Here is a 126,164-nt window from a genome sequence, read left to right as displayed (position 1 = left end):
GTACATTGTATTGCAGTAAAAATGGGGTCCGTTCTACTCAGGAGCACTTCTAGTTTCCAAATCCAGAGTTTACACCCCAAGGAGAGACTCTGCTCATTTTGTGGCCCTTAAAGAGTGGCCAATTGTTTTTTCATATTATTCATACCCCTTGACTTATTTGAAAATGGTGTTGTGTTACAGAAATATCTCATTTATATAAGTATTCACATCCGTTTGCTATGATGACACTCCAAATTGACCTCAGGTGCATCCAATTTTCTTTAGTCATCCTTGAGATGTCACAACAACTTGATTTAGAAAGAAACACCTATCTATATAAGGTCTCACAGTTGACAGTGCATGTCTGAGCAGGATCTATACCACGAAGTCCAAATAACAGTCTGTAGAACTCTTAGATAGAATTGTGAGGAGGCTTATATCTGCAGAAAGGTATAAAACTATTTATAGAGTGTTGAACGTTTCTAAAAGCACAGTGTTCTCCAGGAACCCACTGACCACTCTGACAGAACTAAAGTTCCTTGGCTGAGATTGTAGAACCTGCCAGAAGGACACCAGTCTCTACAACACTTGTCAGGGGTGTGTACGGGAGGCGAAGTCAGGTGCAGGAGAGCAGAGTGTAATAAACAGGCGCACTTTAATTCCGGTCCAAAAATGACAGCACATAAGAACAATAACGTGCCAAAAACACGGAACATAGCAAAAGTATAGCGCCTGACAAAATCCACATAACAATAAACAATTACACACAAAGACATGGTGGGGAACAGAGGACTAAATACATGCAATAATTATAGAATGAAAACCAGGTGTGTAATGTAACAAGACAAAACAAATGGATATATGAGAAATGGAGCGGCGATGGCTAGAAAGCCGGTGACGTCGATCGCCGATTGCCGCCCGAACAATGATAGGAGCCGACTTCGGTGGAAGTCGTGACAGCACTTCACTAATCTGGGCTTTATGGGAGTGTGGTCAGACTGAAGCCACTCCCGAGAAAAAGGCACATGATAGCACGCCTAAAGATTCAGTGCAAAGATTTCAATTCCAACAGGACAATAACCCAAAGCATACAGCCAAAGCAACGCTAGAATGGCTTCAGAACAAGAATGTGAAATTCCTTGAGTGGCCCAACCAAATCCCATAAAAAATCAGTGGAAAGACTTGAAGATTGCTGTTCACTGCACTCCCATCTAATTTAACAGAGCTTGATAAAGGGAGAAAATCCCTAAATCCAGATGTGCAAAGCTGATACAGACATACCCAAGACGACTCAAAGCTGTAATTTCCGCCAAAGGTGCTTCTACAAAGTATTGACTCAGGTGTGAATACTTATGTAAATTAGATATTTCTGTATTTCATTTTCAATAAATGATCAAACATTTAAAAAAACATATTTTCACTTTGTCATTATGGAGTATTGTGTGTAGATGGGTGATATTTTTTTTTTAAATCCATTTTAAATTCAGGCTGTAACACAAAATGTGGAATAAGTCACTCTACATATTGTGTTGTACATAATTTCCTGTACTTTGTGGCGCAGTAAAATGGGGCTATTCTACTCAGGAGCACTTCTTGTTTCCAAATCCACAGAGTTTACACCCCGAGGAGTGTCACTACTCATTTTCAATATGAAAAACGTACTGCATGTAGGCTGATTGGCCACTCTTTTTAAGGGCCTCAAAATGAGCAGTGACAGTCCTTGGGGTGTAAACTGTGGATTTGGAAACCAAAAGTGCTCGAGTAGAATGGATCCGCCCTTTTACTGTGACACAGCATACAGGCAATGATGTATGGTGCAATATGTATGTCCAACATGAAAAACGTACTGTATTTAATCTGATTGGTCACTCTTTAACGGATGAAAATGTATCAACGACGCTGCTGGGTGTGTAAATTCTGTGGATGCATCGCATCTTTTGGATTTGCTCCTGAGTAGAATGGACCACCATTTTACTGTGACACAATGTACAGCAAATTGTTTACGGTGCAATATATTATAATAATACTATATATGCCATTGAGCAGAAGCTTTCATCCGAAGCGATTTACAGTCATACGTGCATACATTTTACGTATGCATGGTCCAGGGAATCGAACCCACTGTCCTGGCGTTGCTTCTGGTGGAGCTGGGGAACAATAATATGTTAAGTGCGAGAAAGAAGGGGAAGAAAGGGGGTAGAAGAAAAAGGAGGAGGAAATGAGGAAAAACATTTTTAAAATGCTATTGAGGCTTCTTCATAATATGTGTTTATTATTCATTATGATAAGCTGAAAAACAATGACAATTATGTTTTTGCTATGTTCGAGGAAGGGGAAGAATGGACCTAAAGGTCCTCAGTTCCTATCCTGACTTGGCCAGAAATAACATTTCTAAACAACCACTATAGGCTCCAAAAGTGTCCTTTTTCACATTGGTGAATTTCAGATCACCTGAGTTAATGGAACGATTATGGTAGCATAATTATAACATATAGAAGTGTTGTTTTAATGAGATGAGTTTATTACTGTACTATACTCCCGTTACCTTGTTTATGCAATTAGTATCTTAAATTATCTGTTGCGGTTTCTTGTGGACTGCATATTTTCCTGATGTACAGTGCATTCGGAAAGTATTCACACACCTTGACTTTTTCCACATTTTGTTACGTTACTGCCTAATTTTAGAATGGATAAAATAGTTTTTTTCACTCATCAATCTACACATAATACCCCATAACTACAAAGCATAAACAGGTGTTTAGAAATGTTTACAAATGATTTAAAAATAATAATATCACATTTACGTAAGTATTCAGACCCTTTACTCAGTACTTTGTTGAAGCACTACGCTACAAGCTCGGCAGACCTGTATTTGGGGAGTTTCTCCCATTCTTTTCTGCAGATCCTCTCAAGCTCTGGAACATCGCTGCACAGCTATTTTCAGGTCTCTCCAAAGATGTTAGATCGGGTTCAAGTCTAGGCTCTGGCTAGGCCACTCAAGGACATTCAGAGACTTGTCCTGAAGCCACTCCTGAATTGTCTTGGCTGTGTGCTTAGTGTCGTTGTCCTGTTGGAAGGTGAACCTTCACCCCAGCCTGAGTGCTCTGGAGCAGGTTTTCATCAAGGATCTCTGTACTTTTCTCCGTTCATCTTTCCCTCGACCCTGACTAGTCTCCCAGTCCCTGCAGCTGAAAACATCCCACAGCATGATGCTACCACCACCATTCTTCGCCATAGGGATGGTGCCAGGTTTCCTCCAGATGTGATGCTTGGTATTCAGGCCAAAGAGTTCAGTCTTGGTTTCATCAGAACAGAGAAGATTGTTTTTCATGGTCTGAGAGTCCTTTAGGTGCCTTTTGTCAAACTCCAAGCGGAATGTCATGTGCCTTTTACTGAGGAGTGGCTTCCGTCTGGCCACTCTACCATAAATGCCTGATTGGTGGAGTGATGCAAGTCTTCTGGAAGGTTCTCCCATCTCCACAGAGGAACCTTGGAGCTCTGTCAGAGTGACCATCGGGTTCTTGGTCACCTCCTTGACCAAGGCCCTTCTTCTCTAGGAAGAATTCTTGGTGGTTCCAAACTTCTTCCATTTAAGGCCACTGTGTTCATGGGGACCTTCAATGCTGCAGACATTTTTTGGTTTCCTTCCCCAGATCTGTGCAGATCTGAGCTCTATGGACAATTCCTTCGACCTCATGGCTTGGTTTTTACTCTGAAATGCACTGTCAACTGTGAGACCTTATATAGACAGGTGTGTGTCTTTCCAAATCATGTCCAGTTCACTTTTGAGAACTGTGTTTTCTCACTAATTGATTGCATTTTGGAACATTAGTGCTGCACTTATAATGTGAAGAAATAGCCTAATAGTTTATCAACATGTTAAGCTAAATGTTCTGATCTGTTGCATCAGACTCATTGCGTTTAAAAGGTGGTTGTATTAATTTGAGATCTATTGCATCCCACAACTTGTTTGGAATATTTATTTCTCACACAGAAGGACAAGTTGACCAATAGAATAGGTAAATGTTTGTACTATAGGGGATGGTATACTGAACAAAAATATAAATGCAACATGCAACAATTTCAAAGAGTTCCAGTTCATATAAGGAAATCAGTCAATTGAAATAAAATTATTAGGCCCTAGTCTATGGATTTCACATGACTGGGCAGAGGTGCATCCATGGGTGGGCCTGGGAAGCCAGGCCCAGCAAATCAGAATGAGTTTTTCCTCACAAAAGGGCTTTATTACAGACATAAATATTCCTCAGTGTCATCAGCTGTCCGGGTGGCTGGTCTGTCCGCAGGTGAAGAAGCCGGATGTGGAGGTCCTGGCCTGGCGTGGTTACAAGTGGCTTGCGGTTATGAGGCCCGTTGGACATACTGCCAAATTTTCCAAAACGACGTTAGAGAAATTAAAATTAAATGATCTGGAAACAGCTCTGGTGGACATTCCTGCAGTCAAGCATGCCAATTGCATGCTCCCTCAAAACTTAATCTGTGGCATTGTGTTGTGTGACAGAATTGCACATTTTAGAGTGGCCTTTTATTGTCCCAAGCACAAGATTCACCTATGTAATGATCATGCTGTTTAATCTGGCCGGCCAGAGCTACCTATATGGTCCGCTGGCCGAACAGACATATAGTTGAAGTCGGACATTTGCATAAACCTTAGCCAAATACATTTAAACTCAGTTTTTCACAATTCCTGATATTTAATCAGCACTCCATTTTAAGAATGTGAAATGTCAGAATAATAGTACAGAGAATGATTTATTTCAGCTTTTATTTCTTTCATCACATTCCCAGTGGGTCAGAAGTTTACAAACACTCAATTAGCATTTGGTAGCATTGCCTTTAAATTGTTGAACTTGGGTCAAACGTTTTGGGTAGCCTTCTACAAGCTTCTGTCAATAAGTTGGGTGAATTTTGGCCCATTCCTCCTGACAGAGCTGGTGTAACTGAGTCAGATTTGTAGGCCTCCTTGCTCGCACATGCTTTTTCAGTTCTGCCCACACATTTTCTATGGGATTGAGGTCAGGGCTTTGTGATGGCCACTCCAATACCTTGATTTGTTGTCCTTAAGACATTTTGCCACAACTCGAAGTATGCTTGGGGTCATTGTCCATTTGGAAGACCCATTTGCGACCAAGCTTTAACTTCCTGACTGATGTCTTGAGATGTTGCTTCAATATATCCACATAATATTCCTTCCTCATGAAGCCATCTATTTTGTGAAGTTCACCAGTCCCTCCTGCAGCAAAGCACCCCTACAACATGATGCCGCCACCCCCGTGCTTCACGGTTGGGATGGTGTTCTTCGGCTTGCAAGCCTCCCCCTTTTTCCTCCAAGCATAACAATGGTTGTTATGGCCAAACAGTTCTATTTTTGTTTCATCAGACCAGAGGACATTTCTCCAAAAAGTACGATCTTTGTCCCCATGTGCAGTTGCAAACCGTAGTCTGGCTTTTACTATGGCGGTTTTGGAGCAGTGGCTTCTTCCTTGCTGAGCGGCCTTTCATATTATGTGGACCGGCTTTACTGTGGATATAGATACCCTTGTACCTGTTTCCTCCAGCATCTTCACAAGGACCATTTTTTTTCTGAGGACTTGGCTGATTTATTTTGATTTTCCCATGATGCCAAGCAAAGAGGCACTGAGTTTGAAGGTAGACCTTGAAATACATCCACATGTAAACCTTCAATTGACTCAAATGAAGACAAACAGCCTATCAGAAGCTTCTAAAGCCATGACATAATTTTCTGGAATTTTCCAAGCTGTTTAAAGGCAAAGTCAACTTACACTTCTGACCCACTGGAATTGTGATACAGTGAATAATAAGTGAAATAATCTGTCTGTAAATAATTGTTGGAAAAATGACTTGTGTCATGCACAAAGTAGATGTCCTAACCGACTTGCCAAAACTATAGTTTGTTAACAAGAAATTTGTGGAGTGGTTGAAAAACGAGTTTTAATGACTCCAACATAAGTGTATGTAAACTTCCGATTTCAACTGTAGCTATCTGGCCAGTCGGACCTTGTTATCTAGCTGGGCGGATGGACCTACAGTAGATATCTGGCAGATGTAGTGATCATAATATAATAGCCATATCTAGATGTTCCAAAGACTGGACCTAAAATTGTGTATAAACGATAATACAGGAGGTTTTGCAATGATTCCTATAAAAAATATTTGGTGATCTGATGTGTGTTATGAGGAATATCCGGACGCTGCAATTATGAAACTGCTTCTTCCAGTTTCTGATAAGCTTGCGCCCATCAAGAAACTGACTGTTAGAACTGCCAAATCCCCATGGATAGATGATTAATTAAAAAACTGTATGGCTGAGAGAGGAGGCAAAGAAAATAGCAAATACTGGAAGTCTGACAATACAGCAGACTGGAAAACATGCAGTAAATTGAGAAATCACGTAACTAAACAAAAATAATTAGAAAATATACTATGGAACAAATATAAATTATATAAAGAATGATTGTAAAAAGCTCTGGAGTACTTGGGATAAAATTCTAGGCAAAAAGGCAAACTATTCTTCTTGAGGCAGATGGCTTGTTCATAAGAAAACCCTTTGATATTGTCAACCACTAATATTTTTTGTTGTTGACAAGATTAGCAAACGTAGTTATGACATGCAAACAACAAAGGCCGTGCCTTCATATTCATGCATAATGGACCAACTAATGAAAGACAAGCACTGTAGTTTTGAGTTCCACAAGGTGGGTGTGGAAGAGGTGAAAACATTGTTGCCATCTATCTATAAATAAGGATAAACCACCTGGTACCAACAACCTGGATGGCAAATTGCAGAGGTTGGTAGCGGAATACATTGTGAGTCCAGCTTGCCACAACTTCAATTTAAGCCTAGAAGGCGGTGTGTGCCCTTAGACATGGAGGGAGGCAAAGGTCATTCAGGTACCCAAAAATAGCAGAGCACCCTTTAATGTTTCAAACAGCTGAGCAATCAGCCTGTTACAAGTGCTTAAAACCTTTTGTGACTAGGGGGCAGTATTTTCATTTTTGGAAAAATAACGTTCCCATAGTAAACAGGATATTTTGTCAGGACAAGATGCTAGAATATGCATATAATTGACAGCTTAGGATAGAAAACACTAAAGTTTCCAAAACTGTAAAAATATTGTCTGTGAGTATAACAGAACTGATATTGCAGGCGAAAGCCTGAGAAAAATCCAATCCGGAAGTGACTCATCTTTTGAAAGCTCTGCGTTCCAATGCGTCCCTATTGAGCAGTGAATGGGCTATCAACCAGATTACTTTTTCTCCGTATTCCCCAAGGTGTCTACAGCATTGTGACGTAGTTTTACGCATTTATGTTGAAGAATAACCGTAAGCGGCTACATTGCGCAACTGGTCACCTGATGGCTCCCAGAGTGATTCTCGCGTAAAATACAGAGGTAGCCATTATTCCAATCGGTCCTACTGAAAAACCAATTGTCCCGGTGGATATATTATCGAATAGATATTTGAAAAACACCTTGAGGATTGATTATAAACAACTTTTGCCATGTTTCTGTCGATATTATGGAGCTAATTTGGAATATTTTTAGGCGTTTTCGTGACTGCAATTTCCGGGCGATTTCTCTGCCAAACGTGAAGAACAAACAGAGCTATTTCGCCTACAAAAATAATATTTTTGGAAAAAAGGAACATTGGCTATCTAACTGGGAGTCTCGTGAGTGAAAACATCCGAAGCTCATCAAAGGTAAACGATTTAATTTGATTGCTTTTCTGATTTCCGTGACCAAGTTACCTGCTTCTAGCTGGACAAAATGCTATGCTAGGCTATCGATAAACTTACACAAATGCTTGTCTAGCTTTGGCTGTAAAGCATATTTTGAAAATCTGAGATGACAGGGTGATTAACAAAAGGCTAAGCTGTGTCTCAATATATTTCACTTGTGATTTTCATGAATAGGAATATTTTCTAGGAATATTTATGTCCGTTGCATTATGCTAATTAGTGTCAGTCGATGATTACGCTCCCTCATGCGGGATGGGGAGTGGGGAGTCACTAGAGAGTCACAAACTTTTGGAAATCATTGTGTTTGATCATATTTTACAGAAAACAAATGAACAACAGACTTTCAGCGTGCTTATAGGGAACGGCACTCAACATGCTCGGCACTGTCACAAATGACTGATGATTGGCTGAAAGAAATTGATAGCAGATTGTGGGAGCTGTTTTGTTAGACTTCAGTGCAGCTTTTGATGTCATTGTTCATAACCTATTGCTGAAAAAACTCTGGTGTTATGGATTTGCGTCCTTTGCCTTACTATGGATTGAGAGTTACCTATTGAATAGAACACAGAGGGTTTTCTTTAATGAACGCCTCTCTCATGCAAATTCAGTTGAGTGTGGTTTACCGTAGGGCAACTGGCTAGGACCATGATTGTTTTCTGTTTTTACAAATGATCTTCCACTGACCTTGAATAAAGCCTATGTGTCTATGTACGCTGACGACTCAGCAATATACAGCTGTTGCCAAAAGTTTTGAGAATGACACAAATATGAATTTTCACAAAGTCTGCTGCCTCAGTTTGTATGATGGCAATATACATATACTCCAGAATGTGAAGAGTGATCAGCTGAATTGCAATTAATTGCAAAGTCCGTCTTTGCCAAGCAAATGTACTGGATCCTCCAGAAAACATTTCCACTGCATTTCAGCCCTGCCACAAAAGGACCAGCTGACATCATGTCAGTGATTCTCTTGTTAACACAGGTGTGAGTGTTGACGAGGACAAGGCTGGGGATTACTCTGTCATGCTGATTGAGTTCGAATAACAGACTGGAAGCTTCAAAAGGAGTGTGGTGCTTGGAATCATTGTTCTTCCTCTGTCAATCATGTTAACTGCAAGGAAACACGTGTCATTATTGGGGGATTAACGTGTCATTATTGCTTTGCACAAAAAGGAATTCACAGGCAAGGATACTGCTGACAGTAAGATTGCACCTAAATCAACCATTAATCGGATCATCAAGAACTTCAAGGAGAGCGGTTCAATTGTTGTGAAGAAGGCTTCAGGGCGTCCAAGAAAGTCCAGCAAGCTCCAGGACCATCTCCGAAAGTTGATTCAGCTGCGGGATCGGGGCACCACCAGTACAAAGCTTGCTCAGGAATGGCAGCAGGCAGGTGTGAGTGCATCTGCACGCACAGTGAGGCGAAGACTTTTGGAGGCTGCCCTGGTGTCAAGAAGGGCAGCAAATAAGCCACTTCTCTCAGGGAAAAACATCAGGGACAGACTGATATTCTGCAAAAGGTACAGGGATTGGACTGTTGAGGACTGGGGTAAAGTCATTTTCTCTGATGAATCCCCTTTCCAATTGTTTGGGGCATCCAGTAAAAGCTTGTCCGGAGAAGACAAGGTGAGCGCTACCATCAGTCCTGTGTCATGCCAACAGTAAAGCATCCTGAGACCATTCATGTGTGGGGTTGCTTCTAAAAGGGAGTGGGCTCACTCACAATTTTGCCTAAGAACACAGACATGAATAAAGAACGGTACCAACACATCCTCCGAGAGCAACTTCGCCCAAACATCCAGGAACAGTTTAGTGACGAACAATGCCTTTTCCACACATTCTCAGTTACAGCAACGACCTGGGGAATGGTTACAGGGGAGAGGAGGGGGATGAATGAGCCAATTGTAAACTGGGGATTATTAGGTGACCGTGGTGGTTTGAGGGCCAGATTGGGAATTTAGCCAGGACACCAGGTTAACACCCCTACTCTTACAATAAGTGCCAGGGGATCTTTAATGGCCTCAGAGAGTCAGGACACCCGTTTAACGTCCCATCCGAAAGACAGCACCATACACAGGGTAGTGTCCCCAACCACTGCCCTGGGGCATTGGGATATTATTATTATTATATATTTATTTTATATTTAGACCAGAGGAAATAGTGCCTCTTACTGGCCCTCCAACACCACTTCCAGCAGCATCTGGTCTCCCATCCAGGGACTGACCAGGACCAACCCTGCTTAGCTTCAGAAGCCAGCCAGCAGTGGTATGCAGGGTGGTATGCTGTCGGCTAATAAAATAGATTTATTGGATTTAGATCCATCATTGAATAATGAGGCTATTGAGCAAGTCGAGGAGACTAAACTGCCGTGTGTAACACTAGATAGCAAGCTGTCATGGTCAAAACATATAGACTGGTTGCTAAAATGGTTAGAGATAAATCGTTGCTCTGCCTTCTCGACATCTCAATCGACCAGACAGGTCCTACAGGACCTAGTTTTGTCGCACCTGGACTACTGCGCAGCTGTGTGGTCATGTGCAACAAAGGCCATAAGTAAATTGCAGTTGGTCCAGAACAAAGCAGCACATATCGCACTTAGATGTAGACGGAGGGAAAGTGTCAGTAACAGGCATATCAGTCTCTCCTGGCTCAAAGTTGAGAGATTGACTGCAATCACTATTGGTCTTGGTGCAAGGTATTGATGTGTTGAAGGTACCAAACTGTCTGTTCAAGCAGTTGGCACACAGTTCGAACATTAATCGGTAAAACACAAGACATGCAACCAGAGGTCATTTCACAGCCCCCGGGTCCAGAACAAAGGCTAGGAAACTCCCAGCATTAAATAAAGCCATGACTACATGTAACTCTCTGCCACCCCAGGTAACTCAACCAGTAAAAAAATACAAGATAAAATATCATCTTACTGCACAAATGGGACTGTGAAGATATATTGTACTTATATTGTATTGTAATTAGCACTGTACTATATATTAGACCTAGATAGTGTATGTACTGATATATAGGCTATATGTGGCATTTGGAATGTATGTATTTAAGTCATTGGCTGGCAAACCTACTTATCTGACCTAGCTATGCTCTCTGCTGTCTTCTGAAGCCCACGATCAGCTCCTTCATTTTCTTGACGTTTAGGTTATTTTCCTGGCATCATGTCAGGGCCCTCATCTCCTCCCTCATTGTTGTTGGTAATCAGGCCTACCACTGTTGTTGTCTGCAAACTTGATGATCGAGTTAGAGGCATGCGTGGCCACGCAGTCATGGGTAAACGGGGAATACAGCAGGGGGCTGACCACACACCCTTGTGGGACCCCCTTGGCTCAGCATAGTGGAGGTGTTGTTGCCTACCTTCACCACCTGAGGTCAGCCCGTCAGGAAGTCCGGGACCCAGTTGCACAAGGTGCGATTCTGACACAGGGCCAATAGCGGAGCATGGTTAAAATCAGTAGGGAAGCCAAGCCAGAAAAAACACCATGATATATAGGCCTAAGGCCAAGACAATAAGACACAGTTGCAGGATAAATTCAACCACACCTTTGTTTCATTACAAAACCGGAGAGCAACAGCTGTCCGGGGAAGTCCACAAACCATATTGCATGTAACAAACAGTTACATGACCTACAGCATGGTCAAGCAAGTTAAAATTTCCAACATTTTCAAACTACTAAACAAATATTGATTTAGAACCATGGATTGTTACTGTAAGTCGTAAAGAAAACAGGCGCTGCCTCCAGTTTTGTAGCACAATTTCAACATAATCTAATCACCTATGCTTAGTCTTATACAATGACAATTCAAAAATATCCAAAGCTAATCTAAATATGGTATGGCTGTCCATGGTACTGATTTATGTGTGTGTGTGTGTGTGCATGCAATTAGAAAAAAACATGTTGACTCACTACTTGTAGAAAGGCCAATGCCATCCTACTATTTCATGTTGCCTAAATGGTCTATGACCCTGTCATACACACTTAATTTTTGTTGTCCTAGGCTACCTTGCTAAAATGCTTCCTTTCATGGGCAACGATGCACCAGCTAGTTAACATTAGCCGTTACTCCATCTAGCTATGTTGAACTTCCATCCTCTCAGGCCTATGACAATGTATGGTTGGATCCGAATCACCGTTATAATCATTGGCCAGCATGGAGAATGGAGTAAAACCACAAGTCCAAATCCCTATCTCCATCCATGGCAAATTTAGGAAAGGGACGATTTTAGCTAGCTAGGTAGCCACCGGAGGACAACGACACAACAATTCAAGTTCTGTCAATAAAATGTACTTCTAATGTGATGTGATTGGTGTGAAGCCAAATGCAAACTGGCTTCCCTTTAAGCTTATTTTTTTGGGTGTGCCAGAACCTTTCACAACTGAGCTCACTCGCTTTAGCTCAACGCTGATTGGCTATTATTTTATTTTTTAAATTATCAAGGGAGGCCAGATGCTCACTGGCTTTCCTTGCATTCAATGCTACAGGTGGCAACAATGTCATACTCTTTTTGACCAGACAGCAAAGATGGGCTACACACAGACACTGAGGGGCGCTGTTTAGTTTGCTTGGATGCTTTCTCCGGTGAGATACCATGCGCCTCTTGCGAATTGAAGGAAATGTATGAAACACAGAGTGACAAAGTATACATTTTTTTTCTTTATAATTTTTTGGGGGAAGTCTGGCTTCCCTTAGCATCCATGAATACACACCACTGCCCAGGGCCCCAATCTTAGTGATGAGGTTTGGAGGGCACTATGGTGTTGACGGCTGAGCTTTAGTCGATGGAAAGCATTCTTACATAGGTATTCCTCTTGTCCAGATGGGATAGGGCAGTGTGCAGTGCAATGGCGATTGCGTCATCATGTATATCACTTGCTTCCATTGTCATTGTCTCCTGTCAGTTTTAGAAGATAAAGTTTCTGTTTGAAGGCATGGGCACAGCTGTTTCACAGTAATACTGTTAGCAGACTAACATGGCTGGCTGGATAACCCAATTAGTGTTCTAGCAGTAGAATGACATTCTAACCAAAATCAGATTCAGGTCAAAAACAATTAACCAAGGCTCTGAAAAAAATGTGATTTCTTACCATCACAATCAACCCACTAAGATTTGAGTCATTTATTTGAGCTATGTACAGGTAATGCTGAATTTCACAATGAACAAAAAATAAATAAAATCACATTTCACCAATCAATCCTTTTAAGAGGTCACTAATTATAACCTCTTTCTCTCTTCCATTCACATAGACTTCTTTTTAAAATGTTCATTTATCTTCAAAAGATATAGTTGCTGTAGCTGTGCTGTCGTTGCGATTTGCAGTTGATATAATTATTTGAAGACATTATCCTTTATGTGTTGTTGTGTCTCTAGATCTAGTGGGTGGGGTCTTCGGGCAGGAGAGGGGGTTTATGGTCATATAACATAACACTAACCTGTCTGGACCATCCCCTCAGCACACACACCTTTTCCCTACTGGTTCCCTTGTACCCCCCAGCATCCTCCACAGCCTAGTATGATAGATACAGGTGGGCACCCACAGTCCTATGGTTCTCTATGGTCTCCCAACCACACATGATCTGGAAGTGGGGTCTAGATGATTGGAGAGTTCATATCCCTATGATTGACAAAAAAAAAAACTATTTGAATGAATGACTCTTCTTTCTCTATCCACCTTCCCTCACTCATAATGTGATTATTATTATTTTTTCTCCCTTATTCCTGCCCGAATCCTTCTGTCTCCTCGATGGCAAACATAAGTTTCTCTTTGAGTTGCTCCAGGCTCCTGTAGGGTGGCAGGTCCAGACGATTGAAGCTGTGTGAGTGTTCAAGATTAAAAGAAAATTGACAGTGAGGGATACATTTGTGGTTAGCAGGGGTACATTCATAGATACAAAAGTAATGGACATGGTCATGGGAAAGAGAAATCAACTTTGGCAGAGGAATTTAGGAAAATGTCAGTCTCACCAGGTGTGACTTCTTGGAAGCCAAGTCTCCTTCCCCACCTTGTCTATACAGAATTTTTGTGGTCCATTACTCCCTAAGGGAAAGAGAGACCATGTAAGATTCTTGGGCAGGGAATTACATTTCTTTCAAAAGACATTTGACAGTAAAGGTGGTTATTGTATTAAGATAAAGTTATTTGCCAATTGTACACAACGTCCAAACCAAAATTTGACTTCAGCTTTATTTCAACCCCTCTGAGACACACACATATTTATACAGGTTAGAGAGGTTGGAGCTGCCACACAGTGCCCGTGGAGCAGTTGTTGTGGGTGGTTATGTGCCTTGCTCAAGGGCACAACGGCAGGCAATGAAGAATTCAATAAATACATTTTTTATTTGAATAAAGATTAGCTAAAGTGCTACATGTCTGCATTTTGACATGTCCCTCTGTGCAACCCATGGTTCCAGGAAGATTTTAACCTACTTAACCCCAAAATGTCTCCAGGTTTTCACCATCATTGTAAAGGTTTAGTTATTTTGTTGCTTTGACAAAGTCATTTCTGAAGATTGTTATTCATTTAATGTGATTCATTCAATGACAAAAAATAACATGTCTCTCATTTTAAGGTCAACCCTGTTACTTGATCTGAGCTGTCGTTTTAATATGATGAAAAATATTTTTAAAATAATTTTTTCAAAAGAAACATTGAACAACTGATTCTCTTTTTGACCATTTTCTGGTGTTTTGTGGTGGAATACTGAGCGGGTCGAGCATAACACATCAACCCTGTTACCCATAGATAGACAGGCTCGAAATGTTTTAACTACATACTTGTTTTTGCATCCATTGCCACTTCCTGTTGCACACAACCTACCATTCCCCCTGTCACAAGGCTGATTTAAGACAAAATTGTCAACACTGTTACTTTATTTGGCACTTAATATACACTTAGTAGAGTAATTATTTTCTTTAACCTCTTGAGAATGTTTTTTTATTAAGTTGGACATGTGCTCTGGTACGACAGAATGTTTAAATTAGGTGAAATCAAACCGTTTTCCCCCACCAAGTTATACATCTGAAAAGGCACCAAATTGGTGGAGCAACCGACCTATGAGTTCAGCAAACCCTCCGACTGGCAGACGGCATGTTCCTGTGACAAACTGGAGCAGGCGGATCCGCTTCTCATTGTCCATATCCTTTACCACCTGTATAACACACAGGTAAGACATGTCAAGGATGCACATAGTGAGATATAGACAGTCTCATATACACACAAGATGCTGTGAAGAGAGGCCACCATACCTGCCAGAACCAGTGTATCTGCTTGCTGTTCTTGGTATAGTGCCGATAGATGGTGTTCTTCTGCCAGTCACTGAGGTCTATCTCCTGCATGCCACATAGCATCAGCTGGAGGAAGGAATGAGACCGTACCATTAATCCAAAGTCAAAGAGAGGGAATCTGCAACAAATAGTCCCCTCTACCAACTTATAAGACTTTGCAAAAGCTTCATAACCTATAACACCGCCCTAGCTACCCCAGCATGTTCTTGCAGACTCTTTATATACCTCCAGCTCTTTCTCATCAAAGTAGCGTAGCCACTCCAGAGGCACGACCTCATTGAAGCCATCCAAGAAGGCCTTGGTCTGCTCCTCCACACCACGCATGAACCGCCAGTCTGTCAGCAGACTGAGGAAACAGGGATGAGATAAAGCATTTTCTAAGCAACAAAGGAGGATATTTATTGAAACAAGTTGAGTGTCAACATGAAACAACATTAATGCTAGTCTGTGGAGTACCAATGTCTGGTATCACAGGGATTGACAGGCATACCGACGGGAGTCAAAGTAGTGACGGAGATGGCTGACCTGATGTACTCCTCCTTGTTCTCCGAGGTGACCAGCTCATTCTCTCCATCATCCTTCAGCTGGTGGGTGGACACCTTCCCTAGAATCTCCATATCCTGAGCAAAGTACAGCTCCACTCCACACTCCTCCAGACAGTTGTCTCTGTAGACATAACACACAGACACATCATACACATAAAGCTTTAAGCTACGGAATTATGTCAAACACTTCCATCTTCACATACACTGTTTGCCACAAGGGGCGACCATATTCAAACAGTCCCACACACACATAATGAAGGGGCGGTGTACTTACTTGACCCACATGATAGAGTTGTAGAACTCAGGGTCAATAGACTCCAAGTCTTTCAGAGTGGGTTTCTTGTTGAGCATACGCTTGTAGAATGGCAGAGTGAAGCCAGTATCGATGAACTTGCCATGGTACAGGGCCTAAAAGGGAGAGGGGAGGAGAGGTTGCAATAAGTACCATACCAAAACTAAAATATACCATAAGCGTCATCCCTCCTATGGGCCAATACACACCTAGATACAGACACATACGGCTCAAGTCAACACCATCATCCCATAGACCCACTCCAAAAACGCATACCGCCCCAACTGATCCACAGATGACGCAACCTCTATTGCACTCCACACTGCCCTTACCCACCTGGACAAAAGGAACACCTACGTGAGAATGCTGTTAATTGACTACAGCTCAGAGTTTAACACCATAGTGCCCTCAAAGCTCATCACTAAGCTAAGGAAGCGGATACTGAACACCTCCCTCTGCGATTGGATCCTGGACTTACTGACGGGCAGCCCCCAGGTGGTAAGGGTAGGCAGCAACAGATCTGCCACGCTGACCCTCAACACAGGGGCCCCTCAAGGGTGCGTGCTTAGTCCCCTCCTGTACTCCCTGTTCACGCACGATTGCACGGAAAAGCAGGACACCATCATTAAGTTTGCCGACAACACAACGGTGGTAGGCCTGATCACGATGAGACAGCCTATAGGGAGGAGGTCAAAGACCTGGCAGTGTGGTGCCAGGACAACAACGTCTCCCTCAACGTGATCAAAGAAGATGATCGTGGACTACAGTAAAAGGAGGGTCGAGCACTCCACCATTCACATCGACAGGGCTGTAGTGGAGCAGCTCGAGAGCTTCAAGTTCCTTGGTGTCCACATCACCAACAAACTATCATGGTCCAAACACACCAGGACAGTCTTGAAGACTGCACGACAACGCTTTTTCCCCCTCAGGAGACTAAAAATATTTGTCATGGGTCCTCAAAAGGTTCTACAGCTGCATCATCGAGAGCATCATCACCTGGTATGGTATCTGCTCGGCATCAGACCGCAAAGTGCTACAGAGGGTAGTGTATACGGCCCAGTACATCACTGGGGCCAAGCTTCCTGCCATCCAGGACCTCTGTACCAGGCGGTATCAAAGGAAGGCCCTAAAAATGGCCAAAGACTCCAGCCACCCTAGTCATAGACCGTTTCTCTGCTACCGCACGGCAAGCAATACCGAAGTGCCATGTCTAGGTCCAAAAGGCTCCTGAACAGCTTCTACCCCCAAGCCATAAGACTGCAGAACAGTTAATGAAATGGCTACTTGGAATATTTGTTGTTGCTGCTTATTTTTACTTTAGTTTATTTTAGTTTACTTTAGGTGGGGTCAGTGTCTCCTGACCCAGCCTCCAGTATTTATGCTGCAGTAGTTTATGTGTCGGGGGGCTAGAGTCAGTCTGTTATATCTGGAGTACTTCTCCTGTCTTGTCCTGTGTGAATTTAAGTATGCTCTCTAATTCTCTCTTTATCTCTCAGAGGACCTGAGCCCTAGGATCATGCCTCAGGACTACCTGGCATGATGACTCCTTGCTGTCCCCAGTCCACCTGGCCGTGCTGCTGCTCCAGTTTCAACTGTTCTGCCTGCGGCTACCTGTCCCAGACCTGCTGTTTTCAACTCTCTAGAGACAGCAGAAGCGGTAGAGATAATCTTAATGATCGGCTATGAAAAGCCAACTGACATTTACTCCTGAGGTGCTGACTTGTTGCAACTACTGTGATTATTATTATTGGACCATGCTGGTCATTTATGAACATTTGAACATCTTGGCCATGTTCTGTTATCTCCACCCGGCACAGCCAGAAGAGGACTGGCCACGTCTCATAGCCTGGTTCCTCTCTAGGTTTCTTCCTAGGTTTTGGCCTTTCTAGGGAGTTTTTCCTCGCCACCGTGCTTCTACACCTGCATTGCTTGCTGTTTGGGGTTTTAGGCTGGGTTTCTGTACAGCACTTTGAGATATCAGCTGATGTAAGAAGGGCTATATAAATACATTTGATTTGATATTTATTCAATATTTTCTTAACTCTTATTTTTCTTAACTGCATTGCTGATTAAGGGCTTGTAAGTAAGCATCTCATGACACAGTCTACACCGGTTGTATTTGGTACGTGACAAATTAAATTTGATCTATTAGCCTAACCACAGTTAAGTGTTAACACACACACAAACACTTAGAGTCAGTCACAAGTCTGTCTCTGTGTGGAAAAGACTGAATGATTCAGTTAGTACTGAAGCGGTTGCTAAGACCCAGACTGTATATTGTAATAGCACAGAGCCCCAGTGTATATCTGTCCAAAAACAACATAGACACCCTCCACTGTGTGACTCAGTCTGTTCAGTCTGCAACGTCAGTACTAGCGTCATCCTCTGCTCTGAGCAACAGGACATGAAGCAGGGAGGGAGAGACGGAAAAGTGGGAGAGAGGGGAAGTGGGGAGCAGGAGGAGATGGAGGGCAGTGAAAAAGAGGAGAAAGGGAGCCCAGAAAAGAGGGAGAGAAGACATGGGCTAGATGAGACAAGCATCTTTATAAGGGGTGTTGTGTGAAGTGTGCTAGCAGACTAAATATAGGCCATTATTGGCGGGTGTGGGCTGTGTGTGGCAGTGAGGTCATGCTCTGGAGGAGAGGAGGGGATTGAGAGGGGGGAGCTGTTGGTTTTGGGGCCTGTAGCTTCTGGATAGTGTCCCAGAGAGAGTTGGGTTTGGCAAGATGGGCGGTGGGGGAGGGGAGGGTTCTTAGTATAACAGACTTGGCTTAAGGACACACAGCTTTAGAAACGACTGACAGATGAAGAACACTCCCCCACAGACAATCATACACTGTCCTCACCGCTCCTGTTCCTTAAAAAAAAAACTGTGTGCTACACATCCTCACCATATGTTGCTCAATTCTAACCATAACTATTGTTGTAGTTGACTTCGGTTGTTGCAGATCTGGGCAAAATTTGTCAATGAGGCATTGCTCACCATGGCAATGAATCGCCCTATGAAGCGGAAGTATGTGAGGTGGTCAGGGTTGATAGAGGAGGCGGGGTTGATCTGCAGACAGTAGTTGTTCTTCCCAGCGTACTCAAACAGACAGTACATGGGGTTCAACACCTCATGGGACAGCAGGAAGAACCACTCTCTGTATTGGGGAGAGAAAGGGCATTACACATCTATATCTAGAGACAGAACATTGTTTTCCCTCATGGAAAAGCAGGGTGTGTACGGGCTAACTACAACCCTTTAACCCTTCTGCCTATGCTTGAGGGCTACAAATTGTTACTTTTTGCCATACCTGTTCCTTGTATTGAGTCGTGCAGAATTTGACAAAACTTCTCCTACATTACAAAACCACACAACATTTGACACCAGCAGCAAACATGACACAATCAGTGACTTTGACAGCACAAAAAAGTTGCATGGTTGTTAAAATAGATGGTAAAATTTCAAAATACTTTGTCAAAATGGGGTCTGGTTTATGCACACACCTGCAACTAAAACAAGCAAAACAAAAATGTCAAATTCATAAATTATTCTACATATGGAGGTTATTCACGGTTCGGCAGTTTCAACAAAAACGTGTACTCCTGAAGAACACGTCTTGATTTTCTTCTGGTCATGACATTTCCATTTAGCATCATACTAAGTGGTGTAAATGTAGTGCAACGTATGCTAATGAACCCCAAACAATGTTCATATCGCAAATTCATAACCAAACTCAGAAATGGCTTTCAAATGTCAATTTTCTGTCAGCAAAAAAATAAAAGAGAAGCTGCCACACTGGGGAATGGTCCAATCACTGAATTGTTGTTTCAAATCATCACATGTACACACTAAGCACATGGGCATACAGATATACATATACACAAAACACCATGAAGACAAGCAGTATAATGTGGAACATGAAATGCATGTAGAGAATGAAGCCCCGGCCACCACCAAGCCCCTGACCTTTGCCCCCACGGCCGGCCAGCTAGTCCCGGGGGTCGTACCGGGGCAGTGCAGACACCTCCAAACATCCCGTCCGTGGTTCTACCCTGTGGTAGAACAGCATGACGTAACCTACCATAGGGTAAAACCACTGGCGCGACACCAGAGACAGAGACACACGCAAACACAGACCACGTGGAGGAGGAGGGGGAGGAACAAAGCCCGGGATCCCACCGCTGACATCAACCAGAAGTGGACACACACTGTCACCAGTCCCCAAACACCAAAACACACACACAGACAACAGATGACAGTGCAAGAGACAGGGGCTGTGAGGGAGATGATGAACGATGGATGACGGACATTTAAGTAAGGAACACAGGGTAGACCAGGAAGACTAAGAGCTGAGGTAGTAGAAAGAAAGACAACTGTTATAAGAGGCAGCAGGCCAGACATGCAGGCAGGAAACGGTCATCTTACCTAGCAATGCCTCCATAATCAAGACCTTCCTCTCCCCTCATGATGATGTAGAGTCTTCTACGCAAATCATAGGGTTTCACATTCATGATCTGAGGAAATAGAACAAAAAACACAGGCACATACAGCACATCAGAAATAAACTTCCACCCTACGACCATATAGTAGTTGTTCAAATACAAATAGGTGGTACTAATGAATACAACTATAGCAACCCTCATGCAAGTTTAATCACGGAACATTTAGAATAGAATATCCTCAGTAGGGAAAATGACTCCATGTCATTCTTACCTGCTGAAATGAGTCTTCAAACAGAGTCTGTCTGGACACTGAGATTTTCACGTGACTGGGTAAGGCATTGGACTGGAGAGGCAGAGAGAAGTGTAAAAATCCATTTCATCAATACTAGGCAGACAAAGAGATCTCAGGTCTGAACCGTAGAAACGAACTGGGCTCGAGGTAAGAGCCTGTTTTCATAACAGAGGTCTAAGAGACGAGAGTCAGCACTTACATGGCACAGGAAGCGGAACTGGTGGTATTTCCACCTGAAGCTGCGATCATAGGCCCCAGGGGAACCACCTGTCCTCGACCTACAGAGAAACAAAATGAGCTTATTTTTTGCTGTTCCAGCAAGAAACAAAGGAAATCTCAAAGCCAGGTTTTACATTTGTACATGTCAGCGAAGGATACTGTAGCTGCACTGGGAAACGACAGGCCAATATGGCTGTCCCATGCACATATGCTTAAGAGACTGGAAAAATGGGCATCGCTATAGAGCTGAGCCCTGTTGCCGAGCTGCGCAATGAGGACTTATTCTATTGAAGTGAGGCAGTATTCTATTGAAGTGGTCAGATGTGACGTGCAGCAGGATTGAAATAACTGGGTTAAGCCCAGAGATGGAGGTATGCCTTGGTTTGCAGCTGTGTTAGTAGAAGCTACACCACTTCACTACAGACATACTGGATATGTGCCTCGTCAGCAGAGGATAAACCGAGAGGGCAAGGAAGGGGAAATATGGAGCCCGAGGGAGAGAGAGGGGCCTCTAATATTCGCTTTGTCGAACGCTGCCAGGCACATCTTGGTTAGGAAGTTTCAGACCACAGAGGCAACCCTTTGGCTACAGATATGGACTGCAGCAGTATCAAATGTAAAACATTTAAGACAGTTTAAAAACCCTAGATGAACACTCATCTAAAAATATAACACCAAGACCTCCTTATGTTTCAACATCAGCATGAACACTTGCTCTCTCTCATACACACACATCCATACGTACACACAGACAGAGTCAGACAGCAGAGCAGTCTGCTTTGGACTTGATTTGTTGGCCCTGTTAATTTTCATGACATTCTTTTTTTGGAAGATTTCAAAATAGGGCCATGCTTTAAGGCAAGACGCATATGTTCATAAGAGTGTGTGCTTACGTGTGTGTGTGTACGTACTTATAATACCCTTTCTCATATCTAGGCTAGCTATCTATGCCCAAAAGATTGTCAACGTAAATTCCCTCTGGTTCAAAGAAACGGGGGAAAAAAAGGAAAAGGGAAAGAAATCCAAACTAAAGCAGACTATGATGAGAGAATCCCTGCACACACCATCACTGAAGGAAAAAGCAATACGGTGCTTTTATCAGTAGATTTGATCAGAAACTGTAACTGCCCTTCTCAAAAATGGGTCTGCAGAATAATATTTACCCTGACTCAAACCCGGGACGAGGGTCTTTAAAGCTGGTGGTGCGAGAGTTGTGATCCACAAAATATCGGACTCCCTCCGTGGTGTACTTCATTTCCCAGCCAGGGGGCAGGGGGGGCTCCTGGATCATCCTGTAAGAGGGAAAGGGCAGTGAGCAGAGCCTAAACGTGAGGCTCCCCAAACGATGCACACCTGTCCCCCCCTGGCCCCAGCCCTGGCCCGGTCCCACTATCAGCTCTCCCTGACCAGGACTCAAAACCTCTGACCTCAGTGGTGATGCGTCTGAGACCACATGGATGTAGTTAAACAACATGAAAATATAAATATGAGGGAAAATATGACTCAACTTTGCTGAGGGGGTGAATGAGGGAGTGAATTAACTAATTGATGAATGAATAAAATGCTATGACACTGTAAAATGTCTTAAAAAACCCACAATGATACAATTTGGATACTTCGGCCATCCGCATTTGATGTAGTTTTGTTGTTCGATTTGATGTTAGGGGACAGCAGTACCACCCACACTAGTTCCATGGAAGATGCCCTAGGTCCCTCATTGACCAATAGCTTACAATACTAATCTAAACCACACCCACACGGCTCAGAGATATGTTGACGCAGCCTTCAATTGAGGCGACATAGGACACTTCCCTATTGGCCTGTGCAGAATGATTTCAAAATATGGATCTCAATTACTGGTACATTATGTCTATGACTCTACATGATTCATTCCTATCGTTATAAGGATGTCTGATGAGTGTGCTGCATAGCGTTGGGCTCTCGAACTACCAGTCCCTATCCTACACTAGTTAATGTAATATCAGTCAAAATAGCAATGTATGGTGGCATTTCTCTGAGACACCTGTGTGTACAAACATGGACACACACACACACACACACACACACACACACACACACGCACGCACGCACGCACACACTTTCACAGTGGAGCAAAGACAGATTGGCTTACCCTTGGGTTCTTGGGTCCTCCCACTGTGTGGTCCGTGTGTTGTGGTTGACAAAATACACCCTCCCATTGTCCTGCCGTTTCTCTACAGGGACCAAGAGAAGTGACTACAGTTAACAACAGGATAGATCAACAGTTTACTATTTGGTTTCAGTACAGAGTGACTGTGTGGGGAGATGTGAACGTCAACCGCAGTAGACGTTGAATTGTTGGGAGGAAAGAGAAAAAAGGATGGCTGAATCTGGCAAAGCTGACTGAAAACTGACGTGTCGGTGTGGCATTTTACTCGAGCTTGTTCCAAAATCCCTCAGACAGAATGTTACAGAGGTGTAAAAGGCAAAAAACTAAACTGAGGGGGAGCAGGAAAAAGACAATTTGCTGACTATTTTCTATTTCTAGCAGTCGGAGTCAATGACTACATGGTTACAATGACTACATGGAAGATAATAACCTGGCTACATGGAAGATAATAACATGGCTACATGGTTACAATGACTACATGGAAGATAATAACCTGGCTACATGGAAGATAATAACATGGCTACATGGTTACAATGACTACATGGAAGATAATAACCTGGCTACATGGAAGAGAATAACATGGCTACATGGTTACAATGACTTCATGGAAGATAATAACATGGCTACGTGGAAGAGAATAACATGGCTACGTGGAAGAGAATAACATGGCTACGTGGAAGATAATAACATGGCTACGTGGAAGATAATAACAATGGCTACATGGTTACAATGACTACATGGAAGATAATAACATGGCTATGTGGAAGATAATAACATGGCTACGTGGAAGAGAATAACATGGCTACGTGGAAGATAATAACATGGCTACGTGGAAGATAATAACATGGCTACGTGGTTACAATGACTACATGGAAGATAATAACATGGCTACGTGGAAGATAATAACATGGCTACATGGTTACAATGACTACATGGAAGATAATAACATGGCTACGTGGAAGATAATAACATGGCTACGTGGAAGATAATAACATGGCTACGTGGAAGATAATAACCTGGCTACGTGGAAGAGAATAACCTGGCTACGTGGAAGAGAATAACCTGGCTACGTGGAAGAGAATAACATGGCTACGTGGAAGAGAATAACATGGCTACGTGGAAGATAATAACATGGCTACGTGGAAGAGAATAACCTGGCTACGTGGAAGAGAATAACATGGCTACGTGGAAGAGAATAACATGACTACGTGGAAGAGTATAACATGGATACGTGGAAGAGAATAACATGGCTACGTGGAAGAGAATAACCTGGCTACGTGGAAGAGAATAACATGGCTACGTGGAAGAGAATAACCTGGCTACGTGGAAGATAATAACATGGCTACGTGGAAGATAATAACATGGCTACGTGGAAGAGAATAACATGGCTACGTGGAAGAGAATAACATGGCTACGTGGAAGAGAATAACATGGCTACGTGGAAGAGAATAACATGGCTACGTGGAAAAGAATAACATGGCTACGTGGAAGAGAATAACATGGCTACGTGGAAGAGAATAACATGACTACGTGGAAGATATTAACATGGCTACGTGGAAGATAATAACATGGCTACGTGGAAGAGAATAACATGGCTACGTGGAAACAATGACTACATGGAAGATAATAACATGGTTACATGGAAGATAATAACATAACTACATGGAAGGTAATATAACATGACTACGTGGAAGATAATAACATGGCTACGTGGATGATGATAACATGGCTACATGGAAACAATGAATACATGGAAGATAATACCATGGCTACGTGGAAGATAATAACATGGCTACGTGGAAGATAATAACATGGCTACGTGGAAGATAATAACATGGCTACGTGGAAGATAATAACATGGCTACGTGGAAGATAATAACATGGCTTCGTGGAAGATATTAACATGGCTACCTGGAAGCTAATAACATGGCTACGTGGAGGATGATAACATGGCTACGTGGAAGATAATAACATGGCTACGTGGAAGATAATAACATGGCTACGTGGAAGATAATAACATGGCTACGTGGATGATGATAACATGGCTACATGGAAACAATGAATACATGGAAGATAATACCATGGCTACGTGGAAGATAATAACATGGCTACGTGGAAGATAATAACATGGCTACGTGGAAGATAATAACATGGCTACGTGGAAGATGATAACATGGCTACGTGGAAGATAATAACATGGCTACGTGGAAGATAATAACATGGCTACGTGGAAGATATTAACATGGCTACCTGGAAGCTAATAACATGGCTACGTGGAGGATGATAACATGGCTACATGGAATATAATAACATGACTACATGGAAACAATGACTACATGGACGATATTAACATGGCTACGTGGAAGATAATAACATGGCTACGTGGAAGATAATAACATGGCTACGTGGAAGATAATAACATGGCTACGTGGAAGATAATAACATGGCTACGTGGAAGATATTAACATGGCTACCTGGAAGCTAATAACATGGCTACGTGGAGGATGATAACATGGCTACATGGAATATAATAACATGACTACATGGAAACAATGACTACATTGAAGATATTAACATGGCTACGTGGAAGATAATAACATGGCTACGTGGAAGATAATAACATGGCTACGTGGAAGATAATAACATGGCTACGTGGAAGATAATAACATGGCTACGTGGAAGATAATAACATGGCTACGTGGAAGATAATAACATGGCTACGTGGAAGATAATAACATGGCTACGTGGAAGATAATAACATGGCTACGTGGAAAATAATAACATGGCTACGTGGAAGATAATAACATGGCTACATGGAAGATAATAACATGGCTACATGGAAACAATGACTACATGGAAGATAACATGGCTATGTGGAAGATAATAACATGGCTATGTGGAAGATAATAACATGGCTACGTGGAAGATAATAACATGGCTACGAGGAAGATAATAACATGGCTACATGGAAGATAATAACATGGCTACGTGGAAAATAATAACATGGCTACGTGGAAAATAATAACATGGCTACGTGGAAGATAATAACATGGCTACATGGAAGATAATAACATGGCTACATGGAAACAATGACTACATGGAAGATAACATGGCTATGTGGAAGATAATAACATGGCTACGTGGAAGATATTAACATGGCTACGTGGAAGATAATAACATGGCTACGTTGAAGATAATAACATGGCTACGTGGAAGATAATAACATGGCTACGTGGAAGATAATAACATGGCTACATGGAAGACAATAACATGGCAACCATGTCAACTTCCTCCACCAAGAATGTATGTTGGGTGCGTTGATATCTTCAACTTTGTGCATCCCTGTGCTGCTTCTGTCCCGACCCGCTGATTTTGTGACCATAGTTGGTGCCCCCTCCACCCCCACCACTCTCTCTCTGACATCTTGTTCTCATTAGCAGATGTGTGTGGAGGGCGCAGGAACAGTAGTGCTCACGCTGCAACTCTTACTAGGCTGCTAATTTCCCCCCTCTCCTTCACTTAACCCCCTCTATTCCACTAGCCCTCCTTTATTTGACTGTTCCCGCGCTTGGTCAAGTCTTTCTCTTCTTTCTTTTTCCTGTAAAGAGTTTCTTTCAATACACCCCCTCTTCAACACCCCAAAGAAAGAGGGCATTTACAGATGACACAGAAATGCATGAAAGGAAATTCATCCAAATTAAAGTCCAATGTATAACTGAGGCTTTTGCTTGGGATGCCGCAACATGTTGAAAACGCATCATGGTTAGAAAATAGGAGTGTGCACGTGGGTGAGCGCGAATGTAAGTATGTGAAAATGTGAGGTGGAGAGAAAAAATGCCATGACCATTAATTCTGAGTGATGGAGTTTGTGTGTACACCCTGTATAATTGCGTTGGTGGGAATGTTGGTCGAATATGCGCTTTTGAGAATATGAATGAATATACGAACGCATGAGAACAGAGCGCCATAGGAATATACGAGTAGAGCACAAAACGGCCATACAAGTATAACAACCAATTCTTTGAGATTACACTTGAACCAACAACTAATCAATAATATAAGGGAAAAGACTGAAATCCACAACAACAATTCAATCAAATCATATTTTGTTGACCAATAACTAATTGGAAGACGAGTTTGGCTGAATGTAAGAATAAAATATTCTTCTGTATGAGCTTATTTGATTAAGGACAAGGCTGTATATCACAATGTTTACAAGATACCAAACAATAGATGTGGGCCAACAGTGCTGTGTGTCTGTGTGAGAGTGTATGCGTGAGAAAAACACAAACCAGCTCTCCCCCTCAACACAAAAACAAAGTCCTGTGCCCTTGAAAGCCTCAGAACCCACTCTCATAACAACCAGTGCAGGTGTTGATGTAACCAATGCCCCTCTTCAGCATCACTGGACTCAATAGCATCTCCATTTACTCATCAGTGCGGTCTCATGCCCTGGGACCACTGGGGGCCACTGATTACTACTAGTCTTAGTGTGGTGAGAAGATATAGGTGTACGTGGAGGGAACACTTACCCCATCCTGGAGGGAGCGCGCCGAGAGGGTCATTTTCCACAGCAGGAACACCAGATGACTGAGGGAGAGAGAGAGAGAGAATACGTTTCCAGTTAGGACACTTTCCACCTTCTTCCACCTTTGTCTTCTTCTCACACTCGCTTCATGGCAGCGGCTCTGTGTGAAATTCTTCTGTCCGTCCACACAGCTCCCAACTCAGTTCTCGCACTGGTGTGAGGTAGAAAAAAACTAAACATACAGGGGGGGAAAGAAAGAATGCAGCAAATGCCTCAAAAAGCACACAGTTTAACAGCCTGAGTCTGGTGGAGCAGGAGCAGGCAGAGGGGTACCCCAGAGAGGGGTACCCCAGAAGGCTGAGGTGGCCTCTCTCATGCAGCTGGAACAGGAGACTGACAGAGAGGCTCAGACGCAGCTCGTATGCCTTCCAAAAACGACACGCTCAGGATAGAAAAAACATGCTGTTCCAATGAGCTCACTGGCTGGCTTCAAGCCCCACCCTGTCTCCTGCCCCCCTGGCACCCCTCCCTACCCCACCCATCTGCAGAGGTCCTCCTCTTCTAGATGTGCTGTGAAAGTAAGCAGGGAGGCGCGATGTCTGAGCCAACTTAGAGAACATTCATCCATTTTCCAGACTGCCCACCCCCTCATGACAAAAGCACCTTTATTCACCCAGCCCTGGAACCAGTGTGGTTTATTCAGCCTGTGCATACAGAGAAAGACAGAGTGTGTGTGTGCATGTGGCACTGTATGGAAAATGTGTATAGCAAATACTAATTGAATGAGTATGACCTTGTGTTTGAATGTGTTTGAATGTGTGTGTGTGTGTGTGTGTGTGTGTGTGTGTGTGTGTGTACATTTGCCTCCAAGTAGAAATTAAATGTTTAAGATGTTTGAGAGGAGTTAGTGCCCATACTGTTGGATTCATGACTATGAGAGTTGTAGTTGTGGATTAAAAATTCCAGAGCAAATCTAATTCATTCATTCTCCTCACCTCAGAAGGTCTTCAATTTCTTCCTATAATGAAACAAAACGTACCTCACAGCAGCCCATGTGTCACTGAACACACAACTTCACCCAGCATTTCCCCAGAATATTCATACTGTGCCCATTCATGAGAATGAACTAGGGCCGGGACGGCAAGGAAACAAAACATGAAGCGGATTTAACTTCTTTAGGAAAACAGCACTAATGTTGGAAACAAACATCATTATGTTGCAGAGTATATGTGAGCGGAGATGGCGCGGAAAAAGGAGCGGCACAAGGAGTGGATCGTGCCAAATGTGATTGGAGCGCGGAGCGAGTTTCCTCAATGGCTGGAGAGTCGGCCTTCTCGCCCGCTCCAGCATGCATTTGCAGTCTACTTGTGTGCTGCTAAGTGCTGGGCGATTAGTTATTTTTGAGGTTGGTTCGGTTTCGGTTTGATTATTTATTTATTTATTATTTTTTATTTTATTTCTCTGATTTCAGTTTAAATTATTTGGGTTGAATACACAGAATAAACCAATTAATCAAAGTCCCATGATGGTAGTGACTGCCCATTAATGCTTATCAATTATTAACCATATATTCACATTACTTTAACAAAATATTTCAGTTGATTTGTACATTACATTTGTTTTATCTGATAACTTTATAATTTAATTCCAAGTCATCATCTCATCTCTATAGAGCTGCTGCTGACAAAATCACTATATTGTAGTTCTTCAAAGTAAATGAGGCATACTTTTATGCCTGCTGAATACCAACTATCAATCACTTAGATCATGTATTTTCAAGTAGATATCTAGCAAAGCAACAGGTGCTCTCTATATCCACTCACGATCAGGCATTCTGCCGCCTCTTCTGTAGCAGGTGTAAAAGAAACACAGGACTAGTAGATGTGCAATGGATTATGGTCATTGCAGTTAATTACCACGTTCAATACACTAAACTATGTAGATTATTGGCCTCTTGTAAACTACAACTACAGTGCATTTGGAAAGTATTCAGACGTAGACTTTTTCCACATTTTGTTACGTTACAGCCTTATTCTAAAATGGATTAAATAAAACAACATCAACCTACACTCAATACCATAAATTTTTTTGCAAATTAACAAAAAATGTAACACTGAAATACCTTATTTACATAAGTATTCAGACCCTCTGCTATGTGACTCGAAGTTGAGGTCAGGTGCATCCTGTTTCCACTGATCATCCTTGAGATGTTTCTACAACTTGATTGGAGACCACCTGAGGTAAATTCAATTGATTGGACATGATTTGGAAAGGCACACACCCGTCTATATAAGGGCCTACAGTTGACAGTGCCTGTCAGAGCAAAAACCGAGCTCCGAGACAGGATTGTGTAAAAAAAAATGTCTGCAGCTTTGAAAGTCCCCAAGAACACAATGGTCTCCATCATTCTGAAATGCAAGAAGTTTGGAACCACCAAGACTCTTCCTAGAGCTGGCTGCCCGGCCAAACTGAGCAATCGGGGGAGAAGGGCCTTGGTCAGGGTGGTGACCAAGAACCCGATGGTCACTCTGACAGAGCTCCAGAGTTCCTCTGTAGAGGTGGGATAACTTTCCAGAAGGAGAACATCCTCTGCAGCACACCACCAAATCAGGCCTTTATGGTAGAATGGCCAGATGGAAGCCACTCCTCAGTAAAAGGCACATGACCTCACGCTTGGAGTTTGCCAAAATGCACTTAAAAGGACTGTCAGAACACGAGAAACAAAATTCTCTGGTCTGATGAAACCAAGATTGAACTCTTTGACCTGAATACCAAGTGTCACATCTGGAGGAAACCTGGCACCATCCCTACGGTGAAGCATGGTGGCAGCATCATCCTGTGGGGATATTTTTTAGTGGTAGGGACTGGGAGACTAGTCAGGATTGAGGGAAAGATGAAGAGCAAAGTACAGAGATATCCTTGATGAAAACCTGCTCCAGAGTGATCAGGAACTCAGATTGGGGAGAAGGTTCACCTTCCAACAGGACAACGACCCTAAGCACACAGCCAAGACAACACAGGAGCGACTTCGTACCCGATCGAGAGACCTGAAATAAGCTGTGTAGCGACGCTCCCTATCCAACCTGACAGAGCTTGAGAGGATCTGCAGAGAAGAATGGGAGAAACTCCTCAAATACAGATCTGCCGAGCTTGTAGCGTCATACCCAAGAAGACTGAAGGCTGTAATTTCTGCCAAAGGTGCTTCAACAAAGTACTGAGTAAAAGGGTCTGAATACTTATGTAAATGTGATATTTCTGGTTTTTATTTGTAATATATTTGGTAAAATTCTAAAAAACAGTTTTTGCTTTGCCATTATGGGGTAGTGTGTAGATTGATGGGGAGGAGGGGCAAATTAATCCATTTTAGAATAAGGCTGTAACGTAACAAAATGTGGAAAAAGTCAAGGGGTCTGAATACTTTCCGAATGCACTGTACCTACTACATTGCACAGTTCAGGCTAGATCTGATTTATCTATCACTAGAGAAACTGTGCAACGTGCACTCTGAGCTCACAATGCAAAATTGATTTCAACGTTGATCAATTAGTTGTTTAAAAAAAAAACATTTTGGTTCATCACTCAGCACTAGTGCTGCTATAGCCTCTTGCTTTAGCTACTGTCATGGAGTTTGCTAAATATTTTCCAGAAAGAAACTGATAAAACACAGGTGCAAAAATCAAGGTGACTTACAAAGATGAGGAGGACCAAGAGTAAGAGGGGGAGTGCTGGGATGTAGTGTCCACGACTAAAAGAATCATTGTGGAACCTGAAAAGACATGTATCCCAAAAGCATGATGGTGTACTACGTGCACATGCTAACAGAAAGGAACGAGGTAGGTGGCTAGCTAAGTGTGTCACTGTAGCAAAGTACTTATTGACAAAAAATCAGATCTCTTAAAAGTTTAGTTCATTTTCATTTTATCTATACAATAGGCTCTCATTGATTTTGGCCCAATAGGCCTGACATTTTACCTCATTTCAAGGAGCTTTCTGTTTTTATTGGGTTATTAGCCTAAAAACCTTGAGGCCTACCTATATAAAAAATATTTTAAAAACAACTCTGCATCCCTGCCCATCCTGGCAAGAGTGGTCCGAAGGGTGTTTAGCATCCCCAGTGGCTCTGCAAGCGCATAGAGGGTATTCTCCGCTACTGGACTGCTCTTCAGGCAGCCTGAAGCCACAGACTCTGGCCAAATTTGTGTTTCTAAAAGTGATTTCAAAAAAGCACTGTAGCCTAATAAAGGCACTTCTCATTTCATTTAGGGGTGATTTTTATTTAACTTGAAATAAAAGGCTAATTAACATGTTACAAAAATGTATTATTTAGACTGTCTTAATATAGCCTTCTCCTGGTCAACTTAGTTTTTATATGCTGTTTAATACGACATGTAGCCTTTTTGAAATGATGACCACTTCTTACAGTCGCCTTGTCATGTTGTTTATTCAAATACCAAAATGGTTTCGATACCAAATGGTCGGTCCAGGTAGTCACAAAAATAGATGGGTGGGGGCCTCCCGGATGGCGCAGTGGTTAAGGGCGCTGTACTGCAGCGCCAGCTGTGCCATCAGAGTCCTGGGTTCGCGCCCAGGCTCTGTCGTAACCGGCCGCGACCGGGAGGTCCGTGGGGCGACGCACAATTGGCCTAGCGTCGCCCGGGTTAGGGAGGGCTTGGTCGGTAGGGTTGTCCTTGTCTCATCGCGCACCAGCGACTCCTGTGGCGGGCTGGGCGCAGTGTACGCTAGCCAAGGTGGCCAGATGCACGGTGTTTCCTCCGGCGCATTGGTGCGGCTGGCTTCCGGGTTGGATGTGCGCTGTGTTAAAGAAGCAGTGCGGCTTGGTTGGTTGTGTATCGGAGGACGCATGACTTTCAACCTTCGTCTCTCCCGAGCCCGTACGGGAGTTGTAGCGATGAGACAAGATAGTAGCTACTACAACAATTGGATACTACGAAATTGGGGAGAAAAAGGGGTAAAATTCAAAAAAAAAAATAATAATAATAAAAAATAAAAAAATAGATGGGTGTTGGTTAAATGGTGATTTTAAATGAATGGAGTGAAGCGGCAGTTTATCCCTCTGCACAACTCCGTGAGCGATGAGCTGGATTTCTGACTGCTCAACTCATCTTTATGTTGTCATCCCATCTACAGTCACATTTATTTATTTTTCAAGCTATAGCACACACTATTTTACATACAGGACCAAAGACCAAAAACATTGTCTGCTTCATGTTTTCATTTTTTTTTTACTGGTAACATCACAGCCCTAGAATTCATCATGGAAACTTTGAGAAGAAGAAACTTTGAGAAGAACGTAAGGAATAAGATGGTAAAGAGTGCGAAGGAAGAAGAGGACGCATATGGGGTTAAAGGGGAATGTGTGTATTCACTCAATCAACAAGCCAATATATGTATGAGACCCACCCTTCTGTGTTTGTGACAACAAAAAAAGACGACAAGAATGAAATGAAGACATTATCTCCTATGCCCTGATAATTCAGTTCCTAACCAGTTCCAAGAGGGATAGAAAGAGCTAGAGAGTGAGAGAGGGAAAGAAGGAGGAAAAGTCAGGGAAAACAAGAGCGGGGTTGTAAGAAATTGGGATAATAAAGTGAAAGCGCTAAAACACAAAATATGGCGATGGAGTGGTAAGTAGGTCATTTGAGTTGAGATATTATTTGTGATAAATGCACGTAAATAGCAAGACTCCTGCTATCCTACTTCAGGATCAGAGAATTGCATAAAAAAGGGGCAGTTATGAATGACTGAGTGGGAAAAGTCACATAGACCTACATTGCACTCTGGCAAACATTGTAGTGTCTCTCTGATTTAGTAACTAATGTTAGCGCTATTAAAGATAGTTCACCCAAATGGTGCGAAACAAAGCGGGGTGATAGGAAGAGGACCCATAATAAGATACAGCGACTAAAATACCAAAACTTGCTTTAACCAGGTTGTATAACAATGAGGTATCTTAGAAAGGTGTACAATGATGTCTTAAGTAGGTAGTCAAGTACTGAGACAATGGTCCAGTTCCAGTGGTGTTACTGCATGTGTCCTTCTGTTAGTGAGAATGGACAGAGCAAATAAGAAGCAGGAGGGAGAAAAGGGGGGATTTGGGAGGAGCCGGAAACAGCAGTTAATGACTCCGAGACTGCTCTCTCGGGAGTTCCTAATCAGCTGCAATTACTGGCCAAATGCGTACAGGCACACTCACACAAAACCCCAGTGTGTATGTGTTACTTATTCTACAGTGCCTTCAGAAAGTATTCATACCCCTTTTCCACATTTTGTTGTGTTACAGCCTGAATCGAAAATGGATTAAATAGATTATTTCCCTCACCCATACACACAATATTCCATAATGACAAAGTGAAAACATGTTTTTAGAAAATATAGATAATTTATTGAAAATTAAATACAAAAAATATCTTATATAAATAAGTATTCACACTCCTGAGTCAATACATGTTAGAATCACATTTGGCAGGGATTACAGCTGTCTTTCTGTGTCTCTAAGAGCTTTACACACCAGGATTGTACAATATTTGCACATTATTCCATTTAAAATTCTTCAAGCTCAGTCAAGTTGGTTGTTGATCATTGCTAGATAGCCATTTTCAAGTCTTGCCACAGATTATTTTCATGTCGATTGAAGTCAAAACTGTAATTAGGCCACATAGGAACCTTCAATGTTGTCTTGGTAAGCAACTCCAGTGTATTTGGCCTTGTGTGTTTAGGTTGGACAATAAAGGTGAATGTATCTCCTAGTGTATGTTTATAAAGCAGACTGAACCAGTGTTTTCCCCTCTAGGATTTTGCCAGTGCTTAACTCTATTCAGTTTTTTTTTTATCCCAAAAAATCTACCTAGTCCTTTCCGATGACAAGCATACCCATAACTTGATGCAGCCACCACCATGCTTGAAAAGTGGTACTCAGTGATGTGTTGTGTAGGATTTGCCCCAAACATAACGCTTTGTATTCAGGGCATAAAGTACATTTCTTTGCCACATTTTTTACAGTTCTACTTGCAGTTTTACTTTAGTGCCTTACTACAAACAGGATGCATGTTTTGGAAAAGTTGTATTCTGTCATTTAGGTTAGTATTGTGGTGTAAATCAAATGTTGTTGATCCATCCTCAGTTTTCTTATCACATCCATTAAACACTAACTGTTTTAAAGTCACCATTGGCCTCATGGTGAAGTTTCGTTTCTCTCGAGCAACTGAGTTAGGAAGGACATCTGTATTTTGTAGTGACTGGGTGTATTGATACACCAATCCAAAGTCTAAATAATAACTTCACCATGATCAAAGGAATATTCAATGTCATTTAAATTTATTTTTTTTACCCACCTACCAATAGGTGCCCTTCTTTGCGAGGCATTAGAAAACCTCCCTGGTCTTTGTGGCTGAATGTGTGCTCAAAATTCACTGCTTGACTGAGGGACCTAATTGTATGTACGGGGTACAGAGACGAGGTAGTCATAAAAAAAATATGTTAAACACTGTTATTGAACACAGAGTCCATGCAACTTATGATGTGACTTGTTACGTACATGTATATTGACTAAAGACATTGCAGCTTTTAATTTTTAATTCATTTGAAAACATTTCTAAAAAAAACATTATTCCACTTTGAAATGATGGGGTATTGTGTGTAGGCCAGTAACACAATATCTATTTAATCCATTTTAAAATTCAGGCTGTGACAGAACATTTTGAAAAAGTCACGGGGTGTGAATACTTTCTATATGCCCTGGGGTGGATTGTGTGCTGTGTCACAATTGTGTGTGTTTTTGTTTAACAAAACTGTGTGTGTGTGTGCGCGCAACTGTGTGTGCTCACACAGCTGTAAGGTTGGAGTCAACCCCCAGGACGGAGGGGTGGTGTATGTTACCTCCCCAAGCTCCACTCACTTTCACACAGACCGGCCTAAAAATAACCAAACCATCAACAGAGGAGGCATTCCAAAACAGAACACGACTATCAGCACCAGTGTTTTCTCTGGTAATTGTAGTAGGGGGGTTTGTAGATAAACTGAAAAGGCTGGCTCTGGTGACTTGCGTCAGTGAAACGTTTACTTAAGGGCCCTTCCCAACAATGCAGAGAAAAATAGAAAGATAATACCAGGAGGAATAAACACACAATGAGTAATAATAACTTGGCTATATACACAGGTTACCAGTACCGAGTTGATGTGCAGGGTTATGAACTAATTGAGGTAGACACAGTATGCACATATAGGTAGAGGGTACAGTGACAAGATAGATAATAAGCAGTAGAAGCAGTGCATGTGACGAGCCAAAGGAGTTGGTGCAAAGGGGCGTCAGTACTGATAGTCCGGGTAGCTATTTGGCTAACTACTTATGGCTTGGGGGTACAAACTGTTCAGGGTGCTGTTAGTTCCACACTTTCTGCATCGGTACCACTTGCCGTGAGGTAGCAGAGAGAACAGTCTATGACTTGGGTGGCTGGAGTCTGAACATTTTTAGGGCCTTCCTCTGACACCACCTGGTATAGAGGTCCAGTACGGCAGGGAGCTACAGGCCCAGTCATGTACTGGGCCGTACGCACTGCCCCCTGTAGCGCCATGCCATACCAAGCGGTGAGCCAGCCAGCCAAGATGCCAGCCAGCCAAGAAGCTCTCAATGGTGCAGCTGTATTTTTTTTGAGGGACCAAATCTTTTCTGCCTCCTGAGGGGGAAGAGTCGTCGTCGTGCCTTCACAACTGCAGTGTTTTTTTTCTGCACAGAAAAGTCTTATGAGGGCCGCATATGTCCAAACAGTAGGTAAATAAATATAAAATACACACATACGCACACACAAAAGTTTGGGGTCACATAGACATGTCTTTGTTTTTGAAAGAAAAGCTACATTTTTTGTCCATTAAAATAGCATCAAATTGATCAGAAATATACATTGTTAATGTTGTAAATGACTATTGTAGCTGGAACGGCTGATTCTTTCTACACTGCATATCTGATCAATTTTATTTTAAAATGGGACAAAAAAAATAGCTTTTCCTTCAAAAACAAGGACATTTCTAAGTGACCCCAAACTTTTGAACGGTTGTGCATGTACAGTGGGGCAAAAAAGTATTCAGTCAGCCACCAATTGTGCAAGTTCTCCCACTTAAAAAGATGAGGCCTGTAAATCTAATCATAGATACACTTCAACTATGACAGACAAAATGAGAAAAAAAATCCAGAAAAATCACATTGTAGGATTTTTTATGAATTTATTTTCAAATTATGGTGGAAAATAAGTATTTGGTCACCTACAAACAAGCAAGATTTCTGGCTCTCACAGACCTGTAACTTCTTCTTTAAGAGGCTCCTCTGTCCTCCACTCGTTACTTGTATTAATGGCACCTGTTTGAACTTGTTATCAGTATAAAAGACACCTGTCCACAACCTCAAACAGTCACACTCCAAACTCCACTATGGCCAAGACCAAAGAGCTGTCAAAGGACACCAGAAACAAAATTGTAGACCTGCACCAGGCTGGGAAGACTGAATTTGCAATAGGTAAGCAGCTTGGTTTGAAGAAATCAACTGTGGGAGCAATTATTAGGAAATGGAAGACATACAAGACCACTGTGATAATCTCCCTCGATCTGGGGCTCCACGCAAGATCTCACCCCGTGGGGTCAAAATGATCACAAGAACGGTGGGCAAAAATCCCAGAACCACACGGGGGGACCTAGTGAATGACCTGCAGAGAGCTGGGACCAAAGAAACAAAGCCTACCATCAGTAACACACTACGCCGCCAGGGACTCAAATCCTGCAGTGCCAGACGTGTCCCCCTGCTTAAGCCAGTACATGTCCAGGCCCGTCTGAAGTTTGCTAGAGAGCATTTGGATGATCCAGAAGAATATTGGGAGAATGTCATATGGTCAGATGAAACCAAAATAGAACTTTTTGGTAAAAACTCAACTCGTCGTGTTTGGAGGACAAAGAATGCCGAGTTGCATCCAAAGAACACCATACCTACTGTGAAGCATGGGGGTGGAAACATCATGCTTTGGGCCTGTTTTTCTGCAAAGGGACCAGGACGACTGATCCGTGTAAAGGAAAGAATGAATGGGGCCATGTATCGTGAGATTTTGAGTGAAAACCTCCTTCCATCAGCAAGGGCATTGAAGATGAAACGTGGCTGGGTCTTTCAGCATGACAATGATCCCAAACACACTGCCCGGGCAACAAAGGAGTGGCTTCATAAGAAGCATTTCAAGGTCCTGGAGTGGCCTAGCCAGTCTCCAGATCTCAACCCCATAGAAAATCTTTGGAGGGAGTTGAAAGTCCGTGTTGCCCAGCAACAGCCCCAAAACATCACTGCTCTAGAGGAGATCTGCATGGAGGAATGGGCCAAAATACCAGCAACAGTGTGTGAAAACCTTGTAAAGACTTACAGAAAACGTTTGACCTCTGTCATTGCCAACAAAGGGTATATAACAAAGTATTGTCAGTAACTTTGTTACTGACCAAATACTTATTTTCCACCATAATATGCAAATAAATTCATTAAAAATCCTACAATGTGATTTTCTGGAATTTTTTTTTCTCATTTTGTCTGTCATAGTTGAAGTGTACCTATGATGAAAATTACAGGCCTCATCTTTTTAAGAGGGAGAACTTGCACAATTGGTGGCTGACTAAATACTTTTTTGCCCCACTGTATATGTGTGTGTATGTGTGTATGTATACATACATACATACATACACACATACACACATATATACATATACATACATATACATATATACACACACACATTCGAAAGTTTTAGAACACCTACTCATTCAAGTGTTTTTCATGACAGTTCATCATTACTTTAAGGTCAGTCAATCCGGAACATTTCAAGAACTTTGAACGTTTCTGTAAGTTCAGTCGCAAAAATCATCAAGCGCTATGATGAAACTGGCTCTCACCAGGACCGCCACAGGAAAGGAAGACCCGGAGTTACCTCTGCTGCAGAGGATAAGTTCATTAGAGTTACCAGCCTCAGACATTGCAGCCCAAATAAATGCTTTACAGAGTTCACGTAACAGACAAATCTCAACATCAACTGTTCAGAGGAGACTGTGTGAATCAGGACTTCATGGTCGAAATGCTGCAAAGGAACCACTACTAAAAGGACACCAATAAAAAGAAGAGAGAGTTGCTTGGGACAAGAAACACAAGCAATGGACATTAGACCGGTGGAAATGTGTCCTTTAGTCTGGAGTCCAAATTGGACATTTTTGGTTCCAACCGCCGTTTCTTTGTGAGACGCAGTGTAGGTGAACGGATGATGTCCACATGTGTATTTCCCACCATAAAGCACGGAGGAGGTGTTGTTATGGTGTTTTGCTGGTGACACTGTCAGTGATTTATTTAGAATTCAAGGCACACTTAACCAGCATGGCTACCACAGCCTTCTGCAGCGATACGCCATCCCATCTGGTTTGCGCTTAGTGGGACTATCATTTGTTTTTCAACAGGACAATGACCCAACTCACCTCCAGGCTGTGTAAGAGCTATTTTACCAAGAATGACAGTGATGGAGTGCTGCATAAGAGGACCTGGCCTCCACAATCCCCCGACCTAAACTCAAATTGAGATGGTTTGGGATGAGTCGGACCGCAGAGTGAAGGAAAAGCAGCCAGCAAGTGCTCAGCATAAGTGGGAACTCCTTCAAGACTGTTGGAAAAGCATTCCAGGTGAAGCTGGTTAAGAGAATGCCAAGAGTGTGCAAAGCAGTCATCAAGGCAAAGGGTGGCTATTTGAAGAATCTGAAATATATTTTGATTTGTTTAACACTTTTTTGGTTACTAAATGATTCCATGTGTTATTTCATAGCTTTGATGTCTTCACTATTATTCTACAATGTAGAAATTAAGAAAAAAATTAAGAAAAACTCTTGAATGAGTAGGTGTTCTCATTTTTTTCGACATGGAGTGGAGTGAGTGTGTGAGTAAGTCACTTGTTAAATCCACTTCAATCAGTGTAGATTAGGGGAGGAGACCGGTTAAAGAAGGATTTTTAGGCTTCGAGACAATTGTGATTTGTGTATGCGTGCCATTCAGAGGGTGAATGGGCAAGACAAAAGATTTAATTGCCTTTGAACGGTTTATTGTAGCAGGTGCCAGGCGCATCGGTTTGTGTCAAAAACTACAACACTGCTGTGTTTTACATGCTGAACAGTTTCCCGTGTGTATAAATAATGGTCCACCACCCATAGGACATCCAGCCAACTTGACAACTGTGGGAAGCATTGGAGTCAGAATTGGCTAGCATTCCTGTGGAACACTTGACACCTTGGAGAGTTCATGTCCCAACGAAATGAGACTGCTCTGAGGGTAAAAGGTGGTAACGCAACTCGATATTAGGAAGATGTTCTTCATATTTTGTAGACTGTGCATTTATACTCACAGTTCATTAGGTACACCACCATGTTCACGAAAATGGCTCGCTCCTGCAGAAAGTGAGTCACGTGGCTGTGGCTTGCTATATAAAAGGCATCCAGTTACTGCTCGATTGAACATTAGAATCGGAAAAACAAGCGACCTACGTGACTTTGAGCGTGGTATGTTTGTCAGTGCCAGGCGCGCCGGTTCTAGTATCTCAGAAACGGTTGGCCTCCTGGGCTTTTCACATGCGACAGTGTCTATGGTTTACCAAGAATGATGCGACAAACAAAAAACATCCAGTCAGCGGCAGTCCTGTGGGCGAAAACAGCTCATTGATGAGAGGTCAAAAGAGAATTGTGCAAGCTAACAGGCGAGCCACAAACAGGCAAATAACGGCATCTCGGAAGGCACAACTCGTCAGTCCTTGTCACGGATGAGCTATTGTAGCAGAGGACCACACCGGGTCCTATCTTCCAGCAGCTAAAAACAAGAAGAAGCAGCTCCAGTGGGCATGCGGTCACCAACACTTGACAATTGAGGAATGGAAAAACATTGCCTGGTCCGACGAATCCCAGTTCTTATTGCGTCATGCTGATGGCAGAGTCCGGATTTGGCATAAGCAGCATGAGTCCATGGCCCCGTCCCTGCCTGGTGTCTATGGTTCAGGCTGCTGGTGGTGTAATGGTGTGGAGAATGTTTTCCTGGCACACGTTAGGTCCCTTGATATCAATTGAGCAAGGTTTCCATGCCCTGAAGAATTCAGGCTGTTCTGAAAGCAAAGCGGGTTCTGACCTGGTACTAGATGGGTGTACCTAATAATACCTCATATTTTTTTATTTATTTTAAATTTGGGATGGAAAATCTTTCAGTATAATCTTAAACCAGATTAAGTAAGTAGAAAAGATAACAGACCTATATATTTTTTTTGTAAGATCATCTTTGAGAACTAACAATTATCAAAATCAAAAAAGGTAGACAGTCAGGGAGAATAACATTCTAAAAACAGGAGGGCCTCTAAATTGTGGGCTATTGGCCACGCCACACACACCACCTAAGCTCCATTTTGATTTAAAAAAAAACCTGTGACTGTATTGATGTGTGTTGGACAATGTTAATTCCTAAGTGATGTTGACGCCAAGGAACTCGAAGCTCTCGACCCACTCCACTACAGCCATGTGGATGTGGATGGGGGCGTGCTTGGCCCTCCTTTTCCTGTAGTCCACGATCAGCTCCTTTGTCTTATTGACGTTGAGGGAAAGGTTGCTGCCAGGTCACTGACCTCCTCCCTATAGGCTGTCTCATTGTCGTCGATGATCAAGCCTACCACCGTCGTGTCATCAGTAAACTTAATGATGGTGTTAGCGTCGTGGGTGAACAGGGAGTACAGGGGACTAAGCACACACCCGAGGGGCTCAGCCTTGCAGACAAAATGTGTAGAATTGCAAGAAGTATATAATATCTGTGGGAAAATCACCTGATTAACTTTTTAGGTATATCTGAGTTGACCTATTTGCTTATGGCTTTGCCTACACCTAGCAACTTGTTTTTTAAATTATATGAGCAAAATACATTCCACTTTATTTGGAATGGCAAACCAGACAAAATGGAATGGGCCTATTTATATAATGAATATGAATTGGGAGGGCAGAAATGATTAAATATTAAAGCATTAGACCTCTCACTAAAGGCTTCAGTCAAACAAAAGTTCCACTTAAATCCGAAATGGTTCTCCAGCAGATTAGTAAGAATGTCTCACCCCATGTTCAAGAATGGCCTTTTTCTTGTTATCCAGATTACAACCTCTCACTTTCAGTTATTTGAAAATGAAATAATCTCCAAAATATGGCTATTTGTAAAACAAGTTATAGAAAGTTGGTTGCAATTTCAGTTTAATCCACCAGAAAAGACAGAACAAACCAATATTAAAGGTTAAACTGAAATATAGTAATTTATTTTAAAAAATAACAATATTTATGGAAAAATATGTTTAAAAAAACAGTATAATTTTAGTAAATGATATCATAAACAGGGCTGGTGGAGTTATGTTACACATGCAGCTAACAAAAGTATATGGAAATGTCTGCTCTACCCAAAATTACAACCAACTAATTGCAGCATTACCGCAAAAGAGGCAAGTGGAAGGGGGAGAAAGTAAGAAACCTGTCTGTCGGCCCAGCTTTAAAGACCTAAATTGGTTCAAGACAATTGTGATAAATAATAAAAGTATACCAGTTTAATTTATGGACCAAACAATGTACAGCTGTGCCATATAGATTGCAAAATAGTTGGGAAGAGATTTTCGATGTACCGATTCCATGGCACATGGTTTATGAACTGACACACAAAATGATGCTGGATACAAAACTTAAGAGTTTTTCAATTTAAATTATTTGACAAAATTCTTGCACCCAATAGAATGTTATATATATGGGGGATACAACCATACCAGCTCTGCAGATTTCACTGCGAAGAGACAGAATCATTAGATCATTTGTTTTGGTACTGTCAATATGTAGGTTTTTTTTTGCAGGCTCAGGAATGGTTAAAAAATTTAAACATTTACCTGGAGCTAATTCAGCAAATAGCACTGCTGGGTGATTTGAAAAGTAATTGCCAAACAATCAATAATATAATATTACTTTTAAAAATATATATTTTTTACAATCCCTAGAAACTAGGAGAATAGAAAGGTTCAGAAGTTTTATGAAACATCACAGCACAGTTGAAAAATATATGGCAAATAGAAATCAAAACTGGATGGTCTTCAGAGATAGATGGGAGGAGTTGAGGGTAGCTGAAGGATGGGACTAAAAACAAACATAAATACAACTATTGTAAAATATACTTTGCCTGTAAAATGTATACAGTATATATATAAGATGGAAGTAGAAGCTTAAGTGTTGTTGTCCATTAGTTTACTTCAATTAAGAGAGGGGTGGTAGGGTTAGGCAAATATAATAAAGGAACATTATAAACATTTAAACAATGTATATACTGTATATACCAAAAAAATGGGGGGGTGGAAATGATGCTGACAATTACATTGAAACCACAATCAATCTGCAATGTTAAAGCTGATCTACCCACTAAATATTTTTTAAGTATATTATACTTTGCTCGGAACCTTGAGAGGAGCCTCGTGAAACTGCTCTAAGCCACTGGTCGATACTTGACTAGGGGAGGAGTGATGGCTGAGGAAGAAGGGTGAGACTTGACATGGGGAGGAGTGAGGGCTGAGGAGGAAGGGTGAGACTTGACTAGGTGAGGGGTGAGGTCTGAGGAACAGGAATGATGAAGTTCCTAATATTTATTCTGAACCAGTGATTGTCATGCTGGCTCTCTGGGTCTCTCTCGAGGACGGTGCACTGTGTTTTGCACGCAGGCAGGTTTGGCTGCCACAGTGGCACAATGAGATAAATCATCTTTAGATGGTCTATTTACTGAGTATGAGTGAATGTGCATTGTCTGGTAGAAAAACTATGATGTAAAAAAAAAAAAAAAAAACTTTACGGAAAAACTATTATAACAAATAATACATTCTTTTTTTGGGGGGGGGGGGGGGGGGTCATTGTGCAGCAGAAACACTGATCAGAAGCAGACATGCTATCCAGTTCTCAGAGACCCATTGTTACTCAGAATACACGAGGAGGTGGATGTTATTTTGAAAGAGACTCAGAACTGTGCTTGTCGAGCAGCCTGGGTGGGAGCAGGCAGGTTTTAATAGAACCCAATGACAGTGAGGCTCATTTCAGTAATTGTTTGTACCATGGAACGCCCATTTCAGATTCATTATTTTTATCTCAACGAACGCCCTTTTGTACCCTTGCGTTTTACCAAGAACGCTCTGCTGAGGGGAAGCTTTCAGAGGGCCACACCTAAAAGGACTAAAGAGGAAGTTCAGACAGTACAGTATTTCATGTTGAGTTTGAGTTACCTGGTAGAGGAACCTCTGGCTGAACTGGTGCATGGCCCCCTGGAGCTGGCTGCGTTGGGACTGCCACTGCTCATAGTTCCGGACTGATTCTTCCGTGGGCCGCTGCCACGTGGTGGTTCTGGTGTTGTGGTCCACATAGTAGAACCTGCCTCGCTGGTCCACACGCTTCTCCCAACTGGAGAGGGACAGACACGGAGAGAGAGGAGTGAGACTCATACGAATGTACAGACAGGACAGACAGACATGGACACAGACAAGGCTGGATATGCAAACACAAGATTAAGATATGCATTATCCCACAGACACACACATAAAAACAACACATGAGCGCATTTCCAGCAAAGTGCAGCAGTGTTTTTTCAAGTGTGGAGGCTGCTGTTGCTATTCTCATATCTCTGACTCAACCAGAACAGAATTTGGAATAGAAAACAGCAAAGAGTTCCATTTGCTAACACACACACCGCTCAGAACTCAAAAAGGAGAAATTCCTCAAAAAATAGCTTTGAGCGCTACAACATAAAATCCCTCCCTGTTCCCTGTGCTGCTGTTCCACTGAGAGAACAGGTCCTCTACAGAGCAGTACTATGGCTCCCCTATCCTTTTTACGGTTATGACCGTCATTTTATTTTCATAACCATCGGTTACCGGGTTAAATGATAATTGTGCCAGCCTCTATCCTACAGAGGAGTACAATGGCTCGTACTATATCAAACAGAGCAGTACTACAGCTCCCATACAGTCTGTCCTTAGAGGGGGAACCTGAGAGCAGTTAAACCCAACACTGCTAGAGAAGAGCTCAGCCCAATGCAGCCCCGCACCACACGCCTTTCATCTGAGCTGCACTACGATGGGCTGCCGCGCCATGCTAACTCAGACTAGATACGCAGCCAAAGAACTAAGCACCAAACCCTGCAGCTGTAAACAGAGCCAGCCCTGCCGCCAAGAGGCAAGACGCTAATGGAGCCTCAGGATGGGCTCAGCGTAGCACTGCATACATCTGCTCTTTCTAAGAAAGGACTTTTGTTTTCCGGCCCGTTCCCTCCAGTGGAAAAAGTGAGATGGGGCAGGAGTGACCTTTCCCTCAAACACAGTGGAAGCGAAAATCAATAAATAATCACAGAAATAAAAAGGCAATAAAAGGCTTGGCTCTGGTAACCCCAAAAGAGAGAGCTGGGTTTCCGCAGCACACAGTGAGAAACACCACTGGACTCAAATAATCAGTGCCGGTGATTCAAAGCCTGTTAAAAAGATGAGAGATCACTAATGTATGGATGCCCAAACACATAAAACACACACTTAAAGACCTGACACGCATATACTGTAAGTAAAGGACTCCTCTACTTGGATAGTATAGTCTAAGTTGGGGATTCTGCCACTCCCTGCTGGGCCCACTTCACAGGGAATGTTCACAAGTCGGCAACATCTCCCCTCCACAGAGAGACATTCCCATCATGCACTGGGCTGGCTAACTGTGTTCACTCTTCTCTGATGGTAGGAGGAGGAGAGGTCAATGTGTATAGGCCAGGGGTGGGCAGTAATCTTGACTCAAGGGCCACACTGGGATTTCAACATTTTCCACCGACTGACCCAGGTGGAAGAGGTCTCTCCCAGGTGGTGGTCTTTGTGTTGTGGTCCACGTAGTACACCCTGCCATGGGGCAGGATTCGCTGCTCCCAGCTGACAGAGAGAGACATAGAGTAAGAGAAGGCATATTAGGTCATGTCTAGTTACAGGTGAGGAAAGAGAGATTGAACGTAACCCCAATCATCTGTCACACAAACACACACGCAAAATCTTACCCATTCGGTAGTGATTCTGGAACAGGCTCTGTAGCAGTGGATGGGTTGCTGCTGGCAGGGGGTGCCTCTGTAGGAGGGGGGAGGACTGTGCTGTCTGGCCCAAGAGAGGGGCTGCTGCTGCTGGGGGCTGGGGACCGGACCGACGGGGAGGAGGGTGGGGGTGTATGAGGAGCCAGACCACTCCGGCCATTCTCCAGCCCGTTGGCAGTCAGCTCAACTTTACCTGTGGGGTGGGTCGTTAAAGGAGTTGATTGATCCACACCGGAAACAAAAAGCTACATGTCATAATGATTAAAACACTTTGTATTTAGTATGGAAGTTCACAGCTGATTTATGAAACTGTTCCAATTCTAGTGTCAAGTGAATGGAGAGTGACAGAAAAATGGTTTCTTGTCTCCAAGGTTATCGTACCTGCACTCCCAGGGCTGCTGTGGGAGTTCTTGACCGAGCGGAGGTGACCAGAAGCCCCAGGACTCTGGTCCTCACTCAGCTCTCCGTTAGTCAGAGAGCCCCCCGGGGAACCCCCTCGCGAACCCCCTGCAGAGTGTCTGTGAGTCCTGACCAGAACGCAGACAGACACAGGGGAGGGGTCAGGATCCCTCACAACACGCAAAATGACCCTTGAACTCTCAACTCACACTGTGTGACAATGAACAGAATATGAATGTGATATAAACCAAAGCTACTTATGTAAATGTGCATTTCTACTGTAAAAGATATAGAATTGGTTTGCAGTTTATTCTTTGGAGTGCTGCTTAGGAATGACCCAAACGACCAAGAACATTTTAAAAAGTAGCCCAGCACAGCTCACACACAACAAGGCGTCGGGACACACATGCACAAAGAGGAGTCAGTGTGAGCTCCTTTTCCACTCAAAATATACTAATCTTTCTGAAGCTAAATACAGCTTTTCTTTCATACAATGAAAACATGTCGGTTTTTACCCCCCAGACATTGGAACTCTGAGTACAAAATTTGATTACAAAAAAAATTATCAATGGAAACTTTATTAGAAAGCTTCTGAAACTGTCTTGCAGAAAATGTTTTAAAAAATCACCAACTACCTATACTAAAAGAGGGACAGAGGAACAGCCGTTTGGAAAAGGACAGTAGAAAATATAAACTTTGAGCACCCGACACTGGGGCATGGTTCTCGTCATGGGAGAATGCAGAAGCAACAAAAGAACACGACATAGAAAACTCTGCACTCCTGTCTTTTCCTTCCTCCATCTACACCACCCTTTCTCCTGCTCCCCTCTTTAGGGGGCAGATGGATGGAGCCGTTGAATGCGGGTTCGAGAAAAAAAGAAAAAAAAGGTCCAGAGCAGTGCCCTCTAATGTTTTCAGGGAAATACCATAAAATACAATCTGTGCTTTGTAGTAGAGCAGACTATTGTCTAACACGTGGGCACGCTCCCTATCTGAACCTTATCATTGACTTGATTAGGGCATCTCTGTGTTGGATCACTACACTGACCATTACCCTCAAATAAGTATATTTGTGTTTTAAGTTAGACTTCTGAGAGTTTGTGTGAGTGAGTGAGTGCATGTGTGTATGTGTGAGAGGGTAGAGAAACAGTGAGTCTCTGTACATCTAAGTTGTGAAATGAATCTATATGACCATGTGTGTGAAAGTGTTTGTTCATACAGTATGTACTCTGTAGGGGTATGAATACAACAAAGTATAAATAGTATACAGGTCAATTAAAATGTGTATGTTTGCTGCTCACCTGCCGTGGGGGCCGCTGGCTGTACTGGGGGTTTCCTCACTCTGGGTCCTGCGTAGGTTTTGTCTGTCCGACTGCAGCATCTCTGTACAAACAGGACAGACAAAGGACACACCATCGATATATCAAACTTCATAATATACCATCCAATATCTAAAGAGGAAATCACACCAGATCAAAATTCCAGAACCCCCCTGGTCATGAAACGACTGTTACTGCTTCACAGAGACACATTTCCACTGCTATAGGCTGTGGTCATGAAACGACTGTTACTGTTTCACAGAGACACATTTCCACTGCTATAGAATGTGGTCATGAAACGACTGTTACTGCTTCACAGAGACACATTTCCACTGCTATAGAATGTGGTCATGAAACGACTGTTACTGCTTCACAGAGACACATTTCCACTGCTATAGGATGTGGTCATGAAACAACTGTTACTGCTTCACAGAGACACATTTCCACTGCTATAGGATGTGGTCATGAAACGACTGTTACTGTTTCACAGAGACACATTTTCACTGCTATAGAATGTGGTCATGAAACGACTGTTATTGTTTCACAGAGACACATTTCCACTGCTATAGAATGTGGTCATGAAACAACTGTTACTGCTTCAGAGACACATTTCCACTGCTATAGGATGTGGTCATGAAACAACTGTTACTGCTTCACAGAGACACATTTCCACTGCTATAGGATGTGGTCATGAAACAACTGTTACTGTTTCACAGAGACACATTTCCACTGCTATAGAATGTGGTCATGAAACGACTGTTACTGCTTCACAGAGACACATTTCCACTGCTATAGGATGTGGTCATGAAACGACTGTTACTGCTTCACAGAGACACATTTCCACTGCTATAGGATGTGGTCATGAAACGACTGTTACTGTTTCACAGAGACACATTTCCACTGCTATAGGATGTGGTCATGAAACGACTGTTACTGTTTCACAGAGACACATTTCCACTGCTATTAGGATGTGGTCATGAAACGACTGTTACTGTTTCACAGAGACACATTTCCACTGCTATAGGATGTGGTCATGAAACGACTGTTACTGTTTCACAGAGACACATTTCCACTGCTATAGAATGTGGTCATGAAACGACTGTTACTGTTTCACAGAGACACATTTTCACTGCTATAGAATGTGGTCATGAAACGACTGTTACTGTTTCACAGAGACACATTTCCACTGCTATAGAATGTGGTCATGAAACGACTGTTACTGCTTCACAGAGACACATTTCCACTGCTATAGGATGTCGTCATGAAACGACTGTTATTGTTTCACAGAGACACATTTCCACTGCAATAGAATGTGGTCATGAAATGACTGTTACTGTTTCACAGAGACACATTTCCACTGCTATCGAATGTGGTCTGTGACTATGAGTCTATATGTCCATTTCTCCCCTGACTGAAACCCCAGCCATATAACATGCTTTTCATTATAAAAACAGGGACACTCATAAGGAGTGGGGCACGGGCGGCAGTAACTAATCGGCAAGAAAAAAAACACAGTCTAACACCGGCTCCTGAAGCTCGACAGCTTCAATACTTTGCGTTTACAGATAACTCAGATCCTACCTTAACATGTAATCATTGAGAAAAACAAGCCTGTGTGTCTGTCCAGGGATTGCTACTGTTTCACCCATCTGAAAAGGCCTTGTGAGAGGCCATATCGGTCTAGTTGGGGAGAAACCATCGTGTCATATTGCTCTGAATGCATCATCCAATAATAACAGAGCTCGTCTAGTCTAGCTGTTGTCCGCATATACCGCCTGAGAGACATGAGACATACTTTTGTCCATGTAGTGTATGTGGACACCTGCTGGCCGAACATCTCATTCCAAAATCATGGGCATGAGTTGGACCCCCCTTTTGCTGCTATAATAGCCTCCACCCTTCTGGGAAGACTTTCCACTAGATGTTGGAACATTGCTGCAGGGACTTGCTTCCATTCAGCCACAACAGCATTAGTGAGGTCGGACACTAATGTTTGGCGATTAGGCCTGGCTCGCAGTCAGCACTCCAATTCACCCCAAAGGTCTTCGATCGGGTTGAGGTCAGGGTGCTGTGCAGGCCAGTCAAGTTCTTCCACACTGAAATCAACAAACCATTTCTGTATGGACCTCGCTTTGTGCATGGGGGCATTGTCATGCTGAAACAGGAAAGGGCCTTCTCCAAACTGTGTAAACAAAGTCGGAAGCACAGAATAGTCTAGAATGTCATGTATGCTGTAGCGTTAAGATTTCCCTTCACTGGAACTAAGGGCCCTAGCCTGAACCATGAAAAACAGCCCCAGACCATTATACCACCTCCACCAAACTTTACAGTTGGCACTACGCATTTGGGCAGGCATCCGCCAAACCCAGATTCGTCCGTCTGACTGCCAGATGGTGAAGCTTGCTTCATCACTCCAGAGAACTTGTTTCCACTGCTCCAGATTCCAATGGCGGCGAGCTTTACACCACTCCAGCCGACACTTGGCATTGCGCATGGTGATCTTAGGCTTGTGTGCGGCTGTTCGTCCATGGAAACCCATTTCATGAAGCTCCCGATGAACAATGATTGTGCTGACGTTGCGTCCAGAGGCAGTTTGGAACTTGGTAGTGAGGGTTGCAACGGAGGACAGATGATTTTTATGCGCTTCAGCAGGCGTCGGTCCCATTCTGTGAGCTTGTGTGGCCTACCACGTCACGGCTGAACCATTGAAGCTCCTAGACGTTTCCACTTCACAATAACAGCACTTATAGTTGACCGGGGCAGCTCTAGCAGGGCATAAATTTGGCAAATCGACTTGTTGGAAAGGTGGCATCCTATGACAGTGCCACATTGAAAGTCACTGAGCTCTTCAGTAAGGCCATTCTACTGCCAATGTTTGTCTATGGAGATTGCATGGCTGTATGCGCAATTTTATATACCTGTCAGCAAAGGGTGTGGCTGAAATAGCCGAATCCGCTCATTTGAAGGGGTGTCCACATACACTACATATACAAAAGTATGTATGTTTGTTTGTGTTGCCTTAGCTAACTTTCCGGAGACGGAGGAAAAGTAAGTTGGAATGTGGTTAAAGGGTCGACCATCTGCTGGTGAATACTGCTTATTGAAATTCTCGCAAAAGTCAATGTTTCAACTAATTGAGCCAAAGCCTCTTGGATTTCATGTGCTCCCCTAAAAAACAGCAGCCAGCCTCCCCACCAACTCCAATAAAGTTTATTTTGTTTGCTGTTTGGCATTGGCAATATTTCCATATGGTTTCACAGCTCACAATTATTCGGAACATATATACTCTGATGATGTTGTGTGCGCACTGGACATAAGAGTGCATGTGTGTGTGTGTGTGTGTATATATATATATATATATTAGAACCTTTATTTAACCAGGCAAGTCAGTTAAAACTTATTTGGGATAGGGGGACAGCATTTTCACTTTTGAATGAAAAGCGTGCCCAGAGTGAACTGCCTCCTACTCAGTCTCAGATGCTAATATATGCATATTATTATTGGATATAAAACACTCTGAGGTTTCTAAAACTGTTTGAATGATGTCTGTGAGTATAACAGAACTCATATGGCAGGCAAAAATCTGAGAAAAAACCCAAACAGGATGTGAGAAATCTGAGGTTTGTAGTTTTTGAACTCATCTCTATCGAATACACAGTGGGATACGGGTTATTTTGCACTTCCTAAGGCTTCCACTAGATGTCAACCGTCTTTAGAACTTTGTTTCAGGCTTCTCATGTGAAGGGGGGCCGGATGGGAGCTGTTTGACTAAGGGGTCTGCCTGCAGCCTTGTTCTCAGTCACGCGCTTTCACATGAGAGCGACCTGCGTTCCATGGCTTTTCTACAGACAATGGAATTTTCCGGTTGGAACATTATTGAACTTTTATGAAAAGAACATCCTAAAGATTGATTCTATACTTAGTTTGAGAAGTTTCTTCGACCTGTAATATAACTTTTTGAAAGTTTTGTCTGACTGGACCAGATCGCGCTTTTCGATTTGTTTACCAAACGCCCTAACAAAAGAAGCTATTGGACATAAATGATGGACATTATCAAACAAAACAAGCATTTATTGTGGAACTGCGATTCCTGGGAGTTACCTCATCAAAAGGTAAGTGAATATTTATAATGCTATTTATGAATGATGTTGACTACCCAACATAGCGGATATTTCTCTGGCTGGTTTGGGCTCTGAGCGCAGTTCTCAGATAATGCTTTTTCCGTCAAGTTTAAAAAAAATCTGACACAGCGGTTGCATTAAGGAGAAGTGTATCTAAAGGTCCATGCATAACACTTTATCAACATTTATAATGAGTATTTCTGTGAATGCACGTGGCTCTCTGCAATATCACTGCATGTTTTGGAACTACTGAATGTAACACGCCAATGTAAAATACGATTTTTGGATATAAATATGAACTTTACCGAACAAAACACACATGTATTGTGTAACATGAAGTCCTATGAGTGTCATTGATGAAGATCATCAAAGGTTAGTGATTAATTTTATCTCTATTTGTGCATTTTGTGACTCCTCTCTTTGGCTGGAAAAATGGCTGGGTTTTTCTGTGAGTTGGTGGTGACCTAACATAACCGTTTGTGGAGTTTTCGCTGTAAAGCATTTTTGAAAATCAGACACTGTGGCTGGATTAACCTGTTGCGACTCTAGATATTTTGTCAGGACAAGATGCTAGAATATGCATATAATTGACAGCTTTGGATGGAAAACACTAACGTTTCCAAAACTGTAAAGATATTGTCTGAGTATAACAGAACTGATGTTGCAGGCGAAAGCCTGAGAAAAATCCAATCCGGAAGTGCCCCATATTTTGAAAGCGCTGCGTTCCAATGAGTCCCTATTGAGCTGTGAATGTGCCATCAACTAGCTTACGCTTTCTACGTATTCCCCAAGGTGTCTACAGCATTGTGACGTAGTTTTACGCATTTATGTTGAAGAATAGCCGTAGGCGGCTACATTGCGTAAGTGGTCACCTGATGACTCCCAGGGTGACTCTCGCATAAAATACAGAGGTAGCCATTACTCCAAATCGGTCCTACTGAAAAACTAATTGTCTCAACAGATATATTATCGAAGAGATATTAGAAAAACACCTTGAGGATTGATTATAAACAACGTTTGCCATGTTTCTGTCGATATTATGGAGCTAATTTGGAATTTTTTCGCCGTTTTCGTGACTGCAATTTCTGGGCGATTTCTCAGCCAAACGTGAAGAACAAACGGAGCTATTTCGCCTAAAAATTAACTTTGGCTATCTACCTGGGAGTCTCGCGAGTGAAAACATCCAAAGCTCAAAGGTAAACGATTTAATTTGATTGCTTTTCTGATTTCCATGACCAAGTTACCTGCTGCTAGCTGGACAAAATGCTATGCTAGGCTATCGATAAACTTACACAAATGCTTGTCTAGCTTTGGCTGTAAAGCATATTTTGAAAATCTGAGATGACAGGGTGATTAACAAAAGGCTAAGCTGTGTCTCAATATATTTCACTTGTGATTTTCATGAATAGGAATATCTTCTAGGGATATTTATGTCCGTTGCGTTATGCTAATTAGTTTCAGGCGATGATTACGCTCCCGCATGCGGGATGGGGAGTCAGTAAAGGTTTTAATGAGAATTGTATCTTTAAAATGGTGCCCAATACTTGTAGGTTTGAGAAATTTGATTTGAGATTTCTGTTGATTTGTATTTAGTGCCCTGCAATTTCATTTGCTGTTGGCGAGGGGTTCCCCAGTCCTAGACAGGTTAAGAACAAATTCTTATTTACAATGGACGGCCTACCCCGGCCAAACCTGGACAACACTGGGCCAATTGTGAGCCGCCCCGTGGGACTCCCAATCACAGCCGGATGTGATTCAGCCTGGTGTTTCCATTATATATAGTGGGATCCGAAATGATTGACACCCTTGATAAAGATGAGAAAAACATGACTGTATAAAATAAATAATTAAAATACTGAGCTATATTGTATTAAAAAAAACATTTTCTGGGGGATATTACTAATACAATTGCTCAGAGAAAGATTTTAACAATTAATTTTCCTAAATAAGGTTGGGGTCAAAATTGACACCCCTGTTTTCAATACCTCACCTTGTGAGGATTAACGACACTGACCGTTTAAAAAAATATGTATATATTAAGAGTTGGAGAACACATTTGGCGGGATCTTAGACTATTAAACCATACATGAAAATAGAGCTCTTTGGCCACGCACACCAGCAGAACGCATGAGCAGAAAATAACCCCATTTCTACTTTAAAATGTGGTGGTGGATCTTTGATGTTATGGGGCTATTTTGCTTCCACTGATCCTGTGGCCCTTGTTTAGGTCAATGGCATCATGAACTTTACCCAGTACCGGGACATTTTAGCCATAAAACCTTGTTACCTCTACCAGGAGGCTGAAACTTGGCCGCAAGTGAATCTGCATGCAAGGCAATAGCCCCAAGGACACTTCAAAATCCAGAAAGAAATTGTTAATTGGCCACAAAAATCAACATTTTGCAATGGCCATCTCAGTCTCCGAACTTGAACCCCCATTGAAAACATGTGGTTTGAATTGAAGAGGGCAGTCCATAAGTGCAGACGATGGATATCAAGGATCTGGAAGGATTCTTTATGGAGGAATGGTCCAAGATCCCTCCCAACGTGTTCTCCAACTCATTAAACAGTTTAGAAAAAGGTTCAGTGCCATTATCCTCATAAGGTGAGGAATTGAAAGGTATTGGTGTCATTGATTTTGACCCCAACCTTTGAGAGAAAAAACTATTACCTGTTAAACAAATTCTCTTTCTCTGAGCAATTGTATTAGTATAAAATAATATAATGTCTCAATATTCAGGCAACTGCCAAAATAATGGAAACACTTAAGTAAATGAGGGTTACAAAGTGTTTTGAAAGTGTGGTTTCTGAGTCTTAAAATGTTAAGTCCCCCATATGGGGGACTATGAGTGGTTCTGGACCAGTTCCAACTGACATTTTGGTGTTCAGTGTATTCGGAAAGTATTCAGACAACTTGACTTTATCCACATTTTGTTACATTACAGCCTTATTCTAAAATGTATTACATTCCCACTCATCAATCTACACACAATACCCCATAAGGATGAAACAAAAACAGGTTTTTACACATTTCTGCTGAAAAACTGAAATCACATTTACATAAGAATTCAGACCCTTTACTCAGTACTTTGTTGAATCACCTTTGGCAGCGATTATAGTCCAGGTCTTCTTGGGTGTGATGCTACAAGCTTGGCACAAATGTATTTGGGGAGTTTCTCTCATTCTTTTCTGCAGATCCTCTCAAGCTCTGTCAGGTTGGATGGGGAGTGTAACTGCACATCTATTTTCAGGTCTCTCCAGAGATGTTTGATCGGGTTCAAGTCCGGGCGCTGGCTGGGCCACTCAAGGACATTCAGACACTTGTCCTGATGCCACTCCTGCATTGTCTTGGGTGTGTGCTTAAGTTCATTGTCCTGTTGAAAGGTGAACCTTCGCCCCAGTCTGAGTTACAGCGCACTCTGGAGCAGGTGTTCATCAAGGATCTATGTACTTTGCTCCGTTCATCTTTGCCTCGATCCTGACTAGTCTCCCAGTCCGTGCAGCTGAAAAACATCCCCACAGCATGATGCTGCCACCACCGTGCTTCACCGTAGGGACGGTGCCAGGTTTCCTCCAGACGTGACGCTTGGTATTCAGGCCAAAGAGTTCAATCTTGGTTTTATCAGACCAGAGAATCTTGTTTCTCATGGTCTGAGAGTCCTTTAGGTGCCTTTTGACAAACTCCAAGTGGGCTGTCATGTGCCTTTACTGAGGAGTGATTTGTGTCTGGCCACACTACCATGAAGGCCCGATTGGTGAAGCACTGCAGAGATGGTTGTCCCTCTGGAAGGTTCTCCCATCTCCACAGAGGAACTCTGGGGCTCTGTCAGAGTGACCATTGTGTTCTTGGTCACCTCCCTGACCAAGACCCTTCTCCCCCGATTGCTCAGGTTGGCCAGGCAGCCAGCTCTAGGAAGAGTATTGTGGGTTCCAAACTTCTTCCATTTAAGAATGAGAGTCCAATGTGTTCTTGGGGACCTTCAATGCTGCACAAATGTTTAGGTACCCTTCCCCAGATCTGTACCTCGACACAATCCTGTCTCCGCGCTATATGGACAACTCAACCTCAGGGCTTGGTTTTTACTCTGACAGGCACTGTCAACTGTTGGACCTTATATAGACAGGTGTGTGCCTTTCCAAATCATGCCCAATCAATTGAATTTACCACAGGTAGACTCCAATCAAGTTGTAGAAACATCTCAAGGATCAGCAATGGAAACAGGATGCACCTGAGCCCAATTTTGAGTCTCATAGCAAAGGGTCTGAATACTTATGTAAATAGGGATTTCTGTTTTTAATTGATTTGCAAAGATTTCTAAAAACCTGTTTTTGCTTTATCATTATGGGGTAATACATTTTAGAATATGTTTGCAACGTAACAAAATGTGGAAAAGGGGAAGGGGTCTGAATACTTTCCGAATACATTGTATAAAGCACTCTGTGGTTCCCGTGCGTTATAGTGGCAGTAAGCCCCATCTGACAGTCTTGCGCAGAGCTCTCCAACCCTGTTCATGGGGAACTACTGTCCTGTATGGTTTCGCTCCAACCCTAATCTAGCACACCTGATTCTAATAATTAGCTGGTTGATAAGCTGAACCAGGTTAGTTACAACTGGGGTTGGGGTGAAAACCTACAGGAAGGTTTAGAGCTCTCAACATGAAGAAATACTAAAATCATTTCATAGCATTGAAACAAGACCAGTTTCTCACAGATGGACAGAATCACTTTGTGCTTAAAGCTGTTGTAACGAGTCTGCACACATGCGAATGGTGTCTCTGCACCACTCAGTGGATGTTAAGGAGAAAATTATATTTTGTCAGTTGTATGAAATAGTGCCAATATTGTACTGTCACTAAGTATGATCATATTTATTTTACAGTTATAAGAAATGTGAAACCTTATCATAAGTTGTTAATTATTTGATTGCTACTATATTTAGAAAGCATCTTAGTCATTCCAAGTCCTACTACTTGAAAAAGGTGAGTTCCCGATCTTTCTAAAACGATGCAACATTACAAATAATTGTTTATAGCCATCTCATGAAAATAATGTATGCTTGGGTATGTCTATTTAGGCAGAATGCTTGCCAGGCCATTATTCTGGCTACCATGACTATGCCCCAATCCATAGGGCACAAGTGGTCACTGATTGGTTTGATGAGTACAAAAACGATGTAAACCATATGCCATCTCAGTCACCAGATCACAGCCGGATTTAACACTTATGGGAGATTTTGGAGCCGCTCCTGAGACAAGTGTTTTCCACCCCATCAACAAAACACCTCATGGAAGAATGGTGTTGCATCCCTCCAATAGAGTTCCAGACCCTTGTAGAATCTATGCCACGATGCATTGAAGCTGTTCTGGTTCGTCGTGGCCTAACACCCTATTAATTCACTATGTTGGCGTATCCTTTATTTTGGCAGTTACACGTAGCTCAGTATTTTAAATATGCATTTTATCCAGTAAGTTTTTGCTCATCTTTATCACAGGTATCTATTTCAGACCCCACTGTACATAAAGGTGAGTACTGTCTGGTCTAAGTGTTTTTTTACTGGCTGCAGCACAAAGGCCTGTTTATGGTGGCAGTGTGTGTCAGCGTGTCAAAAGAAAATCTGCCAGGGGAAATGATTTAAAACACTAAAGTAACAGAGCTGCCTTCAGAGAGAACACAGAGGGTCTTAATACACCTTCCCCCAGCAACAGGGCACACACTTGAACCTTTATACACCAACCTGCCAGAGAGCACACACTCCAGACCTTCATACATCCCCGAAAAAACATCTCCCCCCCAAAAAAAATCTGACCTCAGAGGGCACACTCAAGACCTCTATTCACTAACAACCGTCCCCAACAAACAAGACCATTATGACATCAGAAAGCACATTTCATTGCCTTAATACACCTATCCCCCCCCCCCCCCCCAGTCCTGGATCACAGGAGTTGATTGTCCTGCACAGCTCACAGAAATAAGACTCAATTACGCAAGTCTGAGAAACAAATTACACGTAAGTACTCTCAAGCATGTGCGTAAGTGTGCATGGCTGTGCGTGATGATGTCGTGCGTGTGTGTAACAGTGCTTGGAGAACACCAATGTAACAGATCCAAAAGGAACAGAGGATGTGAAGCTTATTCATCGCTTTAAGAACAATATTAATGTTCATGCACACATGTTTAGATATGTATAAAACACACACAGAGACACATTTATGAACCATATGCTCAGAGACCCAACCCTGACTTGTGCGGTGCTCATTCACTAGGAAACACTCTGGCTCTGTGATTCAGTATGAAAAGGCTTGTGTGTTGTTTTATACAAAGATGGGAGATGCATGAACTGGGAAACTCAAGTAACCCCTATAAATAAGTTTAATGGGTTGTTATTCATTAAAAACTATTCTAGAGGAAAGCCCAATCTTTGTCAAAAGCCCAATCTTTGTCTTACAAAAGTTTGTCTGCTGTTTGGGCTCTTTTTCCACCCCTTGTTTGGATACGTGTAGTCAACTATTGACAGGTCCGTTACTGTTGTTGAAATCTAATTCTGTTAGTGTGTCCACAAGTTATAGGCCTAGTGAATGTTAAGCAAGAGTATCAACTAGGCCTACAAGAAAGTGTGGAAAGTGGTCAAACAGAGATAGTTCTCCGCAGTATTTCTGTCCACATGTTTCAAAACATGTGAAAGACTGCCAAAACCCATGAAAGACTGTGTGCAAACTTGCACACGAGCAAAGATGGCTCAAAAAACTCATATTCCATCACATTTGAGACCACCACACTTTCAAAGTAAAAAAACTCTTTGGCTTTTTCCAAATGAGCCCCACTTTTCGTTTGGGTGGAGTCTGAAAAAGAACAAATATAAGTAACCACAAACATGTCACTAAATGTAATGAGTGTGAATATATACCAGAGACCAAGAGAGAGAAAATGCAAGAAAGAGTGAAAGTGTGTGTGGGAGCATTTTGTTTGCATTAAGAATAGTGTGTACTTTTTTGTAAGTGTTAACGTGTGTGTGTGTGTATGTGTGTGTGAGAATGTGGGTTGTAAGGCGGGACTCACTGTCTGTTGCTGTGCTGCCATTGGGCAAAGATCCCAGATCAACAACCAGGCCGTCCAGACAGACGTTCAGCTCGCCTCCTGCTACAACTGAGCCTTTGTTCTCTGTCTGCAAGACCAGACTGAGCTGCAGATTCTCCACTGGAGGGAAAGTGGGGAGTGTGGAATGGAGGGAGGGATAGATGGAGGAGAGTGTGAAGAAAGAGAAAATGAAGGAGAAAGAAAATGAAGGATTAGGGCGAGTAAGAGATGATAAGATGTGCTCTATCAATTGCGTAAAGGCAACCAAAGTTCTTTCTCTCTTCTTCTTACATGTTTGTATAAAAACACATCCTGAGGGAGTCTGTTTCACAAGTGTAAATTTGACCCTTCATTTCTGAAGAGGATAACCTCAAATATTTTCAACTGGAAAGACTACTTTAGTTGCATGACTAGGAATCCTATTAACAATCCATGAACATATGCCTACATAAAAATTAAAACAACTTTAAAAATACACTTTTATTGTCTTATTGTCTTACTCTTGCCATCATGTGTACGCAGGGTGTCAAGCAGGTCAATGGTGGCACTTCCCAGCAACTCCTTCCTCAAGGTGTGGCAGCTCCACAACTTCAGATCTAAGTGGCTCTGAGGCGTCACATTCCTACACAACACACAAGTCAAAATCAGCTACGCAGACAGAAAAACCTACATTACACATTCATGTGGTATTACTGGACAGCGGCATAGCATTGGCATGTTGTGTCAGAATTGAGAGAAGGTGGGGGGGGGGGGGGGGGGTTGCTCACAGGGTGAGGTCCTCGTTCCACTGTAACTCAAGGTGTCCAGTGCGTTTTCCTGTTTTCTTGGTTTCACTAGTCAGGCCATCAGCAGTCACCTCCACAAAAGAGCTGAGTCTGGAACGGGTGGGCAGCTTAGGTGACTGAGGCTTTGCTGAGACCACTGCGGCAAGAAATTTTTTTACAATTGATGAACATATATGCAAATGACAAAAAGAGACCATTTGAATGACTGTGGTACACCCAACTCTGATCAACCATTAAAACATTCTTATTACAGCTACTCTGCATTTGTAACTGTATGTATGGCAAGAAAACACAAAAATGCAAATATCGCCCTCTAGCTGATACATGCAAAACAAGGTGGATATTGCCCCTTGGATTGCATGTTCTGTTAATAAATTAGTTGTTGATTGTTCCATATTACTGTGATACTCACTTGGCCTTTGAAATGTCACAACTGTCTGCCTATCCATGTCAGAATGAACTTTGAACTTAATTAAATATCCGCTAAGGAAAACATGCGCCGAATAACTGTTAGGCTACTGCTGTATCTTTTCAATAGACCAGAAATCTTCCATTAGTTTTGAACTGTCAAGGTGAATTAAACCTGTTTTATCTGATATTATACAAGAGGGGGAGCGAGTGATGAGTGACATATTAGTAGTTCATGAACAATTCACTGAGGGAAAAGAGAGCAAAATGGAGGGAATAAATGGCAGGGAGAGCAAATGGGAAACTGGAATAACAATGGATGATGAAAAGAGCTGGGGGTGGTTGGCATGAGAGAAATTGTCAGACATACATAGGGAAGTGGAGGATGAGTATTAGAGTAGGTTACAATAGAAGGTGATAGATGAGAGAAATGAAAAGTTTCATATTGATTATTACCTTTCAAGGTCAACTGTGATTTTTCTGTGGTCTGGACATTGCCAGGTCTTGTCACGCTGGCAGCTGCCATGACATCACAGCCCTGAGACACACACACAGGCACAATCAGAGAACACACATAACCGACATGAAGGCAAACTGTAAAGTAGGCCTGAATCACAGACTGCAATTCAAAACAATGAGTTATGCATTTCCCCTGTGTACCATCCACAACGTAAACAACAACATACATAGTAAAATAGCATGTCTCAGTGAATCCTTACAACAGACATGAACTAGCCAACAATATCATGCCAATGCCATCTACACTACTACAGCCAAATGATCATATATTAGCTATCTAGGCACCTTAGCTTCATCACCTTGGAAAGAACTGTCTGGCACAACGACAACTGGCAGTGGATTGTATTTCCTCTACATATCTAGCTAGCATAGTAGACAGTAGTAGCTCGAATAGTTTCGACTCATATCTGGGTGTTATCACGTCTTAAAATACACGTCCTCCGTCCAGCAAAGCAAACTCCTTGCTAGCTATCACATACATCATCGAAGAGACGGTTAGCTAGTCTGATAAGGTTTGCTATCTCTTAGCCAATAACTTGGGTCGTGGCCGAGTCCTTGTGAATCACCTTGTAATTTCACCACTGATGTCGACTATGAAAGCATATAGCTAGCGGATCGGTTAGCCGTAGCTATCTAACGTTACTAGTAAACAGCGTAACCCAACGAAACCGACAAGACGAGAACATCAACATTTACTGCCTGTAAGAGATGTAGCGAACTAGTTCCAAGGTGAGACATCGCATTTGCTGCAAACTACTAGGTCGCTAAACGTATCGATTAACTGTAGCTACATATCAGTAACTCAAATTGGCTCATTGGCTCCGTATTTAAATATCCTGCACTCAAAAACAAAACACGGAAGATTGACGATAGCTCCTAGCAAGCTAGTGAACAGCTTTGTTGTCAGCATAAGGACAAGATAATTGTCACATTTTCTCGTAAACGTAGATGGATATGTGTACTATTTAAGAAATGTATTCAACAATACTATATTACTTGACATTGTTGGTAACGTATTTTGTTAATTTTAGCGTAATTACCTTTTTTTAGCTGTGGTCCGCTGGTTCAACTAGCTAGTTAACTTTCATTTCCGCCTGCCTCAATGACGGGGTCACGTGATTCTCGTTAATGGCCAGCGCATTGAATTGTGGTTCACAACATGCAAACACATGTACAGTATCTGACGGCTTTACAGCAGTTAACGCTGTATCCCCACTCGTTTTGGTACATAACTGAGGACATGGGGATTGAGAACTGTAACCACGTTCAAATAAATTCATAGACAGAGCTATGGATGCAAGGACTGACCATCCATGATATCAACATTATACATCTAACCATGCTAAAGTGTTTTTTTATTTTATTATTACATTTACTTTGTTTACAAATATTGGAGTAAAACAAGCTTATATTTTCGGTTCTGATGGGGTACAGTTGAACTAAGCTCATGAGGCATTTATAAGTTATATTTTATAAATTATATTCTTCAAGAATCAATGGGTACATTTCATGAATGTACAAGTTCAAAAATGTATGTAGCAACTGCTGACTGCCCCTTTAATAAACCAAAGATAACAAAGCTTCAAATGCTGTTTATTTAAAAGCACATTTCCCCATACTGAGTAACAACAATTGGAAGCTACATATTTCAAACAGTGCTTAAATTCAACATGTTGTGGTTCACCAATATTTTCACCCAGCAGTTAATGTTGTCTGAAATAAATTGGCTATAATCCATAAGCTTACAGTAACATTGGGTGAACCAAAACCATATGTTGATATACAGTGAATAAGCAGCCATATCTTTCATGTGAGGTTGAGTCATATCATTCATTACATGACGTATCCACTGATTGTTCAAATTCAAAAGCATTATGAATAGCTGTGAAGGTGTTAATTTCTTGAGTTTTTCAACAAAAATGGGAACAATTTGTCTGATATGCCAACTGTCCCTACAAATGGTCCATTGCTGGACATAAGTCTTATCAAAGGTATCCGAAAGTGCTATATCCAATTGTGTATACGACAGTGATCATGACAAACACTCAGCAACGGACAGTCCAGGAGGATGTTGGCCATGGTGACTCATGTAGTGGTCATGGAAATAGGTCATCATAGCCAGGGGAGGACCCAGTAGAAAGCACAGCCACACCAGCCCATTGCCATAGTTACCCTTGAAATAGTCTCCAAGGTAAACATCTACCAGGAGCTGGGACAGGGAAAAAGAGGGAGGAGTTAACATGCATGTTCACACACACACTGCATAAACACATACAGTATATACTTGATGGTATTTCAGTTTCCCTCACCTCAAAGATCATCATGAAGAAGATCCATAGACGACAGCTGTGTAAGGGCAGAGCAATGACATACTGCAAGGAACAAAAAACGAAATGTAAATACATTACCCATTACCATGGATTGTCTCATAGTAGCACAGGGGACAGCTTTAAGCAGTTAGCAACTAATCATTATTTCGCACAGGATAACTGAACTGATTGTACTCACCGATCTACACCATAGTAACAACAACAACAACCAGTCCTACTATGACCAGTCCTACCTCGCAAAGGGCTGCTGACATCAGGAAGACCAGCAGATCTGCTTGCTTTTGTGACACCCTCTTTTTCAGTAGTGGTGTATACAAGTGTCTTTATGTCAGAGAAAGAGACAGAGATAGCGAGGGATAAAAAGTGATAGAAGTTAGTTTTACACACAGTCCATACCTCTTCTGAGAGAGAATGGGAAGTCTACTTAGGTGTCAAGGGTCACTACTACCTGTAGCGCCACTTATGAAGAGGAATATTCCAATTCCCCCAAAAACATTTTAGTGTTTTAGCATTCCTGCAGATGAAAATATGAATCTATTAAACATATGTTACTCTATTACACATAAACACATACAAGTGGATCATCCAAAATGAAAGATTAGGATATAACAGACCACCAATCCCCATAGAAATGGCGGTCTCCAAAGCACAACAGTTCAGCACAGAAGTTCAGGTAGGAGTGAGAAAACAGGAAAGAGAACATCAGCCACAAGAAGTGGTTGGGAGCCTGTAAAGGAAATTGCACCTCTTTATTGACACGGCTATTGTTTGATACCACCAAAACATACTAATAATGCTCCACTACCCTAAAACACAAACATGCTTACCACAAGCTCCATCAAGTGCTCCACCCTGGTAGTGATGTCCATATTCTAGAAGAAAGGAAAAGTCAGAGGAAATAATGTGAGATTATTATATCATTACATTTTTGATGAAAAGGGGATATTGCTTTCACTCACAGAGAAGGAGTTTTCTGATCTCTGGAAGATGGGTTCAATCCACTGATAGGAAAACAAAAGGTACGCATGGAATAGAATTACAATGGGTAACAAAGATAAAGCTATTTCAAATGAATTCTAGATAGATGGATAGACTTGCAAACAGAAGGATAATTGAATACCAAACCTAGAAGTTAAAACATATCACCTGCTGCACAACTCCCACAATAATTTGAGTAAGGACCACCTGAAAGTAGAGGCCCAAAATAAGATGGTGGATAATCAATGCATATTAACATTTAACATTATAATTACACAGGATAGGTATTGTGTGGGTGAGGTTTTATCTCACCATTTCTATCAGCGTCTTACAAAGAACGTTGATACGGACCCTCGGTGTGAAGGGGAAGTTTCGCTGGTAGCATAAAGTGGGCGCCAGGAGAAAGTAGTAAAGGTCTGACAGAGAGAACAATGTCATTAACTGTCTATGTGTTCTTAGTCTACAACTAGACAGGCAGAAATTGTGCACAAGCCATTACGCGTGAGAAAGAATGACGTTCTCACCTTTAATAGGTAGGTGTTCTATATGTTTTTTTGTCTCATGTAATACACACTTGTCCGTTCCTGGAAAACAGATACAGATATTCACCACACCAGAAATCCAAACAGAGGAATTATCTTCAGCCTAAGCAGTAATTACAATTAGTGATAACTGCAGGAAATCAACCAGCGGTAACTGCAGCCACGAAGGAAAAACAAAACGGTTCCCACTGACATACCTGGAGATGGAACAGACCCCTGACGATACCAACTGTTGGTTTCTTGGTAAGAATAAAGCTTGAGCCCAAGAACAGTGTAGGTCCAGAGTGAGAAATATGCTCCCCCTGATAGGCAGATAGTGAAACAGTTTCACCAGACAGGGTGAGTCATCATCTTAAATTGAGGTTGCACATCCACACAAAGCTAAATATACTCTATTGCAATGGAGCCATAACAACCTGGAATTTCAGGTACAGGTCAATATCTGTGCAGATCATACTTGCGGTATTTACCTGTTGATATTGAAGTATCATATAGAATGATGACAGCAGGGAAAAGTGTTAGTAATCCCAGGTTCCCCAGGTGTAAACAGTGCCCTGCACTTGGGGATAGTGTTCCCTAGAATCAACACCCACATATCAACCTTTGTGAGACAGTCCACATAGCCTAGCCTCTCTTATTTGAAAAGCCAAGGGTAGAACTGTCTCACCTTATCCAGACACCTCTCAAGTAGCAGAGCAGCAATAGCAAACATATTGGCAGCTGCAAAGGTGAGAGAAGCATGAAGGATGAGTGAGTTTATTACTCAAATTCATTAACAGTATATTCCTTGTGCAGTTGGTTAAGCTGACAATAGTGCAGTGGTGACAAAGCCTCACCCAGTATGAGGTTGACAGACGGCCAGTTGTAATGGTCCTCCATAAGGTGCTCCAAGACCTTCCTCAAGTCAATCAAGAAGCCATGTCTGTTCAGAAGAGGGTATGTCAGAGAAAAAAGAAAACACATTAATTGCTAATTGAGTGTGTGTCCGTGTGTGTACTCACTGTATAAAGTTATCCAGGAACAGGTGAGCATGGGTCAAGATCTGAAAAAACAACAACACACAAAATACAACAATATTGGTCTCTTCTCTTTCCCTGCATAGCGTATAGAACTTGATCACATTTAGTAGGATCACATTTAGTATCCAGAGAGAATGACTCACCAGAAGGATAATGATCCAGTTGAGAATCCCTCTATAGTTTGTGAAGCGGCTGTCAGAGCTCAGTAAGGAATCCTGGACTCTGTGACAGCTGCAGTGACAAAATGACATCAACATATTCAGTCAATAACAATTCAATCATGGGAATATCTGGAGATTTAGAGATATAGGTTTAATATGAATGTGTACCAGAACATGTCCATATCTGGATGTGGTTCAGTGGGAGGATCAGAGCTAGAATTGCCATAGTACTGACATTTCTCTTCCACATCAAGTGAAGAAGAGGAGAGGGCACATGCCTCTGGTTCTGCTGCAGACATCTCAGCCTCTGTGTTGATGGTGTCATCAGTACATCAGACAAAGTTGAAAAGGCACATCAAGATATCCACATCAACTTCTCTATCTGAAACAAAAAGCAGAGATTGTCTTGTTGCAACTTGCAAGCATTGCTATAATCTTCATAAATGTAAAAATGACAAAGGTATTAAAAAAACAAATGTTCAATCATTTTACTGTATAGTGAATTATTAGGCTTTAAAATAAATTGCACATGAGCCACCCCCACCTTGTAGATTACGAGGCAGCGTTCAACAAACGCAATATTGTTGCTCCTCGTCTCTGTCGCAACATTGTTGCTGTTTTTATGACTGATATCATGCAATAATAGTCGGTTCTGACCTGACATCAATTGCCTCGAATTGATGATCTTTCTACAAAGAAATGTGGAAAACATATTGGCAATCATTTGAACATGAATATCTACTCATCTCACGTCTCCATTTTTCTGTATGTTCACGATCCACGCACCATTCCGTTAGCGTGCAAGTCATCATGATGCAGATGGTTCAGTTTGTCAGGACCAATGATTTATATTTACACTAGATGATATATAGGGGGCGCTGTGTTAAAGCCAGCGTGTCTCCATCTGAAGTCCTCTCTCCACCGTTGAGAAAAATATTTTGGAAGCTATAGAAATGCATTTATTATATTACAGACACCTTAATGCATATTTTTTTATTATATTATGTGAGCTAAACATAAAAAATGTGAAATAACACAAACCTTAAAGTATATATATATATATATATATATATATATATATATATATAGATCACGAATGTTTCGGTCTCCCATACAACAATAAATAAAATTTTAAAAATACATGTAATTTTGTCCTTGAAACATTTAAAGGTAGACTCAGCGAAATGACATTGCCACCAGCAGCACCGCAGATATTGAAATAAGCCAGATGCAAGACACAGTCACTGCGCACGCTTCAGGCTGTTAGAGCGTGGTAGCCACGGGACCAAAATAGCGTAGAAGTGGAGCCTTGCGATTCAACACTCTTAGTTGTTGCAGAAATTGACCCACTATGATGTTTACTCTTTGCGTCTACGTCATATCTACCTTTACAATCCAAGCTTGATGTCCTCAATCTCACACAAATGATCAATGAACCTACCAGGTACGGCTCCAAATCCGTAAACACGGGCACCCTCATAGATGTAATCCTAACTAACTCACCCTCCAAATACACCTGTTTTCAATCAAGATCACTGCCTCATTGCCTGCATCCGTAATGGGTCAGCGGTCAAACGGCCTCCACTCATCACTGTCAAACGCACTTTAAAAAACTTCTGCGAGCAGGCCTTTCTAATTGACCTGGCCGGGGTTTCCTGGAATGACATTGACCTCATCCCGTCAGTAGATGATGCCTGGCTATTCTTTAAAAGTGCTTTCCTCACCATCTTAAATAAGCATGCCCCATTCAAAAAAATGTAGAACTAGGAATAGATATAGTCCTTGGTTCACTCCAGACCTGTCTGCCCTTGACCAGCACAAAAACATCCTGTGGCGTTCTGCATTAGCATCGATTAGCCCCCGTGATATGCAACTTTTCAGGGAAGTTAGGAACAAATATACACAGGCAGTTAGGAAAGCTAAGGCTAGCTTTTTCAAGCAGAAATTTGCATCATGTAGTACTAACTAAAAAAGGTTCTGGGACACTGTAAAGTCCATGGAGAATAAGAGCACCTCCTCCCAGCTGCCCACTGCTCTGAGGCTAGGAAACACTGTCACCACCGATAAATCCACTATAATTGAGAATTTCAATAAGCATTTCTCTACGGCTGGCCATGCTTTCCACCTGGCTACTCCTACCTTGGTCAACTGCCCGGCACCGTCCACAGCAACCCGCCAAAGCCCCCACCATTAGTCCTTTACCCAAATCCAGATAGCTGATGTTCTGAAAGAGCTGCAAACTCTGGACCCTACAAATCAGCCGGGCTAGACAATTTGGACCCTCTCTTTCTAAAATTACCTGCAGAAATTGTTGCAACTCCTATTACTAGCCTGTTCAACCTCTCTTTCGTATCGTCTGAGATTCCCAAAGATTGGAAAGCTGCCGCGGTCATCCCCCTCTTCAAAAGACCCAAACTGCTACAGACCTATATCTATCATACCCTGTCTTTCTAAGGTTTTCGAAAGCCAAGTTAACAAACATATTATCGACCATTTCGAATCCCACCGTACCTTCTCCGCTATGCAATCTGGTTTCAGAGCTGGTCATGGGTGCACCTCAGCCACGCTCAAGGTCCTAAACGACATCATAACCGCCATCGATAAGAGACATTACTGTGCAGCCGTATTCATCGACCTGGCCAAGGCTTTCAACTCTGTCAATCACCACATTCTTATTGGCAGACTCGACAGCCTTGGTTTCTCAAATGATTGCCTCGCCTGGTTTACCAACTACTTCTCTGATAGAGTTCAGTGTGTCAAATCGGAGGGCCTGTTGTCCGGACCTCTGGCTGTCTCTATGGGGGTGCCACAGGGTTCAATCCTCGGGCTGACTCTCTTCTCTGTATACATCAATGATGTCGCTCTTGCTGCTGGTGATTCTCTGGTACACCTCTACGCAGACGACACCAATCTGTATACTTCTGGCCCCTCTTTGGACACTGTGTTAAATAACATCCAGACGAGCTTCAATTCCATACAACTCTCATTCCGTGGCCTCCAACTGCTCTTAAACGCAAGGAAAACTATGTGCATGCTATTCAACCGATCACTGCCTACACCTTCTCGCCTGTCCAGCATCACTACTCTGGACGGCTCTGACTTAGAATACGTGGACAACTACAAATACCTAGGTGTCTGGTTAGACTGTAAACTCTCCTTCCAGTCTCACATTAAGCATCTCCAATCCAAAATTAAATCTAGAATCGGCTTCCTATATCGCAACAAAGCATCCTTCACTCATGCTGCCAAACATACCCTCGTAAAACTGACCATCCTACCGATCCTTGACTTCGGTGATGTCATCTATAAAATAGCCTCCAACACTCTACTCAACAAACTGGATGCAGTCTATCACAGTGCCATCCGTTTTGTCACCAAAGCCCCATACACTACCCACCATTGCAACCTGTACGCTCTCGTTGGTTGGCCCTTGCTTCATACGCGTCGCCAAACCCACTGGCTACAGGTTGTCTACAAGTCTCTGCTAGGTAAAGCCCCGCCTTATCTCAGCTCACTGGTCACCATAGCAGCACCCACCCGTAGCACGCGCTCTAGCAGGTATATCTCACTGGTCACTCCCAAAGCCAATTCCTCCTTTGGTTGTCTTTTCTTCCAGTTCTCTGCTGCCAATGACTGGAACGAACTGCAAAAATCTCTGAAGCTGGAGACTCATATCTCCCTCACTAACTTTAAGCCCCAGCTGTCAGAGCAGCTCGCAGATAACTGCACCTGTACATAGCCCATCTATCTACCTACCTCATCCCCATACACTATTTATTTATTTATTTTGCTCCTTTGCACCCCAGTATCTCTACTTGCATCATCTTCTGCACATCTACCATTCCAGTGTTTAATTGCTATATTGTAATTACTTCGCCACCATGGCCTATTATTGCCTTAACTCCCTTATCTTACCTCATTTGCACTCACTGTATATAGACTTTTTGTTTTCTTTTGTTCTACTGTATTATTGATTATGTTTTGTCCAGAATGGAGTAAATGGAATGGTATCAAACAAATGTTTAGTTTTTTTTCTCATGTGTTTGATACCATTCCATTTACTCCATTCCAGCCATTATTACGAGCTGTCTTCCTCTCAGCAGCCTCCACTGATTGAAATACTGTAGAATTCTCCACTGATTCCTATGAAGGACTGCTCCTACTGGGGAGTGCCAACATGGCTGAAAGGTGGCTTCAAAGCCTCTCAATGGTCAATACATAGGGGTGAGGCAACACTGTCGGGACTGATGGTCTGTTTACGTTTATACCTGTGGCTAGATGTAGTAGCCCTACAGCGCAATCTAGTGGTCATGTCAGGGGCAATAGTTGTTGTCAACTACTATTGTGGTAGTATTGTAGTTAGCTAAGCTAGGACACCTTCAAAAGGAAGGCCAAGATCATCAGAGACCTCAGCCACCAGAGCCACAGCCATTTCTCCCCGCTTAAAATCAAATCAAATTGTATTTGTCATATGTGCCAAATACAACAGGTAGACCTTACCGTGAAATGCTTAGTTACAAGATCTTAACCAACAGTGCAGTTTTAAGGAAAATAGAGTTACAAAAATATTTACTAAATAAACTAAGGTAAAAAAGTTACAATAAAATAGCCATAACAAGGCTATATAAAGGGTGTACAGGTACCGAGTCTATGTACAGAGGTACAGGTAAGTTGAGGTAGTTGAGGTAATATGTACATGTAGGTATGGGTAAAGTGACTATCCATTGATAATAAACAGCGAGTAGCAGCAGTGTAAAAAAAAAAGGGGGGGGGGGCTCAATGAAAATAGTCCGGGTAGCCATTTGATTAACTGTTCAGCATTCTTATGGCTTGGGGGTAGAATCTGTTAAGGAGCCTTTTGGACCTAGACTTGGTACTCCGGTACCGCTGGCATGCGGTAACAGAGAGAACAGTCTATGACTTGGGTGACTGGAGTCTATGACAATTTTTTGGGCCTTCCTCTTACATGACTAGTATAGAGGTCATCGATGGCAGGAAGCTTGGTCCCAGTGATGAACTGGGTCTTACGCACTACCCTCTGTAGAACCTTACAGTCGGATCCAGAGCAGTTGCCATACCAGGCGGGGATGCAACTGGTCAGGATGCCCTCGATAGTGCAGCTGTAAAACTTTTTGAGGATCTGGGGACCCATGCCAAATCTTTTCAGTCTCCTGAGGGGGAATAGGTGTTGTCATGCTCTCTTCACGACTGTCTTGATGTGGACACCAAGGAACTTGAAGCTCTCGACCCGTTCCACTACAGCCTTGTCGATGTGAATGGGGTCGTGTTTGGCTCTCATTTTCCTGTAGTCCACGATCAGCTCCTTTGTCTTGCTCACATTGAGGGAGATGTTGTTGTCCTGGCACTACACTGCCAGGTCTCTGACCTCCTCCCTATAGTCTCATCATTTCCAGTGATCAGGCCTACCACTGTTTTGTCGTAAGCAAACTTACTGATGGTGTTTATGTCGTGCTTGGCCACGCAGTTATTGGTGAACAGGGAGTACAGGATGTGAATAAGCACGCACCCCTGAGGGGCGCCCATATTGAGTACCAGCATGGCAGATGTGTTGTTGCCTACCCTTACCACCTGGGAGCAGCCCGTCACAAAGTCCAGGATCCAGTTGCAGAGGGAGGAAGTCCAGGATCCAGTTACAGAGGGAGGTATTTAGTCCCAGGGTCCTTAGCTTACTGATGACCTTTGTGGGCACTATGGTGTTGAACACTGAGCTGTAGTCAATGAACAGCATTCTCACATAGGTGTTCCTTCTGTCCAGGTGGGAAAGGGAAGTGCAGAGTGCAATTCAGATTGTGTTATCTGTGGGTCAGTATACGAATTGGAGTGGTTATTGGGTTTCCGGGATGATGGTGTTCCATCACTCAGACATTTGCAGTACAGGAGCATCGTGGCTAAAACTCAGTGGTGGGAAAAGTACACCATTTTCATAGTAAAAGTTAAGATACCTTAAAAGAAAATGACTCAAGTAAAAGTGAAAGTCACACAGTAAAATAGTTGAGTAAAAGTCTAAAAGTATTTGGTTTTACATGTACTTAAGTATCAAAAGTAAAAGTATAAATCATTTAAAATTCCTTATATTAAGCAAACCAGAAGACACAATTTGATTTTCTTCATTTACAAATAGCCAGGGGCAGTTCAACACTAAGACATAACTTACAAATGAAGCATTTGTGTTTAGTGAGTCTGCCAGATAAGAGGCAGTAGGGATGACCAGGGATTTTCCTGTCCTGCTAAGCATTCAAAATGTAACCAGTACTTTTGCGTGCCAGGGAAAATGTAAGAAAATGTAAGCACATTATTTTCTTTAGGAATGTAGTGGAGTGAAAATTGTCAAAAGTATTTATAGTAAAGTATATATTTACATAAATTGATAATAGGTAGAGGCTTCAGCGTTCTCCTATCAGTGGCTGGTGGGAGTAGCAATTGGAGGGTGGGCTCATTGTAATGGCTGGAATGGAGTAAATGGAAAGGAGTCAAACATGTGGTTTCCACGTTTGGTGTTTAACCCATTCCAGCAATAACAATGAGCCAATCCTCCAATAGCTCCCCCCACCAGCCGCCACTTCCTCATATGTATTTCATTTCTGTAAGACTAAAAATTAAGAAATGTCACATTGCGCAAGCCCTGCTCCCATGGGAATTTGCGCATGTTTATTCTTTTTGGAACAGTAACTGACACGTTATATCATACTTACACTTTAAAATCACTTATTCCCCAACAGGGGGACCGAGGTTGTTGGGATCCGCAGTAGTCACTGACACCTTTATCTGAAACCTTTCTAACAGTACTATCATGTTTGTAGGACTTATAATTGAAACCGAAATGTACTTTATTTGGGTAGTATACAATCTTATGCTTCGTTTAGAAAACGCCACCAGAGTTTAAGGCAAAAATGAAAGCAGGGTGGTTGGTAGGAGTTTAACGCAAAGGTTGCGTGTTAACCTCATCATGGATAACTTTTGCTTTCTAGCTAATAGGCAAGTACTTACTACTTTTTTTGCAATACTTACTGTTAGCTAACCCTTAACATAACCCAACTACTAACCTTAAACCCTAGCCTAGCTAACGTTAGCCACAAGAAATTGGAATTCGTAACCTACGAAATGGATGGACATTAATAATACATATCATATGAATTGTAACATACTAAATGGAGTCTCTCTGATTTACATACAGAATAATACAAAATGTTCTGAGACCACTTTGCAAGAGAAGGTAAATAGGGCTTGTTTGCATTTAGAATATTCTTTGTAGAATTTAGTCCCACATCAGTGACTGCTCACCTATGCTCGCATTCATCACCTTATTTATATTCAAAGGCAAGCACATTCAATATGGATGAAAATTGGAGTTTATTCTTTCGGTAGACAAAATAAACAATTCAAAACATATTCCCGCAAACAACTTCAACAAAAATGACAAATATTAACATAGCAGAGAACGAAGAGAAAGGACAAAATGTGGTGGACGATATAAAAACTGCTGATTTCAGTTGGCGAGCTCTTGAATAAACTTTTGTCCTGCCTACATCAGGTTTGTTGTCATCCAAAAAGTTTGATTTGCAACTGGATCTGCTCTCCAAGTCTCAATGTTGTAGGACTGGCTAAAACTGCAGGTCTCAGTTGATAGTGAGGACGTCACTCTGGATTTCGTGGCTCAGCTGGGTCTGTAAATCACTCAGTTTCTTTTTCAGCACTGCCAGAGCAGACATGACGATGGTCTCAGGTCGCAGTGAGCCACACGTCTCCACATTGTAATACAACCTGCAAAAGTTTGAGACAACACAAATTAACCGTGACGTCGCTGCCATCTTTATCATCACCAACATCATCATCATGTTTTGACTGCATCAAATCTTTGTACCTAAAGAAGCTAGCCAGCTACAGTAGCCATCTAAGTTAGCCAGCTAGCTAGCTAAAGTAGCATGGCTAATTGAGAAAAGTTTGCTGTGCTGGTCTACAAGAACTCCATTCATATTGTAGCCAATTCTATTTTGCATTGATTATTAATCTCCCACTTCGCTTGTTACACATGGAGACCGACTGTAGCGCTGCTTTGATTGACCGAAATGTGTGTAAACTAGAGGTGACTAGTAGGTATATAGGGCTTGTTTGTCTGAGGACTGAAGACCTGAGCAGTTCATCATGGATCTCTCTGTACTTTGCTCTGTTCATCTTTGCCTTGATCCTGACTAGTCTCCCGGTCCCTGCCGCTGAAAAACATCCCCCTAGCATGATGCTGCCACCACGCTTCACCGTAGGGATGGTGCCAGGTTTCCTCCAGACGTGATCCTTGGCATTCAGGCCAAGAAGTTCAATCTTGGTCTCATCAGAACAGAGAATCTGGTTTCTCATGGTCAGAGTCTTTAGGTGACTTTTGGCAAACTCCAAAAGGGCTGTCATGTGCCTTTTTACTGAGGAGTGGCTTCAGTCTGGCCACTACCATAAAGGCCTGAATGGTGAAGTGCTGCAGAGATTGTTGTGCTTCTGGAAGGTTATCCCCATCGCCACAGAGGAACTCTGGAGCGGTGTCAGAGTGACCATCGGGTTCTTGGTCACCTCCCTGACCAAGGCCCTTCTCCCGATTGCTCAGTTAGGCCAGGCGACCAGCTCTAGGAAGGGTTCCAAACTTCTTCCATTTAAGAATGACAGAGGCCACTGTGTTCTTGGGGACCTTCAATGCCGCAGAAATGTTTTGGTACCCTTCCCCAGATCTGTGCATCGACACAATGCGGTCTCAGAGCTCTACAGACAATTCTCTCAACCTCATGGCTTGGTTTTGCTCTGACATGTTCTGTTAACTGTGGGACCTTACATAGACAGGTGTGTGCCTTCCCAAATCATGTCCAATCAGTTCGCTTTGACATTATGGGGTATTGTGTGTAGATTGCTAAGGATTTATTTTTTTTAATCAATTTTGAATAAGGCTGTAACATAAAATGTGAAAAAAGTCAAGGTCTGAATACTTTACAAAGGCACTGTGTAGAATTTGATTACATTTTAGAAAAAGCCCTTATCCTGTTAAAATAAGCCTATATTTGTTCTCCTCAAAAATGAATACTCTCCCAAGTAATCGAATACCAATGTCTGTTTGAATATTTGAATAACCGTGCCCATTCCTGCTGATGATGCACACCCTAAATGCTCCATAACAGACATGTAATTTACCTCTCAGGTTTGCCATTGGGGTCAAATGGGGCTTGCACCTCATCCTCCTCAATCTGAATATTCACTCTTTGGCCTGAGACAGAGAATAGCAGGGTCAATTCTAATGGATAACAATAAGTGACACTCTCCCTCACAGAATACTTTCTCTGTCCCTTAACATTACAAAATAACACACCATTCCTCTGGCCGTGGGTACACAGTGTGCCTCATTGTCTGGGTTGTCTGGGTCATACTCAAAGGATACACCGGCTGTAGGGTTCCACTTGGCATGTTCCTTGCCAAAGCCCTTCTTGGCATAAGCTCTGAGACGCAGCTCCTGACCCTTTCGAAGCTTTACCAGCAAAATGTCTGACAAGACGAAGGAGGCAGAGTCGAGAGAGAGAAACAGAGGTAGTGTGTGTAAGACACCAAATATTTATAATAAAATGCTGTAATAGAAGACCATGGGGAAGAGCAGCTCACCATCCTGTTCAACAGTCATTGGGATCATTGTCTCGACTCTTGGAGGTCACCTGAAGATCAGATAATATAGAAGTCAACTCAGTTCTGAAGAAAATAATAAGGGGAGGAAAGTCTACGTTGAATTATGGTTGAATGGAAGCTCACTCACAGGGATGACTCGAGGGTGGTTGGACAGCAGGTCTCGTGAGGTCACATGCCGGGTCTGGTCCGCTGTGCAGCGAACGTCCAGCGTCAGTTCAACAGAGCATTCTGGGCAGAAATCGTCACATGTACAGTCCTGCGGTAGAAGGGAAGAGAGGGACAAAGCATTAGGAGTTTCATCTTCAAGTAAGCATGGCTGGCAATGATACTTTCAGCCATCTTCATCATCAGGTGTTCAAATGCTTACTCTGGAGTACTGCATCTTGTCCACAACATCATCACTTGTGAGGGGGAAAGACCTGAAAATGTGATCATAGTTATCAGTGCAATATTGGAACACAGGAGGCACTAGAAGGGACAAAAACAAAGTTGTACAATTCACTACATTCCCACTCCTTGAGCAATGAACTCATCGTGGATCACAGAAGAATTTGCATCAATTTGAATCCAATCAATAGCTAAAATGAGACGTGAGATTAACATTTACACGAACCATTGTGGCAAGGACATGGATCTTACAAACCGCTACACATTCATAATCTTATTAATAAGAACAAGCACAGGCGATAGAGTATCTTACCTATTGTTGCAACCTCTGACATAAAGACACGTCGGATGGAATTTGCAACCCTGTATAATCAGACAACACATGTGAAAGAACACATTAACATTGTAACTTCAGCCAATAGCAGTCTCATGTAATATTTAAGCTTATGATCTAGCTAGCCCTCCGGGGTGATGAGCAGGCACTACTACCCTGCACTTGCTTCGAAAATCCCAGACCTGCCCTGTATATACAAAAGTACGTGGAAACCCCTTAAAATGTGTAGATTCTGCTATTTCAGCCACACCCGTTGCTGACAAGTGTATAAAATCGAGCACACAGCCATGCAATCTCCAAAGACAAACATTGCTAGTAGAACAGCCTTACTGAAGAGCTCAGTGACTTTAAACATGGCACCATCAAAGGATCCAACAAGTCAGTTTGTCAAATTTCTGCCCTGCTAGAGCTGCCCCAGTCAACTGGAAGTGCTGTTATTGTGAAGTGGAAACGTCTAGGAGCAACAACGGCTCAGCCGCAAAGTGGTAGGCCACAGAAGCTCACAAAATATTTGATTTGACAACGGGACAGCCGAGAGCTGAAGTGGGAAAAGATTGTCTGTCCTCGGTTGCAACACTCACTACGAGTTCCAAACTGCCTCTGGAAGCAACGTCAGCACAAGAACTGTTTGTCGGGAGCTTCATGAAATGTGTTTCCATAGCCGAGCAGCCACACACAAGCCTAAGATCACCATGCGCAATGCCAAGCGTCGGCTGGAGTGGTGTAAAGCTCGCAGCCATTGGACTCTGGACCAGTGGAAACGCGTTCTCTGGAGTGATGAATCACACTTCACCATCTGGCAGTCATACGGACAAATCTAGGTTTGGCGGATGCCAGAAGAATGCTACCTGCCTAAATGCAAAGTGACAACTGTAAAGTTTGGTGAAGGCGGTATAATGGTCTGGGCTAAGCCCCTTAGTTCCAGTGAATGGAAATGTTAATGCTACAATATACAATGACATTCTAGACAATTCTGTGCTTCAATTTTGTGACAACAGCTTGGGGGAAAGCCTTTTCCTGTTTCAAGCTTTACAATGCCCCTGTGCACAAAGTGATGTCCATACAGAAATAGCTTGTCGAGATTGGTGTGATAGAACTTGACTGGCCTACGCAGAGCCCTGACCTCAAGCCCATTGAACACCTTTAGAATGAATTGTAACACCAGCTGTGAGCCAGGCCTAATCGCCAAACATCAGTGCCTGACCTCACTAATGCTCTTGTGGCTGAATGGAAGCAAGTCCCCACAGCAATGTTCCAACGTGTAGTGCAAAGCCTTTCCAGAAGAGCGGTGGCTGTTTTAGCAGCAAAAGGAGGACCAACTCCATATTAATATCCATGATTTTGGAATGAGTTGTTCGACGAGCAGGTGTCCACATACTTTTGGTAATTCAGTGTATGTTGGAACATTCATTGGTTACATCGTGGGAGGCAACCCGTCTCTCGGCTGCTCCCTCCCAGAAAGCCAACTAGTGACCTAACGCTATGTAACTTTACACATGATTTGGTCTAATATTCCATTGCTGCGTCATCATTGACGTGCATACAGAAATATTAAAACATGGACATATGTCATGCTGTAGTTATTTCAATTAAGTATCAGCGGGCGCCAGCTATTCATTGCACTGGCTACGCTCTCACAAGCTACGTAACGAACTCGTTCACTAGCAAGCTAACGTTTGGATAATTAATTTAAATGGTTACTCACGACAGATCTGTGTTCCCTATGACACATTTAACATTCTCATCCGTCAATTCTGTGATTGGCTGGTTAGCATACGGCATTGTTAACGTATGAGAAAAGCACAGATATAAATTCTTTATCGATCCGTCTAAAAAACACCTCATTGGCCAAAATAAAATAGTCTGTGATTGGTTACCAATTCGTTGTGGGTGTGTTTAACATGTTTCAAGATGTTTAAGATGTTTCAAAATACAAGTTTAGTGCGCCTAGGTAAAACACTTATGACCTGTTCCAGACAACTGGGAACTCCTGAAAAAAAACTAACTCTGACTTGGAAAAATCTACTTGAACGTTCATCGAAACTGGCACCTTTCCAGATCTCCCGACATTCTGACCTTAAGATCGCTGATGTCATGACTTGACCCCATTGTTTTCCTGAGTTCCCAGTTGTCTTGAAAGCACCAACAGCATCGTATGGTATGGTAAAATCCATGCAGTGTTGTTCATCCCAAGGACCCCTCATCCTAAATCAATAACTGAAAAAAATCAACAAGATTGTTGTTGTAACTGATCTGTAATTTATTTAGGAACTCTCAATGGACCCGACCAAAAGCATTTAAAATACAATCATATTTTTGCATCCTTTATACAAAAGAAAAATGGATAGGAAGTGGATCTGAGGGAAAACCGTTTCAAACTGGATGAAAGTGAAACCTCATACCAGACCTAAGGCACAATTATATTTGTATTGTGGATAAAAGGCGACTAAGCAATAAAACAAACCAACACTATAGGGTATTACAGATAAGAGAAGAAATGTCTGAGCTGTGAGCACAGAAGCTGATCTTCAATGCCTCACACACAAACCACTGACTGGCAGAGATCAGAGGGGAAGGGGATGGTGGAACAGAAATAGCCATCTTTTTTCATCGTCTTTGGTTAATCCCTGTTAGATTCTTCAGCTGGAGAAAAAGAAAAAAAATCTCCAGTCACTACTAAACACACAGAATACAATTGGTATTAAACAAATACAGTGCATGACATTAAAACATTTAAACAATCTAGGATTCGGAAAAAAAGTAATCCAAGGTTCCAAGCAATGCTGCTGTATATGTTCAAGACACATTCTGCGCGGATACAACAGATCTTCACAATGCCTGGAGAAGTGTTTAAAAAGTCAATTCGTAATAATAATCCTTTGTTTTGTGCATTTTATCTCTCTAGCACCCTCACCGTAACAGCAGCCCCCAAAAGCCCCTGCGCCACGGCTTCTCCTGTAGATGCCACCTACAGGACACAATAGCAAAATAGGTGTCAATTACACATATTGAGTTCCCTTAATATAGGTTGTATACTAGTGAGTTCTTTCTAATGATTTATATTTTATCACTAGTGACCTGTTACCTTATTAAGGGGACTATGCACAGACTAAGGAAATGGCACCTGTTTGGCGGCGCCAGCCATGTTGACAATATCCTGGATTCGGTTTTCAAGGAAGTTCCAGGTGTCCTGGAAGTCTTCTGAGGAGTCCTGTATCATCACCAGCTCAGTGGTGTTATAGATCCCTGTCAGTGCGGCCCGTTTCGTATACCAGTTCAACTGATATAGGAAAAAAGTGAAAACTGAATAACAAAGATTTTGATACATAGACATACTATTAAAGTGGTTGTTGAAAGACAAAAACTTAAAAGGAAACATTTGGATTGGGCTGATTTATAAACAATTAAACAAATCATGTCAATTGTACCCACATGTACAATTAATGAGAGGAGAGGACATAGAGGACATATAATATGGAGATTAATAGGGTAGACAGAGTTAAAGGTGAGAGGGACAATGAGAGTGCAGTGTGAGGATAGGTGGCGAGTAGTAACCTTCGCAGAGGCTGGTCGGATAGTATGAGGTGCCTGATGAACGGGGGTGAGGAAGACATGGGGAGAGGGGTACTTAGGCTGAGAAGGTCGACTCACATCTGTGGAACGGTCTCCAGCGTAGTACCAGATATCATCCACCAGGGTGGAGAGGTGCTTCAGACTGTCTGGGATGTTGTGTGGGAGGAGCAGAATACTCATAGCCTGGAGAGAGGAGAAAGGAAGATATACTTTAAATCAGCAGAAAAAAAACAGATGTCTGTTACTGAGTGTAATAATTTGAGGGAGACTAATGTAGATGGCAAAGTGATACATTCGATCAAGTAAGCTATATGGCACATCTACGCACAGATGTAATAAATGGTTGCCTCTACTAGTGTATCAAGACGATGTTACAAGATTAGGCTACCTTATACCAATCAGTAGCTTGAACTGGTTTAAGGTGAAGAGATTAACTATCACATGTCTAGTTGATGTCTAAAGTCTAATTGTTATACTGTGTTGTGTGCAAGATACCTGTGGCCAATTATCCATGTATGGCGTCAACATCCTCAATCTAGTCTCCACAGCATCTCTAAGAAACTCTGCAGTTCTCTTTGGTCTGCAAGAAATCACGTGGTTAACACATGCTCACACACACCAATAACAATCACATCCATGTTTAAATCCTAACTGCGCACGAAAAGTGCACTATTCTTGCACCTGCTAATTTGAGTGTGAGGGAGCTTACTCAGCCTGACCAAGTTGGACCTGGTTGTACTGCTCTGCCATTTGCTCTGTTAGCTGGGCATTGCACTGAGCAATGAAGTGCAAAACCAGGTCCCCTGCTCCATTCTGGAACATTCCACTGGAGGATGCTGAGAGGCCCAGTGTCTGCTCCGAGAAAAACAGTAACAGGAAAGAAACAATTACATTTAATCACGTAGGTAAATCTCTCCATCCACACAACTACAGTAAATCCAACTTCCCTCCACTCACTTACCTCAGCCCCTGCTGAAATGGCCTCAAGAGTCCAACCATGTAGTTGGACAAAGTCCAGTGCAGCGTTAAGGATGTGTGCTTGCAGTTGCTCCTCTGTTTCATACTCTTCTCCTTGTTCTCCACTCTGGTCTGCATAACTGCAGTGACAATAGAGAGCACACAGCATAGACCATTGGCATGCACACGTCATAAGTAACTTAAGAACAAAATGTCACAAATGTTTCAGAGGGAAAAACCACAACATGGTATTGTAATGTTATTATGCATTGGTTAAATGGGTGTCAGTTCAGTTTGGTGGAACCTAACCTAGTGTTGGGCTGGGGAGCCTCCTTAGCACCAGCTTCGGGTGCAGGCGCTTCCTGCGTATATGTGGCAGTGTTGTTTTTAGATGGGTGGGCTTGGTAATGCTCGTGGTAGGTTGTGGTTGAGGATGCAGCAGAGGATGGGGGGACAGGGATGGACTTGTCCTTGTCCTCCTGAAGACGAAGTGCAGCACAGTGGAAGCCTCGTCTCAGGCCATTGCATTGGGGACTGGATGTTTTTGGAACTACAAGAAATAATCAGAAAAGTATGCTCTAATGATGTTCATACTGACACGATGCATCCTGTATTCTGACTGAGCACGTATTAACTAAATTGCCTAATATTGCCAAATAATTAAAGCTCCGTAAATTGTGACGGGGGGGTAGTTCCTCGGTAGGAGTCCCTATGTAAGCAGATTGTGAAAATACTTGGATAACGTAACCCCCGTCACAATTTACGGGTTTAGCCTAATTAGCTAACTATGTTTATTGGATTGAAGAGCTCAATACTTGCAGTTGTGATAACTACATGTGTTTTCTTGCGTTGAGATTTAGATTGCAATGAGTAGCCAACATTATATTACCAGATTCTGTCCTTCATGATCACCTTCTGCTTAAAGTGACATTGGTTGGCTAGCTAGTTCCCAAGTTCTCTCGCGATTTAGACCTAAATCAATGTACACGATTACCAAAGTCAAGTCCCTGAGCTTCTGGCTAATGCCTACAGACAAAGACCAAGTAGCAAGTCTTGGCTCACCGCTGCCAAAACCCCGCAGGGCCCTTCCAACTCGTAGTCCTCGTAGCAGCGCCGCCATATCCAGCTGCTAACAGATATTTAGACATCAGATGCATCATTTTTACGCGACTCACTTACGCAGCACGTAATACACGTCATTGCTTTGACCGGAGAGGTAAGTTAGCAGGTCAGCTAACATTGACCGAAAACCTTTTTGCCTTATTTCACGTTCAGAAAGTCTCAAAATCAAATTGGAACTACCACACACAGGTTTTGTTAATCTGCAGTGAATTTGCACAGCGAAAACATACATTTTGATGTGGACGTTTTGTTAGCTGTTCGTTAAACAACGTTAGCTTACTAGCTAACTAACTTAGCTGGTTGGTAACTTGTCACAAAGAGAAAAGCACATTTGAACATCTTTAATTAAGAGTCAAGACCAAGATAATGTATTAAACGTGATGTGCTAAAATGGGCTTGACGTTAAACGTTTGGTTTCTAGTCAGCTCTAGAGTATTCCATATTACGTTCTAGTTACACCTGATAGCCTGGATATCAGTCTCTTTAGCTAATCTACTCCCTGGCATGTGCCAAAGAGACTGGCCTTTCTGCCAGTTGCAGACTGTGCCGTTTAAGATTAGAGAGGATTTCTTTTTTTTTTAAAGAGCATGGCTTTATTTCTATTACAGCATATAGGATGACTGTCATTCATATTCCATTCACCCAGCTCAATGTAACATCGATAGGTTAAGACTACTATATGATACTCGACCTATAATGAGGTTGATATAACCTAGTTTACGAATTCAAGTTTATAACGTAGGTGCACATGTCGGTACAAATGGGTGTAATCAAGGCAACTGAGTGACACATTCAGTACCTCATTGCACGCTCTTGCCTGCATCTAGTTGATCTAGGGTGTAATCATAAATCCAAACAGTTACGCTTTGCAACCAAAACGAGTCTCTCTGTTCGGTTTGCTTCTGTTTAAGATTTTTTTTTTTCTCCAACAGAATTAATACACCCCCTATCAGCAGCACCCACAGATCACATTCATATCAGCCACATACAAACAGCATCATCGCTTTACTTGTTGTATAATTCCTTCTTGCATCTATGCACTCTCCTCCTCTCACTTTTTTCCTTCGCTTGTGGACTTCAGTGAACACCACAACAGCTGTCTGTGACCAGGTGAAAAAGCTGCCAAAGGTGCTTCAACAAAGTATTGAGTAAAGGGTCTGAATATTTACGTAAATGTGATATTTCAGTTTCAAATGTTTTATAAATTTGTTTTGTCATTATGGGGTATGATATTTTTAAAATCCATTTTAGAATAAGACTAACGTAACAAAATGTGGAAAAGTCAAAGGGTCTGAGTACTTTCTGAATGCACTGTATGTTCTGTCTGCTTGGGTATCTCAATTTTGGGAGGAGTCAGTTAGGTGGCAGTGTCCACATTCTGGTGGTTTCTTTGGATTGATTTAACTTTAAATGCTAGTAAGTGTGTTAATGTATTGACTGTTGTTCTGTTTGCAGGAGACCATGGCAAACCTTGGTATAAAAGCGGGGGATAAGGTGCTGTTGGTGTGGAGCCAACCCTCATCCCCAACAACCCTGAAGGAGCTGGCAGAGAGTCTAGGGTCCATGGTTGGCTCTGAGGGCCGAGTGTCACTGGAGAATATGGAGAGACTTCTAATGTGTGAGTGACCCTTTCCTAAGGTTCTGTTTCAACAGTTGGCCAATGCTATATCAAAACTCTTGCATTTATAGGTCTGAGATTCTATGCACTTGTTAAAAGGCATTGCATTGTAAAATTGTACTTGCTACTCTAACGATAAGGTGAGCCACCAAAATACCTGCCAATCCTCTCCTTTCCTCAGCTTCACATGCAGCATCAACTTATGACTGGGTCCTCTCAAGTCTACTCCCTGACAGCTCTTCCATTCACACCTCAGAGACGCTAGCAGAGATGGCCAGAGTGATAAAACCTGGTGGGAAACTAGTGCTAGAGGAACCTGTTACAGGTAAGAGGGGTGAAGAGAGCAAAGTCTCCATGGTCATTATTGAGGACACATAGTAAATGACTGACTCTTGACACTTGAAACCTGTCCTTTTTCTCAGGAACTAATGACCAACAAGTGAGGACTGCTGAAAAACTTATGTCAGCCTTGAAGTTGTCTGGCCTGGTGTCTGTCACTGAGGTGAGTAAACCAGCACTGGATTGGTAAATATCCACTCCTCCAGGCTCTTTATACACTGACACATTTTTTTTTATTTACCAACATTGGCAGATCAGTAAAGGACCCCTGACTCCAAAAACATTGTCTGCCCTGAGGACATCTACAGGCTTCCAGGGGAACACTCTCTCCAGGGTGCGCATGTCTGCTTCTAAACCCAACTTTGAGGTGGGCTCCTCTAGCCAGCTGAAGCTTACCTTTGGGAAAAAGACACTAAAACCAGGTATGTGAAGTTCTCCCTCCTTCTGTTACTATTTCAAACTTTTCCTCTTGCTTCTGGCCTTTACAAATGTATTCCTTTTCTTGTTGCAGAAGACAAACCAGCTCTTGACCCCAATGTTGAAAAGGCGTGGACCCTGTCAGCCAATGACATGGATGATGATGATGTGGTGTGTGTTTGGTTGTATTTGTGTGTAGATCTATAAATCTATGATTTAATGCATTCGATGATGGTCTCAATATGCCTTTCTCCTGTCCCTTCAGGACTTGGTGGACTCCGATGCTCTCCTGGATGCAGATGATCTAAAGAAGCCAGATGCAGCCTCCCTCAAGGCGCCCTCTTGTGGTGACGGAACAACCAAGAAAAAGAAAGCTTGCAAGAACTGGTAAGAAACACCCCTCACCCTTTCTTTGGTTGCAGAAAAGAGGGCTCATCCATACACCAACAAGATCGCTGGAGTCATAACCAAGAGACATGAGTGATGAAGTTCAACTGATTATTGAATATCCCTTATGCAAATATGGAGATAATCACACATAGTTGCCTTGTATCATAATTGTAATTTGTTATTACTCCTCCTATGTAGCTCTTGTGGTCTTGCTGAGGAGTTGGAACAAGAAAGCAAGGGTGTCCAGACGATCAGCCAGCCCAAGTCAGCGTGTGGAAGTGTGAGTGTCACTCTTTTCCCATCATACTGTAGCTTTCTGTGTCGGCACATGTCTCTTTGTGAAGCCAGTTTGTAGTTGGTGACCTGACCTTTTGATCTGTATTTCAGTGTTACCTGGGTGATGCCTTCCGGTGTGCCAGCTGTCCGTATCTTGGGATGCCTGCCTTTAAACCTGGGGAGAAGGTTGTCCTGGCCAACATGGGGCTAAATGATGCCTAGGAACACATATTTATGTAGTGTCACATTATTTACATTCCTTACACACTGCTAACCTACCACCCAATGAGCAATGTTCCCTCTTTTCTCCAGCACTGGGCAAATTTCAGGTCTGCTGTGCAAACTCACATTTACTGTGAACACTGAGGCTGTACCCACTTTAAGTTAGTTTTAAGTGGTCAAGTACGCTACTGTTGCTATTTGAAACATAATGTAGGCCTATCAGTGTGGCCTACCATCAAAAACAAGGAAAATATGCATCCTGTAACATGGAAATAGAACAGCTATCATTCAGCCTACAGTAGCAGCTAATGTGTGGTGTTCAATGTAGGTCTACATTCCATGAGACTTGTGAAAAAAACATGCAGGGCTTGACATTAACCTGCTTATCCACTTGTCCTTCAGACAAGGTGACAAAAAATATTGTTTGATGCAAGAAACTACTTTACAAAATAAAATGCATTTATTATTTCCATACCATTATTACAGACAGACAAATGATCCCTACCCTCTATATATTGGCTACTTAACTCACTAACTAGCAAAGTATATTAACAAAATGTGCACACATGGCAACATGCAGCTCTTGCTTTGATCTCAACACAAGCGCATCTACTAATGACCACTCATGCTGTCCAGTCCAGTTCAAAGGAAACAGCACATATCCATATATGGCAATGTTTTATTTGCAAATAGGCTTACTGCAGCTCTGATTATGCCACACTGGTCTGAGTAGACTGCAGAGTATGGGCTGAGTCGTGCAGTGTCAATGCAATAGAATCCTACTCTGATGCGTTCTGCTTAATAACAAAATCTCTTGCATAGTTTGTTTTGTTTCAGTATGTTGCATTGATTTGATCACAATTGTCAGAGTAAAGGGAAAACATTATCAGTGTAACTAACAGGGAAAACTCTGAAGTTTAATCCCATGCTTCTTTCTCTCTTTGGGCTGATATTTATTTTGCTCCGCAGTCCCGGGGGAGCTGCACGGCAGTCTCGGGGCTACTGCGCACCCACTTGCAGCTTAGAGGAAACATTGCCCTGCAGTACTTGTTCAATGCTGGGTTCTCAATGAAGAGAGTGGTTCTACATCTCTTATGTGAGAGCAAAAACCAGATTGAGTTTAAGAAAATGAAGGCCTAATGCACTGAATTGCAGTCAGAAATGTGTTATAGCTGGTTGTATACAGTTGTAATACATGTATTAGGAGTAGAATTTAAAGTATGCAAGCATGACTGAATTCATCATAATCATTGCATCAATCCAGGCTACGACCATGTGAAAACGACAATATGCTACTGGATACAGTGAAGATTTCACAGAGCAGTCACCATATTTCAAGTATTACTGGAACATACAGGTGTTGATTTGTCAGTTCAGTGAATCGTGTGTATTTTACTATCTTTTTAACAATAAAAAATCTGTTAATCATAGTACAAGTTCATTTTTTTCAGGATAACCAAAAGATTGTTAGATCGAATCCCTGACCTGACAAGGTAAAAATCTGTTCTGGCCCTGAACAAGGCAGTTAACCCACTGTTCCTAGACCGTAATTGTAAATAACAATGTTCTTAACTGACTTGCTTAGTTAAAAGGTTACATTTAAAAAAAAACTTGTCACAACTGATTGGCTCAAATTCCACAAATTAACTTAACCAGCTTCATGAGGTAGTCACCTGGAATGCATTGAGAGAATGCCAGGAGTGTGCAAAGCTGTCAAGGCAAAGGGTGGCCACTTTGAAGAATCTCAAAATATATTTTGTTTTGTTTACTTTATTTATTTCACCTTTATTTAACCAGTTCTCATTTACAACTGCAACCTGGCCAAGATAAAGCAAAGCAATGCGACTAAACAGTCACACAAACGAACATGCAGTCAATAACACAAAATAAAAAAATATGAATCCATATGTATTATTTCATAGATTTGATGTCTTCACTTATTTTTTTTACTATTTTCTACATTGTAGACTAATGAAAACCCCTGGAATGAGTAGGTGTGGTCAAACCTTTGACTGGTACTGTAAATACATATACTCTCCCTTCCGGGATGGCTACATGGTCCTCCCCCGCCCTCCCTTCAGCAAACCTTCTCCCTTCCGAAAGGCAGAAACTCAAACTGGAAGTACCCGTGCTAAGGTCTATTTAGGGAAGTGTTGAGTGCAATAGAGATTGCATCGTCTGTGGATCCAAGCCATAAGTCTCCTGAACAGCTAATCAAATGGCAACCCGGACTATATCCATTTTTACACTGCTGCTGCTTGCTGTTTTATCTATGCAGTCACTTTACCCCTACCTATATGTACATATTACCTCAATTACCTTGACTAACCTGTACCCCCGCACATTGACTCATTCCCGTTACCCACTGTATATAGCCTCATTGTTATTTTATTGTTGCTCTTTTATTTTTTACTTTAGTTTATTTAATAAATATTTTTTTCTTAAAACTGCATCGTTGGTTAAGGGCTTGTAAGTAAGCAATACACGGTAATGTCTTAACCTATTGTATTCGGTGCATGTCACCAATAAAATTAGATTTGATTAGCCAAGTAAGGGAAGTTGGCAACGTTAGCCCCTCAGCCCTCGTTTTTGATTGAGTTTGCGAGTGTCCAATTATGTTCACCATGGGGCCTGAAACGCCCCATAATTCAATTTCTGATGATTGTACATCTGCTAAGAAAAGTCAGCCAAAACTTAAAACCAACATTAATATGGAGAACCGTGGGACGAAGGAGTGACATTACTGGGCAAGAGCTGGCCATTTAAAATGAATTAATTCTTCCCTTGCCCTGCAAGTGTAAACGCATCAGATGTCATCAGAAGTGTCCACTTAATTTGAGGGCTGAGGGGAGATGGTGTGTCTTTTACATGTTTGGAATGCAGCCACAGTGACTGAGTTCATCAGGAAGTGTTTAGGGGATGTTCCCACTGTGACTATTAAAACCTACCCAAACCAAAAACTGTGATAGATGGCAGCATTCGCGTGTTAAACCTCGAAAGACTGCCGGCCCATGCGGCATCCCTAGCTGCATCCTCAGAGCATGCACAGACCAGCTGGCTGGAGTGTTTATGGACATATTCAATCTCTCCCTATCCCAGTCTGCTGTCCCAACTTGCTTCAAGATGTCCACCATCGCTTTCTTCGATACAGGAACAAAGGTAACTGAACTAAATTACTATCACCCCGTAACATTCACTTCATCATGAAGTGCTTTGAGAGGCTAGTTAAGAATCATATCACCTCCAAAAAGTGAAAAGCTTCAAGTTCCTCGGAGTACACATTTCTTACAATCTGAAATGGTCCACCCACACAGACAGTGTGGTGAAGGCGCAACAGCGCCTATTCAACCTCAGTAAGCTGAACAAATGTGGCTTGGCCCCTAAGACCCTCACAAACTTATGTATAATGGAGAACATCCTGTCGGGCAGTATCACCACCTGGTACGGCAACTGCACCGCAGGGCTCTCCAGAGGGTGGTGTGGACTGCGCAACGCATCATAGGGGGCACACTGCCTGCCCTCCAGGACATCTACAGCACCTGATGTCACAGGAAGGCCAAAAAGATCAAAGATATCAATCACCTGAGCCATGGCCTGTTCACCCCGCTATCATCCAGAAGGCAAGGTTTGTACAGGTGCATAAAAGCTGGGACTGAGATACTGAAAAACAGCTTCTATCTCAAGGCCATCAGACTGTTAAATTGCCATCATTAGCCGGCTACTATCCGGTTACTCAACCCAACACCTTAGAGGATGCTGCCCTAAATACATAGAAATGGAATCACTGGTCACTTTAAACGGAACACTAATCATGTTTACATACTGTTTTACTAATTTCATATGTATATATTGTATTTTAGTCAATGCCACTCAGACATTTCTCTTCCTAATATTTATATATTTCTTAATTCCATTCTTTACTTTTAGATTTGTGTGTATGGTTGTGAATTGTTAGATACTACTGCACTGTTGGACCTTGGAACACAAGCAGTTCATTACACCCGAAATAGCATCTGCTAAATATGTGTATGTGACCAATAAAATTTGATTTGAGCAGTGTAGCGTTAAGTGACGCAAAACTTTAGTGGTCAAAACCATTCATCTTGGGGCGAGGGGGTTTGGAAAGTGCTATCATATCACGCAATTATACCATTTGTAAAATGGTTCATATATATATATTTTACACAGACTAGCTAAAAAATAAGTGAAAATGTACAAATTATACAATGGATTATGATAATGGTAATGACAATGCCATGCTGGTGAGTGGTAACATTTAAACAAAACCCAGCCCTGAAACGAAACGTAGGCTTAAAATAATGTCTACATCATAACATAGGAAAAGACACCGTATTCGTACAGATTTGCAAAAAGTGGGCAGCTCGGGATTTGTCACTTCATGCCCAAATATATCATACTTTGACTAAAACGATGACTTGATTTAAATCGTTGTGCAACTTCATGGGTAAACTCTGGCCATCGTCTTTCAGCTCGAAAAGCTTCTCCCCTTATGCAGTTGGCATCCAGCACCTACAGAGATACACGCCTTAGCAACTAGCAACCCTGTAGTCATTGAGGGTTTGCTAATATATTTCAACTAAATTAATGCTTTATTTACATGATTCCACTCACTTGTTCAAAGACCTGCTTCAACATTGCAGTTTACCTTACCAAACTGAACACCTGGATGGATACAGACAGATATAACTTATTGTGTGGCTGTGTTGGAATAATTTCACATAATAATAGGCATGTAAACATACAAATAAGAGCATGACAAAGTAAAAATAGCTCCACAACTGCTCTGACTCCACCAGCTGGGTATACACCGTGGAACTAGTGGGCACAGCCCTCCTGCAGGAGAAATACATATCTGCCTCTTTCTTTGCCTCTTACACACAAACACACTTACCTGGACCAAATGTAAAATGTTATTTGTATTAGGCAAGTCAGTTAAGAAAACTCTTATTTACAATGACGACCTACCCCGGGAAAACCCTAACAACACCGGGCAAACCCTAACAACGCTGGGCCAATTGTGCGGCGCCCTATGGGACTCCCCCAATTACAGCCGGTTGTGATACAGCCTGGAATCGAACCAGGGTCTGTAGTGACGCCTCTAGCACTGAGATGCAATACCTTAGACCGCTGAGCCACTCGGGGGCCAAATGAGCTTATTCATAGCTGGGTAAGGCTCCCTCTCCAATCAGTTCTGTGTCAAACAGCTCTGAGACGTTGGCTCGAGTCTGCAAGTCTCCATCTGCAGTGACAACACATTCATCTAACATTCTGATGGTAAAATACAGTTGATCTAGTTGAAAAGTTTCACTGCAGTCGAAAAAAAACTGAATTTTTCAGAAATACTGCATTTTTCAGAAATACTGCATTTCAGGTCACAGAATTTGTCACATTAATGATTTACCGTTGCTGCAGCATAAGCAATTTGAAAAGTAACATTTTAACCAAAACAACTGTGGACTACAAATTACAGGACTGTGCGTACAATGTGTGTTACTCACTTGGTCGAACTGTCACTTGTGTATTGATGATCTTGAAATTGTCGGAGAAGCCATTTATCTTCACTGTTCGGAGAGCAGCCAAACACAGTCAGAGAACACCTTTCCCCTTTCTTCTAATTGACGGTGAACTGTCAATGCACTTTGATAGATTAGGCAACGATGCCTGGGGTTCAGCAAGTCAAGAATTGTCATTCTCACCTCCACAGCATGGCAGTAGCCAGCACCAGCTGTGACAGCCATCATGGAAAGCAGTCCTGTTCCAGTGCCAAAGTCCAGAATTATGACTCTCACCATGCCTTCACTCTGCTCACAGAAGCATTAATATCCTAGTAGTACTTCTCATTCTATGAGATAGACAGATTGTGGTTTACGTACAGGGTAAGAAACAAGACAGCTTCCACAACTCACAGAAGTGTGCACCGTGTATTGTACAAGCTGTATTGGATGACGCGTTTCCTGCCAGGCCACATACTCACCCTATCGTGATTGTGCAGCATATCAGTTTCACAGGTCCTGGTGATCATGGATATCACACATTTAAATGAACTCCCCCCAATTCAACTATAGCTAGCAACATGACTTGAAGTGATTGATAAAGAACTAAAACATTAGGTAGCTAGTGCGTTGCATATTGCAATACATTAACATGAAATTATATACCAACAAAACAGGGTCAACTAGCTTGCATATCTACAGTGCATTCGTTAAGTATTCAGACCCCTTCTCTTTTTCCACATTTACGATACAGTAGTTACGATACAGTAGTTACGATACAGCCTTATTCTGAAATTGATCAAATATTTTTATCCCCTTCAATCTAAACACCCCATCATGAAAAAGCGAAAACAGGTTTTTTATACATTTCTGCTATTTTATTACAAATAACAAAACAGAAATAGCATATTTACATGCTGTGTCTTTTGTATTCCACAAGAATAATGTTTTTATACCAATCCCTAAAAAATTTGATTATGACAGCATTGCCTCAACCGGGGCAGACATGTTTTCCCTAGAAATGTCACCTGACGTCATCCCCCAAGTCATACACTGGTGTCAAAATTTGGCGCTTTCAAGACAACTGGGAACTCGGACAAAAATGAGATCAAATCATGACATCAGTGATCTTCAGGTCGGAGCTCAAGAAAGATACCCAAGTCTGACTTGGAATTCCGAGTCGGGTGACTGTTCAAAAATATTTTTCCCCAATCGGAGCTCGCTTTTCCCGGAGTTCCCAGTTGTCTTGAACGCACTGAAGTCGAAGTTCCCAGTTGTTTTGAATGCGGCATTAACCCCTTGTAATCTGAGTGTATAGTGTGTATAGTGTATAGTCAGTACTTGATTTTGGATGAAAGAAGTGCAGGAGCTGTCTTTTTCCAAGTGAGTCTATTAAAGACTATATTTACAGAAATTCTAAAATGACATTATGCTATAGAGACCTCTAGTTATTCACTGTTAAGGGGTTCATAAACATTTCCAATGACTTCCCCATGACTTTCAACCATTATTATACCCTACATGAAATAGTAAGCATTATTGACACTGGAAGGCTGCAGTGTCTGATCCCATGTAGGCCTACCATATCCTGCCATTGTGCCCTTGTGATCAAGGCACTTAACACCCCCCCCCCCCCCCCCCACACACACACACAAAGTACTGTTAGTCAGATGTTGTCAACATGTGTTCAACCCTCTATCTGGATCCAGCCCTGAAACACCCAAGTCTGCTTATCAAGGTCCTGTTGAGCAGCTGATGTTTAGGCTACAATGTGGTTAGATCAGGGCTTGAACAACTGCATGCACACCCAGTAGCTATCCTGGAGGATGGTTGCCACCCAGTAGCTATCCTGGAGGATGGTTGCCACCCAGTAGCTATCCTGGAGGATGGTTGCCACCCAGTAGCTATCCTGGAGGATGGTTGCCACACTTGATATAAAATAGTGCAACATTACAACCAAATACTTTTGTCTTGGAAATGATTCCCTAACTCAATGAAACAGGTGGATAAGGTGGGCTACTTCAGAGCAAGGTCTCCCACTAGACATGTTTATTCATATAAGCCTCAAATATTCATGTTTCAGGGGAGATCTATGCACAGCAAGTTATTTGTCAATTATGCTATTCTTAGAATATGTTTTAACGTTGTCGCAATTACATGGCTAATGTTTAATATCGGGGAATCCCATCTTTCCAACGTTGCAGATGTACAGTATTTAGGCCATCTACAGTACAGTGCCGGTGGAAAGGCAACAATGATATTAATGCTTAGCTGTAGTTAACGATCGAGATAACTGCTCCAAGGAAATGCCAAAATAAATAAAAAACACCAACATAGTGTCTTAATTTCAGTTGTATGCATTCAGTTGTATAACTGTCTAGGTACCCGCCTTTCCTTTCTCTTTAATAGGGCGTTGGGCTACCAGAACAGCTTCAATGCATCTTGGCATAGATTCTACAAGTGTCCAACTGTCTCCTATGTACCTTTGGGACCCCTTTTTCAAAGTCAATTCATTGAGATCTCTTCTAGCCATGGTAGGCAACATAATGCACAACTTGGCATTTTTATAAATTACCTTAAGCATGATGGGAGGTTAATTTCTTAATTAACTCAGAAACAACAACTGTATGGAAGAACCTGCTTTCAATAGACTTTGTATCCCCCATTTAATGAAGTATTTATTTTGTTACCTGTATTTCTTTCTGGCAGTGATCAAACACTTAAAGTTATCAGATTCATCAACATATTATTCCAATAAAGAAGTCATGAATTTCACACATTTTAATTGTAATACTGTTCATTTCAAGTTTATATAACCGCAAGCTTGTGTGTGTGTGATTAGTGAATTTAAAAGGTGCAAATTGGTAGTCAGGCACAGATGGCAGTAGGCAGACAGAATGGCATGCTAGGAATAGGCACCAGGGTGTCAGAGAAGATGGATGCCAAGAGTGTGTAAAACTGTCATCAAGGCAAAGGGTTGCTATTTGAAGAATCTCAAATTTTCTGGTTACTACATGATTCCATGTGTTATTTCATAGTTTATGTCTTCACTATTATTCTACAATGTATAAAATAGTAAAAATAAAGAAAAATCCTTGAATTAATTGGTGTCCAAACTTTTGACTGCTAGTGTACAGTGTGTTTGTATTTATGTGAAAATGGAAACTGTACATAAAATGGTGCAGTGAATTAAAACGAAGGAGGGTGTGGTTTGAGGTGTATGGTGTGGACCGGCTGTGAGTTGGGTGTGTAGTCTGTGGGATAGAGAAGAGAGCAGAGCAGGGCAGAGTTTCCCACTGGATTGGGTGTCACTGGCTGTGGCTAAACTCAAGTGTATCCTCACAACCAGGCCCTGGAAGAGATCCCTCAGATACTGGGCATCCAGTGCCATTCTCTTGGCCAGCTCGCGTCGCTCCTCTGCATTACAACACACCAGCCTCTTCTGCATCAACACCCTCACATACTCCACCACCATCAGCCACTGGCTGCAAACGCTACTCGGGACACTGGTATAAGTCAGCTACAGACTAATATGATAGTCAAAAGGTGCTGGCAGGGTGGGCGAACACAACTATACATCTCAATATGGCACTCCAGGACGCCACATAACTTCGAAGTGAGCGTGATGTATCCCTGGGCCAGTCAGGAGCGAGACAGGAGTCTCTACAGGAAGGGCTGGAGCTCCAGCAGTAGTTGGCCTATCGCCAGACGGCAGGCCATCCTCACAACCCGGTCCAGAGCAGCCAGGGGTTGATAGAGGATGAGGATGATGCAGTCTCTTAGAGGCCAGTAGATAGAGGTGGAACCTGTTATTTGTGCTTTGATCCCAGCGATGCTCCTTCCCAAATTCAACAGGCGCCTCCCGGAAACTAGAAACAGAGGGAGACAAAATGAGAGACTTGGACATGGAGACTGATGTAGAGAGAAAGTGGATCCAGTGATTACATGCACAAGCAAATATTATAGGTGATATTTGGTTATAGGAAAAGTATCACAAATTCTCTACACCATTCTCATACATACACAGCCACATACACACACAAAAAAACAGACCCACCTATTGAGGTTCTCCATCTCATAGAGCCCCTCCTGTGTGGTCTGATCCTAAAGTGATTCACTGATCATCAGAGCGACCCGCGCATTCCCCTCCAGCATCTAACACAACAATGACACAAACAGAACATCACAAGTTACAGGCCTCAAAACCCTCCACAACATATCACCAACACAACTCAAGTATGTGCATTAAAATAACATTTACCACAACCACATTGCAAACATTTTATATACTGACCATTTTAAAGCAGCCTTAATGTAGATTGTATGTTTGTTAACCTGTGTGATGATGGTTGGCCGGCTGGTGCGGTGAAAGCCCTCATGGTCAGTGTCTGGTTCCTAGTCTCTCTGCCAGTCTGTCAGCTCAACCTCCAGGGCTTGTGCATCCACCCAGACACTTTTCTCCTACACAATACAAACTCCACCCAGACACTTTTCTCCTACACAATACAAACTCCACCCAGACACGTTTCTCCTACACAATACAAACTCCATCCAGACACTTTTCTCCTACACAATACAAACTCCACCCAGACACTTTTCTCCTACACAATACAAACTCCACCCAGACACGTTTCTCCTACACAATACAAACTCCAGTTAGCAATGTGGGCTCTTGAATGATGCTCAACCCTCTCTCTGACTCTCACTGTATTAAACAAGTGTACATACACTGTATTCGGTAAGTATTCAGACCCCTTGACTTTTCCCCTAATTTGTTTTACATTACAGCCTTATTCTAAAATGGATTAAATAATTTTTTTCCCTCATCAATATACACACAATACCTTATAATGACAAAGTGAAAACAGATTTTTATAAATTTTTGCAAATATATTAAAAATAAACTGAAATACCTTATTTATTCAGAACCTTTGCTATGAAACTACGATTTGAGCTCTGGTGCATCCTGTTTCCATTGATCATCCTTGAGATGTTTCGACATCTTGATTGGAGTGCACTTGTGGTAAATTCAATTTATTGGACATGATTTAGAAAAGGCACACACCTGTCTATATAAGGTCCCATAGTTGACAGTGCATGTCAGAGAAAAAACCAAGCCGTGAGGTCAAAAGAATTGTCCGTAGAGCTCCGAGATTGTGTCGAGGCACAGATCTGGGGAATGGTATCAATTTCTCCCTCAAGTCTATATAATTTCACATGGGAAATGACAATTGCTTCTAGTGAGAGCAGGTGTGTTTGTAATTACATGATACCTTGAGTCTGGAGTGGATGGATGAGGTCCTCAGACTTTCCCTTTTGCGGTACTGTCCCAACCTCTCCAAATGCTCAGGGCAACAGAACACACCCAATACCCACTTCAGGGCAGTGTCCCAGGCCAAGCTCTCTGTCCTCCACACCTCTGGCCACACCTCAGAGCGCTGCTGCAGCAGCTGTCAATCAGATGTAAACAAGCTCAATTCACCAGATATTCAAATCAAACAATATGTGACAGGATGCACATTAAAAGTATACGTCCGTCTGTACTTCTGGAAAGATATCAGTTTTGTTGTTTTGCTTGTATGAGTGTGTGGTCATGAGCAATTATGAGTCAATGGGGAGCAGCACGATGTGTGTGTGTGTGTGTGTGTGTGTATGAGCGTGTGATCATGAGCAATTATGAGTCAATGGGGAGCAGCACGATGTGTGTGTGTGTGTATGTATGTGCCATTTAGACAAACAGCACCGTCTGTCTCAGTGGTGGCCATGAACATTAAATATGACCAACCATGACATCATCAATTCTGCGGCACAATAAACCTATGGAAAATATGACTAGTCTAAATATAGGCAAGCTGGAGATGCTGTCAGAGAAACACTTAGAATAAGCTTCCCTTGTCTAACACAGAAACAATTCCAGTCGGTGAGGGTAAGAGAATAAGATGCATGTACATTTACAGCCAACTCAAACACATTAAAGCCATGTATTGTTTTCTCTGTTGTGAGAAGTGGGTGTTGGTGTGAGTCAGCTGGTAGTGTCTGTGGTGGTGGTTGTTAGTGATTTGAAAGTGAGCATGTAGACGTCTGTACCTTCAGGTTTATCACCACCATTCTTGTCTCCGTCTGCCATAAGTTCAGCGGTCCACCCATCCACTACCAAGAGAGCCCTACACATAGGACCAGAACACCACCGAGCCCTACACATAGGACCAGAACACCACAGAGAGAGAAAGGAGAGAAGGCACATATCCATTCTACTGACGGTCTTCCCCTCTCACTCTCCCAGACACATCCTCTATGGAGAGGCCGGCAGGGAGGGAGGGAGAGAGGCAGAGGTAAAGGGAACCTTCGTCATTCGAAGGGGCGTGGTCTTGTATCAAACAGTGGCGCTCTGCGTCTGAAACGTATTTTCTTTAAATGTGCAAAATCATTTTATACATACTTGCTGATAGAATGCATACCTACAGTACTTGTCATTAGAAATGAAGGGGGAAAACTCTAATCCGTCTTGGTATGACATTTCAATAAGGGAATTCTGTACTGCCCTTAACATTGGTAGCTTTGAGGAGCGAAGTCCTCTGATCTTCCACAGCTGTTGAGATCTGGGACAAACTAGGGATGTTACGCAACTGCTACCTCGAAAGGGAGTTTGTTAATTTGTGTATCAGCAAGTCCTCTGACCTCTCCCCACATCTGTGTCTCTCCCCATTTCCTGGACCTCTTCAAAACACAGAACTATGCCCCAAGTGGGAGTATTATTACAGCCTTTGTACATGTGATGGGATTTCTTAAAACTGTCTTTCCAGTTTGTAAGGTAATCCAGTCAGATGCAGCTTCCACAAATCAGTGAAAAGGTCAATTGGTTTATTAGATGTAAAGGCTCAGGTAACATGTCTTTAGGGGTTCATATGCCAAATACCATAACGGGTTGAGGGTACAGTATCTAACAATAGAGACTGAGACAAGTTTACCAGGAATGACAGTTACAGATTGGGGAGAGGATGTTATATTAGTTCCTCTTAGGGTGAGACCAGTACCCCATTGTTCTTACTGTATCTCACAGACCACCCCGATCACTAAAGACACCGGTCTATCATTACTTCCCCTATAACATTGGCCTCGTCCCTGGGCATCTCACCACTCATATCAATGTCCTGCTAGCTATAGGCCCAGTATGCATTCAAAAAGGCATTCTATTCCCTTTAAAAGTGCACTACTTTAGACCAGGGCCCATAATACACTAAATAGGGACTATGGTGTCATTTACCAAACTCTGCCCAGTGTTCTGGCTGAACACGACACTGAGGCATGAGCCATGGGATGTACAGTTGGGCCACTGTTCCAATCATCACCTTGAGCTGAGAACCAACTGCCCCACCTCCCCCCAGAGGGGCTCCAGGAATTCTTTCTGTAGCAGTACACAAACACAGGCATGATTTCCTGTATGACATTCCTGCCCCATAGTCAACCCCATTCCCTCAAAACTTTACAATGTTGTAAACACTGTATGGCTCACTCATTCATATGCTAATATTGCCATAACTATATTATGGAGGAAGATGTCAGCTTTAAGACGTAGGACAATGAAAGCTATATTTGAGCTTATGGTTTTATAAACTCAAATTGCACGTGCACCAAAAACATTGAAAATATTTTCCATATTAAATTTACAGAAGAGCATGACACAAACTGCATGGACTCAAAACAAATTCAGACAGTGTATGCCATTAGACCCATTTGTATTATTTACTGGTAGTACCTTCATCAATCATGTGCATATAAAGAATGTTGACAGGTATTTTATAGGGATAACATCCACATACAGAAAGAGAATGACCGATTGACAGTAAATACATGAAGGAAAAACAAAAAAAACTAGGTTGACTAGTCAGCATATACATTCACCACCTTTTAGGCTGCTACTAGGATTTATCATGAGATGAAGCACTAACATTATACACCTTATCATTCTATAGTCCAGTTGAAGTGCTTGGGTACCATCTTTGTTGACAGGCCCCTGTTGTGTTATGCACAACACAGCAATAGATTCAGTTAAGGAACATGAAGAATTTAACTTGTGAAATAGTCCATATTTACCTTGTAGCAGATAGCTCCGTTTTTCAAGTACAGTACTATAACTCAACTTGACTGCAATTCTAGTTGAATCACTAAATTCACAAGTTTCTAGATTAGGTAGGTTGTGTGTCAGGTACAGATTTCTTATTTCCGAGAGACATATTTCTACACTTGAGGGTATTACAGCAATGCTGTAGTAGTGAAATCATATTGTCCAGCAGCCATGCCTGGCATTTTTCTGTTAGTCTTATGAAAATTATAACTACACTATTGGACTAATCATGTGTTTAGTGTTAGTGCTCTTCTGCACTAGGTTTGATACGTATTTAATAGTGTTTGTAGATTATATGGATTCATTTAAATCGTCTACTTCAAGCTCAGGTAAATAGTATACATATCAAGCAACAAGATGGAGCTCTATTTTAAATGGCTATTGAAAGTGACAAATAGAAGGAAAGTCAAAATATCCCCAAGTCTAAAATAATCTCCCAATGGTAATCATAAGAATTCATAAAGATATGATTATAACAGTGTGTTACAGACTGCTGTCCCTCATGTTCCCACAGCTGGCCTGGTTGTTGGGCTGTGTTTTAGCATGGTTCAGGGGTGCAGCGAGTCCAGGTATGCAGGTCCAGGAGAACCTGGTTCAGGTTCTCCATCCAGTCCCCTCGATCCTCCCCAGTATCTGCTGAGAACCAGCACCTGAAGAACAGAGAGAACATGTTATGAGAAATATCACAAGATCAATGAAAATAGACCACTGTCTATCAGATACAGACAGGCTCACTTTAGCAGTGTCAGTCCTCCACAAAACATTAATATTGAAAACATTAATGACCACTTGCTGTCAAGCTAATTTGCTTGTGTCATAAGGGAGTAAGAAAATATGTAATATTATTTACTTGGCCAGAGCGCCCTGGTCATCCTGTTGTGCAGTCTGGACGCTGCTGACCAGTTCAAAAGTATAGGGGCGAGCACAGGAGTCTCTCATCACTGGCTTCACACTCTGACTAGAGGAACTAGACAGGGAGATGCTGCCTTCTGCTGCCTGCAAGTACAACAGAGGGAACAGTAGAGGAGATGAGGAAATGTTTAAATCAAGTTAGTGTGACTTTGTATATTCAGTTAAGAGAAAATAAAATAAATAATAAAATAAAATATTATCAAGTATGCAAAAAACATAATGGAATTGTTAACCTTAGTTTCTTTTTTTCAAAATCCTTCTGATAACCTGAGAGCTTGGAACCAAGAGCTCCAGCCCAGTCATCTCTGTCATAGCTCAATGCCCACCTTGCTGCCTCTGTCATTGGGGTGGTTCCAATAGGACATGTGGTTTCCCTCCAAGACAAAGAAGCGCCGATGCCAAGCTCCAAATCCATTCACCACCTCAAACATTGTCTGGATAGGAGGGAGAACGAAGGGGTGGGTGGAGGACGAATCACATTTTTTTTTTAAACCCCCCCCCGGTTATTTTACCAGGTAAATTGACCGAGAACACGTTCTCATTTGCAGCAACGACCTGGGGAATAGTTACAGGGGAGAGGAAATGAACGAGCCAATGTAAACTGGGGATTATTAGGTGACCGCGATGGTTTGAGGGCCAGATTGGGAATTTAGCCAGGACACCGGGGTTAACACCCCTACTCTTACGACGAGTGCCATGGGATCTTTAATGACCTCAGAGTCAGGACACCCGTTTAACGTCCCACCCGAAAGACGGCACCCTACACAGGGCAGTGTCCCCAATCACTGCCCTGGGGCATTGGGATATTTTTAGACCAGAGGAAAGAGTGCCTCCTACTCCAACACCACTTCCAGCAGCATCTGGTTTCCCATCCAGGGACTGACCAGGACCAACCCTGCTTAGCTTCAGAAGCAAGCCAGCAGTGGTATGCAGAGTGGTATGCTGCTGGCGACAATAAAGAAAGTATAGAGGACAGGAACAGGATAATATGCACTTGAGAGATCGAAGGGAATTGAGTCAACAAAAAATAAACTCACAAGGAAGCCCTGGTGCTGGACATTAGAGTGGCTCTCGCTGTCCAGTTGCAGGTATATGTTTCCCTCTAGTGGAGACAGGAAGGGCACCTGCACAAAGGTGGAATTACATGGATACCAGGGTTAAGCTGCTTGTAGTTCATCTAGCTAGGGAGGTAAACAAAACATGCAATAAAAGAGAATTTGAAGAAAAGTCATGAACATTGATTGAAATGTGCTTAGAAATCTACCTATGGAGCACTCCATCACTGATATTATAGCCAGTGTAGCGAAGACTAATTATTGATACCAGTTTTGCTGGCCGCATGAAAGGAGTCAAATGGAGAAGCAAAGAGAAAAAAGGGGTAGAGGTGAGTGTGCAACGTGGGGAAAAGTGAAAGAGTGAAACCTTTTCCTGAAACTCATCTCCCAGGAGTCTCCTGATTTTGCCTTCAAACTTCATCTGTGCACAAGTGGAGAGAGACAGAACAGGGAGCGATAGAGGTAACATCCCAAGTGACTAGGGCTGGCACAGTTATCATATAATTATGTAACAGACAGTAAGAGTGAATTTTTTGGGGGTCATAAACATCTTAATATATTCATTTTAGAAGATTGGGGGGCGATTCAATTTCATATTCAAGTAGATATAGTTTACCCAATAAATCGTTTTTAATTTTTTATGAAGTGGGTAAAGTTTGACAGGGGTGGTACCAAAGCTGTTTTATATTAGGTATGTTACAGATAATTCTCAAAGATGCATTACAAGCTAAAAAAAATTGTCAACCAAAAAAATGACAATAAATATCAATTTGCATGACAATTAATTGTTACCGCAAATTCCATAATCACAGTCCTACAAGTGACCCAGCCCAGACTGGAAAACTTTAACACCACGAAGAAAAAATAAAAACAAGTCATGTGAGGAAATGACAACCATCCGATCTGATATCGCAACTGAAAGAACTACAATGGGTGGAAAATCTGAAAATGTAACAGGATTTACAGTAGATTCAGCCAAATAGATTAAAAGATAGTGGCACACATCCTCAAGAGACAGTGAGATACAATCTAGCAAGCAGGTGGTTCAAAACTTCTTTTTTTTATTTTATTTTTTTTTTTAAATAGGCACGATAAAACCAAGGAATGGACTGACAAAACATGCCTCCCTACATCTTCCCATACTGTAGGAGTGCAGGCAGGTACACTAAACATATATCATATCCAGGCTGGAGCACTGCAGCAGGTGTGACTGAGACAGGGAGCCAGGTGAGATGAGCCTACCTTGTCCAGGGGGAACTTGCTCTGGCCCAGGGAGGCCAGGGAGATCTTGTGAGAACCAACCAGAGAGAAGTTGCTGGTGCGCTGGGTGTTTAGGAGCGGCATGGTAGAAGCTGTGGGGTGTTGATTCAATTCAATCAAACTGTCATCACTCAGGACAAATGTCATCTTCAGATCATATGCAACTAGGACAATAATACTTACATGTTACATTTTGGTTGGATCTCTGTTGAAAAGCAACAAGATAACGTTTTCAGATTAGAAACATGTAACCGGAAAGGGGGTATAAATATACGCCCCTCACCATTTCAAGTAATACACAGATAAGAAAGCAGATCATTTACCTTGATGGTGCTTAGAAGCTTCCTTGGAGTGACCTAAAAAAATAAATATGATCAGAACTGAGCTTTTGACATGTACAGTGGGGCAATAAAGTATTTAGTCAGCCACCAATTGTGCAAGTTCTGCCACTTAAAAAGATGAGGCCTGTAATTTTCATCATAGGTACACTTTAACTATGGCAGTCAAAATGAGGGGGGAAAAAAATCCAGAAAATCACATTGTAGGATTTTTTATGAATTTGCAAATTATGGCGGAAAATAAGTATTTGGTCACCTACAAACAAGCAAGATTCCTGGCTCTCACAGACCTGTAACTTCTTCTTTAAGAGGCTCCTCTGTCCTCCACTCGTTACCTGTATTAATAGCACCTGTTTGAACTTGTTATCAGTATAAAAGACACCTGTCCACAACCTCACAGTCACACTCCAAACTCCACTATGGCCAAGACCAAAGAGCTGTCAAAGGACACCAGAATCAAAATTGTAGACCTGCACCAGGCTGGGAAGACTGAATCTGCAATAGGTAAGCAGCTTGGTTTGAAGAAATCAACTGTGGGAGCAATTATTAGGAACTGGAAGACATACAAGACCACTGATCATCTCCCTCGATCTGGGGCTCCACGCAAGATCTCACCCCGTGGGGTCAAAATTATCACAAGAACGGTGAGCAAAAATCCCAGAACCACACGGGGGGGACCTAGTGAATGACCTGCAGAGAGCTGGGAAAAGAAACAAAACCTACCATCAGTAACACACTACGCCGCCAGGGACTCAAATCCTGCAGTGCCAGACGCGTCCCCCTGCTTAAGCCAGTACATGTCCAGGCCCGTCTGAAGTTTGCTAGAGAGCATTTGGATGATCCAGAAGAAGATTGGGAGAATGTCATATGGTCAGATGAAACCAAAATATAACTTTTTGGTAAAAACTCAACTCGTCGTGTTTGGAGGACAAAGAATGCCGAGTTGCATCCAAAGAACACCATACCTACTGTGAAGCATGGGGGTGGAAACATCATGCTTTGGGGCTGTTTTTCTGCAAAGGGACCAGGACGACTGATCCGTGTAAAGGAAAGAATGAATGGGGCCATGTATCGTGAGATTGAGTGAAAACCTCCTTCCATCAGCAAGGGCATTGAAGATGAAACGTGGCTGGGTCTTTCAGCATGACAATGATCCCAAACACACCGCCCGGGCAACGAAAGAGTGGCTTCGTAAGAAGCATTTCAAGGTCCTGGAGTGGCCTAGCCAGTCTCCAGATCTCAACCCCATAGAAAATCTTTGGAGGGAGTTGAAAGTCCGTGTTGCCCAGCAACAGCCCCAAAACGTCACTGCTCTAGAGGAGATCTGCATGGAGGAATGGGCCAAAATACCAGCAACAGTGTGTGAAAACCTTGTGAAGACTTACAGAAAACATTTGACCTCTGTCATTGCCAACAAAGGGTATATAACAAAGTGTTGAGATAAACTTTTGTTATTGACCAAATACTTATTTTCCACCATAATTTGCAAATAAATTCATAAAAAAAATCCTACAATGTGATTCTGGATTTTTTTTCTCATTTTGTCTGTCATAATTGAAGTGTACCAATGATAAATTACAGGCCTCATCTTTTTAAGTGGGAGAACTTGCACAATTGGTGGCTGACAAAATACTTTTTTGACCCACTGTATCTCTCATTGTCAGCCATAGAACATTGGATAGCATTCGTAAATCAGAAGATGTCGCACTCACCCGTGACTTGGTGGAGCTGCGGAGATCCACATTGCAGGTGTTCCCTGAGGTGTGGGACTGAGTAATAGAAGACAGTTTGTAAATTTTACATACAACCTGTCAACACATTCTTATCACTGACCATCTACGATATTTACTAATACCCACGTTTTAGGTGAGAAATAAAGTAATATGTTCCATCTCACCAGGCTGTAGACCTCCACATCAACCTCAAAGTTGGAGCGAATGTCCTGCCTGAAGGGACATAATACAGTCAGTCACAGAAAGAGTTGGACAGACTAGGGGTGAGAGCCATTTTAGCAGTAGTACAGCAGATATTACACAAGCATCTCCTTTAAAGGCAAAGACAGACCAGTAGGATTGCCTGCCGAGAGAACTTAGCTACTCTAAACAGAGTGCTGGCCGTAATTTACAAAACCGATTCAACATGAACCTTACAACACATGGGTCGACAAGTGAAAAGCCCCCTACTGTACAGACCGACAATCGGTCTGGTGAGTTCTCCTTTACGCTTCACTTCCTCCATATGGAGCCAGTAGTGGGACTCACAGGGTGATGGAGGTGGGGAAGGAGATGGTGTCGCCATTCTGGGCGTCCACTGCCGTGGCCAATGGGGTCGCAACGATGTTGCAGGGTCCATAACGAATCAGGACAAAGAAATAATGAGTGGGCCGACCTTTGAGGAGAGAAATAGTCAGGAGGGTTGTTCATTAATCACCTGGTATGGTTTCAAATGTGTCTTGAGCTGAAAATGAATTAATTGTACTTTACTACTTGAACATTTAACCCAAATGAGCAGGCAAACAACTCACCTTGGCAGCAAGCAGCAGCAGAGTAAGTGGTTCAAAATAAATGATGCAACAAACGTCATACTACAAAGGTGATAACACACGTAGCCTAACCGACTGTAGGTACCTGTTTGTGTGCGGGCAGAGCAGACAAACTCCACCTTGAGAGGGAGCTGGACACGGCTGATGCTGACGGTGCCCCTGCAGGGCTGATGGGACATGCCAGAGTCCCCATCACCATCACCCCCCTCTAGATCCTCAGAGACTGAGCCCCCCTTCTCCTTCAGCCTGGCCACCTCAGCCAGCAGGGCTGCCCGCTTCTCACCTGACACACAGGAGACAGAGGGGGACACAGATGATCAAGCAATGGAACAAATCAAGAGGTCCATCATACCTTCCAGCATAGACGTATACAGGAGAAAAAAAGCAATAGCAGTGAGATGGATGAGGTTGACGATTATACACTAATTCAGCAGACAAATTAGGGGAGAGGAGAGAAAACGTCACAAGCTAGGGGTGGGATATGAGTGGATGGAGACTCACAGGAGACGAGCAGCAGTTTATCAGCCTCTGCCTCCTCCAGGGAGCCCCTGCCGTGGTCCTCGTCAGTGCAGCAGCTCAGGGCCTGCAACGTCTGTTTGATGACCATCTGCAGCTTGGCAGCATCCTCATTCAGAACCTGACCAATCACAGGAGGATATGAGATTCATTCCAACCAGCCACTCATTTAAATACTCTTTCTTTACATTGGTCACATTTACATGCGTGTGGTGTACCGCAGGGCAGCTCTCTAGGCCCTCTACTCTTGTCTATTTTTACCAATGACCTGCCACTGGCATTAAACAAAGCATGTGGCCATGTATGCTGATGATTCAACCATCACGAGCCAGCAACCACAGCTAATGAAGTCATTGAAACCCTTAAAGAGTTGGTCTGTTTTGGAATGGTTGGCCAGTAATAAACTGGTCATGAACATTTAAAACTAAGAGCATTGCATTTGGTACAAATCATTCCTTAAGTGCTAGATCTTAGCTGAATCTGGTAATGAATGGTGTGGCTGTTGAACAAGTTGAGGAGACTAAATTACTTGCCATTACCTTGGACTGTCATGGTCAAAACATATCGATTCAATGGTTGCAAAGATGGGAAGAGGTCTAGCCGTAATAAAGAGATGATCTGCTTTGACACCACACTCCAAAAAGGAAGTTCTGCAGGCTCTAGTTTTGTCTAATCTTGATTATTATCCAGTCGTGTGGTTCAGTGCGCCAAGGACAGACCTAGTTAAGCTGCAGCTGGCCCAAATAAGAGCGGCATGTTTTGCTCTTAATTGTAATCAGAGGGCTAATATTAATACTATGCATGCCAGTCTCTCTTGGCTAAGAGTTGAGGAGAGACTGACTGCATCACTTCTTTTTATAAAAAACATAAAAAGGTGTTGAAAACCCCAAATTGTTTGCATAGTCAACCTGCACACAGCTCCGACACATACTTATCCCACCAGACATGCCACCACTGGTCTTTTCATATTCCCCAAATCCAGAACAAATTCAAGAAAACGTACAGTATTATATTGAGTTTTTACTGCATGGAACTTCCTTCCATCTCAAATTGCTCAAATAAACAGCAAACCTGGGTTAAAAAAAAAAGAGCAATACCTCACGGCACAACGCCTCTCCCCTATTTGACCTAGATAGTTTGAGTTTAAGCATTGATATGTAGGCTACATGTGCCTTTTAAAAAACGTATGTAGTTCTGTCCTTTACATAATACTAATGATGTATTATGTTTTGTGTGGAACCTAGGAAGAGTAGCTGCAGCTTTTGCAACAGTTAAATGGGGATCCTAATAAAATAACTAAAATACCAAATCCATGCACACCAATATCCGGTTATTATTCGGGACACTCAAGTATTGTTTTTGAGTTCTTGCATATAAAACATATCCAGTTCGCAATAACCCGAAAACGCTTGTATCCCGGTTATGAGAAACCCAGATTAGATGCCTGGGACATGCTGATGTAAGACGGGATACTGTGGCATGTAAACATCTCATCCCCTTTACTGTGGTCTGTGCAGGCTCAGTTTCACATATCATGGGTGTTGTGTGATGTCATCAGATTGTCAAATTTAAGGGAATGTTTTACTTTTGTTTAATAAATGATTAGAATATTACTCTGAAACTATAACTTCGAAACCGTATGATTGTATGAAATTGATTGGAATCAAAACGGATTAGAATCGTTAGATTTTAATGCATGTATGAAAGTGATTTGAATCGTTAGATTATTATAATTCTGTGTGTGGTTATAGTCAGTAGAATAATATTATACCTTAGTGTAGTTCTTAGTCAGAATTAATGATTTGGGGAATTAATGTTTTGGGGATAACAGACTGAGTCAGATTCTGTGCCGACCTTGACTGGGACACTGAGAACTTCCCAGGTCTCTCCCTATCTTGGGGGAAGGAGGGGAGAAGCTATTCTCACGGACCCCAATCTCTGTCGGCTGGGTAGATACCTGATGTTTTGTGTGGAAGTATGTGTGTCGCTATAAAATGAAGGTCTTTGTACTGTGCAAGTCAGAACGTTCCCGTGAATTTGACATTTGACTGTTTTCATTTCTATCAGTATCTTACAAATCCTGATATAGCAGACTGAGTAATTACAATTGGTTAATGAACACGAGAACATAATTCTCCTATCACAAACAAACCACTTCAAAAAGTAGACTACCTGGTCATATTATACATTTCCGACATTTGGTTGTCAACTACAGTTTGAGACATGCAGCTTCTCTTCTGTTATAAATTGTTTCCCCATAAGACTAAATAAAGTAAAGCTCACCAGAATAATGTCTTACATCAATAGAATTAATGCATGAGTAATCTACAGCAGTTAATATCGGTAAAGTTGTCGGTTTTACCGTTTCATTTGGGGACCGGGGAGAAAACGGAATAACTCTGAAAGTGAAAAGATCGGTCCTGTGCAAAATGTCATCCGTTTGACCGGTTTTAAGGAAATGAAAACCTGAGAAAATGATGAAACACATTCCTGATAAAACTTCAGTTCGTCTTGAGTGCATATCTTGTGGTTGAAATACTGTCTGCTTGCATAACAGTGTCAAAGATAACACATTACACGTGTACTCACATTTCCGCAAGAGATGCTATAAGAAATAATTTCTCCACTCCTGTTCCCAAGACAACTAACATTTGTTGTCTAATTTCACTGCAAGGATTTAATACTACGCTACGTGAGAAGTTATAGGCCTACAGTGGCCATATTTCATTTAACCCACATGAACTTAAATAAGGAATTTATTTTGTATTCATGGATACAGGGATACTCATGAGAGGGATATCAAAGGATGCATGGCAACAGCTTCTCCCGAAAAAGACCGTAAGCAGGATATGAGCTACTATCCGGAATACTGCACGTATGTAAACGTGGTCAGTGCCAAAGCCAATGTTATCCTGGTGGTACTTTTGTCAATGCCCACATAAAGGACATGCAAAGTTTGGATGATATGCTACACAGGTAGTCACTCTCCATGACACGGAAGACATACAGAATAGACTCAACCATTCCAACAGTCCTACTACAGACCATGATCCTTTCCTTGGTGTTGACACAGTGCTGGGGATGAGACTTCTCAGCGGCATGCCTCTGCACCCTTGGGGTTACACTCTGAATGGCTGGCTTGGTGCTCTGTCTCTGGGTGCGGTAGGCATCGATGCTGTCAATCACAAAACACATTGGAGTCGTCACAGGTATAAATAACAAGCCAATCATATATTGAAAGATTTTCATAGTCAATGAGTTATTTCACTCATGTTAGCTGACCACTGTCAGTTCTGCTTGTCCTGAAGTGTAGAGGACAAGATGACTCACCTGTAGAGAGGGGCACTATCAGCAGGGGGAGTGGTCAGCTCTTCAGGAGTCAGAAGTAGGGATGGAGGGTTGGCTAGCTGATTGGCTGCAAGTCTCTGTGGGGATATCAAACACGTGGAGGAACATTTAAGTGTAAAACATTCAAAACTTTGAAAGCCAAGAACAATGACAAAAAAAAGATGGAAAAAAACTTTAGTCATTTAAATGAAATTATGGGCAGAAAGATTAATTAAACTCCATCTTTCATCAAATCAGATGGCTTATTCATCACAAAACCATTGTTGTTGCAGGTTATTTTAGTGATTACTTCATTGGCAATGTAGGGAAATTCAGGCGGGAAATTCCAACAATGAACAGTGAGCCATCGTATTCATGCATTAAAAAACAAATAATGAAAGAAAAGCATTGTAAGTTTGAATTGTGTAAAGTTAGTGTGGGAGAGGTGGAACAACCATTGTTAATCGATCAATAATGACAAACCTGGCATTGACAGATGGAAAGCTACTGAGGATGGTAGCTGACTGGCCACTCCTGTCTATCATATATTTAATCTGAGTCTAAGGGAAGGTGTTTATCCTCAGGCCTGGAAGAAAACCAGTCATTCCACAACCCAAGACAGGTAAAGCGGCCTTGACTGGTTCTAACAGCTGACCTATCAGCTTGCTGCCAGCTCTTAGCAAACTGTTAGGAAAAATGGTGTATGACCAAATACAATGCTGAAAGTCTGTCAATTTGTTTACAGAGAATTAGCATGCTTATAGGGAAGGGCACTCAACATGTGCTGCAATGACACAAATGACTGATTGGTTGAAAGAAATGTATTAAATTTGTTTAAGCTATACTGTTAGATTTCAGTGCAGCCTTTGATATTATTGACCATAACTTGGTTTTATGGATTTCCAACCTCTGCCATATTGTGGATTCAGAGCTACCTAATAGAACTGAGGGTTTTCTTTAATGGAAGCCTCTCGAATGTCAAACATGTAAAATGTGGTGTACCGCAGGAAAGCTCTAGGTACTCCTTTCTAAGTTTACCAACGACCTGCCTCTGGCATTAAACAAAGCCTGTGTCCATGTATATGGTTGAATCATCAGCATACATGTCGGTTGAATTTATCACAGGTAGACTCCAATCAAGTTGCAGAAACATCAAGGATCAGCAATGGGCACAGGATGCACCTGAGCTCAAATGAGTCTCATAGCAAAGGGTCTGAATACTTATGTAATTAAGGCATTGGTTTTTATTTGTAATAAATTTGCAAACATTTTTAAAAACCTGTTTTCACTTTGTCATTATGGGGTATTGTGTGTAGATTGATGAGGACAATTGTTTATTTCATCAATTTTAGAGTAAGACTAACGTAACAGAATGTGGAAAAAGATAAGGGGTCTATAAATACTTTCTAAACGCACTGTATAGATTAAGTGGTTATGAAGAGGGGAGAGGTCTGTCCATAATAAAGAGATGCACTGCTCTTGACACCGAACTTGCAGGCTCTAGTTGTTGGGCTAATATACATTTAACGCATGCCAGTTTCTCTTGACTAAGAGTTGAGACGGGCTGCATCATTTCTTATAAGAAACATTGTGTTGAAAACGCCAAATTGTTTGCGAAGTCAACTTACACACACAGCTCTGACACAAACACAACCCGTCTTTTCAGTCCCCAAATCCAGAACAAATTCAAGAAAGTGTACAGTATTGTTAGCGTACAGAGCCATTATTGCGTCGAACTTCCATCTCATATTGCTCAAATGAAAAGCAAACCTGGTTTTAAAAAAACTGATGAAGCAACACCTCACGACAACGCCTCTCCCTTATTGACTTCGATATTGTGTGATAATATGTAATGTGTAGGCTGTATGTGCCGTTTGTAAGTATGCAGTGCTGTTCTTGTCTATTAATGTTCTGTATGATGTCATGTTTCATGTGTGGACCCTAGCAAGAGTAGCTGCTGCTGCTTTCGCAAGAGCTAATGGGATCCTAATAAAATACCAATCACGTTCAGAATCACATTGAACTAGGTGACCATGGCACCACTGTCTGTCTGCAGAGCCTTACCATAGGAGTAACCACAGCTTCCACAGACTTGCTGAGAGGGGAGAGGATAAAGCTGGGTGGGAAGGACAGCAGCTCATCTGCACTGGAGTCCAGTTCCTTGGTTTCTTCCAGGTCTTCACCCTCCTCAGCTTTGTCCAATTCTGTGTCTGTTTCCTCTATTCCACACATCGCTGTGGCTATGCCACTATTGTGATCCTCAGTGTCCTCTTCCATCCTTCCCTGGGCAGCAGCCTCCAGCACCTCATCAAACATTAGGTCAATCATCTCAGCGGTGTTGGTTTCATCGCGAGAGCTCAGCTCAGTCTCTGTGGATAAATCCCCATATGCAGCAAGTTACATCCAGACATTAAAAAAATGTTGCCCTAGTGAGTCTACAACAGGGTTCATCAATTGACGGTGGTTTTATTTGGCAGTTTTCTGAGCCCAAAAAACATAAAATTGTTTAATTTGTTGTTGGACATAAACCTAAAAATACCAGGAAATCAGCTACAAGTTATTTTAGTTTTGGAAATCTGTTCAAGTATTCCCACACACGAGAGATAATAATGATTGGATTTATATATCACTTTTCTACCAACTGAGGTACTCAAAGCGCTTTACATAGTAGAGGGAAACTCACCTCATCCACCATCAAGGTGAAGCACGGCGACCATTTTGTGCCAGAACTCTCACCACACGTCAACTATCAGTTGGAGAGGTGAGGAATGATATATTCCAATTAGGAATGAGGTGGATGATTAGGTGGCCATGATGGAATGTGGCCAGGTTGGGAATTTAGCCATGACACTGGGTTGAACACCCCTACAATAAACACCACGGGATTGAGACCATAGAGAGTCAGGACACCCGTTTTACTGTCCCAAAGACGGTACCCTTTGCAGGACAATGTTCAGAAATGTAATCAAGGTTTGTAATATTTGACTAAACATAATAATTTCAGTGCATTCAGAAAGTATTCAGACCCCTTTTCCACATTTTGTTACGTGACAGCCTTATTCTAAAATTGATGATTTAACACAAGACCCCATTATGACAAAGCAAAAACAGGGCTAGAAATTTTTGCAAATGTATTATAAAAATAAAAACAAATAAATTTACATAAGTATTCGGACCTTTTACTACGAGACTCGAAATTGAGCTCCGGTGCATTCTGGCTCCATTCATCAACCTTGAGATGTTTCTTCAACTTGATTGGAATCCACCTGTGGTAAATTAAATTGATGGAAATTATTTTTTAAAAGGCACTTCCCTGTCTATATAAAGTCCCACATTTGACAGTGCATGTCAGAGCAAAAACCAAGCTGAGACAGGATTGTCTCGAGACACAGATCTGGGGAAGGGTACCAAAACAAACTAAGAAATCAGAGAAGGGGCTCAGGGAGGAGATGCGAGAACCTTCCAGAAGGACAACCATCTCTGCAGCACTCCGCCAATCAGGCCTTTATAGTAGAGTAGTCAGACGGAAGCCACTCCTCAGTAAAACGCACATGACAGTCCGCATGGAGTTTGCCAAAAGGCACCTAAAGGACTCTCCAACCATGAGAAACAAGATTCTCTGTTCTGATGAAACCAAGATTGAATTCTGGCCTCAATGCCAAGCATCACGGATGGAGGAAACTTTGCACCATCCCAACGGCGAAGTATGGTGGTGGCAGCATCATGCTTTCGGAAAGTTTTTCCAGTGGCAGGGACTGGGAGACCAGTAAGGATTGAGGGAAAGATGAACGGAGCAAAGTACAGAGAGATCCTTGATGAAGAGCGCTCAGGACCTCAGACTGGGGTTACCTTCCAACAGGACAACGACCCTAAGCACACAGCAAAGACAATGAAGGAGTGGCTTCGGGACAAGTGTCTAAATGTCTTTGAGTGGCCCAGCCAGAGCCCAGATTTGAACATCTCTGGAAAGACCTGAAAATAGCTGTGCAGTGACACTCCCCATTCAACCTGACAGAGCTTGAGAGGATCTGTAGAGAAGAGTGGGAGAAACTCCAAATACAGGTGTGCCAAGCTTGTAGCGTCATACCCAAGAAGACTTGAAGCTGTAAATCGCTGCCAAATATGCTTCAACAAAGGACTGAGTAAAGGGTCTGAAAACTTGTCTAAATGTGCAAAGGTCTTTATTTTTTTAAATATAAATTAGGAAAAATTCCTAAATACCTGTTTTTGCTTTGTCATTATGGGGAAGTGTGTAAATTGGGGGGGGGGAACAATTAAATCAATTTTAGAATAAGGCTGTAACGTAACAAAATGTGGAATAAGTGAAGGGGTTGAAATGCTTTCCGAAAGCACTGTATATCCGTTTAGGCTTCTTGAGGTCAATTCGCAGTCTACAAATATATTACCTCAAAATGTACATATAACCTCAATTAGCCCGACTAACCGGTGTCCCCACACATTGACTCTGTACCAACTGTATACAGCCTCGCTACTGTTATTTTCACTGTCATGTTACGTTTTTTATTTCTTTACTTATCTATTTACAAGTATTTTAAAATGTCATAATTTGGCTGTTCATAGTGTAGAAAAAAGATGAGGTGCAAAGTGTTGGCCGTGACCCATTGAATCCCTTGTTTAGACAATGGCAGTGGCAGAAACATTTGACCAGTATCTTTCTGACTTTATGCCCAGGTGTGTGCGCAACTATGTGTAACCCAACGTGGTTGTGTCTCACCTCCTGCCCAACTTGTGCCAACAACCTAGATATGTCTCACCTGACATACTTTCTCTTTTCCAGCTAGATGAAGAGTCCAGCTCAGACAGAGTTGAGTCATTGATCATTTCTGGCTCCAGGGTAAATGTGACTTTCTTTAACCCTCTGGCCTCTGACTGTGGTTTATCAGTCGGTTCCTCGTCTGTAAGCAGCTCAGAGTCTCCTTGTTCTCTGTCTGACACAGCTGATGTGTTTGCGGCCTCTCCCTGCTCTGGACCCAAAGAAGGACCCAACTCCCCCTGGTCTTCACCTAGAACAGACTTCTCACCCTGGACGTCAACTAAAATACTTTCTGCTTTCCCTTGTTTTTCAACTCCAGAAGACTCCATCTCCTCACTTAATAGGTCCCCAACCTTCTCTAGTTGGGACTGAACTACCCCCTCTTCCTCACCTACAGCAGACCCCACCTGTTTCTCACTTAAAGGGGAACCCACATCGTCCTCATCTACAAAGGACCCCAACTCAACTACAGAAGACCTCATCTCCTTCTCTTGTAGGGACCCCATCTGCTCAACTACAGAAGAACCCAACTCCTCACCATCTCCTTTTGACTCCATTGCCACAGGATTATCTAAAAATAAATGGGACTCAGCATTAACATAGAACTTCACCACTAAATCCCTTTCCACATGCTTGTCACTAGCAGGAGAGACTGCCTTTTGCTGCTCTTTCACTACAGGACCCTCTGCTGCCTCATGTTGTTCATCTGGGAGAGAAGTTCCCTGACAAATGACCATAGTGCACTCTGCCTGTCGCTCAGCCATGTGTCTTCCCTTCACCTCTTCTGGTGGGACATCCATGTGAACTGAGGACTCTGCCACCTCACCTGTTGAATAATCACAATCTGACCTCTCTACACTGATATTTGCACAAAATTCAGATTCTTACATTTTAGTCAGATTTTTCTCAACATATACCATTAACTTACCTACCTTCAAGCTCAAACTGAAATAATGCATTGACTTCTCCTCTTGCAGTGTCTTACCGGTGTCTTGAATTGGAGGCTCCACTCCATCGACCTTAGTGAAGACAGATGTCTCGGTAAAGCTGCCGTCCTTCACCCCAAAAGGTTCATCAGTCACATTGAGGTCTGCCTGCTGGACACAGACAAATTAGCCCCCTAAAATACAGTGTTCCTCTTATGCACATGTCTATGCATCTACAGCAGAAGGTATTCAAACCCCTTGACTTCCCACTTTTTGTTGTGTTACAGCCTGAATTTAAAATGGATTAAATTGAGATTGTGCCACTAATCTACACACAATATCCCATGTAATAGTGGATACATTTATTTTTTTAAACAAATGAAAATATGAAATAGCTTGAGTCAATAAGTAATCAAACCCTTTGTTATGCCAAACCTAAATAAGTTCAGGAGTAAAAATGTGCTTAACATGTCACATAATAAGTTAAGGACTCACTGTGTGCAATAATGTTTAACATGATTTTTGAATGACAACCTCAACTCTGCAACCCGCACATACAATATGTAAGGTCCCTCAGTCAAGTAGTGAATTTCAAGCACATATTCAAACAAAAGATCAGGGGGGTTTTCCAAAATCTCACAAAGGGTACCGATTAGTAGAAATATGAACACTGAATATCCATTTGAGCATGGTGAAGTCATTAATTAGGCTTTGGATGGTGTATCAATACACCTTGCCGGAAAGGAAGGAAACCGCTCAGGGATTTCACCATGAGGGCAATAGTTATTTTAAAACTGTTAAGAGTGATAGGAGAAAACTGAGTCTGGATCAACAACATTGTAGTTACTCCACAATACTAGCCTAAAGAGTGAAAAGGAGGAAGCATGTGCATAATAAACATGGTTTACATTTCCAATAACATGGATCCTGTTTGCAACAAAGAAATGAACTGTTGTCTTGAATACAAAACATTATGTTTGGGGCAAATCCAACATCACCGAGTACCACGCCATATTTTCAAGCATTGTGGTGGCTGCATCATGTTATGGGTACTGCATGCTTGTCATCAGCAAATAACTAGTTTCGTTAGGATAAAAAACAGAATAGAGCAAAGCACAGGCCAAATCCTAGGGGAAAACCTGGTTCAGTCTGCTTTCCATGATGAGGAATTCACCTTTCAGCAGGACAATAACCTAAAACACAAGGCCAAATCTACAGAATATAATTACTTACCAAGAATACATTGAATGTTCCTGAGTGGCCTATTTACAGTTGACTTAAATTGTCTTGAAAATCTATGGCAAAACTGGAAAATGGCTGTGTAGCAATGATCAACAACCAACTTGACAGAGCTTGAAGAATTTGAAAAAGAATGTTCAATATTTGCACAATCTTTGTGTGCAAAGCTCTTAAGAACTTACCCAGAAACACACATCTGTGATTGCATGTTAGAAACAGCAATAGCAGCATTGAACACTTATCTAATCAAAATATATTAGTGTTTTATTTTTCATGAAATTTTCATAAAAATGTAGAATTTTTCTTCCACAATTAAATCATACTTTAACGAAACAAAATATGGAAAAAGTCAAGGGGGTTGAATAGTTTCCGAAGGCATTATATACACTGCTCAAAAAAATAAAGGGAACACTAAAATAACACATCCAAGATCTGAATGAATGAAATATTCTTATTAAATACTTTTTTCTTTACATAGTTGAGTGTGCTGACAACAAAATCACACAAAAATTATCAATGGAAATCAAATTTATCAACCCATGGAGGTCTGGATTTGGAGTCACACTCAAAATTAAAGTGGAAAACCACATTACAGGCTGATCCAACTTTGATGTAATGTCCTTAAAACAAGTCCAAATGAGGCTTGGTAGTGTGTGTGGCCTCCACGTGCCTGTGTGACCTCCCTACAACACCTGGGCATGCTCCTGATGAGGTGGCGGATGGTCTCCGGAGGGATCTCCTCCCAGACCTGGACTAAAGCATCCGCCAACTCCTGGACAGTCTGTGGTGCAACGTGGCGTTGGTGGATGGAGCGAGACATGATGTCCCAGATGTGCTCAATTGGATTCAGGTCTGGGGAACGGGCGGGCCAGTCCATAGCATCAATGCCTTCCTCTTGCAGGAACTGCTGACACACTCCAGCCACATGAGGTCTAGCATTGTCTTGCATTAGGAGGAACCCAGGGCCAACCAGATCTCATCTCGGTACCTAATGGCAGTCAGGCTACCTCTGGCGAGCACATGGAGGGCTGTGCGGCCCCCCAAAGAAATGCCACCCCACATCATGACTGACCCACCGTCAAACCGGTCATGCTGGAGGATGTTGCAGGCAGCAGAACGTTCTCCACAGCGTCTCCAGACTGTCACATGTGCTCAGTGTGAACCTGCTTTCATCTGTGAAGAGCACAGGGCGCCAGTGGCAAATTTGCCAATCTTGGTGTTCTCTGGCAAATGCCAAACGTCCTGCACAGTGTTGGGCTGTAAGCACAACCCCCACCTGTGGACGTCGGCCCTCATACCACCCTCATGGAGTCTGTTTCTGACCGTTTGAGCAGACACATGCACATTTGTGGCCTGCTGGAGGTCATTTTGCAGGGCTCCTCCTTGCACAAAGGCAGAGGTAGCTTTCCTGCTGCTGGGTTGTTGCCCTCCCACGGCCTCCTCCAAGTCTCCTGGTAGCGCCTCCATGCTCTGGACACTACGCTGACAGACACAGCAAACCTTCTTGCCACATCTCGCATTGATGTGCCATCCTGGATGAGCTGCACTACCTGAGCCACTTGTGTGGGTTGTAGAGTCCATCTCATGCCACCACTAGAGTAAAAGCACCGCCAGCATTCGGGGTGTCTTGCTAAATGCCTATAATTTCTACCTGTTGTCTTTTCCATTTGCACAACAGCATGTGCAATTTATTGTCAATCAGTGTTGCTTCCTAAGTGGACAGTTTGATTTCACAGAAGTGTGATTGACTTGGAGTTACATTGTGTTGTTTAAGTGTTCCCTTTATTTTCCTGAGCAGTGTATTATAAAGATTCTGTACCACTTTATGAAGGACCAAGTGAACCCTACACCCGATTACCATTCAAGTGACTTGGAGGATGAAAATGACACCTGTGACATTTCAAGACACCCTGTTCTCCTCAGAACCAGTTACACTCAGTCCATATAAGTAAACTCACATTCCATGGTTGGAACGGTGGCCACTGCAGTCTCCTGCTACGTCTAAACATCATCCAAGGGGAGAATGAGGAGACGGGTGGGGTCGCCCTCTAATGATATCACAACAAGTATCATTGTTCTATCAGGAAACAAGTACTTGAGCTCAACATTTTAGTAATTTATCAGACGGTCTTATCCAGAGCGATTAACCCTTTACACACATAGGCATTTGCTACAGTATATTCAAATGTTTAAGAAATATGAAAATGCATAACCACAGTAGTAATTGAAAGGGAACCGTTTGGAGATAATGGAAAAATTATTAGACCAAATGGTGAGTACACAACAGTTCACCTGACAGGACTGAAACCAAACATTACACAACATAACAGATTTTATGTGCATATTACATTTACTGTACTTTGTCGCATTCCCTTACAACAAAATCTGAAAATACTGTGGATACATTCAGTAACATAAGCCTATTCCTGGAAAATGTGGGGTATCTGCAAAATAAAAATAAGAAATTAAGGGTTCGAGTGAGAGGACTAACTGGTGTCTCCAAGTGGCCACGGCCACGGCCACGGCCACACACACACACACACACACACACCTCTCCAACATGTGCAGTTCCTAAGCAATTTTATGACAAAGAGCTCAACTATAAAATAAATATTTTTTAGTTCTCCTAGCTGTGCTGTTGAGGAACTAGAGGAAGCATACTTGTAGTCATTTCATTTGGAACACAGCCCTGCATAACCGCCATCACACAATTACTGTTCTTTACGCAATTCAAAAAGGGTCCATTATAAATCGCCATATGAGTCAGGTGGGTATGACTTGAAAGCTAGTTCCATTGCAAACAAGTTATAAAATATGATCTTAGAGTTTTAGACAACTAAAAGAAACAGATCAGAATTTGTGCACACAATTTAAGATACTGTTTGAAGATGTAGAGTTACAGGCATTTTCGAAAGACGGGCAGGGACTCTGCAGTCCTAGTGTCAGCGGGAAGCTCATTCCGCCTTGATGTGCCAAGACAGAGAAGAACTTTGACTGGGCTGAGCGGAAGCCAAAAAACATAACCCTTAACAATATTCCGTGACCAGACAAGAGAGAGGGTAACAAAACGTACCTCAGTCAGTGAGGAATCAGAGAAGCTTCGCTTTAGGAAGACATTCTCTGTGATTGGCTGGGCCCTTACAAGACGCAGCTCCTCCTCCCTCTCCTGATTGGTCAGACAAATAGAAGCCGTTAGAAACTTCACAGGAATTTTAAGAATTGTGCAACATCAACATTTCAGAATGCATTGCATACCTCAAGACTCCTGGTACATTTTACATGTACATTTTAGTCATTTAGCAGATGCTGCCTTGCTCAAGGGCACAGACAGATTTTTCACCTGTGTGTGGCACAGACCTGGCGTATGCGGGAGGCTTGTTTGGAGCTGGGCGTGTCACTGGCCTCGAGTTTCAGTTGTAAGTTGGTAACAGCGTTGGAGAGGGTACGGGGCCACCGGTTGGCTGGCAGGGGGCTGGCCTGAGGAGTGGTGGGGGATTTAAACCGCTCCACCCGCGAGCTGAATTCTGCCTCACCTGAAAAACAGACCAGATGCTCCTATCATTTAACCACTTTAGTGCAGATGTGTCCTCACTTGCATTCAATGAATGGTAAAGAAGCTGGAAGGTAAATGTATAAGAAAACTCACCAATAAGATGGTGCTCTTTGAATCCATCCTGGAATTTAATGGATGGTACCCCAGACCCTGGATCAGAGAGGCATCTCTGAGCCAGCACATGCCCTCCTGTAAACAAAACATCCCCTGTTGGAGTCACTGTTTCTCAATGACTACAGATCTGAGTGTTGCATGGATACTGCCATATTCTAATTCTATCGATACTGTATACAGGCTGCGAGTTGGTTATTTTAGGAGGGGGCGTTATCCTCTTACCCTCACGTCTCTGGGTTAGTTGCTGTACTCTGGAGCGGACAGAGCAGATTGCAGGGGTGTCAGGCTTCACCAGCTCTGCACACCGGAGGCGATCTCTAGTTGAAGACTTCTTTGTAGGGCTGACATTCTCCTCGCCCAACACCTCCAGGCGACGCCTTTTCTGAACATCATTGACATCTGTAAGACAGCAAAGGGAAGCTCACAATAATAATGGGTATGCCCCAACACTGCACTGTTGATGGATGACATAAGTTGACACTAATTAATTCTTGTTCAAGCCTTTAATAGAAGTCTAAGACCTGTCTAAGCCAGGGAAGTGGGGGGGTCTGCTTAGCGATATGGAATTGTTTTAAGGTCATATCAAAGATCATTTTGACATTTGACACGTCCACCTTAGGGGGTTTAATTAACAAGCACTCATACGCACGCAGTGATGTTGACACTCACCAGACGAGTGGACATTGTCTTCCGTGTCAGACAAAGGGTCTCTATGTCTCTTCAAAGCTGTCGCCAACCCATTTCGAAATTCCCCATCCATGATCTTCCTGTGAAATAAACACCAAATTAAGTTCCTAGCTATCGTTCATGCAACTTAACTAATTGATTTATTCGGCAGTTTCGTTACAATAACTTAGCTGGCTAGCTACAAGCTAACGTTAGCGAACTGGACTCTGGAGAATGCAGATAGCTGAATGTTACTGCTGCTAGCTGGTTGAACATACTTTCAGCTATTCACCTATAATGTGTCGAATATAACATTCCCTTACCTCAACAGAAGTGTCCGTGTAGGTCAAGCAAACAAGTCACAACTGAGCATAAACTGCGAAAAGATTCGTACGGCTGTTCATTTGACGCCTTTTCAAATACACTTTGAATTTCAGCGGGTCTTTGGAAGTGCGTCAGTGGTGGGTGAATAAATTACCATAACGCCAAGACCGAGCGCGCAATAATTTTGTTCTTGTGTTTACGGTAGATTAAGTTTCAAGTTTTAATGTCACGTGCACAGGTACAGCTAAACGTCTTTCTTGCAAGCGCCAAACCCCGAAATGCAGTAATAAATATCAATGTAGCACTAAAAATAACGTAAGTCAGAGAAAAAACACACAAGAAATAAAAAAAATTAGATGAGAAAGTAAGAAGCTATATACAGAGTCAGTTCCAATACCATATTTAAAATGTGCAGGGATACTGGAATGACAGAAGTAGCGGTAAGGTGACTAGGCATCAGGATATATGATAAACAGAGTTGCCGCAATTATGATTGTATGTGAGTGTGTGTGCGTGTATGTGTGTAGAGTCAGTATTCATGTTATGTGTGTTGGAGTGTCAGTGTCCGTATGTATGTAGAGTCCTGTGATTGTGCATAGAGACAATGCAAAAATCTAAAATAAAATACAAGGGTCAACTCAAATAGTCTGTGTAGCCATTATTTAGCAGTCTTACAGCTTGGGAATAAAAGCTGTTCTGGAGCCTGTTGTTGTCAAACTTGATGCACCGGTACCACTTGCTGTGTGGAAGCAGAGAGAACAGTCTATGGCTTGGGTGGCTGGAGTCTTTAATGATTTTCCTAGGCCTTCCTTTCACACCGCCTGATATAGAGGTCCTGGATGGCGAGGAGCTCAGCCCCAGAGATGTTCTGGGCTGTCCGCACCACCCTCTCTAACATCATGCGAACAAGGGCGGTGCTGTCAAGTTGCTCTCGATGGTACAGTTGTATAACTTTTGGAGGATTTGAGGGCCCATGCCAAACCTTTTCATCTTCCAGAGGGGGTAGAGGCACTGTCACACCTTCATCCTGACAGTGTGCATGTGAGTGGACCATTTGAAATCCTTAGTGATTTGGACACCGAGGAACTTGAAGCTCTCAACCGACTCCACTGCAGCCCAGTCAATGTGGATGTGGGTGTGCTCGTCCCCACATTTCCTGTATCCTAAACTTGATGATGGTGTTGGAGTCGTGTGTGGCCACAGAGTCGTGGGTGAACAGTGAGTACAGGAGGGGACTAAACACACACGTCTGTGAGGCCCCCGTGTTGAGTGTCAGCGTGGCGGAGGAGATGTTGCCTACCCTACCACCTGGTGTCGGCCCTTCAGGAAGTCCAGGATTCAGTTGCAGTGGAAGGTGTCCAGTCCTAAGCTTGGTGACGAGCTTGGAGGGAACAATGGTGTTGAACGCTGAGCTGTAGTCAATGAATAGCATTCTCACATAGGTATTCCTTTTATCTCGGTGGGTGAGGGCAGTGTGGAGTGCAATTGAGATTCTATTGTCTATGGCTCTGTTGGGGTAATATGCAAATTGGAGTGGGTCTGGGGGTGAATGGGGTGATGGAGTTGATGTGTGCCATAACCAGCCTTTCAAATTACTTTATGATTACAGATGTGAGTGCTACAGGGTGGTAGCCATTGTGGTATGAAGCCATGGAGTTATTGTGAACTAGAATGATTGAAGTCTTCTGGGGATTACAGACTAGGACATTGAGAGGTGGAAAATTACTGTGAGTATCTTAGATGATGAACTTCCATAAAGGGTGAGGCAATGAACTTCATAAATTCATATCTAAACTATCTAACTAACTTAATTAGTTTATAACGTGAGTCAGTGTCATCAACGTTTTGCAGTCTACACTGGGTTGTAAAATTTGTCTAATTGCAATTTACAACCAAAGCCTAATACAAGTCCAAAACAAAACATATTGTCTACATTCATTTAACATTTATTGAACATACATGTGAGGTCTATAATTATATCATTTGCGTTATTGCAGAATATCAATGATGAATTGTCTGTGGAAATTGGTGAGGGTTGAAAATGTGTGTGAGTGTGTGAGTCAGCCTGATAAGAACTTTGTAAAAAAATCTTACTATATGCATGTGAAAATATCTGATAACATCTGCTGTCTGTAGCATCTCCACTTGACACAGATAGCTCTACACCACAGATTTCTGCAAAAGAGGAAAACAGCATCCTACGCTTTTCACATCAACAAAAAAGAAGAACATATGCTTGGGGGTTTCCTAAAATAATTGTCATACAGTAGACCGAGTGTGACTATGCATAGACAATGCCTTCAGAAAGTATTCATACCCCTTCGCTTATTCCACGTTTTGTTGTGTTACTGCCTGAATTCAAAATTGATAACATTTTTGTAAATGTATTGAAAATTAAATACAGAAATATCCAATTGATATACACTACCGTTCAAAAGTATGGGGTCACTTAGAAATGTCCTTGTTTTTGAAAGAAAAGCTATTTTTTGTCAATTTAAAATAATATCAAATTGATCAGAAATACAGTGTAGACGTTGTTAATGTTGTAAATTATGATTGTAGCTGGAAACGGCAGATTTTTTATGAAATATCTACATATGCGTACAGAGGCCCATTATCAGCAACCATCACTCCTGTGTTCCAATGGCACGTTGTGTTAGTTAATCCAAGTTTGTCATTTTAAAAGGCTAACTGATCATTAGAAAACCCTTTTGCAATTATGTTAGAACAGCTGAAAACTGTTGCTGTGATAAAAGAAGCAATAAAACTGGCCATCTTTAGACTAATTGAGTATCTGGAGCATCAGCATTAGTGGGTTCAATTACAGGCTCTAAATAGCCAGAAACAAGTAACTTTCTTTTCAAACTCATCCGTCTATTCTTGTTCTGAGAAATGAAGGCTATTCCATGCGAGAAATTGCAAAGAAACTGAAGATCTCATACAACGCTGTTTACTACTCCCTTCACAGAATAGCACAAACTGTCTCTAACCAGAATAGAAAGAGGAATGGGAGGCCCTGGTGCACAACTGAGCAAGAGGACAAATACATAAGAGTGTCTGGTTTGAGGAACAGACACCTCACACGTCCTCAACTGGCAGCTTCATTAAATAGTACCCGCAAAACACCAGTCTCAACGTCAACAGTGAAGAGGCAACTCCGGGATGCTGGCCTTCTAGGCAGACTTGCAAAGAAAATGCCATATCTCAGACTGGCCAATAAAAAAAAAAGATTAAGATGGGCAAAAGAACACAGACACTGGACAGAGGAACTCTGCCTAGAAGGCCAGCATCCCGGAGTCACCTCTTCACTGTTGACGTTGAGATCTCCAGTTTCTTGGCAATTTCTCGCATGGAATAGCCTTCATTTCTCAGAACAAGAATAGACTGAAGAGTTTCAGAAGAAGGTTCTTTGTGAAAAGACCCATTGTGAAAAGTGATAACCTTCTATTTGTAATAATAACAATAATTTGATGAGTTGGACTATTAGGCGTAGGCAACAGATCTTAATGAGTGCTATTTTAAAAGATTGGAGTACCCGCCAGGATCGCTCAATTACGTTCAATTAGTTGCATTGTGTAGCTTACACTACACCAGTGGCGTGTATCCATGGATGCCAAGGGAAGCCAATAATATACAGTTGAAGTCGGAAGTTTACATACACCTTAGCCAAATAGATTTAAACTCAGTTTTTCACAATTCCTGACATTTAATCCTAGTAAAAATTCCCTGTCTTAGGTCAGTTAGGATCACCACTTTATTTTAAGAATGTGAAATGTCAGAATAATATTAGAGAGAATTATTTATTCCAGCTTTTATTTATTTCATCACATTCCCAGTGGGTCAGAAGTTTACATACACTCAATTAGTATTTGGTAGCATTGTTGAACTTGGGTCAAACGTTTCAAGTAGCCTTTAACAATCTTCCCACAATATGTTGGGTGACTTTTGGCTCATTCCTCCTGACAGAGCTGGTGTAACTGGGTCAGGTTTGTAGGCCTCCTTGCTCGCACACACTTTTTCAGTTCTGCCCACAAATTTTCTATAGGATTGAGGTCAGGGCTTTGTGATGGCCACTCCAATACCTTGACTTTGTTGTCCTTAAGCCATTTTGCCACAACTTTGGAAGTGTGCTTGGGGTCATTGTCCATTTGGAAGACCCATTTGCAACCAAGCTTTAACTTCCTGACTGATGTAATGATATGTTGCTTCAATATATCCACATAATTTCCCCCCTCATGATGCCATCTATTTTGTGAAGTATACCAGTCCCTACTGCACTAAAGCACCCCCACAACATGATGCTGCCACCCCCGTGCTTCATGGTTGGGGTGGTGTTCTTCGGCTTGCAAGCGTCCCCCCCTTTTCCTCCAAACATAACGATGGTCATTATGGCCAAACGGTTCTATTTTTGTTTCATCAGACCAGAGGACATTTCTCCAAAAAGTATGATCTTTGCTTCCCTTAACAAAAAAGTATTTAAAAAAAATCCAATCAGCGTTGAGCTAAACTGAGCGAGCTCAACTGTGAATGGTCCTGAAAGTGTAAAGGGAAGCCAGCTTGGATTTGGCATCACTCCTATCAAATCCCATTGAGAGCATACACCATTGACAGAAAAACTTGAATTGTTGCATCTTGTTGTTGTCCTCCGGTAGCTAGCTAGCCAGCTAGCTAAAATTGTTCCTTTCCTAAATTAGCCATGGATGGAGATAGGGATTTGGACTTGTGGTTTTACTTAATTCTCCATACTGGCCAATGTTTATGACGACGATTCTGATCCAATCATTAATTCATACATTGTGCCCCTGGCCTATACATGCAATATACTTTACTGGACAGAGGTTGCTATCTGGTTTTGTGATAAAACAAAGGCTTGGTTGAATTTATTCTGCCACTGCAAATACAGTATATCATGGTAGCAAGGCATATGAATTATGGGTGCACCACTACTGCACACTGCACTGTATCATAAATACACTTTAATTTAATTAGCTTTAACACATGGCTACAATATACCCTATTAAAGAATAAAATAAAATAGAGAGGTGAACTATCAATTCATAAAGTGTATTTTTATAGATGAAACCACCATTTACCTACCTCTAGGCTGCTATAGCCTACATATTTATTTGGTCTGTCATTAAATGTTTTTTCATGGTAATTTAATAGAATTAATCAGAATACATTTTCCAGAAATAGTTTTACCAGCTCCATGTATTCTCAAATTTAAAAAGGTGGGGGAGTGCTCCTGAAGCATTACCTACACCCCTGATACTCCTGATTTCTCCTATCACAGCCGTAACTGTTTTAAAATCCCCATTGGCCTCATGGTGAAATCCCTAAGCGGTTTCCTTCCTTTCTGGCAACTGAGTTAGGAAGGACACCAGTATCTTTGTAGTGACTGGCTGTATTGATACACCATCCAAAGTGTGTAATTAATAACTTCACCATGCTCAAAGGGATATTCAATAGCGTTTTTTTTTGCCCATCTACCAATAGGTGCCTTTTTTTGTGAGGAATTGGAAAACCTCCCTGGTCTTTGTGGTTAAATCTGTGTTTGAAATTCACTGCTCAACTGAGGGCCCTTACAGCTAATTGTATGTGTTGACTTATTGTTACAAGACATTTCAGCATTTAATTTTGTATTAATTTGTAAAAATGTCAAAAAACACAATTCCACTTTGACGTTATGGGGTATTGTAGGCCAGTGACAAAAAAAATTACATTTAATTCATTTTAAATGCTGTAACACAACAAAATGTGGAAAAAGTCAAGGGGTGTGAGTACTTTGTTTATATTAATTCAGTTAAAGGGGCAATCTGTAGTTACTACATCCATTTTTGGACTTATGTAGCTTAGTTCAACTGTCTTTCACCATCAGAACTCATAATATAAGTGTGTTTTACTCCAATGTTTTACATAGCTCTATGAATTTGAGAGTGGTTACATTTCTCCAACCCTATCCATGATATTGCTTTAACTGCTGATTGCCGCTTTAAGGCTTGCAGTAATTGTGATTGTATACCCATATTTGATCTATTACAACTAAATCATTCAGGAGGACAACATACAAAGTCACACATCTGAAGATTCAGCTTCTTCCAGGACTGCTGATGTTGTTTGATGATGTCATGTTTTCAAATAGCTGATGAAATACAGTAAGAGGAAAAAATATTTTTAGCAAAATTTGTTATACACTATGACCCCTTCCTGCTTGATCCACTTCTTGTGAAGATTCGTCATCACTGACAGAGGTCATACGTCATTCCACTGACAGAGGGTTGCTGGAGAGAAGTTGTAAGCACTGTGGTGGCACTGCATTGAATCTTATCTTCACACCATCATGTTTACAGAGTCCCCTACCTCT

The 126,164-nt window shown here is 42.2% G+C and overlaps 6 protein-coding genes and 1 pseudogene across 19 annotated transcripts; 1 reads left to right on the top strand and 6 right to left on the bottom strand.

The window, feature by feature from the left end:
- Positions 1–12,866: 12,866 nt before the first annotated feature.
- On the bottom strand, positions 12,867–61,412 carry LOC139370944 (NEDD4-like E3 ubiquitin-protein ligase WWP2). 4 transcript variants are annotated; one of them, XM_071110871.1, is made up of 24 exons: positions 61,323–61,405; positions 60,220–60,301; positions 59,338–59,491; positions 59,071–59,192; positions 58,553–58,690; positions 47,358–47,439; positions 46,039–46,184; positions 45,628–45,850; positions 45,416–45,505; positions 43,829–44,003; positions 27,506–27,563; positions 22,956–23,037; positions 21,988–22,116; positions 20,805–20,883; positions 20,585–20,656; positions 20,297–20,385; positions 18,869–19,028; positions 15,868–16,001; positions 15,574–15,714; positions 15,274–15,394; positions 15,010–15,114; positions 14,816–14,912; positions 13,728–13,800; positions 12,867–13,575 (listed from the first exon to the last, which is right to left on the bottom strand). In XM_071110871.1, exons 2-24 carry the CDS (start codon positions 60,287–60,289, stop codon positions 13,476–13,478), a joined length of 2,640 nt encoding a protein of 879 aa, XP_070966972.1. In that variant the 5' UTR covers positions 60,290–60,301; positions 61,323–61,405; the 3' UTR covers positions 12,867–13,475. The 4 variants fall into 4 exon arrangements, with proteins under 4 accessions (XP_070966972.1, XP_070966964.1, XP_070966990.1 ...); XM_071110863.1 differs by having other exon boundaries at positions 47,358–47,448; positions 60,220–60,303; positions 61,326–61,397; XM_071110889.1 differs by lacking the exon at positions 21,988–22,116 and having other exon boundaries at positions 61,323–61,412.
- A 447-nt stretch (positions 61,413–61,859) lies between these two features.
- LOC139370871 (diacylglycerol O-acyltransferase 1-like) lies at positions 61,860–66,155 on the bottom strand. 2 transcript variants are annotated; one of them, XM_071110716.1, is made up of 18 exons: positions 65,857–66,155; positions 65,481–65,694; positions 65,295–65,382; positions 65,134–65,174; positions 64,969–65,054; positions 64,800–64,852; positions 64,603–64,708; positions 64,330–64,434; positions 64,115–64,174; positions 63,903–64,006; positions 63,759–63,797; positions 63,572–63,613; positions 63,440–63,484; positions 63,227–63,339; positions 63,061–63,126; positions 62,846–62,933; positions 62,592–62,654; positions 61,860–62,491 (listed from the first exon to the last, which is right to left on the bottom strand). In XM_071110716.1, the coding sequence occupies exons 2-18, from the start codon at positions 65,609–65,611 to the stop codon at positions 62,315–62,317; spliced, it is 1,407 nt and encodes a 468-aa protein (XP_070966817.1). In that variant the 5' UTR covers positions 65,612–65,694; positions 65,857–66,155; the 3' UTR covers positions 61,860–62,314. The 2 variants fall into 2 exon arrangements, with proteins under 2 accessions (XP_070966817.1, XP_070966826.1); XM_071110725.1 differs by having other exon boundaries at positions 65,970–66,097.
- A 6,054-nt stretch (positions 66,156–72,209) lies between these two features.
- Positions 72,210–87,068, top strand: LOC139370835 (anamorsin-B). 7 transcript variants are annotated; one of them, XM_071110669.1, is made up of 10 exons: positions 81,417–81,448; positions 82,436–82,509; positions 82,810–82,972; positions 83,154–83,297; positions 83,395–83,474; positions 83,565–83,733; positions 83,823–83,899; positions 83,994–84,115; positions 84,317–84,398; positions 84,506–86,523. In XM_071110669.1, exons 3-10 carry the CDS (start codon positions 82,816–82,818, stop codon positions 84,614–84,616), a joined length of 942 nt encoding a protein of 313 aa, XP_070966770.1. In that variant the 5' UTR covers positions 81,417–81,448; positions 82,436–82,509; positions 82,810–82,815; the 3' UTR covers positions 84,617–86,523. The 7 variants fall into 7 exon arrangements, with proteins under 7 accessions (XP_070966788.1, XP_070966755.1, XP_070966770.1 ...); XM_071110665.1 differs by having other exon boundaries at positions 81,423–81,448; positions 82,436–82,464; XM_071110662.1 differs by having other exon boundaries at positions 81,427–81,448; positions 82,436–82,482.
- LOC139370867 (DNA-directed RNA polymerase II subunit RPB3-like) lies at positions 72,667–75,884 on the bottom strand (annotated as a pseudogene).
- On the bottom strand, positions 77,939–81,390 carry LOC139370826 (ubiquinone biosynthesis protein COQ9-B, mitochondrial-like). 2 transcript variants are annotated; one of them, XM_071110630.1, is made up of 9 exons: positions 81,295–81,390; positions 80,542–80,782; positions 80,237–80,372; positions 79,985–80,127; positions 79,771–79,855; positions 79,354–79,458; positions 78,827–78,982; positions 78,617–78,670; positions 77,939–78,345 (listed from the first exon to the last, which is right to left on the bottom strand). In XM_071110630.1, the coding sequence occupies exons 1-9, from the start codon at positions 81,350–81,352 to the stop codon at positions 78,310–78,312; spliced, it is 1,014 nt and encodes a 337-aa protein (XP_070966731.1). In that variant the 5' UTR covers positions 81,353–81,390; the 3' UTR covers positions 77,939–78,309. The 2 variants fall into 2 exon arrangements, with proteins under 2 accessions (XP_070966731.1, XP_070966722.1); XM_071110621.1 differs by having other exon boundaries at positions 79,258–79,458; positions 81,295–81,387.
- Positions 87,069–90,996: 3,928 nt separating the features above from the next.
- LOC139381807 (exocyst complex component 3-like protein) lies at positions 90,997–96,437 on the bottom strand. The gene is made up of 4 exons (XM_071125585.1): positions 96,217–96,437; positions 95,403–95,579; positions 94,187–94,284; positions 90,997–93,998 (listed from the first exon to the last, which is right to left on the bottom strand). The coding sequence occupies exons 1-3, from the start codon at positions 96,274–96,276 to the stop codon at positions 94,234–94,236; spliced, it is 288 nt and encodes a 95-aa protein (XP_070981686.1). The 5' UTR covers positions 96,277–96,437; the 3' UTR covers positions 90,997–93,998; positions 94,187–94,233.
- Positions 96,438–97,721: 1,284 nt separating this feature from the next.
- LOC139381791 (anillin, actin binding protein 2) lies at positions 97,722–119,911 on the bottom strand. 3 transcript variants are annotated; one of them, XM_071125555.1, is made up of 23 exons: positions 119,800–119,911; positions 119,480–119,577; positions 119,033–119,209; positions 118,790–118,885; positions 118,501–118,676; positions 118,217–118,309; positions 113,964–114,072; positions 110,269–110,573; positions 108,208–108,302; positions 107,923–108,052; positions 104,863–104,998; positions 104,447–104,644; positions 104,081–104,207; positions 103,717–103,765; positions 103,532–103,588; positions 101,805–101,837; positions 101,665–101,686; positions 101,464–101,573; positions 100,589–100,642; positions 100,204–100,290; positions 99,493–99,600; positions 99,105–99,250; positions 97,722–98,904 (listed from the first exon to the last, which is right to left on the bottom strand). In XM_071125555.1, exons 2-23 carry the CDS (start codon positions 119,568–119,570, stop codon positions 98,793–98,795), a joined length of 2,511 nt encoding a protein of 836 aa, XP_070981656.1. In that variant the 5' UTR covers positions 119,571–119,577; positions 119,800–119,911; the 3' UTR covers positions 97,722–98,792. The 3 variants fall into 3 exon arrangements, with proteins under 3 accessions (XP_070981656.1, XP_070981665.1, XP_070981673.1); XM_071125564.1 differs by lacking the exon at positions 100,589–100,642 and having other exon boundaries at positions 98,587–98,904; positions 119,800–119,909; XM_071125572.1 differs by lacking the exons at positions 113,964–114,072; positions 118,217–118,309; positions 118,501–118,676; ... (2 more) ...; positions 119,480–119,577; positions 119,800–119,911 and adding an exon at positions 112,980–113,319 and having other exon boundaries at positions 98,587–98,904.
- Positions 119,912–126,164: the final 6,253 nt, after the last annotated feature.

The sequence above is a fragment of the Oncorhynchus clarkii genome, chromosome 2, assembly GCF_045791955.1.
Source record: "Oncorhynchus clarkii lewisi isolate Uvic-CL-2024 chromosome 2, UVic_Ocla_1.0, whole genome shotgun sequence".
In the NCBI taxonomy this organism is placed as follows: domain Eukaryota; kingdom Metazoa; phylum Chordata; class Actinopteri; order Salmoniformes; family Salmonidae; genus Oncorhynchus; species Oncorhynchus clarkii.
The sequence above is the reverse complement of the archived record's forward strand: the minus strand, read 5'-3'. Positions and strand labels throughout refer to the sequence as shown.

Excerpts from the sequence above, each read along its gene's own strand:
- LOC139370871 (XM_071110716.1), bottom strand. The coding sequence starts at position 65,611 with ATGTCTGCAGCAGAACCAGAGGCATGTGCCCTCTCCTCTTCTTCACTT. Across the intron at positions 65,175-65,294 it reads ACTGGATCATTATCCTTCTG|ATCTTGACCCATGCTCACCT; the intron begins GTGAGTCATTCT and ends TTGTTTTTTCAG. Across the intron at positions 62,934-63,060 it reads CTTCATAAGTGGCGCTACAG|ACACTTGTATACACCACTAC; the intron begins GTAGTAGTGACC and ends TCTGACATAAAG.
- LOC139381791 (XM_071125555.1), bottom strand. The coding sequence starts at position 119,570 with ATGGATGGGGAATTTCGAAATGGGTTGGCGACAGCTTTGAAGAGACAT. Across the intron at positions 118,886-119,032 it reads ACTAACCCAGAGACGTGAGG|GAGGGCATGTGCTGGCTCAG; the intron begins GTAAGAGGATAA and ends TTTTGTTTACAG. Across the intron at positions 99,601-100,203 it reads TCCAGCACCAGGGCTTCCTT|ACAATGTTTGAGGTGGTGAA; the intron begins GTGAGTTTATTT and ends CCTCCTATCCAG.
- LOC139370944 (XM_071110863.1), bottom strand. The coding sequence starts at position 60,289 with ATGGCAGCTGCCAGCGTGACAAGACCTGGCAATGTCCAGACCACAGAA. Across the intron at positions 59,193-59,337 it reads TGGAACGAGGACCTCACCCT|GAATGTGACGCCTCAGAGCC; the intron begins GTGAGCAACCCC and ends TGTGTTGTGTAG. Across the intron at positions 20,386-20,584 it reads TTGAAGACTCATTTCAGCAG|ATCATGAATGTGAAACCCTA; the intron begins GTAAGAATGACA and ends CTATTTCCTCAG.
- LOC139370826 (XM_071110621.1), bottom strand. The coding sequence starts at position 81,352 with ATGGCGGCGCTGCTACGAGGACTACGAGTTGGAAGGGCCCTGCGGGGT. Across the intron at positions 78,983-79,257 it reads TCCGACCAGCCTCTGCGAAG|TTGAACTGGTATACGAAACG; the intron begins GTTACTACTCGC and ends TTCCTATATCAG. Across the intron at positions 78,671-78,826 it reads TGGCTGGCGCCGCCAAACAG|GTGGCATCTACAGGAGAAGC; the intron begins GTGCCATTTCCT and ends TGTGTCCTGTAG.
- LOC139381807 (XM_071125585.1), bottom strand. The coding sequence starts at position 96,276 with ATGGGTGGACCGCTGAACTTATGGCAGACGGAGACAAGAATGGTGGTG. Across the intron at positions 95,580-96,216 it reads TGGTGGTGATAAACCTGAAG|CTGCTGCAGCAGCGCTCTGA; the intron begins GTACAGACGTCT and ends TCTGATTGACAG. Across the intron at positions 94,285-95,402 it reads CCATCCACTCCAGACTCAAG|ATGCTGGAGGGGAATGCGCG; the intron begins GTATCATGTAAT and ends TTGTTGTGTTAG.
- LOC139370835 (XM_071110646.1), top strand. The coding sequence starts at position 82,390 with ATGCACTCTCCTCCTCTCACTTTTTTCCTTCGCTTGTGGACTTCAGTG. Across the intron at positions 82,973-83,153 it reads TATGGAGAGACTTCTAATGT|CTTCACATGCAGCATCAACT; the intron begins GTGAGTGACCCT and ends TCCTTTCCTCAG. Across the intron at positions 83,298-83,394 it reads GCTAGAGGAACCTGTTACAG|GAACTAATGACCAACAAGTG; the intron begins GTAAGAGGGGTG and ends CCTTTTTCTCAG.